At 41.2% G+C, this 144,179-nt stretch overlaps 2 protein-coding genes across 5 annotated transcripts in view; both read left to right on the forward strand.

Annotated features, from left to right (window-relative positions):
- Nucleotides 1-28,555: 28,555 nt before the first annotated feature.
- Nucleotides 28,556-95,453, forward strand: LOC127573524 (sodium- and chloride-dependent neutral and basic amino acid transporter B(0+)-like). Its single transcript, XM_052021832.1, has 14 exons — nt 28,556-28,692; nt 38,761-38,914; nt 44,565-44,696; nt 61,469-61,639; nt 64,770-64,905; nt 71,024-71,156; nt 72,396-72,536; nt 75,628-75,856; nt 78,019-78,144; nt 84,761-84,879; nt 85,178-85,277; nt 86,326-86,435; nt 89,325-89,495; nt 93,270-95,453. The coding sequence occupies exons 1-14, from the start codon at nt 28,573-28,575 to the stop codon at nt 93,405-93,407; spliced, it is 1,980 nt and encodes a 659-aa protein (XP_051877792.1). The 5' UTR covers nt 28,556-28,572; the 3' UTR covers nt 93,408-95,453.
- Nucleotides 95,454-102,671: 7,218 nt separating this feature from the next.
- Nucleotides 102,672-144,179, forward strand: part of LOC127573523 (sodium- and chloride-dependent neutral and basic amino acid transporter B(0+)-like) — a 75,570-nt gene continuing 34,062 nt past the window's right edge. The window contains exons 1-8 of one of the 4 annotated variants that reach the window (XM_052021831.1): nt 102,700-102,755; nt 102,956-103,109; nt 119,150-119,281; nt 132,695-132,862; nt 134,728-134,866; nt 136,598-136,730; nt 137,381-137,521; nt 140,486-140,714. In XM_052021831.1, the coding sequence (XP_051877791.1) occupies nt 119,176-119,281; nt 132,695-132,862; nt 134,728-134,866; nt 136,598-136,730; nt 137,381-137,521; nt 140,486-140,714 (916 nt within the window). In that variant the 5' untranslated portion in view covers nt 102,700-102,755; nt 102,956-103,109; nt 119,150-119,175. Of the gene's footprint in view, nt 102,756-102,955; nt 103,110-119,149; nt 119,282-132,694; nt 132,863-134,727; nt 134,867-136,597; nt 136,731-137,380; nt 137,522-140,485; nt 140,715-144,179 lie in introns of those variants that run through there. The other 3 variants (XM_052021828.1, XM_052021830.1, XM_052021829.1) reach the window with 3 other exon arrangements.

Consider the following 144,179-nt stretch of genomic DNA (forward strand, 5'->3'; position numbering starts at 1 on the left):
ATTTCCAGGTATGTGCTTTGCTTTCTTCATAAGTATGCTTGTGAAATATTTATCAAAAGGTTAGAGTCAAGTGAAGAACAATACAAATTCCATGAATTATTTCTTAAAATCCATAAACACTGATCCTAATGAAAAGTATGTGCTCATAATAAATAAAATATTAAAAGTTACAGTTGACTTTGACTATTATGAGGACACTCCAAATCAGAAAGTGATGCTTGCCATTTTTAATCATTGCTTGTTTCTTACAGGTTACCTTCCACAACTTGGCAAGTCAGAAACACATTCAGGTGCAGAGGTGACTGCTCAATTACTAAAATTATCAGATGCAAAACCTATGTCACAGTAAACACTTGCACTTAAGTTTACGGAGTCTACCTCAGTCAAAAGAATCTTAGAACAAGAAGTACTGCAGCCTAACCTTCAATTCTTTATGGAACCATAAATGCTCAATGAAATATTTACACAATCAAATCTAAAGTATGCAAGGTAAATGAGCATAGTTTGAACTCCTTGAAACATTCCAACAACAAGAGATGGATCTTATGGGCCGGATGAGCTTTAAAATAGCATGATGTAAACTAGGAAAAAAAGCTCTAAAGGTACAAAGGACCAAGGCTAGGTTATGTATATAGTATGAGGTTTTTCTTTGTGCGAGTGGGGAAGCAGTGGAGGCAGCTTCTGAACAATCTTAATTGTAACAACAAATTAGCTGTTCATAGTTGTTGTTGGAGATGAGCCAAATGGACATGTGGGTTGTGGACACAGCTGGTGGTGGGCAAAAGGAGACGAAGGTAAAATTTTCTCCCCTGGATAATTACAGTGTGTTATTCAATTCTGACAAAGAGTGAGACCTGAACATTTGACATCATTCAGCTAGGCCTGATGATTGCATAATAGATTTAGGCAAATTAGCAGCATTTGGGCTTGGAGAGCAAAGATGAGGGTGATGCCAAGTGAACAACAAGCAAAATTTGGGGCAATTCTGAGGGAACAATCAGCGTGAGAATGGGGTGACAGCTAAAACGTCAAACATCGACAGCTGCATAAACATTGGAGGGAGAAGGTTACACACTATCAGCCAGGGGGTTCAGCTGTAAATGAAATTGAATGAAAGAAATAGAAGGATAGAAAAGGAATTGAATTTGAACGGTCATTCTTGAGTGTTTCACTTGCTTTGCACATTATGTTTGAGGATGTGAAAGTTCATGGAAATTTAACCCCCTCTTAAGATGCCTGATTTGTTGTATGGGCTTTCTGACCCAAGTGGCAATGCCAGCTCTTTAATTAAGTGATCTAATCAATCTTAATCTCCTGCACTTTTCATAAACCCTGTCGATATTTCCTTTTCGTGTACTTAACTTATCTCCTTTGAACATTAGTGCTGAATCTGCTGCACCAGTCTTCCAGGGTGGTGCATTACAGGTCATAACAAATTGTCTCAGGTTCTTCTGTCAGTCACCTTAAATCCATGCTCTTTGGCTTTTAAACATTCTGCTGTTGGAAGCAGTTTTCAATCAAAATTATTCATGATTTACAATCAATCAAATCCCCTCTAAATTTTCTCTGCTCATTGGAGAGCAACAACATCATATCCAGGTTCTTTAATAACTAAAGTCCACCAATGATGTTACAACTCTAGTAAGTTTCCTCTGCACATTTTCCAAAAGACTCAGAATTGAACATGGTACTCCAGGTCAGGCCCAACCAGTGTCTTACATCGGGTTTGCAAAATTTCTTTGATTTTATAATGCTTTCTTCTGCTAAGAGAGCCAGGATCTGAGTGCTTTGTTTAATTGCCTTTTCAATTTGCCCTGCCTATAGAAAAAGGGCTACATGCTTACCATGCTGGAAGGCCACTGCCCTGTGTGTCCTCCCATGGCAGAGTATGGGGAAGCAAACTTGTAGATCTCACCTTCAGCTGATGAGCCATGAGGTAGATCAGGAGAAGAGAGGCTGGAGTTAGGATCAGGTGGAGAGAGGAGGGTTGTGGTTTTAGTCGGTGGGTGATCAGGAAACTGAGGTTTAGGTCAGGACATGGGTGTGGGTTGCAGTTAGCTGCATAGGTATGGAGCAAATCACAACTACATTGTTGGGATCACAAATGAGGCATTGTGTTGAGGGGCCTGTGAAAGAGCTGCTGAGAGCGATGTTTTTAACTATCTAAAGCAGATTCTCAGCACCACATTCCTTAGCTTCTTTATTGCCCAAGCAGGTAACCTTTACGTTGCATTGAATCTTGAGTATTTCTGCATAAATAATCCAAGGAATCTCCAAGCCATGCATACTGCAAAACTAAGAAGTGGTGTGCAAGCTTAGTGACATTCAACAGTGTTCAAATTATGTATGTTCAACAGCTGTTAGTGCATCAGATGCTTGGAAGAGTTGCAAGGAGACTCAGGAGCTCTGGGGTCCAGCTGATATGTCCTTGATTCTTTTTTATAATATTCTTTCATAGAAATTCAATTGGCTAATCCACAATAACTTTGTGCTACATGGTAGAAGGCGAAGGACTGACCCAATACAGGCCATCCCTAGGCTATGAACACCCAAGTTATGGACACCCCAGCATACGAATGCGATCCCATAATATTATTAAATACAAAAGTCTGACTTACATATACATGCCATTCCTATGAATGGCAGAGCTAGTTTCTTCTCTTTTTCCACTTATAGTAATTGTTCTTTCTTTTCAATCTTGGGTGTTTTTGATGCCATTCATTATTATACCGTGGATGTGTGGTTACCATATTAAGTGATTTTTGTGTATTTTCTGACATAGACAACATCAACTTAAGGATGTCTGTAAAAACAGGACCTGTTTGTTACCCAGCGATGGCCTATAGAGGTCTTTAAAACTGTGAAAGGGTTTGACAGAATAGATACAGCAAAAATGTTTCCAGTTGTGGGTAAGTTATTGATATAAATTTCTTTGATTTATAGGTAACAAGAAAAGGAATGACTCTGTTACCACCTCTGGGACACTGCAAGCTTTTCTTCAGTCAGACAAACATTCATTTGTCGTTTCTCTGTCTCTACTATTTAACAAATTATCCAATATTCTATGTTTTTATTTTCCAGTTACAGGTTGAAACTCTGGTCCGGCAACTCCTCTAGTCCAGCATGTTTTGAATCTGTTGTACAGATCTATACTAATTAATTCATTCTAAGATCTAAAATTAACTAAGATCTGTACTAATCTGTAGCTATTTAACCTACCAGTATAAATTTTGTGATCTCAGTCGACAGCGTATCTGACTGACAGAAATTTTGGGTTACAGACTGCTCTTGGAACCCTTACATGACCTGGAGAGTGTCTGTGCTTAAAAAGAACAGGTCTCAGAGGAAGATGATTGGGAGGAATTTCTGTGGTCCAGATTTGCTGTGTTGCAGCACCAGCCAGGTCCCAAGAGTGCCAGACTAGAGAGTTTCAACTTAAAATTATTAAGTGCATTTTAAAAGTCAACTTATGTAACATTGACTTCACTATCTTCATCAGTGAGCTCAAATTAATTAATTTACCTTTAACAACTAAATGCTGACTGTCCCTCATAAATAAATGTTCCTCCAGGTGAGAATTCATTTTGTTCTTGACTATCATTTCTGACAGTTACCCCATCATTGGTGTTACATTGATCAGCTTATAGTTGTAAGGATTTTCTTTCATGTCTTTTTGAACATTTCTAACACTCCAATCTGGTGGTACCACTCTATGTTCCAAGAGGATTGAAAGACCGTGGCGAGAACTACCACACCCTCCCCCAACCTCCACTCTAGATTCCTTCTGCAACTTAGTGCACGTATAATTTAGAATGGAAGAGAGGTTAATGTTGAATGATGCCAACCTACTTTACATTTTATTTTTTTCCGGTATCTTATCAATTAACCCTATTTTCACTCCTTTACTGTGAGTTTGGTTTATCTCTTCCTTTGCAAGTAGATACAAATTGCTTATTCATTACCACTTACATATCTTCAACCACCATATGGAGATTTTCCTTTCTGGCTGGACCACTCTTTATCTATACCTTTATTTTTGATATGCTGTTGCAAGAGTTTTTTAACCCTTGATATATTATGCCTTTATAGTCCTGGAACTGTATCTTTTGATACAAAACTGCCCCACCACCATCATCACACCTATCCCGAATTCCTTTAACTTTTCTATCCTTTCTGAGTATATTGTAACCAGAAATATTAGTTGTCTATTTCTGTTCTTCTTTGGGATAGGTCTTTGTTATTACAGTTGTACCAAAATATCAGTTCTTTGCTTACCAATGATATTAATCTAGCTCTGTGTATTTATACTGTATATATGCACACTAAACCTATGTTCAGCAGTCTCACGTTTCCCTCCTGTCTGATTCCTCATATTTCTTTACAATATTTTTATTAAATCCATGAAAAAAAATACAGAGTACATGCATCAAGAAAGAGAGTAAAAATACTACTAAATACACTGTGTTAAATCATACTTAAGATCACAATACTCTAAATTAATAATCACATGTAATAGTTAATAAAGGAAAAAAATTGAAACATTTTATTATAAAAAAAATCTACTCCTGCTACCAAAAACCAAAGCTGTTTGATGGAAAAAACAAGGAAAAACCCTTAAAAACGTAACAGCGTCAGCCAATATCTGCGTTTTAGTCACCAAATCAGAGATTTTGAAAATAATTCAAAAAAGGTCTCCACAAGGTTTGAAAGTCTAAGTTAGATTCAAAAACTGAACAACGAATCTTCTCTACATTCAGGTATGACTTAACATCCCGTAACCATTGAGCATGAGTAGGCAGAGTAACTTCCTTCAATTTAAACAATACAGCTGTCTTGGCTGTAAGAGAAATAAAAGCCAGAATGTGTAAATCAGAAGCCTTCAAAGATATTCTCATTTTAATATTCATCTCTTATTGAATATTATCTATTCTCCCTCTAAGGAAATATCGGAATGTGTGATATCTCTAAATGCTGAGAAGGCCTTTGATCAGATTGAATGGAATTACTTACTTAAAACTTTAGAGAAATTTAATTTTGGGCCTGATTTTATCCAATGGATTAAATTACTTTATTTATCCCCTTCTGCTTGAGTTCTTACTAATTTTCAAAATTCTAAATCTTTTAAACTTTAACGTGGAACCAGACAGGGATGTCCTTTGAGCCCTTTGCTCTTTGATTTGGCCTTTGGCTATTTCTCTATGAGAATCTAGAGATATCCTTGATATCTCCAGAAGAGATATTAACCACAAAGTTTCTTTATATGCTGATGACTTATTACTTTTTATATCTAATGTTAAAGCCTCCTTACCTCCTATGCTTTCTTTACTTTCTCGTTTCAATTATTTTTCAGGGTACAAATTGAACTTATACAAGAGTGAACTTTTTCCTCTGAATAACCTGGTACCATTTGATATTAATGTTCCTTGTAAAATTGTAAGAAATCATTTTATCTGTCAATTACTAAAAATTATAAACATTTATTTAAAGAAAATTTTTTCACCTTACTGCTTTATGTGAAATTTTATCAAGTTGGTCTCCCCTTTCTATATCATTGATTGGCCGAATTAATGCTATTAAAATGAATATTTTACCTAAATTTATATATCTAGTTCAGGCTTTACCTGTTTTTATTCCTAAGTCTTTCTTTGACTCTCTTGAGTCAATTAAATCTTCCTACATATGGAATAATAAACATCCTAGACTAAATAAAGTTCACCTTCAGAAGGTTAAAAAGAACGGAGGTCTAACCTTACCTAATTTTAGATTTTATTACTGGGCAGTCAATATACGAAATCTTACGTTTTGGTTACATTACATTAATCAAGAGGCTTGTCCAATAAGGTTTTCTTCGGAAGTTAACTCTGTTAAAAAATTTTCTATTATTTTTCTGCTTGATTCTTCACTTCCAATATCATTAAATAAACTAACAGATAATTTAGTAGTTAAACCTGCTTTGAGGATTTGGTTACAATGTAGAAAATATTTTGGTTTATTGAGTTTTTCTTTGTCCAGTCCCATCTTCTCTAATTATTTTTTTAAACCTTCTATGACTGATGTAGTTTTTAAAGAGTGGGACAATTTAGGTATTACTTGTTTTGAGGATCTGTTTGTTGGAGGAAACCTTTCTTCGTTTGAACAATTGTCTACCAAGTATAATTTACCAAAAACTCATTTTTTCCGATATTTACAAATTAGAGATTTTCTTCGATCTCAATTACATTCTTTTCCTTTGAGTCCTGATAAAAATTTATTAGATGTAATTTTTATTTTGGAACCCTTTCATGATGGCTCAATACCTCATATTTATGACAGATTACTAGGAATGAGTAAGGTGCCACTAGATAAAATTAAAAACGCGTGGGAACAAGATTTACAGATGTCAATTTCTAAGGAAACTTGGAATGAAATTTTCAAATTGGTTAATACTTTGTCATTATGTGCCCATCATTCTGTCCTTCAATTTAAAGTGGTCCATAGAGCTCACTTGTTTAAAGATAAACTATCCTGTTTTTATTCCGATATATCTCCTTACTGTGACAAATGTAATAACGGAGTGGCTTCTTTAATTCACATGTTCTGGGCATGTCAGAGTCTTAAAAAATATATTGGACAGAGGTCTTTCATACTTTTTCTGTACTTTTCAAAATAAATTTTAAACTTAATCCTTTGACTGCATTATTTGGGATCGTTGGAGAAAACGATTCCTCATATTTCTAAATTACTCTTTATTCTTACAGTTTTTGTCTCATCCAGCCCTCTGTGCATCTTGCACCTGCTCTCTGATGCTTTATTTTGGTAACCTTACCCCTTTCCATTTAGCTCTAATCCTTCCCTACAACATTAGTTAGCCTCTTCATGAGGGGACTGGCCCCAGTCCCATTAAAATACAGCTCATCCATTTTGTATAGCTCTCCTTTGGTCAGGACTGTTTCTGGATTGACTGCTTGTGTTCCTACTTTGCAACAGTGACTGCACTTCAAAGGCACGTCACTGAATGAATATCAGTTGGAACATTTTGAAGTTGTGTAAAGCACTATGTAATTTTATTTTTTTCTTTAAAAGGTGAATGAACAAAATTAACTTTTCCACACTCATACTATTTTCAAGCCAAGGGAATAAAAATCTTCAAAGGTATTCAATAGATATTAAATCTTTTGCAGTGGCATGCCACATCAAAATTATATCCATAACTTTTAAAAGCATCATTTCAAACACAAGTTAACAGTATACAATAATTAGTAAATAAACAAATCATAAAAGACATTCTTTTTAGGGGCCGTCACCCTGCTTGTCGATGTGTCGTACGTCTTCCTCCAAACCTGCTTTCATAGACTTGACCTCCACATCTCTTACAATTAACTTCTCTTTTACAATCAACTTAAATAATACTGCCAGTAATTATTTTGTTCAACTGTAGGATACGTTGAAGCAATTTAATCTCTTAATTGTACAGGGATTGTCATGAAATATTTTTTGTTTATTTGATTTTGTTTGGCAAAGGAAGTATTTATTTTCTATATCTTTCAAAGACAGTTATAAACTCGCACAAAAAAAGATAACGTGGAACCATTGACAGCAACAAATGCCTATGAGTTTTTTTTTAATGAGCAGTTACACAACCACAAGAAGCAGATAGCTCCAGCTTTATCAATAATTTGGGTATTTTATGAAGCTTTCATTTTTATTATAGCCTTGTAACAAATTGGAAGCAAGTCACCTTCAACCCTGAGGGACTGCCTAGGAAGAAGTCAACTCCCGGATTTCTGATTTTCCATGTGATCTACAGGCAAAGCATGCGAAATAAAAAACAAATATTCCACTGTGCATTTTATGAATTATAATATAAACAGAGGCATGAGACGATGCAATGTTTTTCATAATAGTGTATTTATGTCACAATCTTACAACATACCCTGTGAAATTATATCTCCCATTTAAAAGATATTCAGAACAATTTCCATTCAAAATGTATCTTTTCTACCACTTTTCTTTGCAGATCACAACCCAAGAATTTGTTTAATTCAGTGGTGCACTGAACAATTATTTTACACATAAAACAATGTGTTTATGTATGTTTGCCAGATCTAATTCTTATGTATCATTAAGCACTAACCTGTTTGATGTCTGGGAGTCACAAGCATATAGAGAGTACAGGCAACATTATCTACTGAGGTAAATTTGACAAACAACAGGACGGCATTAGCACAATATCATAGCCAGGGCACAATGTCAGGATATAGTAGATTAGAAATTGGATTGTATTTCAGGCACAGGTGATCCAGTCTTAATTTTATGCGGTGTGCTATGCGCTGGAAATCAATTTTAGATGAAATCGTGCCAGTCACAAAACCAGACTGCCTGACCTTTCCCTTGGATCAGACAACACACCAAATGATGTCACTAGCTGCCCCACCTTAAATTGTAACAAGAAGTTCGACACTATTATTGTTGCTAAATAGTTTTAATAGAATTTGGAGCAAATCAAGCCGGGTTGTTGTTTCTCTCTTTATTTAAAAGCACGCTCTTCTGATATCAGGAAACTTTACAGGGCAACTTCAGAAGTGACTGCACATGTACTTAAACACCATCCAAAAGATCTTGCATGCTAAAACTAACAAAGGGAGCCTTTCCAACAATTGGCAGCTGAGAAACATTCAAAGGCTGCTTCAGTAGTGTCACCGTCAGCAGCTCTCCATTACTGGAGGTGTCTTTGTTGCCATAACTAGCCATTCAGTGGACTGGGATTCTCAGCGTAGGAAGCAGAGGCATGCCCATTAGCGAGGAGCCTACTCCTCTGGAGTCTTCAGAAGCATTGCATCCTGCCCAGACCTTTCCGATGAACAGAGTATTCACAGGTTCAGGTTTTCCGAGACTGCCTATTGGATATGTGATATTCTGCAGGAAGACCTGTTGGCCACAGTCTTGTGCCTGGGCTAATGTCTCCAATGCAGTCAAGGTCACTTTGACTGTTAACCCACAAGGAAGGAACTTTCCACGTGACTGCTGCAGAACTTTGCTGTGTCTCCCGATATGCTGCTGACCACAGCATCGGAGAGATTATCCAGACACTGTATTTGCTGAGAAATTATTTCATTTACTTTGATTTCACTATGGAATCAGAAGCATCTTGGGCACTGGGATTTGTGACCATTGCTAGCTTCCTGAATGCATTCATGTGCCCAGAAAGGGCTCCCTTTAATAACCTGGTCTTTTTATAAACTCTTTCATAGTGCAATTTATTATGGATTATGAGGACTTCATCACGGTGAGTACCATATGGCTCCTTCTTGTGAGAGTCAACAATGGAGGTCATGGACAACCGACTGCTTCTTTGGCTCCACACAACAGTTTTGTTGCTTGTATCTGTCTAGAGGTACCTAGGATTAACTTTGGATTATTCAGATACCCCCAGACCCATGGAAATGGAATAGAAACAAGCTATCCTCAACCATGAAAGAATACGTGAGAAGAGACAACTATGCCAATCAAAGACAGCAGCTATTGAATCACAGAACAGTTACAGCATGGAAGGAGGCCATTTGACCTATGAGTTTGTATTGGCTCCATGTAGGAACAAATCAATTATTTTCACTGTTCTGCTTTCCCCCCAAAGGCCAAAAATTTTTACCAGATACTTATCGAGCTCTGTTTTGAATGCTACAATTGAACCTACGTCCACTTCAACCCCTGTCAGTGCATTCCAGACCTTAACCACCCACAGTGTAAAAATGTTTCCCTCATGTCACTATTGGTTCTTTTTACCAATCACCTTTATTCTATATCTCCTCATTTGTTTTACCTTCTCCCTATTTTGTTCTTACCCTTCATGATTTTAAATACATCTTTCACATCCTCTCACAATAGCAAGTGAAAATTAAAAAAAACTACAAAAGTAGGTCATCAGAAATTAATAACAGAAAATGCTGGAAACACTCAGTAGGTAAGACATCATCTGTGGAAAGAAAAACAGAATTAACATTTCAGGTGGAAGATGTCAGGACTAGGAAAGAGAAAATTTAGTTTTAAATTGAAGAGAAGGTAGGGGAGCGATGGATAGGACCTCACCCTATCTGTGACAGGGTGAGGTCAGCATTTCCATGAAGATGTTGTTGAGATCGTCTGGCTAATGAATTAATGGGAGCAGTTAGAAAATGAAAGTACTCACAACCTGCTCTGTTCCAAAGAAAACAGCCACATCTTCTCCAGTTCATCCACATAACCAAAGTCCCTAATCCCTGAAATCATTTTGGAAAATCTCTTTTGCATCCTCCCTAAAGCCTTTATACCTTCTGCTGGACTGGTGTCTTCTTTGCTCTGTCTATTCACAATGGGCCTGTAACTGAATTATAATGAGTAAGGATTTCACAAATAAAAAAAGACAAGAATTCCTAACTCTCTGGAGTTGTGTGATTACATCAACCCTAATGTAACAGCTGACATTACAATTACCTTCCCTCTTGCTCTACCCATCTATGAACTTTACATATACTCAGAGTCATCTCATGGGCCAATTCAATGATATGATGAGGCATGACTTCTGATGACTGACCAGGTTACCCTTTCCTAACTGCCGCTTCTGTCTCAGTAATTTACTAAACTGATATGTGCTGGTGACTGACCAGGTCACCCGCCCTTGATATAACCCCCTATAAGGTAAAACCTCTCTGGCCACTAACAGCTGAAATTGCAGATTTCTATTTGGTGTAAGCTTTTCATTCTCTTCTGCTCAGAACATAGAACGGTACAGCACAAGAACAGGCCCATGATGCTGTGCCTAACTAATTAAGCTAATGATATCTAATCCCTTCTGTCTGCAAATGATCCACATACCTCCATTCTCTGCATTTACATGTGCCTATCTAAGAACCTTTCAAATGTCTCTCTCGTATCTGCCTCCACCACCATCCCTGGCAAAGCATTCCGGGGACCCACTATCTGTGTAAAAAAAAACTTGCCCAGCACATCTCCTTTGAAGTTTCCCCCCTCACCTTAAATGCATGCCCTCTAGTATTAGTCATTTTGAACCAAGGAAAAAGATACTGGCTACCTACTTTATCTCTACCTCTCATAATTTTATTAACCTATCAGGTCTCCCCTCAGCTGCCGCCGCTCCAGAGCAAACAACCCTTGTTTGTCCAACCTCTCCTTATAGCACATGCCCTCTAATCCAGGCAGCATCCTGCCAAACCTGTTCTGCACCCTCTCCAAAGCCTCCACATCCTTCCTATAATGGTGTGACCAGAATTGAGTGCAATACTCCAGATCTGGCCTAACTAGAGTTTTATAAAGCTGCAACATAACTTCTTGACTCTTGAACTCAGTGCCTTGACTAATAAAGGCAAGCATGCAGTATGCCTTCTTTTCCACCTTATCAATCTGTGCAGCCACTTTCAGGGAGCTATAGACTTGAACTCCAAGATCTCTCTGTAATTAATACTGTTAAGGGTCTTGCCATTAACTGTGTACTTCTCCTTTACATTTGATCTTGCGAAGTGTAACGCCTCACATCTGGTCAGATTAAACTCCATTTGCCATTTCTCTGCCCATCTCTGCAATTGATCTATATCCCGCTGTATCCTTTGGCAACCTTCCACACTATCCACAACACCACCAATCTTTGTATCCTCTGTGAACTTACTAACCCATCTACATATTTATCCACATCATTTACATATAGCGTAAACAGCAGAGGTCCCAGTACAGATCTCTGCGGAACACCACTAGTCACGGATCTCCAGCCAGAGTAAGTCCCATCAAGCACTACCCTCCCTCTTCTATGGGCTAGCCAATTCTGAATCCAAATGGCCAATTCAGCGTGGATCCCATGCATCTTAATCTTCTGGATGAGCCTCCCATGAGGGACCTTGTCAAATGCCTTACTAAAATCCATGTAGATAACATCCACTGCTCTAACCTTATTGATCACCTTGGTCATCTCCTTGAAAAACTCAATCAAATTAGTAAGACATGACCTTGCCAAAGGGTAGTCTGAGTAAATTAAGCTTCAGTTTACCCCGTAGCAGTTAGCGTAACACTATTACAGCCCCAGCGACCTGGGTTCAATTCCGGCTGCTGTCTGTAAGGAGTTTGTACGTTTTCCCCGTGTCTGCGTGGGTTTCCTCCGGGTGCTCCGGTTTCCTCCCATATTCCAAAGACATACAGGTTAGGAAGTTATGGGTATGCTATGTTGGCGCCGGAAGTGTGGCGACACTTACGGGCTGCCCCCAGAACACTCTATGCAAAAGGTGCATTTCACTGTGTGTTTTGATGTACATGTGACTAATAAAGAAATTTTATCTTCTGCCTGGTGTGTCTGTCAGCTGTTCAATACAAATTTAAAATTTTACAAAGTCACAATTTTGAATTGCATTCCAGATGATCAAGGACAATTTCACTAGTTACAATTGCATTGCATTTATGATGGGGTTTCAGCTGGAATCTAGTTTTGACATAATTATACATTTTCAATGGGTTTACGGTTTAGGCAGGAAAACACAAACTTCAAAATTTCCCCTGAGATCTTCTGTAAAACAATCTTTTGATAGGATGTGGCATATATGAACAAGCAAGACCTTCAGGCACACAACAGGGTTCCAATATTATTGATCTTTGGTTGTTTAGCTAATTGAAATGTTCTTCTGATGTATCTTTAACTCAATAGCTGCTGACTACTAGAATTTTCAAAGGCACCAGTTGGTGCCTATTTATGACTGTATTGTAAATATAAAGACTCATGAACAGTTTAAAGCCTAAATGGATCAAAAAAGAAAAGACAAGGTTAAACTTAGCAAATCTCCCACTCCCTCTCCCTTTTCCTCATTCTCCTTCACTCTTGTACATTTACAGAGCTATTGGTTTTGGAAACAGGCCACAAACTCCCTTTACTGTGCAATGGCCTGGCCTTACCATTAGTTAGTCTTCCTGAGAAATCACTACATTTCCTGAAATGTGATGCACAGAACTAGATACAACACCCCAACTGTAGTAAAACCAATGTTTTCTAAAGGTTCATCATGATTTTTTTTGCTCTTTATAAAGCCCAAGGGTGCCACCTTTTTAACTACTTTCTCAACTTGTCTTGCCACTTTGAATGATGCGCTATGCACACATACCCCTTTTAGAATTGTCTTCTCCAGTTCATTTTGCTTCTTCTCATTCTTCCCACCAAAAGGAAGAGCAAGGAGAGGGTTCATGGAACTAGAGAACAACAGAGACAAGAGGAGCAGGAGGACAATGAAGATGGCCAATGGGATGACCACGTTCAGTTTCCATAGCCTCATCTCATAGCTAAGTGGAGACATTTACTGCACCAGGTATACAGGCTGCCTGAATAGAGGTGATTTAAATAAGGAACCTGCAATGTAAAATTCCCAATGCAAACCAATTCACTTTCAGCACACCAGAATTCTTAGCACCTATACTGTACACTAACAATGTCATTAGGGCCCAAGTAATGCAGAAAAGCCATCACATCCACCTGCAGTGAACATGGCATTTCAATGAAGGTTTGTCTGATACGTGGATCCTTTGGATTACTGCTCAATATTAATAGTAGCTGGAGAGCATTATAACCATGGCAGCAGAGAGTAATGCATTAGATCAACATTTGATCAGATTGGCATTCAATGATTAGGGAGATGCATTGAAGGGCTGATGTTTCCATGTTTGATGTTATTTAATTCAGCATGTGACCTCCCTCAAATTTCTGTACAGCTCATTGGAGACCCTCTGTCAGAGGTAACCACCATAATTCTTTTAACTCCAGAACAAGCAGTGGTAAAAATTGTAAGACTGTAATCAGCTTGCATTGTTTAAATACATCATAATCATCTTGTCTGCTGTTTGAGGCTGTATTTTGTAAGGAAAAGAACACAATCAAAGTTTTACTTGAACATTTGACATAACACATGAGGTTTGTAACTGTAGTCATGTCAGCAGTTGGCACACCAGTATGACATATCTGTATACAGTCAGGGATAGTATTTATCTTAATTGAGATAGCACTTCAACAGTGCTAGTGTCTTGAGAATATTTGTAAAAATAACAAATCAAAGATACGTTACTGGAGAATTGTGACATCTTTAACTACACACCCTAGTGATTTTCCCTTCTCACAGCCTTGTAGCAGATTTCAATGTTCTAATGCTCCATTAGAACTGTTTCAACCTCGGGATATCTCAGCTGATGAATCCGGAATCACAGGTGCTTAGCTTTCATTCTTCTCAGAGTTGGATCTCTGCATTATCTGAGCAAGACTAAGTGGCTTTCTCAGACTTTTACAAGAATTTCCAGCTCATATAGTATTAATGTTCAATCTACACACTTCTACATAGAGCGCTTTATTTCTTTTGGACATACAACTTGGAGATTCATGATCTAGAAATTAGGCACCTGGGGGATTTCCAAATGTCCTCATGAGACAGTTCAGTCTGCCATCTTCAATTAGCACATGGAAAGCCGCAGTGCCAGATGTAAGTGAGCAGATCCACCCAATGTTGGGACCTTCAACCCATGGCTTGAGGGATTTGAGTTCCATACATTTGTGAACTCTTGCTTTTGAATCAGAAGGTTCAAGCTCTATTCCAAAGTCTTAGCTAATATAAAAGTGCAGTAGTAATGGGATGTGACTCTGTTAGTTGAGTCCCTTCTCAAGTGGACAAAGGTGACCATACTGGATAATAAAATCTATCAACTGACATCTAAGGCAGGTGATCTGGTCACTTAACTTGAAAAGCAAAAAAATAGCAATTGCTGGAAATACTCAACCAGTCAGGCAGCATCTGTGGAGCGAGAAACAGAGTTAATGTTTCATCAACATTGAGTATATCCTGTATTTTTTTGAGTTTATTTTGGTTATTTGTCTCATTGGTGTTTACATGAAATGGTTTTGCTTCAACTGGCTGTTCCTTCTCCTGTGTTCTAATAGTAATAGCACTTTATAAGCACTCCATTAGGTGTAGAGCACTTTGGGATGCCCAGTTATAGGAAATTTGTGGATAAAAGTGTAATTAGAACCAATGATTGGGAAGCAATCAGGGAATAAAAGGAAGTATAGTTTCTTGGTACAAGTATAGCTTCTTGTCAGAAGATTGGTGCTATGCTACCTTAAGCTGGCAGAATGGATTAGAAGAGGAAAATGGTAACCTCTGAATAATTTTTTTAAAAGTTAATTTATTTCCTAGTTTGTTGATATCCTGCTTTACACTTTCCAGTTTATTTGCTGACTATTGCACCGGAGTTTCAGTACAAGCTGGTCTATGCTGCCTCCTTATGACTACAGCCTGCAACAGTATGTAGCCCAAAATGATTATTTACCAATATTTGGCTATTTTTCATTGCTTTTGAAACTTGATTCTTAATATTGAAAAGTTCTGCAGCTACTGCAGGTAAGTTTTTTTGTTTTTATGAAAATATATTATTGACAGAACTTGACACGAGAATTTGGAATAAAATTTGAAGTGCAATGTTGCAAACCAGATGTGATCTTAATCTATAGATAGTACATTTCCTATCATCCTGCAAGTGTAAATAAAGTATTTTTTTTCATACCAGCAGTGTTAAAAGATGTAGAAGTAACAGAACTTGACCTATAAGAGAGAACAGGAGACATAAATAAGGGCAGCAACAGATGATTAGAGAGAGAGGTGAGAGGTCAAGAGACAGATGAAGAGGCTGGAAAACCATGGAGGGAGGCAGGGAGAGGGAGTGAGTAGGGAGATTTGAAAAAAGATCAAGTATATGGAGAAGTGGAGGATGGCACATATCGGTAGGATGTTGGCTCAACTAAGATTAATAATGCTTGATGAGGGAACAGTTATACTCAATGAGCAAGCTAGGTTCCAGTCACAAAAAAAGCTTGAGGGTGAGTAGCCTTTGTGTTATTGCAGAGGAGAGGAAGAAGGAGGGGCAGACACTGTGTGGCGAGGGTGAGAAAGATTCACTTCGTTATGTTAAATGGACTCCAGTCACTGGAGAGGGGTTGAAATACTTAGCAAGATGGGTAGCACCCGGAGGGAGACACAGAGTCAACATTAATTCTGTTTGTCTTTCTACAGATGCTCCCTGACCTGCTGAGTGTTTCCAGAAATTTCTGTTTCAGATTTCCATCACTGTGCTTTATTTGATTTTGATTTACAGTGTCAACGGTCTGCTGGTTCAGGATCCATTACTCCAAAAATGTCCTCAGCTGAAAACTTGGTTTATGTAATCTGTAAGAAGTGGCACTGGTATTTACTTTTTTATTGCAATTTATTTTTTACCTCACATTGACCTCCGTATTCCCTCTTCACAACAGGTCTGTAATCTGTTAGGATAACCTCAACAGCAGTTCTTAAAGAAAGTCAAGAGCTGCATCAATAATTCATAGAAGAACTGACTAATAGTCACATAATAATAGAATCATTCTGATTCCATGGCATTCATTCATGGTGAAATAAACAACTTTTATATTTTTTGAATTAATTTGCAGTATTATTTCATGTGATAAATAATTGTATCGGCAAAGAAATCATGCATGAGTGTATGTGTGCATGAGAAGAGAGAGAGCAAGCCTGATAATCCTACTGATGAACATTTCTTTCTATAACTTTTATTTTGTTATCTATGAACTTTTAAAAGTGATTGGATAAATATGTGAATGAGTAATAGAGTCTGATTTATTTTGGAAGGACTAGTACAGAGTCTGTGGACCAAATGGTTTCATTTTGTGTTGCATGATGCATTTTGGAACATGTAAGCTCCCTAGAATCAAAGAAGAAATAGAAAATCAAATGTAAAGGACTGTGCTATCAAATTGGTTACCTTTACCTTTTTGAAGTTACAGTATATCAGATGATCAAGAGATCTTATTCACTCTCTTCTTTTTATAAACATTGCTTGGTATGCTAGGGTCAAGGATTTCTCGGAGGTGCTTCAGGACATTCTGAAAAGGCAGTGTGAACAACCAGAGGTAGTGGTACATATAGGTACCAATGACATTAATAGGAGATGCGATGAGGTCCTGCAACATGAGTTTAGGGAGCTGGGTGGTCATCTAAAGAGCAGGACATCAAAGATTGTAATCTCAAGATTGCTTTCATTGCCATGAGCTAGTGAGTGTAAGAATAGAAGGATAAGTTAAATGAATGCGTGGCTGAAAGGATGTTGCAGGATGATGGACTTTAGGCTCCTAGGTCACTGGGATTGTTTCAGGGGAAGGTGGGACTTGTATCAGCAGGACGCATTGCACCACAACCAGAGTGGGACCAATATCTTCACTGGGTGGTTTGCTAGTGCTGTTGGGGAAGGATTAAACTGAATTGGTAGGGGAAGGGGGCTCAGTGTAGTGATTTAGTTGAAGAGGTACAATCACCTAAAGGAGAAATAGTAAGTCCAGTAGGCTGACCAATCATGTAAGTGAAAATCAAAGGAATTCAAAGCTAAATTACATCTCTTTTAATGCAAAGAGTATAACTAGTAAAGCAGATGAACCTAAAGTTGTAATTAACTCAGGGGTCTATGATATTATTGTCATCAATGATAAATGGTTGAAGGATGAGTAGGACTGGCAACTCAATAACTCAGAGTATCAAATCTTCAGACAAGAGAGAAAAGGGGGGTAAAAGGGGAAGAGGTATTGCACTGTTAGTCAAAGATTGCATTATTTCTATATTAAGGGATGATATCCTAGAAGGCTCCTCAAACAAGGTCATATGGGTTGAGATTAGAAAAAAAAATGATGTCGTCACGTTGCCGGGGATGTATTACATACCTCCTAACAGTCAACAGGAGACAGGAAAAGATATGTAGGTAGATATCAGTGAGATTCAATAAAAATTGTGTTATCCTACTGGGTGATTTCAATTTCCCGAATATTAACCAAGATAGCTTTAGTGTTAAAAGCTTGGAGGGGGTGGAGTTTTTGCGGTGCATCCAGGAGAGTTTTTGATGCAGTATATAGATAGATCAATGAGGGAAGGAGCATTGGGGAATATACAGTAGCCAGCCAAGTGGAGGGAGTGTTAAGGGGGGATCATTTTGGAGATAGTCAAAATAATGCCACATACTTTAAAGTGCCAATGAGAAAAGATAGAGTGGACCAGTAATAAAAATCTTAAATTGGAGGAAGGCCAATTTCATTAACAATAAGAAGGACCTGGCAAAGGTAGGTTGGGACCATCTACTTACAATTAAGTCTACATCTGCGTAGTGGGAAGCGTACAAAGGAGAAAGAACAAGAGTTCAAGGTCAACATGCATTTAAGGGCATGTATTTAAGGTGAGAGGTGATAAGTTCAAAGGAGATATGCAAGGCAAGTTTTTTACACAGAGTGGTGGGTGCCTGGAATGTGCTGCCAGGGGTGGTAGTGGAGGCCAATATGATAGAGGTGTTTAAGAGGCTCTTAGATAGGCACATGAATATACAGAGAATGGAGGGATATGGACTCGTATGGGCAGAAGGGTCCAATGATTACAAGTTTAATTAAGTTTCCACAACATTGTGGGCCGAAGGACTTGTTCTTGTGCCGTACTGTTTTATGTTCCTGTAAGGCTAAAAGCCAGGGGTAACAAATATAAAGAACCCTGGATGTCATAGGGATAGTGAGGGTTGCATAAAGGAAAAAAAAAGAACTGTGTCATCCTCACAGGGAAATCTGCTAGTGCAACACGGGAGGGCTTCAACTAGATTGGCGGGGGGTGGACTCTGAGCAGGAGCAAGTCATGGGATAAAGCAGTAGCCAGCGAGAGCAAGCTTAATAATCAGGATAGCCAGGGACACAGTAAAGGCAGGGAAAGGAATACTCAGTTAAACTGAATTTAGTTTAATGCACGAGGCTTAACAGGTAAGGCAGACTAACTGAGAACGTGGATTGGCTCTGGGGACTGGGATGTTATAGCCATAACAGAAAAATGGCTGAGAGAAGGGCAGGACTGGCAGCTCAGTGTTCCAGGATACAGATGCTACAGGTGTGACAGAGGTACAGGTAGCGAGGAGGGGGTGTTGCCTTTTTGATAAGAGAGGATGTAGTAGCAGTGCTTAGAGATGACATTCATGGGCGATCGTCCAGTGAGGCCATATGGGTAGAACTTAGAAACAAGAAGGGGAACTTCACTCTAGTATGGCTGTATTATAGACCCCCCAGTAGTCAGTGGGAACTTGAAGAGCAGGTGTGCAGAGAAATTGACATAGTTCTGAGAATAATAGTTGTGTTCGAGGGAGATTTTAATTTCCTCGGTATTGACAGGGCCACAAAAGAGTGTTACAGGCTGGGCTGGAATTTATAAAGTATGTCCAGGAAATTTTCCTGAGTCAACATATAGAGGGGCCTACTCAGGAGGGTGCAATACTGGACCTTCTGTTAAGGAACAAGGCAGGGCAAGTAACTTCAGTCACTAGAGCCAAAGTGCTCCCTGACTCCCTGTTGGAACTTCTGTTAGGGAACAAGGCAGGGTAAGAAGCTGGTTACTTGCCCTGCCTTGTTCCCTAACAGAAGGTCCAATAGGGAGTCAAGGAGCACTTTAGCTCTAGTGACCATAATTGTATTAGTTTTAAGATAGTGATGGAAAAGGATAGGACAGGTCCACAGGTTGGTGTCCTAAACTGGAGCAGCGATAATTTCAAGGGAATTAGGCAGGATCTAGCAGAGGTCAATTGGGTGAGCCTGTTTGAAGGGAAAGGAACGAATGGTAAGTGGGAGGCTTTTGAGAGTGGGATATCAAGAGTCCAGAAGCAGCATGCTCCTGGTAGGGTGAAGGGTAAACCTGGCAAGTTTAGGGAACCTTGGCTGACAAGAGATACTGAGGCTTTGGTCAGGAAAAAGAAGGAAGCATACATTGGGTTTGGGAGATCAGGGACAAGTAATACCTTGATGACTATTAAAAGATTAAGAATACACTTAAGAGGGAAATCAGGAGGGCAAAGATAGGGTATGAGGTGGAATTGGCAGGTAAGGTTAAGGAAAATCGCAAGAGGTTCTACAGGTATAGTAAAAGGATGACTAGGGAGAGAGTAGGTCCTCTTAAAGAGGAGAAAATCGTGGTTGCTCAAGAGATAGGGGAAACTAGTGGAGATGTTTTGGAGGAAATTCATGTTACCATGGAGGATGTATTTGCAGCCTTACATCGCATTAAGGTGGATAAATTCACAGGCCTGACCATGTGCATCGTAGGACTTTGTGGGAGGCTAGATGAGAAATTGTGGAGGCCCTTTCAGAGATTTTTGCTTCATCGTTAGCTACCTTCTAGTCTTCAAGAACTTCACCAGTGGCTAATATTGTTCTGTTGTTTAAGAAGCGTGGCAAGGACAAGCCAGGGAACTACAGGCCAGTCAGCCTGACATCAGTGGTGGAAAAGTTACGAGAGGGAATTCTGAGGAACTGAACCTACCAACATTTAGATAAACAGAATCTGATTAGGAGGAGTCAGCATGGCTTTGTGCATGGAAAGTCGTACTTGACGAATCTTTTAGAGTTTTTTGAAGAGATACCTGAAAGGGTAGATGAGGGTAGGGCACTGGATGTCGTCTGTTTGGACTTTAGCAAGACCTTCAACAAGGTCCCGCATGGTTACGTTCCATGAAATCCAGTTAGGTGGATTCAAACTTGGGCTTGGAGGTAGGAAGCAGAGGGTGGTTGAAGGTTGTTTTTCAGAATGGAGGCCAGTGTTGAGACCCTTGTTATTTGTTATATTAATGATTGGAACGTGAATGTACAAGGCTCGATCAATAAGTTTGCAGATGACACAAAATTAGGAGGTGTTGTTGATGGTGAACAAGGTTTATCATAGATTACAGGGGGATCTTGATCAGTTAGGGAAGTGGGCTGAGGAGTGACAAATGGATTTCAAAATAGATAAGTGTGAAGTGATGCATTTTGGAAAGTCAAACCAGCGTTGGACTTATACTATGAATGGGAGGGCACTAGGGAGTGTGATGGAACAGAGGAACCTAGGAGTACAAGTTCATAGCTTGTTGAAAGTGGTGTCACATGTAGACATGGTGGTGAAAAAGGCAATTAGCATGCTGGCCTTCAGTCAGGGCACTCAGTACAGGAGTTGGCACATTATGTTGTAGTTGTATAGTCATTGGTGAGGCTGCACTTGTAGTACTGGGTACAGTTTTGGTCACCCTGTTATAGAAAAGATGTGGTTAAGCTGGAGAGAATGTGGAGAAAATTTATGAGGATATTACCAGAACTAGAAAGCCTAAGTTTTAGGGAGAGGTTGGCCAGACTGGGTCTTTATTCCTTGGAATGTAGGAAAATGAGGGGTGATTATGTAGAAATGTTTAAAATTATGAGAGGCGTAGATAAAGTGGATGGTAACAGTCTTTTTCCAGGGTAGGGGGGTCCAGAACTAGGGGTCACAGTTTAAAAGCGAGAAGGGAAAGATTTAAAAGGGACCTGAGGGGCAACTTTTTCGTGCATTGGGTAGTGAATACATGGAATGAGCTGCCAGAGGAAGTGGTTGAGGCAGGTACAATAGTATCATTTAAGAAGCGCTTGGATAGTTACATGGAGGGGTGGGGCTTGGAAGGATATGGGCTGAACGCAGGAAATTGGGACTAGCTGGGTTGCCACCATGGTCGGCATGGATTCATTGGGGCAAAGGGCCTGTATCAGTGCTGCATTGCTCTGTGATTTTATGACTCTATATGACAGGTAAGGCAAACTAATCAGGGAGAGACTTGTCATAAGTAGAAAAAGTGTAGGGAGACAAAAAGCATGTTTCCAGTATATCCCTTCCCTTCTCCAATGCTTATTTTGCATTGTGCACCATCTTCCTCTAAACACTCATGGAAAATAAATGCTTATGTTTTTTACCTGAGAAGAAGAGGGCAGGTAGAATCACTACTTGTCTTTTGGTGCCTGGGAATGAATCACGGTTTGAAGTTTCAAATTCTTGATCTATAAATATTGGTCTTTGTGACCACTTAGTGGGGCCTGACTGCAAAAAGAACTGAATTTAACTCTGATCAATTCTGAGTCAAGACCCCTTGTATAAACAAGCTTTTTGTATAAACAAAATGAAATAAATTCATTTCATCAAGCAACTCAAGGAATTATAATTTTGAAATGTCAAATAAATGTACAAGGCCGAGCAACACATGCTAAGTCATTCAGTTCTTTGCAATATTGCTCAGTGATCTGTAGCAATGTTCAGTTTGTATCCGTTAGTTCCTTTCATGCCAATGTGCTGAGCTTTTGAGGAGCCTTGCAATTCAAAGATTGATAGGTGTAAGTGACTGGGCAAAAGTCTGGCAGATCCATATTATCGCAAGTATGGTATTTTGGAAGAAAAATTATAGACTTGAGTATTACTTAAATTTCTCAATCAAAGATTAGCAATATAGGGGCACATAGCATAGATCATTAAAATGTAAAGGTCACATACAGAAAGTAATCAAATAAATTAAAAAATGTTAACCATTATAACTTAAAGAGTAGGGTATAAAGTGAAGGAAGCTTAACTGGAAGATCCTGATTAGTCTACATTTGGAGTGCTGTTCTGCTTAGCAAACCTCCAGGAAAATACTTTGACCTTAGAAGGAGGTCAGCTTAGACTCGCTAAACAATTACTGAGCATAACGTCATTGGATAGCAAAACAGATTAATGAGTTAAATTACTTACTCATTTTCACAACTTTTCACCAAGTATCTGATGTCTCCACAGGCTGTTCATTAGCTTAAGTTTCAAAAGTCACTAAAGTGTAACTAATAAACTCAAACCACTTTGTTAGCTTCAGTAAACATCCTGCACAAAGGCAATGAACCAGCAATGTTGCTGAAAATATGTATCATTAATCAGCTGATCATTGTGTTTCTTCAGGATGCACCCACAAGTACATTGTGGTCATGCAAATCAGTGTTTTCCCATAGCTATGGAGCTGTGAGCTCATTTGGAAATGGCTGAGAGAGCAGCTAAGATTATGTGCTGTATATTCTCATACAGACTCAAATGTTTTGCGATATCTGATTTCGTAGAGGTGTTGACATCAATTTGTCTCTGGTGGTTTTTTGGAGGAGTATCAATTACAAATTCCAGTGACACTGCCATACATGCCAATGTGGCAGAAGTTACCCTGATATTGCTAAAAGTGGGAGTTGTGGGTTTGAGTCACATCTGTTAACTACAGCAGTTTTTCAAAAGGTAACTTTGGAACCTCTGCAGCTTACATTAGAATTGAAAGGTATGCAGCACATAGTAGGCCAGGTCAGATGCTAAGTATACCTTGTATTTTTTTTGTTTATATTTAAGTTTCCCAGTATTTTTTTTCCTTTTGGAGTGTTTATGGTCTTAAGCACCAGTGCAAAATGGGAGTGAATCAGCTGCTTCTTCCATTTTAGAAAGGGGTATAAAATGGGCTGAGGATTCACTGTCGTTCATTTTATGCAACTGTTCAAGACAAATTTCATCCCTAAGTTTCCTTAATAGTTCCTCCTTTCAGACCAATCCATGACTCTGAAGCAGCGTTAGCCTTCTCCTCAGCCCCTGCCGGAAAGGTGGTGCTTTCCCAACTGCTAGCCCTTAGAAACCTTTCACTTTATAACTCATCTGGGACTGTGGCTACACTGCCACTTTCTAATTATCCTGAATGAGGATATCGAACCTGATATGTTGGAGTGATAAAATAGCTCACCAAAATGTTCAAGGAGTATGGAGCAGAAGAGCACAGTGTATATTTTAGTAGCTTTAGGTAAACTCTGATCCGTGGAACAGTATAATTAGAGCAAAAATAAAAATTTGAATGGAAAAGAAGTCTAAAGCTTTCCTTTTAAGATTCAGACATTAAAACTACTTGTGATTTTTAAGCAAACACATGGATAGCTTTACATGGCTCGAGTTCATGATTTATTTGTTCTGGAGATAGCAAGGCCTACATTTGATGCCTGTCCCTAATAGTCCTCAGGAAAATGATTGCAGTCTGCTTTCTTGATCTGCTGCAGACCTTGGTATTGACTCAGTGACAATGACGGAGCAATGCTACTTGTCCAAGCCAGGATGGTGTGTGACTTGCGGGGAATTTCCAGGTGTTGGACTTCTCATGTCCTGGAACAGACTACCCCAAGGAGTTGACTGTGTTAGAGTTATAATGAGCTGGGGAAGTAGACCTAGTTTTCTGTCTACTCACAATGTAAGGTAAAGTGGTGATAGACAGATCACCCTAACTTCAGTCTTCTCTGGCTTTCCCTTTGACTTCTCACAGTCAGATGAGAGAGCAAGTTGCCAGGCAGTCTCAGGCTAGCAGACGGTCTAACAGAGCCCACAGAAGTAACAGTAGGGACAGCTGGAGACCTAGGAGAAGATAAGAGATAGCCATTCTGATGGCAGAGATTTATAGACATTTTGGGAAGTAAGGGAGCATATCTAAAAGACAAGGAACGTGAACTGTTGGGATACCATGGAGAGGATGAGGCCATGGAGAAAATAGGAGAGATGGAACCAATAGGAAATTTTGCAGCGGCAGTCATGGAAGACAGTGGAGGAAGAATGGGAAACTTGGTGAATCCAGAATAGTTGCTAGTGCAGGAGCACAAGAAAACAAAGGCCTATTCTGGCAAATGGAGGAATTTGGTAAAGTTTGAAGCAATTGGAAATAAGCACTTCCACTGTTGAATGACATGATGAGTCTGATAAAGGTATGGGCACATTGTGTGCTGCACTACTTGGTGCAACACTTTGTTATAAAGGATCAAAATATGGGATTGTTATGAGAGTTGATCACTTGAGTGAGGCATGCAGATTTAGAGATCTGAAGAAAGAATACTTTAAAATCAAAGTATGTACATTTCAAGCAGTCAGGATTGCGGTCGGCAAAAGCTGTACTTTGGAACAATACAGTTTTTAATGAAGGCAGTGGCAGAAGGTTATTATTGGCTGTCACCAGGGCAGGAATGGATATTGAATATTCCTGGATTACAGTGTTTTAAAAGGGATAGGGAGTGGGGAAGAAGACGAGGAGGGGTAGCGTTACTGGTCAGGGATACTATTACAGGTGCAGAAAGGGTGGATAATGTGGAAGGATCCTCTCTAAGGTCAGCATGGGTAGAAGTTCGGAACAAGAAAGGAGCAGTTACTCTACTGGGAGTATTCTATAGGCCCCCCGGTAGCAGCAGGGATACTGAGGAACAGATTGGGAGGCAGATTTTGGAAAGGTGCAAGAATAACAGGGTTGTCATCATGGGAGACCTCAACTTCCCAAATATTGATTGGCACCTGTTTAGTACCAAAGGTTTAGAAGGGGCAGAGTTTGTTAAGTGTGTCCAGGATGGATTCCTGTCACAGTATGTTGACAGGCTGACTAGAGGGAATGCCATATTAGATCTAGTATTAGGTAATGAACCAGCTCAGGTGACAGATTTCTCAGTGGGTGAGCATTTGGGGGACAGTGACCACCGCTCTCTAACCTTTAGCATTGTCATGGACAAGGATAGGAGCAGAGAGGACGGGAAGATATTTAATTGGTGAAGGGCAAATTATGAGGTGATAAGGCTAGAACTTGAGAGTGTAAATTGGGATGACATTTTTGAAGGGAAATGTACTATGGAGATGTGGTCATTGTTCAGGGATCTCTTGCAGGATGTTAGGGATAAATTTGTCCCGGTGAGGCAGAGAAAGAATGGTAGCGTGAAGGAACCATGGGTGACAAGAGAGGTGGAACAACTAGTTTGGACGAAGAAGGCAGCATACATAAGGTGTAGGCAGCAAGGATCAGATAGGGCTCATGAGGAATATAGGGTAGCAAGGAAGGAACTTAAGAAGGGGCTGAGGAGGCAAGAAGGGGACATGAAAAGGCCTTGGTGAGTAGGGTTAAGGAAAATCCCAAGGCTTTTTTTACGTACGTGAAGAGCAGAAGGATGACGAGAGTAAAGGTAGGACTGATTAGAGACAAAGGTGGGAAGATGTGCCTGGAAGCTGTGGAAGTGGGTGAGGTTCTCAATGAATACTTCCCTTCAGTATTCACCAAAGAGAGGGGCCTTGATGACGCTGAGGAGAGTGTTGGTAAGGTTAATTTTCTAGAGCATGTAGATATCAAGGGAGAGGATGTGTGGAACTGTTAGAAAATATTAGGACAGATTAGTCCCTGGGGCCTGACAGAATATTCCCTAGGCTGCTCCGTGAGGTGAGGGAGGAGATTGCTGAACCATTGGCTAGGATCTTTGAGTCCTCGTTGTCCACGGGGATGGTACCGGAGGATTGGAGGGTGGCAAATGTTGTCCCTTTATTCAAAAAAGGTAGTAGGGATAGTTCAGGGAATTACAAACTAGTGAGCCTTACATCTGTGGTGGGCAAGCTGTTGGAAAGGATTCTTAGAGATAGAATCTATGAGCATTTAGAGAATCATGGACTGATTAGGGACAGTCAGCATGGCTTTGTGAAGGGAAGATCATGTCTCACAAGTCTGATAGGGTTCTTTGAGGAGGTTACCAGGAAGATTGATGAGGGTAGTGCAGTAGATGTGGTCTACATGGATTTTAGTAAGGCATTTGACAAGGTTCCACATGGTATGCTTCTTCAGAAGGTCAGAGGGCATGGGATCCAGGGAGGCTTGGCCGTGTGGATTCAGAATTGGCTTGCCTGTAGAAAGCAGAGGGTTGTGGTGGAGGGAGTGCATTCAGATTGGAGGGCTGTGACAAGTGGTGTCCCACAAGGATCGGTTCTGGGACCTCTACTTTTAGTGATTTTTATTAATGACTTGGATGAGGGGGTAGAAGGGTGGGTTAGCAAGTTTTCAGACGACACAAAGGTCAGTGGTGTTGTGGATAGTGTGGCGTACTGTCAAAGATTGCACAGGGATATTGATAGGATGCAGAGCTGGGCTGAACTGGCAGATGGAGTTCAATCCAGAGAAGTGTGAGGCGGCACACTTTGGAAGGACAAACTCCAAGGTGGAGTACAAGGTAAATGGCAGGATTCTGGATAGTGTGGAGGAGCAGAGGGATCTGGGGGTTAATATCCACAGATCACTGAAAGTTGCCTCACAGGTGGATAGGGTAGTTAAGAAAGCTTATAGGATGTTAGCTTTCATAAATCGTGGGATCGAGTTTAATAGCCGCGAGGTAATGATGCAGCTCTACAAAACTCTGGTTAGACCACACTTGGATTACTGTGTCCAGTTCTGGTCGCTTCATTATAGGAAGGATGTGGAAGCATTGGAAAGGGTGGAGAGAATCAATGCCAACGAGAGTTGGATGAGTTGCGGGAAAAGATTGTATGATATCATGGAAACAATAATTGAGTTTATAATCTAGAGTCAGATCCCTCAGAGGATAATGGAAAAGGCACAGTGTAAATGATATCTGCACAGAATAATGAGGCCAGAGCAGGGCACAGACTATGGGAGGCCACAGCAGTCATCCAAAGGGAGAAAGCAAAAGAGGAACAGAAGTATTCAAAGCATTCGATAAAGCCAAGGTGGAGCAGAAGAGATGCACAACATGTGGAAGTGCAACACAGAGATAGAGTGAGGAGGCACGGAATCCACAGACTCAGTAAGTGCAAGCTGCACATTGGACTCGCTTGGTTCCGAACAAATAATGATCTACGTATTCATGTGGGCTCATGAGTTTATGCCAGTTGGGTCATGTGTAATCTGCTATGTATATATTTGAATATTAACATTTTTAACTTCATTCTTGGAAATGGTTTAATACAATGTTTAATTTGAATATGTTATCACATATATTAAGTTTGTAAATGTAAATGTGTTAGCTGTGTACTCCACCTATAAGTGATTTTGCATCAAATGCAATCAAAGTTTACAAATTGACATTTTGAATGTAACCTAAACATGCAAAGTTAGAATTAATCAATGCTGAGTTATCAGTGCATATAAGCTACTAGTGTTTATCTGTTTGTACAGTTTTATTCATTTAATTCTTTTTAAAGGGAAGTATCGTAGTGTATCTGTTAGCTACTCAGGAAAGTGGTACCTTAATATCAGTGTGCTGCTATTGGTTATATATTGAAATACTGACACCATGCTTGCAATTCAGTTGGAGACAGACTGGCATAACAAAAGGCTGTGTTTACTTAAAACTCATTATCTATATGAGTAAATGAATTATGATAATAGCAGATATACAAATATGAATAGAAGATGATAGATAAACTGGAACTAGTTCAGAAAAATCAACAGTACACTACAGTCTCTATTACTGGCACTAGTATTTTTTTAATTCCAGGTTACTTACTCAACAGAATTTAACTTTCCCTGCTTCTTAGTGAGGTCTGAATTCATATCTCCAGGTTATTACCCCATTTTCTGGAATGTGTCCAATAATATAACCATTAGGCTGTGATTTTCCAATGTGAACAATAATGAATATATAAAAGTGCCATAAATTTGTGAATTCTGAAGTTGGTTTTGAAGGTGTATTCACACTATTCCAGGTGCATGGCCTTGCCTTCTTGAATATGCAATAGAAATGTTTGGCACTGTAAATCAACACAGGTGTGTTTTGATGTCAATGAACTGTATCACTAGAGCTGAACTCATTTTAAATTGCATGTGAAAGAGTTGTTGAACTATGCACTGGTCATGGACTTTGTTTGGAACTAACCTGAACCCTTTTGCAGGATATGCTCATTGAAACAGATGTTCAGACTCTCAGTAACTAAAGAAATCATTTGTCATTGTCTTGAAATGGACAAAAGAGTATTGGCTTTATTTGGGTTCTCAAAGAATTTCCATCAAACAGGCCCTCCAGAAGACACAGTAAGTATTTTATGAAGGTGTGACAGTAAATCCATATAAAAACCTGAGAGCTGCTGATGATTTGGGGGCTTTTGAAGTTGTCAGCTGGGGTTCAGAGTATTTCTAAGCCACCAGTGAATTATTGGAGAACTACATAGTTGCCTAGAAATTTGGGTTTAGATATTTTTAGTGTGCTAAGTGGGTGCTGTGCAAAGCACTGAAACTGAGAAGTTTTCCATGAAAAAATATTGTAAAATTGGCGAAAGACACAATTTATAGTGTTGAGATGTTTCTCTCCTGGAATTAACTAGTAATGTAGGACCTGTTCTGTTTTACAATGCTCACAAGCCAATTTTGTAGATCAGCACAAACTTTATTGTGCACCAATCTGTTGTGCTGAATTCACACTTACCATTGACAACTGGTAATAGGTATTCTCAGCTTTTTTCAAACTCTTAATTGAAAAGACACAGAATAAGCCCTCACAGCCTGCTCTATATAGTACCTGTCAATGCATAAGGTGATCAGGCTCTGATATGGTACCCAGCTTTCTCTGGGATTCCTACTTTCTGAATGTTGGTTCAAGCATTACGTACATTCTGGAGTTCAGTAAAGAGTTAAATCCTCCCTTCTTTCTGTGTTCTGGTGAGGTGGTACCACATCGACAGTGCAGTACAGGTCTGACCCATTTCGGCTAACTTTGTCCTGTTGCAGCTGGACTAGTGGTTGTTTCCATCTCCATTTTCCACTTTACCAACAATGTAACATCCTAGTTATTGGTACTGAGCCAATTAGATGCAGAGGAGCATGGAATTAATTGCTCCCAATGGTTCATGTAGGGATCTCATTCTCCAGGTGGGTCTGATGACCAAACAGTCTCACTTGGGTATTTCACTGGCTTATCCTAGGCTTCTAGTTATCTCTTATTACCACAGTAATGGGCAAGTCTTCTATCTGCTCTTGAAGCCTTAGGTGACATCAGAGATGCCCTAGAGTGAACCCATTGTTTCTTGTCACACTATAACCTGATAGCTAGTCTTGTTGCTTTTCAATTTATAAGGTATCTTAAATCCCGAGTCTTAGGAAAGCAAGGTAACTTCCCAACTTGTGGCTGCTGCTGAGTGAAGCTGAGGGAATGTTACATTGGTGTTTTGTCCCTTATCTCATGCCAGTTTGGTTCCAGTCTGTACTTGTGTTTATTTCACGGTGTCTAAACTGCCACCAATAGCTTCTCAAAACAATTGCTGATTCAGGATCCTGTGATCGATCTGGGGATTCTTTTCTCAATCAAATCATTGTCAATTTTCTTGCTTATATTTCCCTAATATTCTCAGAGAATTGCATTGACCATTAACCATTATTATACGTGGCAATCTACAAATGTCTGTTGAGGCTGTAGACACTGTCCATTCTTCCATTCTGTGATGCCTGCTTTAACCCTCTGACAAGAAAGAACAAACAGAGCAGGAACAGCCAGAGGAGACACTGATGGAGGTAAGAAGACCGAGGGGGAATGATAAAGCGAGGGTCTGCATGCTGCGTCATTTCATCTGACACTCCACTGCCCCGGCTCAGAGAGTGGTGTGGTAATCACATCACATCACGATTGAGCAGACACTTACGCAGGAAGCATGGGTAGCTGGGTGTGGGTGTCACCAGAGGAGGGCAGGGTCCAAGTAGTTGTACTGCCTTGAAGGAATGTAGAGAGTGGCATGATCAGGCTTCCTTCTCAACAGGGCTAGTGAGGGTACCTGTGGAATGCATGTCATGCCCACCCGGCATGATGCATGAGATGAGAAGGAACATGAGGGAGTCCACCTCTGCTTTCACAGTAATTGATGTGAGCCAGGGCATGACGAGTACCTTTTTGTAGGCTGTGTACACTTCCTCGTAATGACGAAGACAACCCCCTCCCACAGTGCCTAATGAAGCCAATTTCAGTTCCATTGTAGGCACAAATGGAAGCCATAGGTGCAAGCCACACAAAGCCCGAATCTACCATGTGGTCTCACCCTGATCCAGCTGTAAGTCTGATCTCTGCTGCACTGAAGCAGCTTTGCACTCCATTGGAATGCCAACATGCCACCAGGCAGCAGTTTCATGTCCTTGTGGAACTGAAATGCTACACATCAGCTGATCAAGGCTCTCACAGAACTTGTGCACTTGTGCACAAGTTCTGTGAGATGCACTTGTGAGCAGGTTGCTGTTTTCCCTGGACATCGGATATGAAAGGGTCTTATAAGACACTTTTGGATAGGTACATGGAGCTGAGAAAAATAGAGGGCTATGGGTAAGCCGAGTAATTTCTAAGGTAGGGACATGTTCAGCACAGCTTTGTGGGCCAAAGGGCCTGAAATGTGCTGTAGGTTTTCTATGTTTCTATAAGGATGCTCCCATGACCAGCTTAATGTCCTCCAGGAGCAAAGGGATACTGCACTCTCCTGCCATGTGGGAAGCCATGTGTGAGTAGATTGCTTCACAGCAAGGGAACAGATAAAAAAATATGAACATATAGAAGGAGGAGGAGGAAGGAGTCTGGAGTTCTGTCTATGAGGAGTAGTTATGAGAAAAATTTCTCTACAAGAAAGTCCTTTCCTAATCCCTCAGTGGTGGCCTCCCTTTCATCCTCTGCTGCTAGATGACTCCATAGGTCTTCATCTGGGGATTCTGTCTCCTGTGCCTCCACCTCTCAACTAACCTCCCCTCCCTGCAAGGCTTCAGTCACCAGGACCTCCTACCCTTCTTTCTCCACAAAACATGCTGCTGCCTGCATATCATTAGACTGTGCAGCATAGAGCACACAATGATGAAATCTGTGCACCTGCTTGGAAGGTGCTTCACTCAGGTGGAGATACCTGTATTACAACATGAGGGCACTTGCTGTGTACCCCACGGTGATTCTGGTGCTTGTGTGGCTTTCAACCTAGAGGTGCTCTGTGAGGGGATTTCACAGGAGTGAGAAGCCAGGAAAGGAGAGGAGGAGAGAAGGAGATCTTACTCTCAGGATCCAGTCCCTGTGGTAGTGGCAGCTACAAATGCTGGACAGCTCATGCTCCCTAAAGACAAATTATGTTGTGAATGCTGCCAGGATTCATTGCACTGGCCATGAAGAGCAACTCCTCCTAATCCACCTTGACCTGTATGTTCTGTTTTTTGTTGATAAAATGGTCAGGATGATTGAATGGAACTCTCGAGGCATATGAGTGCAGTCAATGGCTGCCTACATTTGTGGGAATCCAGCAAATTTTGCAAATTTTATGGCCTGAAAAGAAACAATGTTTTGTATAAGTGGAACATGATGCATTAACACAGTTGTACAAAAATTGGTTGGAGAGTACCTTGAGTATTGTGTACAGTTCTGGTTGCCACACTATGGAAAGCATGTGGTAGCAATAGAAAAAGAGCAGAAGAGATTGCCTGGAATGGAAGGCTGTAGTTATAAGGAGAGATTGGATAGGCTGGGTCTATTCTCATTGGAATGTAGGAGGCAGAGGAGTAACTGTATGTAGGTTTATAAAATTATGAGGGGCATAGATATGATAGAATCTTTTCCCAGGGCATGGGATTCTACAACTGGAGGGCACAGGTTTAAGGTGAGAGGGGAGAAATTTGAAGGAGATCTGAGGAGTAAGTTTTTCACACAGAGGGTGGTGGTTATCTGAAATGAGCTGCCAGATGATATTGTGGCAATTGCAATGCTTGATAAATCCCTAGCACCTGATGGGATCTGTCCTGGGATCTGAAGGAAAGCAAGGGAGGAGATTGCTCAGGTTCTGTTGGAGAGTTTTGCGTCTTTGTTTGCTACAGGTGAAGTACCGGAGGACTAGAGCATAGATAATGCTGTCCTCTTGTTCAGTAGGGGTAAGCCTGGAACATACAGGCCAGTGAGCCTTACATCAATGATAGAGAAGTTGTTGGAGAAGATTGTGAGGGACAGGATTTATGTTCACTTGGAAAGGCAGGGACTGATCAGGTCAAAATGGTGAGGTAACTGAGAAAATTGATGGAAGCAAAGTAATAGATGTGGACTTTAGTAAGGCTTTTGCCAAGGTCCAGCATGGTAGGCTGGTCCAGAAGGTTAAGGTACAAGGGACACAAGGCATGTTGGCAAACTGGATGCAAAATTTCCTGGGTGATAGGAGGCAGGGGGAGTGGTCGATGTTGTTTCTCTGACTGGAAATCTGTAACAAGTGGTGTACTGCAGGGATGAGTGCTGGGACCTTTGTTGTTTGCAAAATATATAAATGATGGATGAAAACATAGGGGCATGATTAGAAAGTTTACAGATGACATGAACATTGGTGGAGTTGTAGATAGTGAAGAAAGTCATTTAAAGGAACAGCAAGAGATAGATCAGTTGGAAATTTGGACAGAGCAATGGCAGGTTGAATTTAATCCAGACAAGTGCGAAGTAATGCATTTGGGAGGTCAAATTCTGGTAGGACGTGTACAGTAAATGGCAGGGACTTTACGAGTGGTGACTTGCAGAGAGACTTTGTGCTGTAAATCCATAGTTCCCTGAAAGTGGTAATGTAGTTGAATAGAGCAGTAAAAAAGCATTTGGTATTCTTGCCTTCAGGGCTGAGCTATTGAGTATGAGTTGGGATGCCATGTTGCAGCTGTACAAAACATTAGCTAGACTGCCTTTGGAGTATTGTGCGCAATTTTGATTACCACACTACAAGAAGTTTGTGGTAGCCATAGGGAGAGTGCAGAAGAAATTCATTGGGAAGTTGCCTGGAATGGAAGGTGTTGTGAGAAAAGGTTCTTTGGGGTCTCAAAGGTAGAGGACTCTGGACACAGTCTTTGGAGTTTTTGAAAAATGATTTAATCACAAAGACAAACGCGGGAACAGAATGAATGGGAATGGATGCACACTCGCACACATGCACACGTGTGATCGCGAAATGTGGGGGAAGTTGCAACGGGGTGAAGTGTGCGTGTGCGCGTGTGCGCACGCACGCACACGCACACACACACACACACACACACACACAGTGAACGGGTTACAAATGATCAGGGAAAACACAATACGATGCCTGAACACCCTGATCTGGACAAGCATCGGCTCTACGCTACCGGGAATCTACTTAGGATGCTCCTAAACCCCTGTGGAAGTGCACACTCTTACCAATGGTCCCTTTGGCGTGGTTTTGACTCCTGCAGCAATCAAAAGAGAGAGAACCACGCACATGTGACATTCTTTGTAGTGCTGAAGAGCTGGGTGGAGCCAGTTCAGGTCCAATAGGTCATGGCCAGGTACAAAAGGCGTGTACAGGAACCAATGGTCAAGAGTGTGCATTAATGAGTGGGTGGAGCCAGACCTTGATTGACAGTGGTGTCGCTTTCGACCAGCGCTCAATGGTGTCACGTGATAGCCATGACCTTTCACACTACAGAAGGTGGTAGTCATAAGGAGAGATTGGAGAGGCTAGATCTGTTCTCACTGCAACGTAGGAGGCTGAAGGTGCCCTTATAGAAGTTTATAAAATTATGAAGGGCATAAATAGGATAGATAATTAGAACCTTCATTCCAGAGAAAGGGAGTCTAGAACTAGTGAGCACAGGTTTAAGGTGAGAGGGAAAAAATAAAGGAGATCTGAGAGGTAAGTTTTTCACACAAAGGGTGGTAAATATCTGGAATGAGCTGCCAGAGGAGGGAGTGGAGGCAGTTACAATGTTTAAAAGGTATTTGGACAGGTTCTTCCATTGGAAAGGCATAGAGGGATATCAGTCTAATGCGGGAGAGGGATTAGTGTGTATAGATATCGTGGTCAGAATGGACAAGTTAGGCTGAATGGACTAATTTCTGTGCTGTTTGTTTCTATGATTCCATGATAGTTCTCTAATTGTTTACCATTATTTCCCTCACGCAGAAACTTTATCTGCGAAGCTTTGCTCAAATAATGTACTCTTTCATCACTGTCAGATATGGCTTGGGCTGTTCCAGTCTCCTCTTACAGTTACATTCTGGGAAAACCTCTGTATTTCCCCAAATATCCATATATACTCATCACTTGAGGTCATGAAAGTTTAAAAAGATTGTTGAAAAGAAAGGTATACATTTAATTAAAATAGAACTCCTCTTGCACTGTGGTTTGGACTGTCACCAAACCATCTAACAAGTTTCTACAGGTTTACTGTTGAAAGTATCTTGACTGGTTGCATCATTGTCTGGTACAGCAATTTGAATGTGCAGGAATGTAAGAAGCTGCAGAGAGTATGGGCTCAGCCCAATACATCATGGGCACATCCCTCCCCACCATCGGTAGTACCTACAGGAGGTGCTGCCTCATCATCAATGATCCCCACCATCCTGGCCATGCCATTTTCTCGCAGCTACCATCAGGCAGGAGATACAGAAGCCTGAAGTCCCACACCACCAGGTTCAAGAACTTTCCTTCAACCATTCAACCAGCACAACCCAAATCATTGAATGATAGAACCATAGAACAATACAGCACAATACAGGTCCTTCAGCCGACCATGTTGTGCCGCCCTTCAAATCACACCTAACACTATCTAACCCCTTCCTCCCACATATCCCTCTATCTTAAATTCCTCCATATGCTAATCTAACAATCTCTTGAACTTGACCAATGTATCAGCCTCCACCACCACCCCAGGCAGCGCATTCCATGCACCAACCGCTCTCTGGGTGAAAAACCTCCCTCTGACATCTCCCTTGAACTTCCCACCCATTACCTTAAAGCCATGTCCTCTTGTTTTGAGCATTGGTGCCCTGGGAAAGAGGCGCTGGCTGTCCACTCTATCTATTCCTCTTAATATCTTGTATACCTCTATCATGTCTCCCCTCATCCTCCTTTTCTCCAAAGAGTAAAGCCCTAGCTCCTTTAGTCTCTCCTCATAATCCATACTCTCCAATCCAGGCAGCATCCTGGTAAATCTCCTCTGCACCCTTTCCAATTGCTTCCACATCCTTCCCATAATGAGGCGACCAGAACTGGACACAATACTCCAAGTGTGGTCTAACCAGAGTTTTGTAGAACTGCATCATTACCTCATGGCTCTTAAACTCGATCCCACGACTTATGAAAGCTAACATCCCATAAGCTTTCTTAACTACCCTATCTACCTGTGAGGCGAATTTCAGTGATATGTGGATATGAACCCCCAGATCCCTCTGGTCCTCTACGCTGCCCAAAATCCTGCCATTTACCTTGTACTCTGCCTTGGAGTTTGTCCTTCCAAAGTGTACTACCTCACATTTCTCTGGATTGAACTCCATCTGCCACTTGTCAGCCCAGCTCTGCATCCTATCAATATCCCTCTGTAAGCTTCGACAGCCCTCCACACTATCCACAACATCACTGATCTTTGTGTCATCTGCAAACTTGCTAACCCACACTTCCACACCCTCATCTATGTCATTAATAAATATCACAAAAAGTAGAGGTCCCAGAACCAATCCCTGTGGGACACCACTAGTCACAGCCCTCCAATCTGAATGCACTCCCTCCACCACAACCCTCTGCTTTCTACAGGCAAGCTAATTCTGAATCCACATGGCCTAGCTACTCTATACTCCTCACGAGCCTTGTCTGATTCTTGCTGCTTACACCTTATGTATGCTGCCTTCTTCTTCCTAACTAGTTGTTCCACCTCTCTCATCACCCACAGTTCCTTCACTCTGCCATTCCTTCTCTGCCTCACCAGGACAAATTTATCCCTAACATCCTGCAACAGATCCCTGCACATCGACCACATCTCCATAGTACATTTCCCTTCAAAAATGTCATCTCAATTTACACTCCCAAGTTCCAGCCTTATAGCCTCATCATTCGCCATTTCCCAATTAAATATCTTCCCGTCCTCTTTACTCCTATCCCTGTCCATGACAATTCTAAAGGTTATGGAGCAATGGTCACTATCCCCCAAATGCTCACCCACCAATAGATCTACCACCTGTCCTGGTTCATTACCTAAAACTAGATCTAATATGGCATTCCCTCTAGTCGGCCTGTCAACATACTGTGTCAGGAATCCGTCCTGGACACACTTAACAAACTCCGCCCCATCTTAACCTTTGGCACTAAGTAGGTGCCAATCAATATTTGGAAAGTTGGAGTCTCCCATTATAATAACCCTGTTATTTTTGCATCTTTTCAAAAACTGCCTCTCAATCTGCTCCTCAGTATCCCTACAGCTACCAGGGGCCTATAGAATACTCACAGGAGGGTAACTGCTCCTTTCTTGTTCCTAACTTCCACCCATATTGACTCTAGAGAGGATCCTTCTACATTATCCACCCTTTCTGCAGCTGTAACAGTGCCCCTGACCAGTATTGTCACCCCTCCTCCTCTTCTCCCCCCCTCCCTGTCCCTTTTAAAACACTGAAAACCAGGAATATTCAATATCCATTCCTGCCCTGATGTCAGCCATGTCTCCGTAATAGCCACAATATCGTAGTCCTGTGTACTTATCCAAGCTCTCAGTTCATCTCCTTTATTCCTGATGCTTCTTGCATTTAAGTAAATGCTCTTTAGCCCATCCACCTTACTACTTTTATAGCCTGTACTCTACTTCTCCTTCCTCAAAGCCTCTCTACATGTTAGATCTGACCTTTTCCCATCCCCTTCTTCCTCTGACCTACTCCTCCAGTTCCCTTCCCCCTCGCAATCTAGTTTAAACCCTCCTGAACCACCCTAGCAAACCTGGCTGCAAGGATATTGGCCCCCCTCAGGTTCAGGTATAACCCGTCCTCTCTGTACAGATCCCACCTTCCCCAGAAGATATCCCAATGATCCAAAAATCTAAAACCCTCCCTCCTGCACCAACTTGTTAGCCATGCATTTATTTGCTATCTCCTCCTATTCCTACCTTCACTATCCCGTGGCACTGGCAGCAATCCTGAGATTGCTACCCTTGAGGTCCTGTTCTTCAGCCTTCTGCCTAGCTCCCTAAACTCACTTTTCAGGACCTCATCCCTCTTCCTACCTATGTCATTGGTACCAACATGAACCACGACTTCTGGCTGTTCTCCCTCCCGCTCTAGAATCCTGTGGACCCGATCAGTGACATCCCAGACCCTGGCACCTGGGAGGCAATGTACCATCCGGGATTCATGCTCACTGCCACAGAACCTCCCATCTGTTTCCCTGACTATCGAGTCCCCTATCAATACAGTTTAGCAACACTATAACCACTTTGATCACTTAGCATTAAATGGACTTTTTTTTGTTCTAATTGTGTTCTTTCTTGTAAAAAGTATGTATAATTTATGGTTAATTTATATTTTTTCTTGTGAATGCTGCTTATATGATGCTATGTGCCTGTGATGCTGCTGCCAGTAAGTTTTTCATTGTACCTGTGCATACGTGTACTTGTGCATATGACAATAAACTCAACTTTGACTTTGACCCTATCTATGACCATTATAAATATCTTTGAAAACCTAAGCCAGTGAAGACTAGTTGAGACATCTGAAGACTCTGTGGGAATAGCATTTTCTTTAATGGGCATGCATGTGTCTCCCTGAATAAGGTGGTCTCTGGATAACCCACCATCCGTAGTCAGTCATCACCATTTGATTGCTCATATAATAGGTGGCATCTACCGCTGAGGCTGACCAATGCATGAGTATTTCAGCTGTTGAATGCAACAAAAGTAACTCATTGTAGCCTTTAGATGGTGCTTCCATAGCCTGACCTGATTTCTGAAGGTGGCTCAGATGTCAGTGGTGTGTCTTTAAATGGCAGAAAAAACACGATGCCTTCACAGCTGAACTGTACGAATCACAAAAAGCCCATGAAATCTGTGCACATGCTTGAAGAAGAGGTCATTAGTCAGCATATTATGACAGGAAAACATTTTCTGTGCAATGGAGAATAGCACATGGGAAAGCCTTGGTCAGTTTTGTAATGGGCACTAATTCTAATGATTTTTGTGCTACTCCTTGAATTCTTGCATTAGATGTCTCTTATGTGTTATTTGTGCATGAAAATTAAGCACTGCTGATTAAATTCAAAGCAAAAATGTTTAGTCAATGGGTGAAAATTGTACATTTTAACAAGTTCCAGTCTGATGATGTCTAATGTTGGGGTTAGCTATTTCCTCTTTCTCTCCCAGGCTGCCACCGATGGACATGTGGGTGAAAGCGACGAGAATCTGGAGCGAGGCAACTGGTCCTCGAAGACTGACTACCTGCTCTCAGTGATTGGCTCAGCTGTGGGTCTGGGTAATGTCTGGAGGTTCCCTTACCTGGCGTACAGAAATGGAGGAGGTACTGTGGAGAATCCAAAACATGACAGAGGAAAAGTCAAAAATAAAAGAAACAATTTTAATAATTTATAAAGAATGCGAAATTCAATTGGGCATGGAACCCATTATTGCAAAGTTCATCTTCTAAACAGTCCACGTTTATCCCAGACAAGGCCTTATACACGTATATGTTTCTTTTGTACACCACTAGCTTCATGAAAATCAAAAAAACTGCAATACCAGAAATCTAAAACAAAAACAGAAAATTCTGGAAATATTCAGCAGGTCAAACCACATCTGTATGAAGAGACATTGGGCCTTCAACCTGAAACGTTAACTCTGCTTCTCTTCCCACAAATGTGGTTTGACCTGCTGAGTATTCTCAGTATTTTCTGTAGATTGGTAGCAGCTGGATGTATCTGGATGGAGCAAAATGGATTTTTAAAAAAATAAATCTTCAGAAATTAAAAACAATCCAAGTTCTGAATGTCTGTTTCCTGCCACCATGTAGAAATTGTGGTCATCACAAGAAATAAACTTTCTTTTCTGTTTTCCCAATTGGAGACATGTCTATGTTCTCATTGTCATCCTTAGCTTTGCATAATAAAACATTGCAAATGTACTGAAATTTTAATTGTAAGTCCATTTTAACATGGACAGACTTTGCATTGTGCTTTTTTTAAAATAAGTCTTTGTTCCATTGGCCATTGCATATTGCAATTAAACCTCTTTTGCAAAATTGCACCCATCAGAAACAGCAGAAACAATAAAGACCACATTGCCAAAGTCACCTACATGTCAAGAGCATATTTTACAAATAGCTTCTAGTTTAAAGTGATGAGATTCATCTTGTATTTGTATGAGCATTCTTCAACCCTATGTTTCTTAGTTGTCTTATGATTTCCTGAATATTCCTTAGTGTAAGAATTGAACATTGTGCTTAGTAGGACAACAGGCTGCATCCTCAGTGCAAACAGTACAAGCTAACCACATTTTTCAGGCATCCCCAACAACTGTCTAAAACATGCATTAAGGCTTCAAAATCTAAGCACGAGTGCCTTTTGTCTGGGTGAAATCTGTATCTGTATCACATTTTCACACATAATCTTTTTGTGTACATTTATAAAGTGAGTTACAATGACTAACACATTGTCCAGGACATTAGCATATCTTCACTTGTTAGGCCCGCCCCTGGTTTGACAACTTGCTCTGTTCCGGTTCTGTGGATTCTGAGGTGGCTGATGAGGCAGACACTTTCCACAGATGGGGTAAAGATGACTGATGGGATGACAATGTGGATAGTTTGTGAGGTGGTGTGCTCGTTCCAACATTTATTTTGGGTTTCCATGGACGATGTTCTCAGTGTCATCCTGACTTCTTGTTTTCAACCTTGAGCATTTTCAGGGCTCAATGTAGATAGTTCACTTTTTCAAAGAGGCTCTGAATTGAATCTTTTCCTCTAGCCACCTTGAAATCTCTTCATGTGATGTGACTGGGAGTAGGATGCCTGTTTCAGAATCTGGTGTTGGTCAGGCGAATGATGTAGTCTGCTCAAAGTAGCTGACTGAGTTTAACTAGGACTTCAGTGCTCAGAATGCTGGCCCGGAAGAGGATGCTGATATGAGTTAATTTATCCTTTAATGGATTTGGAGGAGACAGCATTTGCAGCATCTCTCTAGGGCCTTGAGGTGCCTGTTGTCAGTAATCTAGGTCTCAGAAGCATACAGGAAGGCAGAGACTCTGCTGTCCAGTAGACCATAAATTTTGTGCCTGGTTTGAGGCCTTGGTCTTCAGGTTCTCAGATCTTTTTTCAGTCAGCCAAATGCTATGCTGACTAAGTGAAGAAGATGATGAATTTCATCATCAATGTCTGCCTTTGCTGAGAGGTGGCTCCTGAGAGATGGGGAGTGATCCATATTTACCAGGTTACACCATGTATGGAAAGCAGCGTTTCTCAGTGGGTGCATGTTGATAGAGGACCTTTGTTCATCTTCCCATACACTTCAGTGAACAAGTCAATGATGACAAGGAGCTCAGCCTCCAAACGTGTAGCTGCAAAGTACATCTAGATACTTGCCCATTAATTCTGTAGATTAGTTCCATTCCAGCAGGAAGCTTAGAGTGAGGTACAGCACCAAGGTAAGAAAGACAGGGAAAAGTGTGGAAAAAATGATACGGTATTGCTTGACAGAAGTCTGCACTGAGATTGGCTCTGTTTTGGGTCTGTTTTTCAGATTATGGCCTGCATGCCATCATGAAACATATGTAAAATGGAGACAAATTTTAGGAAGCAGCCAAATTTTAGATGGATGCTCAATGCAGTCAATGTCTTTTGAGGTTAAAAAAAGGCCACAAGTGGTGGTTGCTGCATTTCTCTTGCAGTTGCCATGCTGTGAATGTCAGCACCTGCAGTTTGGGTGGATTTCGTCCATCTAGAGCAGCTCTTTGGCTACTGGAGGGAGATAATTGAGGAGGACTATAGCAATACCTTTTCCTGTGGCAGGAAGAGGAGCTTTCCCTATTCCTTTCTTGCCAATCACATCTGCTTGAGGTTGGATCTTTTCCCAACTTGGCGTTGAAGTCGAAGAGAGAATCAGTTTATCTCCTTCTGGGACGTGGACCATGTTTTTTTCAAGGATGGAATAGAAGCCTTCCATTACCTCATCTGCAGCTTCCAGTGTTGGACCATGTGCTCTGAGGACCATGATAGCATGTTGGTTTCATGGTGGAGTGCAAAGAGAAGGTGCACTGCAGGTAGACAAATAAAGTGCAAGGGCCACATGTGGTAGATTAGGAGATCAAGAGTTCATCTTTTAAAGGATGAGAGGTCCGCCCTTGAGTCTGGTGGTTCGTTCTCTCAGGCTTTTGTATCTTCTGTCCATTGAGAGAGGGGAGAAGACAGAATAACCAGGGTGAGAGGGGTCCTTGATTATGTTAACTGCTTTCCCGAGGCAGCGGGAAGAGTAGACAGAGTCAATGGTGAGGATGTTGGTTTGTTAAGAATGAGTGTTGGTTGATAGAGATTGTTGATAGGTAAGTGATGCGGACCATTGAATAGCATGTGAGTCCAGGAGTGGAGTTAGCATTTGATCATGTATTTGGTCATTGATATTTCATACCCTGCCACAAATAGGACTTGAATTGTCATCTCCCAATGTCTTCATGTGTGTGCCAGGAGGATTTACTGTAGCCAAAAGGTAGATTACATCTTCCTCCCTTTCCATCTCTTCCCACAGTGTAGCCTTAGTAGGCATGGAGCTCGGTCCTCACAATGTTGTGCCATGCTGCTTGACCAAGTCACATTTGCTGCTGCTGTCACTCCCTTTAGTTGTGATTTCATAGCTGGCAGTGTGTGCAAACCATGAAATGTGAATGGATTCTATAATCATATTATTAAGACTTTGTTGGAGGGTCTGCAATGGGATTTATGTCAGGTACCAGGAGACTGATCAGCAAGGAACTGGATGCTAGGAGTATGCAACAAGAAAATGGGTGAGCAGTTTCAGAGATAGTGACCACAACTCCCTGACCTTTAGCATAGCCATGGACAAGGATAGGAGCAGACGATATGGGAAAGTTTTTAATTGGGGGACGGCTAATCATGGTAGTATTAGGCAGGAACTTGGGAGCGTAAATTTGCAACAGATGTTCAGAGGGAAATGTGGAGGTTGTGTAGGGAACACTTGCATAGGGTTCTGGATAGGTTTGTCCGTCTGAGACAGGGAAAAGATGGTAGGGTAAAGGAACTATGGTTGACAAGAGAGGTGAAACTTTTAGTCAAGAGGAAGAAGGAAGCATACTTAAGGTCTAGGAAGCAAAAATCAGGCAGGGCTCTTGAGAATTATAAGGTAGCCAGGAAAGAGCTTAAGAAGGGACTTAGGAGATCTAGAATAGGACATAAGAAGGCCTTAGCGAGTAGAATTAAGGAAAATACCAAGGTGTTCTACATGTACGTGAAGAACAGGAGGATGACTAGAGTGAGGGTAGGACCACTCAGGGATAAAGGGGAAAAATGTGCCTCAGGCAGAGGAGGTAGGGAAGATCCTTAACAAATACTTTGTTTCAGTGTTTACTAGGGAGAGTGACTTTGACGAATGTGAGGTCAGCGTCGAACAGGCTAATGTGCTGGAACATATTGAGTATAGAAAGAGGCAGTGTTGGAGTTTCTGAAAAACATTAGGATAGATAAGTCCCCAGGGCCAGACGGGATATATCCCAGGTTACTATAGGAAGTGAGGGAAGAGATTGCTGAGATATTGACGATGATATTTGCTTCCTCCCTGTCCACAGGAGTGGTACCAGAAGATTGGAGGATGGCAAATGTTGTTCCCTTGTTCAAGAAAGCTAATAGGGATAATCCTGGGAATTATAGACCAGTGAGTCTTATGTCACTGGGCAAGCTATTGGAGACGATTCTTAGGGACAGAATTTATAAGCATTTGGAGAAGCATAGTCTTATTAGGGATAGTCAGCATGGCTTTGTGAGGGACAAGTCATGCCTGACAAGCCTATTGAGTTTTTCAAGGATGTGACAAAACAAATTGATGAAGGTAGAGCGGTGGATGTGATGCATGTGGACTTTATTAAGGTATTTGACAAGGTTCCCCATGGTAGGGTCATCCAGAAAGTCATGAGGCATGGAATCCATGGAGACTTGGCTGCATGGATTCGGAATTGGCTTGCCCACAGAAGGCAGAGGGTGGTAGTAGATGGAGAATATTCTGTCTGGAGGTCGATGACTAGTGGTATTCCACAGGGACCCCTGCTCTTTGTGATTTTTATAAATGACTTGGATGAGGAATTGGAGAGGTGGGTTAGTAAGTTTACAGATGACATGAAGGTTGAAGGTGTTGTGGATAGTGTAGAAGGTTGTCATAGGTTACAACGGGATATAGACAGGATACTAACCTACCTCTCCACTTCCTCATCCAAGTCATTTATAAAAATCACAAAGAGCACAAAGTTGGGTGGAGAAGTGGCAGATGGAGTTCAATCGGGAAAAGTGCGAAGTGATACACTTTGGAAGAATAAACTTGAAGGTGGAGTACAAGGATTGGAGAACATGTCATATGAGGAAAGGTTGAATGAGCTAGGGCTTTTCTCTCTGGAGCGATGCAGGATGAGAGGCGACTTGATAGAGGTGTATAAGATTATTAGGGGCATAGATAGAGTGGACAGCCAGCACCTTTTCCCCAGGGCGGCAATGGCCAATACCAGAAGACATCAGTTTAAGGTCAGAGGAGGAAAGTTTAGGAGAGATGTCAGAGCTAGATTTTTTTATTACACAGAGGCTGATACAGGGGAATTTAAAAGATTCTTAGATAGGCATATGGATATAAGAAAATCAGAGGGTTATAGGCTGTGTAGGAGGGAAGGGTTAGATTGACTATGGATCAGGTATTTATATAGGTTAGCACAACATTGTGGGCTGAAAGGCCCATACTGTGCTGTACTGATCTATGTTCTAAAAGTGCATGAATGTTGATGTGGTTTTTCTGTTTTGTTTTCATGCTTTCTGACTTTGCAAACTGCAGTTTTTTTACTGGCGTAAGAAATATTTAGCTCCTGCGTTAATATAAAAAAGGCTGTTCATTTGTCTAATATCAATAAATGTTATTTATTTATTAAGAACCATGCAATCCGTTTCACCTTTCTTTTATTATATTTTCCAGGTGCATTTCTTATTCCCTACACACTCATGCTGGCATTCGCTGGGATGCCGATGTTTTTCTTGGAGTCATCCTTTGGGCAGTTTGCCAGCCTTGGACCTGTTGCGGTGTGGAAAGCCGTGCCAATGCTACAAGGTTAATGTTTATCCAGTAACACAGTTTAAATAACATTATACGCGATTGACAGAGGGTGGTTTGTGTGAATGTATTTGTACATTATCTTAATCAGATGATGATTAAGTCACACCTGCTAACTACTGTCTGCATTCTGATTTGTCCTACATTTTTCAGATACAACCAGTGAAATGTTTATTTTCCTTGTTCCACATTTAGTCAGATACTAATCCCTCTTCAAATAATTGAGGTTCTCTTCCAAAGCATCACTCTGGGATCTTGCAAGGCCTCTGGAGAGGTCAGCATGAGGCAACAGGTACGTTTTAATAGTTATTGACTGTGTCAAATCATATCTTGAACTGATTCCACTCTGGAATACAACTTCTAAAGTCTTAACAGGCTAAATTGTCAAGATATTCACAAAGCTGTAAGCATATAACAAGAGAACTAAAATTGGAGTAGGCGCTCATGCTTGCTCTGTTAATCTTCTATCTCATTCACTTTAACTCCCAATCTCCATAACTACTATTTCCATTAAGGTCCAAACCCTGCAAGCTTCACCTTGAATGTACTAAATGGCTGAGCAACTACACTTCTCTGGGGTAAAGAATTCCAAAGAGTTTCAATGCTCTATATAAAGAAATGTCTCCTCATCTCAGTCCTGAGTGGCTGAGTCTTTATCCTGACCCTATATTCCCCAATTGTAAACTATTCAACATGAAGAAACACACTCATCATTTGCTCTTTTAAAGAGAGAGGACATATTATGGACTCTGGCATCTTTAAAAGTGGATAAAACACCAGAATCAGATAAAGTGTATCCCAGGCTCTTGGAGGAAAAAGCACAATGTCTGACTATTTTTCTCCAATATTGTCTGGCAAGGGGTATGGTGCTGGAAGATTGCTGATGTGATACTGCTGTTTGCAAAGGGATAATGGGATCGGCTGAATAATAGTAGGCCAATTAGTTGGGCATTGGTAATAGGTCTAGAAGGAAGGAATCTCATGCATAACTCTGAAGAATCACAGTGCATACAATCCTCCAGTACCCTTTGCTTTCTCACACTTCATGGAGTTATGGAGTTATACAGCACAGAACCAGGCCATTCGGCCTTACTCGTCTATGGCAGCCAAGGTGCCTTCTTGAACGAGGCCCATTTACCTGCATTTGGCTCACATCTCTAAGCCTTTCCTATCCAAGAACCTGTCTAAATGTCCTTTAAACATTGTAATTGTTTCTTCTGGCAGCTTGTTCCATATACCCACCACCCCGTGTGAAAAACTTGCCCCTCAGGTAGTCTTTAAATCTTTTCCCTTTCACCTTACACCTATACCTTCTAGTTTTAAATTCCCTTACCTTGGGAAAAGGACTGTGACTGTTCACCTTATCTATGCCCTTCATGATTTTATAAACCTCTATAAGATCACCCCTTATCCTCCTTCACTCCAGGGAAAACTGTCCCAGCCTATCCAGCCTCCCCTTATAACTCAAACTGTCAAGTCCAGGCAACGTCCTTGTGAATCTGTTCTGAACCCTCTCTAAGTTAATCACATCCTTTCTTTAGTATGGCAACCAGAACTGCACACAATATTCTAGGTGTCATCTTACCAACGTCTTGTACAACTGTACATGACACCCCAACTCTTGTATTCAATGCTCTGTCCGATGAAGGCAAGAGTGCCAGATGCCTTCTTCACCACCTTGTCAACCATGCTGCCACTTTTGTGGAATGATATACTTATACTCCTAGATCCCTCTGTTCTACAACACTTCCCAGGGCCATGTCATTCACTATGTATGACCTGTCCTGGCTTAACTTCCCAAGAAGCATCACTTTGCACTTGTCTGAGTTAAATTCCATCTACCATTCCTTTGCCCACTCTCCTAGTTGATCTAGATCCTTTTGTTACCATAGACAGCCCTTTTCATTGCCCACCACACCACCATTTTTGTGTCATCTGCAGACTTTCTAATCATGCCACTTACATATTCATCCAGATTGTTATTATAGATGACAAACAACAGTGAACCCAGCACAGGTTGCTGCAGCACACAACTGGTCACAGGCCTCCAATCTGAAAAACAATCCCCCACTACCACCCTCTAACTCCTACCACCAAGCTAATTTTGTATCCAATTGGCTAGCTCCACCCTGGATCCCATGTAATCTCGTTTTATGGACCAGCCTACTATGTGGGACCTTGTCAAAAGCCTAACTGAAGTCCATGTAGACAACATCCACCACCCTGCTCAATCCCCTTGGTCACCTTTTCAAAAAACTGAATCAAATCCCTGAGACACAAAGCCATGCTGACAATCCCTAATCAGTCTTTGCCTTTACAAATTCAGGCAGATCTTCAAAATTCCCTCCAATAACTTACCCACCACTGATGTTAGGCTCACTGGTGTGTAGTTCCCTGGCTTGTCCTTGCAGCCCTTCTTAAATAAAGGGACAACATTAGCCACCCTCCAGACTTTTGGTACCTCACATGTGGCTAAGGAAGATACAAAAATCTCTGCCAGGGCCCCAGCAATTTCTTCCCTGGCTTCCCAAAACATCCCAGGATACACTTGGTCAGACCCCAGGAATTTATCCATCCTTATGCACCTCAAGACCACTAACACCTCCTCTTTTATAATAATGATTTGTTTCAGGATTATCTAGGTATTCTTCTTTACCTTATCTGCCAAGGATAAGTTATGTCCCTTTTTTAGCCTCCTGATTTTCTTCTTAAGTGTACTCCTACATTCCTTATCCCTTATCCTCAAGGAACTCACTTGATCCCAGATATCTATATCTGACATATGCCTCCTTTTTCCTGACCAGACCCTGACTATCTATCCCTCATCAACTAAGGTTCCCAAATCCTGCCAGCCTTGCTCTTCACTCTAACAGGAACATGTTGGCCCCGAACTCTCCTATCTCACTTTTAAAAGCCTCCCACTTGCCAGACATCCCTTTACCTGCTAACAATCTCTCCCAATGTATCTTTGCAAGTTCCTGTCTAAATGCCTTCAAAATTAACTTTGCTCCAATTTAGGACTTTAATTTGTGAACCAGTCCCGTCTTTTCCCATAACTATCTTAAAACTAGTCCCAAAGTGCTCCCCCAGTGACTTTGGCACACTTTGGGACCAGTCACGGTCCCAAAGTGCTCCCCCAGTGACACCTGAACCAGCCTCATTTCCCAAGTAGGGCCATCTCCATATCGCTTGAGAAAACTTTCTTTGGCGCACTTAAATTCCATCCTGTCCAATACCTTAGCACTATTACAGTCCCAGTCAATATTAGGGAGGTTAAAATCACCTACTATTACAACCTTATTATTCCAACAACTATCTGTGATCTCCCTACATATTTGCTCCTCTGATTCCAGCTGACCACTGGGGGTCCTATAGTACAATCCCGTTAAAGTGATCACTCCCTTCTTATTTATAAACTTTACCCATATAACTTCTCTGGACATTCCCCCAGGAATATCCTCTAAGTACTGCTGCGATGTTCATTAATACCTAAAGTCTTACTTTCCCTCGGATCCAATGAACTTCCACTGTTCCGATTAATCAGTCAAGTGAAACTCGTCAAGTGCATCCTAAAATCCATTTGTGCTACATGCAGCACCCCCAGTTTGTTATCTCCTCATAAATTGGCATTAGAGAGGCACAGCTTAATCAAGGTCAGTCAGAATGTATTTGATTAGGGAAGATTGTGTCTGATCAACTTAACTGAATTTTTAGCTTGGGACATAGTCCCACCTGGCAGATTGATCAGGAGAGTAAAAGTCCTTGGGACCCAGGTGAAAGTGGCAATTTGCATTAGAAGATTATACAGTGGGAGAATACAAAGGTCAATAGTTGGCTAGAATGCAAGTGACTGAAGGACTGTGTACAGTGGGTTGTGCAGAGTGCTAGATGAGGCTCCTTGCTTTTCATAGATAAATTATTTTGAATTAAATATTAAGGTTCCAGTATGATTAAAAGTAAGGAAGACATTTCCAGGCTGCAAAAACAATCAGGGAAGTGATGAGTTGGCCATAAAATTGGCAAATGAAATTAAATCCTGAGAAGTATGAAATAATGCATTTGGAGAGGGCAAACAAGGCATGGATATACAGTACAGTACATTGCAAACAGTAGGATAATTTATTTAGAGGATCAGAGGGATTATGGAATGGATGGTATTCATTGATTTGAAGTGATATCAAGTGATGCCTACTCCCAATCACCTGGCCATTAACCCTCAGTCTGGGTTTTCCCCAGATCACCCAGCTCCAAACTTCAACTTAGCTTTTGTCCAAGCACGTCACTTCAGATGTGAAGTGAGGTAAGAATGAGTGGCCCCTGGCCTCAAGGCAGCGTTTGACTGAGTGTGGCATCAAGGAGGAAAGGAACATAAATATTCAAAAAGACAAAGAATAAGTCTCACTATTTTGGTCGCTGTAGATCTTGAACTTCTCAAAAATGCAGTTGCACCAAATAAATTGGTGGTTTTGTCTTAAACAGAACTTATTGAAACACTGTCAAAGTATTTTAAGCCCAAGCCAATTCTGTAGAATGTTTCAGATTTCAGAGTTGGCACTTAGAGGAAGTAGAACCTTTTGCTGATGACAACATTGCATTGAAACATCTGCCAGGTTCTTGTGATGTTGGTGCATTCTTTAGATAAAGCCCTTTGAGATTAGTTTGTCTGTGGTTTCCAAGCAGAAGCTTATCACAAGTGCCTGATGTCACAAAAGGATTTGACTTTTAAGTCCACCTGTGATATTGCACTAGCCTTGGAACTTGTCTGCAAGGATACCGAGGAGTTAACATGCCATTCTGATCCAACCAGTGGAGCCGTTGAAAGATTCTATACAGCAACAGGAGGCAACCCAAGTGCCAAAACACAAAATGGGTTTCTTCTACTTCATCAGCAAACACGGGGTTCTCAGAAGCAAGTTTCTCAAACAATTGTCATGTGACACAAACAGGCAGGGGAAGTACCAAAGTATTTCCTGTAGATTTCATCAAGAAAGGTAGAAAAATAGATCACTTACAGAGAGTATGCAAAACACATTAAACCAGGGGAAGAGCAATTTGGATTGACCCATCTACACAACTCAAGAGAGCGGAGATAGGATTTAGCTCCAGATAGACATGGCAGGAAAATCAGTGAACATGGGGTATTTGTGTCACTAGTTTCACAACACACATATGAGGAGATACTAATAACGTGTCCCTTGCAGCTATCACAATTCACCTCCTGTCATTTGCAGGAGATGGATTCCTGCTACAGGAAAGATTCAAGTTTCAGTGAAGTACAGAAATGATAATTGGATCCTGCCTTGTTGAAGTCAAATAGCCTGCATTACTGAGGCAGAACTGGCTGCAAAAGATCAAATGGAACTGGGAAAGAAAGTTAGCTAACAAAGCAAAGAAAGTGTTCCACCACGTGCAGAGCAGGAAGTGTTGGATTGATAGGCTTCTATCTTTACTGAAAACTATGCAAAATCAGGCATGAAAGAGGCCAGATGCTTACAAGGTTAACAACTCAGCAGATATCCTATCGGTCACTGTGTGAGGTGTGATCTTGTATATAAATAAGAACTGAGTCAATTTAGGGATGAAGGAGGATGATCAGGTGTGTTTGAATGTACTATCCTGGGGACAGGATGATGGTCCAGGATTTCAGACATCTAAAGAGATTGCTTAAAAATCCACACTTAACATTCAATAACATTACCATTGCCAAACCCCTTTCAATATCCTGGGGTCACCAGAAGACTAGAAACTCAATTGGACCAGCCAGATAAATTTTATAGTGCAAGATCTGTGGTTGGGTATCCTTGACCTTTCCAGCGACAAGACACAAGTTGGAAGTGTGATAACATGTTCTTGTGATAGAATGAGTGCTACTCCAGCAACATTTTAGACATTCGACACTACCCAGGATACAATTCCACTTGATTCGCACCCCATCCAACACCATCACTTCTGCAAATAACAGTTGGTTGCAGTATGTATCGTCCACAAAATGCATTGCAGTTATTCATCTTGGGTACTCCAATATTACCTCCCAAACCTGCAATTTCTACCACTGAGGAGGATAAGGTAGCCAACACATGGGAACATCATCATATGCAGTTTCCTCTCCAAGTCACATATCATCCTGATTGAAACTATATCAATGATCAATGAGTCCATATCATGAAAATCCCTACCCAACAGCATTGTTGGAGGACTTTCACCAGAAGAAAAGCTGCAGTTCAAGCAGCAGGTGACCCTCCAACACTTTCTTATGAGCATTTAGGGATAAGCAGGGAATGCTGGGCTTCACAGCAATAACCAGCGTGTGACCAACAATAGACCAGCATTGCAGATGAGAATGTTTTTGTAATATCACCCTTCCATTAGTTGTTTGTCCATGATTAGTTCTGGGTAAATCTTTAACAGGAGCATAGCTGTGGATGGGCTTGGTGGGACATGGCCCACTCACTTGGAACTTGGGCCAGCCCAATCAAATGGTGATTGGCCTTTAAAAACAGTTGATTTAATGGTTGCCACAGAAAGGACAAGTACGTATAGCACAATGATCACCACACCCTGGAGCAAGGGAGGGAGGGAGGAAGAAAGCATGAGTGAGAGAAGAATTCCATGTTTGCAATGTAGTGGGTTTGGGCAATGACAACAGGAGATCCCAAAGTGTATACACAGTCATTTATTGATAGAAATACTGACTTTCAGTGAGCATCCATGTACAAGTTCTGTGGATGATGAGCCACATTGTGTTGTCAGGGACCAAGTAATTTGGATACATCATAAGATGCAGAATTTCAGGTAAGCAAAGTAGAAATTATAAAAAACCTGGGCCCAAGCAGGAAGTAGGAAGCAAGTCAGGGATTTTTTGGAGATCAGTTATTCCCAAGTTTATTGCAGACTGCTGCCTGAAGCACCTCTGACCATCTTAACTGAAGCTAAGAAACAAGATGATCATGGTGGACCACTGAGGCACAGGCTACCTTCAGAGCTCCAAGTATTATTTAATAATATAATAATACAATAATCTAGTGCCCTTGGACGTTCAAAAAAACATGTTGCAAGCCAATGTCTCAGAGGTGCGTGTTGAAGTTGTGTCTGGTAATTGATAATTGGTTTATTACTGTAACATGTACCAAGATACAGTGAAAAGTTGTTTGAATGCCATCCAGATAAACCATTCCATACACAAGTATATCAAGGTAGTAGAAAAGGAAAAACAATAACAGAATGTAGAACAGGGAGAGGTCCTAAATGAGTACTTCACATCAGTACTTACCAAGAAGGAGATGGAGGATACAGAGATCAGTGTGGAGCTGCTAATATACTAGGGAATTTTGAGATAAAAAAGGAGGTAGTGTTGGGTCTCCTAAAGAGCATTAAGGTGGGTAAGTACCTTGGGCTGGATGAGATATACTAAGGGTTTTGAGAGAGACAAGATTTCTTGGGCCCTGACCAAGATCTTCAGGTCCTCTCTAGCCACAGGCAAGATCCCGCAGGACTGGAGAGTAGCTAATGTTGTTCCATTATTCAAGAAGAGAATTAGGGATAATCCTGGAAATTATAGACTAGTGAGTCTCATGTCAGTGGTAGGGAAGTTACTGGAAGGGATTCTTAGGGATAGTATTTGTGAGTATTTGGAAAACCATGGCCTAATTAGGGACAGTCAGCATGGCTTTGTGTGGGGCAAGTCACGTCTTACTAACTTGATTGTGTTTTTGAGGAGGTGACAAAGGTGATTGATGAAGGTACAGTTGTGGATGTAGTCCACATGGATTTTAGTAAGGTGTTTGACAAGGTGTTTCCCTCATGGGAGGCTCACCCAGAAGATTAAGATGCATGGGATCCACAGTGAATTGACCATTTGGATTCAGAATTGGCTTGCCCGTAGAAGACAGAGGGTAGTGGTTGATAGGACTTATTCTGGCTGGAGGTCCATGACTAGTGAACCTATCGAATATTGAAAGGCCTGGATTGAGTGGATGTTGAGAGGATGTTTCCAGTAGTGGGACAGTCTAAGACCTGAGAGCACAGCCTCAGAATAAAAGGACATCCCTTTGGAACAGAGATGAGGAGGAATTTCTTTCACCAGAAGGTGGTGAATCTGTGGACTTCATTGCCACAGACGGCTGTGGAGACCAATACATTGGGTATATTTAAAGCAAAAGTTGATAGGTTCTTGATTAGTAAGGGTGTTGAAAGTTATGGGGAGAAGGGGAATGGGATTGAAAGGGAATAACAAATCAGCCATGATTGAATGGCAGAACAGACTCAATGGGCCAAATGGCCTAATTCTGCTCCTATGTCTTATGGTCTTATAGTGGTGTCCTGCAGAGATTCGTACTGAGACTTCTGCTGTTCGTGATATATATAAATGATCTGGAAGAAAATGTAGATGGGTGGGTTAGCAACTTTGCAGACGATACAAAGATTGGTGGTGTTGTGGATAGTGTAGAAGATTGCCAAAGGATACAGCAGGATATAGATCAGTTGTAGATATGGGTGGAGGAATGGCAGACAGTTTAATCTGGCCAAATGTGAGGTGTTGCACTTTGGGAAAATCAAGTGTAAAATGACAGTATACTGTTAATCAGAATCGGATTTACTATCACTGACACGTTGTGAAATTTGTTGTTTTGCAGCAGCAGTACAGTGCAAGATGTTAAAATTACTGCAAGTTAAATAAATAGTGCCAAAAAGGAATAATAAGGTAGTGTTCATGGACCATAAGACATAGGAGCAGAATTAGGCCATTTGGCCCTTTGAGTCTGCTCCACCATTTAATCATGGTGATTTATTTTTCCCTCTCAACCCCATTCCCCTGCCTTCTCCCCATAATCTTTAATGCCCACACTAATCAAGGACCTATCAACCTCTGCTTTAAATATACCCAATGACTTGGCCTCCACAGCCCTCTGTGGCAATGAATTCCACAGATTCACCACCTTCTGGTGAAAGAAATTCCTCATCTCTATTCTAAAGGGACATCCTTCTATTCTGAGGCTGTGCCCTCTGGTCCTAGACTCTCCCACTGTTGGAAACATTCTCTCTACATCCACTCTATCCAAGCCTTTCAATATGCGGTAAGTTTCAATGAGATCTCCCCTCATCCTTCTAAACTCCAGCGAGTACAGGCCCAGAGCCATCAAATGCTCCTCATATGTTAACCTTTTCTTTCCCAGGGCCATTCTTGTAAACCTCCTCTGGACCCTCTCCAATGGCAGCACATCCTTCCTCAGATATGGGGCCCAAAACTGCGCACAATACTCCAAATGTGGTCTGACCAATGCCTTACAAAGCCTCAGCATTACATCTTTGCTTTTATATTCTAGTCTTCTCGAAATGAATGCCAACATTGCATTTGCCTTCCTTACTACCAACTCAACCTGCAATTTAAACTTTAGGGAATCCTGCACTTGGACTTCCAAGTCCCTTTGCACCTCCAATTTCTGAATTCACTCCCCATTTAGAAAATATTCTACACCTTTATTCCTTCTACCAAAGTGCAAACCATACACTTTCCTACGCTGTATACCATCTGCCACTTCTTTGCCCATTCTCCCAACCTGTCCAAGTCCTTCTGCAGCCTCCCTGCTTCCTCAACACTACCTGCCCTTCCACCTATCTTTATCATCCACAAACTTGGCTAAAGTCCTGAAGAAGAGTCCTGACCCAAAACGTTGAATGCCTGCTTTTCTCCACAGATCCTGCCTGGCCTGCTGAGTTCCTCCAGCATCATTGTGTTTTTCTTGTTCCAGCATCTGCAGTCCTTTGTTTCTCTTGGCCACAAAGCCATCAATTCCATCATCCAGATCATTAACATATAACATGACCCAACACCGACCCCTGGGGAACACTATTAGTCATTGTCAGCCAACCAGAAAAGGCTCCCTTTATTCCCTCTTTGCCTTCTGCCAGTCAGCCAATTTTCTATCCATGCTGGCACATTTCCTGTAATACCATGGGCTCCTATCTTGTTTAGCAGCCTCCTTTACAGCACTTTAAGGGCTTTCTGAAAATCCAAGTAAACAACATCCACTGACTCTCCTTTGTCTATCCTGCCTGTTACTTACCCAAAGAATTCCAACAGATTTGTCAGGCAAGATTTCCCCTCATGGAAACCATGCTGACTTTGGCCTATTTTATCATGAGCTTCCAAATACTCCGAAACCTCATCCTTAATAATGGACTCTAACATCTTACCAACCACTGAAGTCAGGCTAACTGGCCTATAATTTCTTGTATTTTGCCTCCCTCCCTTCTTAAAGAGTGGAACGACATTTGAGATTTTCCAGTCCTCCGGAACAATTTCTGACTCCAGTGATTCTTGAAAGATCACCACAATCTCTTCAGCTACATCTTTCAGAACTTTGGGGTGTAGTCCATCCAGTCCAGGTGACTTCAGACCTTTCAGCTTCCCAAGCACCTTCTCCTCAGTAATAGCAACTACACTCACTTCTGTCCCTGACTCTCAAATTTCTCACATGTTGCTTGTGCCTTCCACAGTGAAGACTGACAAAATACTTATTCAGTTCATCTGCCATTACTTTGTTCCCCACTACTACCTCTCCAGTATCATTTTCCAGCAGTCCGATGTCCACACTTCCCTCTCTTTTTATATATATATATGAAAAAACTTTTGGTATCCTCTTGTATTATTGGCTAACTTACCTTCATATTTCAACTTTTCTCCCCTTATTGCTTTTTTAGTTGCCTTCTGTTGGTTTTTAAAAGATTCCCACTAATTTTTGCAACATTTTATGCCCTCTTTTGCTTTTATGCTGTCTTTGACTTCCCTTGTCATTCAGTCACCTCATCCTTCCTTTAGAATGCTTCTTCTTCAGGATAAAATGATCTTGCATCTTCTGAAACTCCTGCCATTGGTGCTCTACCATCATCCCTGCTGGGGTCTCCTTCCAATCAACTTTGGCCAGCTCTATCCTCATGCCTCTGTAGTTACCTTTACTCAACTGTAATAATGATACACCTGATTTTAGCCTCTCTCTCTCTCATCTAATGGGTGTGACTGCCTCCTGAAACAGTGTCCAGGTAACTCTCCCCCTCCCTGATGTGTCACAGTATTTGAAGCTCATATTCCAGGTCATCAACTTTGAGCCTGAGTTTCTCAAGCAACCAGCACTTGCTGCACATGTGGTCACCAGGAACCACAATAAGGTCCATCAGCTCCCACATCATGCAGCTGTAACACATCACCTGATCCTGCATCCCTACTTTATTTAATTAGTTGCAATTTGATGTCTTTTCAGTTAACTACTATAAAAAACCTTACCTGTTCTTACCTGCTACTCACCTGTGCTTCCTCACCAAAGCCTCAGATTCTCACTCCTACACTGGTCCACTCTCACAATGGCTGCTTCAAAATGGCCCCTATGCTTTACCCTAACTTCCTTTTATTGGCTGAGTTGTCACACACTTAGCCAATCACACAACTTAAAAAAACTGCCAGCTCCTCCCCTCTGCTGCTGGATCATTCAGAAATCTGATAGCGAAGAGGAAGAAGTTGTCCCTAAAACAATAAGTGTGTGTCTTCAGGCTCCTGTACCTCCTCCCTGATGGTAGTAATGAGAAAAGGGAATGTCTTGGATGGTGAGGGTCAATGATCGATGCTGCCTTCTTGAGCCACCGCCTCTTGATGATGTCCTTGATGGTGGGGAGCATTGTGCCTGTGATGGAGCTGGCTGTCTACAACCCTCTGCAGCCTCTTTTGATCCTGCACATTGGAGCCTCCATACCAGGTGGTGATGCAACCAGTCAGAATGCTAATAACAAGACTCTTAACTGTGTTGATGTACAGAGGGATCTTGGGGTCCAAGTCCATAGCTCCCTGTAAGTGGCTGTATAGGTTGATAGGGTGGTAACGAAGGTGTATGGCATGCTTGCCTTTATCAGTTGAGGCACTGAGTTCAAGAATCGAGAAGTTATGTTGCAGCTTTATAAAACTCTAGTTAGGCTGCATTTGGAGTATTACATTCAATTCTGGTCACGCCATTTTAAGAAAGGATGTGGAAGCTTTGGAGAGGGTACAGAAGAGGTTTACCAGGTTGCTGCCAGGATTAGAGGGCAGGTGCTATAAGGAGAGCTTGAACGAACTTGGGTTGTTTTCTCTGGAGGGATAGAGGTAGGGGAGATCTGATTGAGGTTTATAAGATTATGAGAGGCATAGATAGAGTAGACAGCTGGTATCTTTTTCCCAGGATTGAAATGTCTAATACTAGAAGGCATCCATTTAAGGTGAGAGGGGATGAGTTCAAAGGAGATGTGTGGGGCAAATTTTTTACACAGAGAGTGATGGATGCCTGGAATGTGGTAGTGTTGGAGACAAATATGATAGAGGTATTCAAGAGTCTCTTAGACAGGCACATGAATGTGCAGAGAATGGAGGGATGTGGACATTGTGTAGGTAGAAGGGATTAGTTTAGTTAGGCATTTAATTACTAGTTTAATTAGTTTGGCAAAAAATTGTGGGCCGAAGAGCCTTTTCCTGTGCTGTACTGTTTTAATATTGTGTTACAGTTACAGAGAAAGTGCAAAGCAGGTAGATAAATAAGGTTCAAGGGCCATGGCAAGGTAGATTGAGGGATCAGGAGGTCTTCATCGTACAAGAGCTCCATTCGGGAAAGAAGCTTTGCTTAAGACTGGTGGTACGTGTTCTCAAGCTTTTATATCACCTGCCCAATGGAAGGAGTGTGAAGAGAGAATGTCTGGCATGGGAGGTGCCTTTGATTATGTTAGCTACTTTCTTGAAGCAGTGGGAAATGTCGATTGAGTCAATGGAGGGGAGGCTGGTTTTCATGATAGACTTGGCTTCATTCATAACTTTCTGCAATTTCTTGCAGTCTTTTGCAAGGCAGTTACCATACCAAGCTGTGATGCATCTGGATAGGATGCTTTCCATGGTGCACATGTAAAAATTGGTAAGGGTTATTGTGGACAATGTGAATTTCATTAGTCTTCTGAGGAAGTAAGGGCACTGGTTTGCAGCCTTGTCCATAGCGTCTACATGGCTGAGCCAGGACAAGCTATTAGTGATAGTTACACCTAGGAACTAGAAGCTCTCAACCATCTCCACCTCAGCACCATTGATACAGACAGGGGCATGTATGTACTCCACCCTGCTTCCTAAAGCCAATGACCAACTCTTTTGTTTTGCTGACATTGAGGGTAAGGTTGTTGTCTTGACACCATTCCACTAGGCTCTTTATCTCTTTCCTATACTCTGTCTCATCGTTGTTTGAGATCCGGCCCACCACGGTGGTGTCATCTGCAAACTTATAGATGGAGCTTGAGAAGAACCTGGCCACACATTCGTGAGTGTATAGGGAGTAAAGTAGGGGGCTATGGACACAGCCTTGCAGGGCACGAGTGTTGAAGACAATCATGGCAGAGGCGTTTCTGCCTATCCTTACTGATTGAGGTCTGTTGGTCAGGAAGTTAGGATCCATTTGCAAAAGGAGGTGTTTAGTCCTAGGTCTAGGAGTTTGGAGATGAGTTTGTTTGGAATTATGGTACTGAAGGTGGTGCTGTAGTCTATGAATAGGAGTCTGATGGAGGTGGCTTTGTTATCCAGATGTTCCAGAGATGAGTGTAGGGCTAGAGAGATGGGATTTGCCATGGATCTCTTTTAGTGGTAGAAAACTTGCAGTGGGTCAAGGTTGTCCGGGAGGCTGAAGTTGATGTGTGTCATGACCAGCCTCTCAAAGCATTTCATGACGGTGGATGTCAGAGCCACCAGGTGGTAGCCATGAAGGCATGTTCCTCATTTTTCTTTGGCACTGGGGTGATAGTGGTCTTCTTAAAGCAGGTGGAAACCTCAGAATGGTGTTGGGAGAGGTTAAAGATGTCTGAGAATACTCTTGCCAGCTGATCCACACAGGATCTGAGGACATGGCCTAGGACTCCATCTGGGCCATTTGCTTTCTGTGGTTTCACTCTCAGGACAGCTGATTTCACATCTGCAATGGTGACTGGGTACAGGTGTGTTGAAGGCTATTGGGGCAGATGGTACAATTTCATTGACCTTCTGTTCAAAGTATGCATGGAGTTCATTGAGCTCATCAGGATGTGCTGTTGCCATTATAGCATGCAATCCTTGCCACAACTGGCGGCTGGTCTGGAACTCTAGTCTGGTTTGATACTGTTTCTTGCCATACCTGATGGCTTTAAGAAGATTGTACTTTGATTTGCTGTACAGGTCAGGGTCACCCAATTTGAGCACCTTAGACTTGGACTTCAGGAGGGAGTGGATCTCTCAGTTCATACATGGTTGGGAACACCCAGACTGACTTCTTGATATGGAGTACTCTACACACTTGCTGATGAAGTCTGTGACGGCAGTAGCATACTCATTTAGATTGGCCACTGAGTCCTTGAATATGGACCCGTCCACCAACTTGAAGCAGTCACGTAGAAGCTCATCTGTTTCCTTAGACCAGCGTTGTATGACTTTCTATACCAGATCCTCATATTTCAGTTTCTGTTTGTAAGCAGGGAAAAGAAGCCAGCCTGATGGTCTGATTTTCCAAAGTGCGGGCAGGGGATAGATCAGTATGTGTCATTAATGGTTGTGTAACAGTGGTTGAGGGTGTTTGGGATAAGAAAATGAAATGTCCTCAGCTCTACCTGAGCAGGAAACAATTGCCTAGAGAGCAAATATATTCAATAGCATGAGTGGCTATAGATCAAGTGGGCGATGGTCAGCATTTACTCCTTCTGGGTGGACATGAGCCTTTCAAATAGATCCAACAAAGAGAAAAATGGTTCAGGTACCAGATGTTCTTTGTTACTGTGTGCCTATTCTATTGAGCTAGAGTGCTCTGTAAGAGGCTCACAAGAACATTGATGCACTCCTGTGTACATGTGCTGGATATGGGTATTATGTTGCATTTACCGCAGAATTTATCTAAGAGAGAAGATTTGGGTTCTTCTACCAGATCCCTTTGATGATAATTGTATATGGAGTGGGAGGAGTCCTTCTTCAACAATTGAAACCAAAGGTGCAGATTCAAAAGAAAGATGGAGGGGGCTGAACTGGTGAATGGTGTATTGAATGGTGTCACTTTGTGCATAACCTGCAATAAAAGTTGAATAGAATTTGAAATATTTTGATTCATTCATTTGTATAGTTTGGATGTTCAATTCTAGTTGTCCACTTGTTAGTGGCTGTCACGAACCAGCAACAAAAGAAATACACTGAGCGTGATTTAGTGTTAAAAACTATTTTATTAATCACTATTTATGATAATACGTAAAATAAAAGTAAAAATGTTAGTATGTTAGAATTCAAAAATGTTAAACCTCGAACGTTAACCCCAAAACTAAACTCCTCGTGTGTGTGTGTGGCAAAGTCCAAAACTCCCAGTTCCGAACTGGTTCTTAAAGCTCAGTTCCACAAGCCATAAGGTGAAACATGAGCAAGGGCTTCTTCAACAATCACCGTTGTCTGAAGATAAGACGTAGACATAGAGAAACATAGAGAGAGTAAATACGAAATCCAAATGTTCCACGATGGAACCCAAACGACACTTCAGTGTTTACTCGGTAGTGACTTCCTCACCCCGAAAAGCATCCGAATCGTGGTCGTCCACACACAAATACGTGTTTCCTTCTACAGGTCAGCAACAAAGTGAACTCCACCGGATTACTTCCAACTTCCATACATGGATTTCAGTGGCAAACACAGTCATTGTTTCTCATCCATCGATAGAGAAAAACAAGCAGGCTGGTGTCTCTCTCCCTTCTCTCTCTCTCTCTCCTTCTTCTTCAACAACGTCATTACGTCCTTAATCTTCTATTGACGTAAGCACGCCCCACACACACATACACACACACTCTCTACCTTAAAGGGACTTTCACTGAGTCCGTAACAGTGGCTTTCCTGGTCATATCACAGGGCTGGGTCTGGAGTCACATATTTGCCAGACTGAGTAGGGATGGCAGATTACCTTCTCTAAACAGTGTTTGTGAACCTTTGGATCATTACGGTGTTACATAGAACATAGAACAGTACAGCATAGGAACAGGCCTTTTGGCCCAAAATATCTGTGCCGACCATAAAACTAAACTAATTGCATCAGCCTACACATGATCCATATCCATCCATTCCATGCTCATATGCAGCCTAAATGCCTCTTTAACGCCACTATTGTGTCTGCTTTCACAATCACTCCTGGTGATGTATCCAGGCACCAACAATTCTCTGTGTAAAAAAATTTGCCCCACACATCTCACTTAAACTTCCTCCCTCTCACCTTAAAGCTACGCCCTCTAGTATTTGAAATTTCTACCCTGGTAAAGAGACACTGACTCTCTACTTCATCTCTACCTCTCATAATTTTATGAACTTCCATCAGGTCTCCCCTCAGCCTCTGACGCTTAAGAGAAAACTCTCCAAGTCTGTCCAACCTCCTCTTATAGCAAATACTCTCCAATCCAGGCAGCATCCTCATCTGCACCCTCTCCAAAGCCTCCACATTCTTCCTGTAATGGGGCAACTAGAACTGAAGACAATACTCCAAATGTGTTCTACTAGTTCTGTGGGAACCATTAATGAGACTAGTTTTTTCACGTCAGATGAATTTTGCTGCTGTGGTGGGATTTGAACCTGTGTCTCCAGATCAATAATTCAGATGTCTGGCTGCTTGATCCATAACTTGGCCAGTTTGTTCTTCCAACTAATGTTCAAAAATCAATTGAACCCACTTGAAAGAACTTGTGTATAGTTTCTCATTTTATCTTTTTTTCCTCTGTTATATTTTAAGGTGTGGGTATTACAATGTTCCTACTTGAAGTAATTACCAATATTTCCTACTGCTGCATCATCGCCTACAGCCTGTTCTACCTGTTTGCTTCCTTCCAGTCCACCCTGCCATGGGCGGACTGCTTCAGCTGGTGGGGTGCAGATGAAACCTGCAGTAGGATGCCCAGAGGTACTGTGTCAATTTCTGTTTGGTTAAAGATAGACAGTAACATGGTAGTGTAGCGGTTAGCGACCCAGGTTCAATTCCTGCCACTTTCTGTAAGGAGTTTGTATGTTCTCCCTGTGACTGCGTGGGTTTCCTCCTGGTGTTCCGGTTTCCTCCCACATTCCAAAGACGTACGGGTTAGGAAGTTGTGGGCACGCTATGTTGGCACCAGAAGTGTAGCAACACTTGCGGGCCGCCCCCAGACCACTCTACGCAAAAGATACATTCCATTGCATTTCAATGTCCATGTGACTAATGAAGATATCTTATTGAAGATATCTTAGACCACACTTGGAGTACTGTGTCCAGTTCTGGTCGCCTCATTATAGGAAGGATGTGGAAGCGTTGGGAAGGGTGCAGAGGAGATTTACCAGGATGCTGCCTGGTTTAGAGAGTATGCATTATGAGGAAAGACTAAGGGAGCTGGGGCTTTACTCTTTGGAGAGGAGGAGGATGAGAGGAGACTTGATAGAGGTATACAACATATTAAGAGGAATAGATGGAGTAGGCAGCCAGCACCTCTTTCCCAGGGCACCAATGCTCAATACAAGAGGGCATGGCTTTGAAGTAATGGGTGGGAAGTTCAAGGGAGATATAAGAGGGAGGTTTTTTACCCAGAGAGTGGTTGGGGTATGGAATGCGCTGATTGGGGCAGTGGTGGAAGGAGGTACATTGGTCAAATTCAAGAAATTGCTAGATAAGCATATGGAGGAATTTAAAATAGAGGGATATGCGGGGGAAAGCAGTTAGATAGTCTTAGGCGAGGTTTAAAGGTTGGCACAACATTGTGGGCCGAAGGGCCTGTATTGTGCTGTACTGTTCTATGATTCTATGATTCTATGATCTTGTCTTTCATTTTGGTGGCCTGATTATCCTAGAAAAGTTGACAGTAGTTTCAGTGGTCATCTTCCTTTGGACAAAAGACTGGCAAATGGAGTTTAATATGGGGAAGTGTGAGGTCATGCATTTCAGTAAGAGAAATCATAAGGCGGATTATTATCTAAATGGAGAGAGACTGCAAGTGAGTGAAGTACAGAGGGATCTAGGTGTCCTAATGCGTGAATCACAAAAAGCTAGCAAGCAGGTCCAACAAGTAGTTAAGAAGACAATTGAATTTCTGGCCCTCATTGCAAAGGGTTTGGAATTTAAAAATAGGAAGGTTTTGTTGCATGTGTACACAGTGTTGGTAAAGCCTCACCTGAATACTGTGTACAGATCTGGTCTCATTACCTAAAAAAAGATATAGTAACATTGAGGCAGTCCAATGGAGATTCGCCAGGCTAATTCCTAAGATAAGAGGGTTGTCCTGCCAAGAGAAACTAAATAGTTTGGGCTGGTACTCCTTGGAGTTTAGAGGAATGAGGGGTGACCTTATTCAAACATATAAGATCCTAAGGGGCTTGATAGGGTAGATGTTAGGATATTTTCACTAGTGAGGAGTCTCAAACAAGGGGATATAACTGCAAGATAAAGGGAGAGTCATTTAAATCTGAAGTATGTAGAAATTTCTTCCAACAGATTGTGGTTAATCTCTGGAATTCTCTGCCCTGGTGGGTGGTGAAAGCTGCATCACGAGAAGTACTTGAAGTGAAGGTGGATATGTATTTGAAAGATCAAGGAATAGAGGGGTATGGAGAAAGGGCGCAGAGGAGTTGAGCCCAGCATAGATCAACCATGATCATATTAAACAACAGGGCAGGCTTGAACAACCTGATGGCCTACTCCTGCTCCTATCTTCTTGTGTTCTTGTGTGCTCCTTCAATTGTACACCAGAAATGCTCGGATAGAAATTGTATGCAGGAATCATGTCAATGAGTCAGTGTACTTCGAGGTTCAGTATATATTTTGACTTTATGAAATGTTCAAAGAAAATAGTTGGCTCCCCATGATGCTTTCCTATGATTCTCCATAACATCAATTAATTTACTTTTACTTTTGTGACAGAAAGGAGGTGATTGAAACAAATTTTACATACACACAGAATTTTAATCCATGAAAGAATCAAATCCTGCCGCTACACTGAAAGACAAACTTGCTAGTGTCTTGGTCAATGAAGTATGCATGGTGAAAATGTTTTCTTTAAATTCTATCTCAGGTAGATTCTATCTGCTCCCTTTGACCTTATCTTGTCGCCTCAAACCTATTCCCATCACATTGCTAACTATCCACCTTCCCATTACTGGCCTTGTATTAGTTGATATTCATTATTGTTTTCCTTCTTCAGCTGCACTTCTCAAAAAACAGCACCTTGATCCCTAAGTTTTGCAAATTATTGCCCTTCTCAATCTCTTCAACCTCCAAATCCTTGAACTCCTAAAATTCTGCTTCTTGGAACACCCTAATTGGATTTCTATAACACCATGGAAACAGCTCCAATCAAAGTCATAATATGACATTTATCAATCTACTTGACTTATTGCCTTTGACACAGATAATCGCCTGACTCCTGCAATGGTCAGCCTCTGTCCAGTTGACTGGAACTATGCTTGTCTGGTTCCTCTCATTCTATGAAATCACCTGCAATGATTTCTCTTTTCACTTTTGAAATATTGGTTGTGTAACTACATGTTGAGAAGATCAAATTTGTTGTCTTTGGTGCTGCCAGAGATTCAGTTTTCTGATGACTATTTTTATCCTCCTATGGGTAAGTGCCTTCAGCTGAACCAGAATTTTTATACCCTTGATGCTATTTTTACTTTTGAGATTAGCCGTTGACTGCATCATCTTGGCTGACGTCTATCCCTGCAATGTATCTTAGCTCTGCCACTGCCACCTCAATGATTGCAGATCTGACATTTTTCATCTTCTATCCGGCTTAAATTTGTTTTCGTCATTCAGTGTAACATACCAGTGAGTTGCTATCTAAATTTGTTTTGCTTGGACAGTGGCAGATGTGATTGAAAATAATTTTGCTTTCTGGAGTAAGAGTGGAGAATGGAATGTGAAAGTTGCTTTGATCTTGGGTTTGATCCTGACAATGGATGTTGTCTGTGTTGCATTTGCAAGTCCTCACCATGATGTGCATATCCAAAGAAGCTTTTCTTTTAAATTTCACAATAAGATGCACCTCTAAACCATATTCCACATTTTCTGGATCCGCTCTGCAATTTCACTTTGGATGGTGGCTATTTTGAAGTCGTGAATGCAACCTGGCTGAACACAAACAATGAAACTTGCTCAAACGGATCAGAAATCCACGTTCCTCACCAGGGACCAAGTGAGCAATACTGGGAGTAAGTAATTACTGAAGAGAGCTATACCATTATATTGTACATTCTCTTTGTAAAGTCTATTTGATGAATGTTTTCATTATCGAATTTGATTTACTCAGCACATTATAGATTTGTTGTAAAATAATGTCACAGTCAGGGGTCTTGTCATTTTACTATCACATTGGTTTATGGTTTACTTTAACAATATTTATAGGGTGAAATTAAAACAGCAACATGCTGGAAACACTCAGCAGATTAGACAGCATTCGTGGAATTAGTTTTCTCTCACAGTTCCGTCTCTGTTTTTCTTTCTACAGATACTCACTGAGCTGTTGAGTGTTTCTGCCATTTTCTGTTTTTCTGTTTTCTTCTTGAAGGTAGAAATTCACTACTGAAGCACAATCATTAATGTGCAAAGAATTTGTGACTGATATTGTCGTTTGATATCAATTTGTACTCTGGTTGAGGGTAACTTTCTTGGAATTGGTGCAGTCTTGAATAACACGAAGAACTGAATAACAAATTATGATTGCCAGCAGCTGGAGATTCTGTTGGATTCCATTTGCTGTTCAGTATGTCTAGGGCTTCACTCACGCATATTGAAGCAGAGAAGAACAAGGTGAGTTGGAGGTTAGATGCTGCCTCATCTGGCTGTTCGTTATGTTGCCAGACTAGCCACTGAGCCCAGCAGTGGAGCAGCAATGTGCTGAAGGGATGGGCTAGACCCACTTTTCATCCAGCCCATCAGCTTTACACCAAGGAGCAGCACCATGCAAATGATGAACCTATTTTTGGTTGAGAAATGGTAAGTGCAGGTAGATGTTTGAGTTGTTTTATTTTGTTTTACCATAGAACCATAGAACCATAGAATAATACAGCACAATACAGGGCCTTCGGCCCACCATATTGTGCCGACCTTTAAACCACGCCTAAGACTAACTAACCCCTTCCTCTCACATACCCCTCTATCTTAAATTCCTCCATATGCTAATCTAACAATCTCTTGAATTTGACCAGTGTACCTGCCTCCGCCACCACCCCAGGCAGCGCATTCCATGCACCTACCACTTTCTGGGTAAAAAACCTCCCTCTTATATCTCCCTTGAACTTCCCACCCATTACTTTAAAGCCATGCCCTCTTGTATTGAGAATTGGTGCCCTGGGAAAGAGGCGCTGGCTGTCTACTCTATATATTCCTCTTAATATTTTGTATACCTCTATCATGTCTCCCCTCATCCTCCTTCTCTCCAGAGAGTAAAGCCCTAGCTCCCTTAGCATCTCCTCATAACCCATACTCTCCAAACCAGGCAGCATCCTGGTAAATCTCCTCTGCACCCTTTCCAATGCTTCCACATCCTTCCTATAATGAGGCGACCAGAACTGGACACAGTACTCTAAGTGTGGTCTAACCAGAGTTTTGTAGAACTGCATCATTACCTCATGGCTCTTAAACTCGATCCCATGACTTATGAAAAGCTAACATCCCATAAACTTTCTTAACTAACCTATAAACCTGTGAGGCACTTTCAGTGATCTGTGGATATGAACCCCCAGATCCCTCTGCTCCTCCACACTATCCAGAATCCTGCCATTAACCTTGTACTCCGCCTTGGAGTTTGTCCTTCCAAAGTGTACCACCTCACACTTCTCTGGATTGAACTCCATCTGCCACTTGTCAGCCCAGCTCTACATCCTATCAATATCCCTCTGCAGCCTTCGACAGTCCTCCACACTATCCACAACACCACTGACCTTTGTGTCATCTGCAAACTTGCTAGCCCACCCTTCTACCCCCTCATCCAAATCATTAATAAATATTACAAAAAGTAGAGGTCCCAGAAACGATCCTTGTGGGACGCCGCTAGTCACAGCCCTCCAATCTGAATGCACTCCCTCCACCACAACCCTCTGCTTTCTACAGGTAAGCCAATTCTGAATCCACATGGCCAAGCATCCCTGGATCCCATGCCCCTCTGACCTTCTGAAGAAGCATACCATGTGAAACCTTGTCAAATGCCTTACTAAAATCCATGTAGACCACATCCACTGCACTACCCTTATCAATTTGCCTGGTCATCTCCTCAAAGAATCCTATCAGGCTTGTGAGACATGATCTTTCTTTCACGAAGCCATGCTGGCTGTCCCTAATCAGTCCATGATTCTCCAAATGCTCATTGATCCTATCTCAAAGAATCCTTTCCGACAGCTTGCCCACCACAGATGTAAGGCTCACTGGTTTATAATTCCCTGGACTATCCCTACTACCTTTTTCGAATAAGGGGACAACATTTGCCACCCTCCAATCCTCCCGTATCATTCCCGTGGACAACGAGGACTCAAAGATCCTAGCTAACGGTTCAGCAATCTCCTCCCTCACCTTGCGGAGCAGCCTGGGGAATATTCTGTCAGGCCCTGGGCACTTATCTGTCCTAATATTTTCTAACAGCTCCAACACATCATCTCTTGATATCTACATGCTCTAGACCATTAACCTTACCAACACTGTTCTCAGCTTCATCTAGGCCCCTTTCATTAGTGAATACTGAAGCGAAGTATTCATTGAGAACCTCACCCACTTCCACAGCTTCCAGGCACATCTTCCCACCTTTGTCTCTAATCGGTCCTACCTTTACTCTCGTCATCCTTCTGCTCTTCACATAAGTGAGAAAAGCTTTGGGATTTTTCTTAACCCTACTCACCAAGGCCTTTTCATGTCCCCTTCTTGCCTCCTCAGCCCCTTCTTAAGTTCCTTCCTTGCTACCCTATATTCCTCATGAGCCCTATCTGATCCTTGCTGCCTACATCTTATGTATGTTGCCACCTTCTTCCTAACTAGTTGTTCCACCTCTCTTGTCACCCATGGTTCCTTCACCCTGCCATTCTTTCTCTGCCTCACCGGGACAAATTTATCCCTAACATCCTGCAAGAGATCCCTGAACAACGACCACGTTCCCATAGTACATTTCCCTTCAAAAACGTCGTCCTAATTTACTCTCGCGAGTTCTAGCCTTATAGCTTCATAATTTGCCCTTCCCCAATTAAATATCTTCCCGTCCTCTCTGCTCCTATCCTTGTCCATGACAATGCTAAAGGTTAGGGAGCAGTGGTCACTGTCCCCCAAGTGCTCACCCACTGAGAGATCTGTCACCTGAGCTGGTTCATTACCTAATACTAGATCTAATATGGCATTCCCTCTAATCGACCTGTCAACATACTGTGACAGGAATCCATCCTGGACACACTTAATAAACTCTGCCCCGTCTAAACCTTTGGTACTAAGCAGGTGCCAATCAATATTTGGGAAGTTGAAGTCTCCCATGATGACAACCCTGTTATCCTTGCACCTTTCCAAAATCTGCCTCCTAATCTGTTCCTCAGTATCCCTGCTGCTACCTGGGGGCCTATAGAATACTCCCAGTGGTGTAACTGCTCCTTTCTTCTTCTGAACTTCCACCCATACTGACTCTAGAGAGGATCCTTCTACCTTACTCACCCTTTCTGCAGCTGTAATAGTATCCCTGACCAGTAACACTACCCCTCCTCCTCTTCTCCCCCACCTCCCTTATATCTTTTAAAACACTGAAATCCAGGAATATTCAATATCCATTCCTGCCCTGGTGACAGCCAAGTCTCTGCAAGAGCCACAATATCATAGTCCCATGTGCTTATCCAAGCTCTCAGCTCATCACCCTTATTCCTGATACTTCTTACATTTAAGTAAATGCACTTTAGCCCATCCACCTTTCTACTTTTATACCCTGTACTCTGCTTCTCCTTCCTCAAACCTCTCTACATGTTAGATCTGAGTTTTCCTCATCCCCTTCTTCCTCTGACCTATGCCTCTGTTTCCCATCCCCCTCGCAAACTAGTTTAAACTCTCCTGAACCACACTAGCAAACCTACCTGCAAGGATATTGGTCCCCCTCAGATTCAGGTGTAACCCGTCCTCTCTGTATAGGTCCCACCTTCCCCAGAAGAGATCCCATTGATCCAAAAACCTAAAACCTTCCATCCTGCACCAACTCCTCAGCCACACATTTGTCTGCCATCTCCACCTATTCTTACCTTCACTATCACGTGGCACTGGCAGAAATCCTGAAATTGCTACCCTTGAGGTCCTGTTCTTCAGCCTTCTGCCTAGCTCCCTAAACTCACTTTTCAGGACCTCATCCCTCTTCCTACCTATGTCATTGGTACCAACATGTACCACGACTTCTGGCTGTTTTCCCTCCCGCTTAAGAATGCTGTGGACCCGATCAGAGACGTCCCGGACCTTGGCACCTGGGAGGCAACATACCATCCAGGATTCATGCCTACTTCCACAGAACCTCCTATCTGTTTCCCAGACTATTGAGTCCCCTATCACTATTACCCTCCTCTTCTCCTCCCTTCCCTTCTGAGCAGCAGGACCAATCCCAGTGCCAGACACCTGGCTACTGCTGCTTGATCCCTGTAGGTCATCCCCCTTAACAGCATCCAAAGCGGAAAATCTGTTACTGAGGGAAACAGCCTCCAGGGTCCTCTGCACTATCTGCCTGTTCCCTTCTTCTTTTTCTCTCCCCTGGCAGTCACCCTTTTATCTGCTTCCTGGACCCCAGAAGTACCTGCTCTAAGGGGGGTGACTGTCTCTTGATGCACAGCATCTACATAACTCTCTCCCTCCCTGACGCTTCACAGTGTCTGAAGCTGCAACTCCAGCTCATCAATTCTGAGCATAAGTTCCTCCAGCCCTTACTGTAGAAGTGGTCACTATGCACCCCAGCAGGGTCCACTAGCTCCCACATCAAGCAGCTGCTGCACATCACCATGCCCTCCATCTAAACTATTCTTTCCCTACCTAGCTTTAATCTACTTAAAATTTATGACAATAACAGTTAAACCTGACCTTTACTTACCAACTACTCACCTGCCTCGCCCCTTTACACCTAAGCCAAAGCCCAATCACTCTGCTTCCTCTCACTCCGTTGCTCGGTCCGATGCTGCCCGCTGGTTATGGCAGTCTTCTTTTTAAACTGCTCGCACGCTACCCGCTTACGTCACACGCCTGCGTAGTCCTGCTCCACTATTCCTGATCAGAGGAAAAAAACTTAGCTGCTCCGAAGTCCAAAGTTCACCGAAGCAACCCAAAAACGAAACTGCCGAAGTTGTTTTTTTTCGCTTTTTTAGTTATACGTTAGTGTTTTTAATTTCAATTATTTTTAATTTTAGTTCTACTTTGTTTTTTTTAGCTAAATATGTTTGAATAGCTTTTAAATCTCTCTGGCTATCAGGGACATATAAAAACTGTTCCAAATCACATTTTAGCTGAGTGTGCTGTCAAAGCATTCTGAGGGGTGGGGCCGCAGTGGTAGGCCAACTGAGGCCTATTCCACCTGAGCTCTCATTATGTCTCACTACCTCCCTCTGAGATTGGGAGGCCAAGGTTGACTGGACTTACATATTTGTACCAAATTAGTACAAGTGCAGGGGAGCACTGGGGGTGAGGTTGAAAGGCTTACATGGAGTTTCAATAGAGAGATGTGAGGGAGAAATGTATGGAAGTTCACAGAATCAGCTCTCTATCACCCTCCAGTGTGTGCTGATACACTGAATTGTATCAGCATGCAATGTTTGCTCAAAGCTTTGTATTTAAAAAAAACAAGAGAAGTGGAGAGCTAAAACATCATTTTATCAAAACTGACCTTGATTTTTATTGAGAAAATGCAGGAAAAATCTGCCAGTACATTGCCCAAAATCTTTGTTCCAGAAAACAGAACTGATATACCGCTTTAAATTATGAAGCTGTTAATAAAAATGAATGTGGAACGATTGTTTCCACTTATAGATGAGTCAGAACAAAGGCTCAGTAACAAGGTAATAGTTTACAGATCAAGTAAGTAACTTCACATAGAGCATTGGAACTCACTGCTATATGGAATGGATGAAGCAAATGATATTGGTAGGGCATGGAGGGAGGAGGTCATTTGATTGAGTTCATGTAAAGTACGTATTCTATACTAAACCAGCTGGGCTGAATGTAATTTGCATTCTCTTTAATGAATTACTGTTAAGATCCATGTATTTTGAATTAACTCATATATTTTATCTAACAATGAGAAGTATCCCCATAAAAGATGTTTTCTGTTGCTATTTTGTTTAGTAAAGGAGTTTTACAGCGGTCAAGTTCCATGGATGAAACAGGGGAGATAGTCTGGCATTTAGCTCTCTGTCTGCTTCTGGCCTGGCTGATTGTTGGGGCCGCCCTGTCGAAAGGAATCAAATCTTCAGGAAAGGTAAAACAATTGGTGATGAATAGATCTGAATCTTTGTCGACAAACCACTGACTTTTATCACAATTAAACAAGAATATATAAGGTAATTTTGAGTGCCATTGTATCTTAACTGCAATTCCTTGAAGAGGGTGACTTCCACAGTTTTTAACTATTATCAGTCTGAGTGAGGTCCAAAGATCTTTCTCCTGAATGAAATACAGCAATAAAACCCCAAATCCTGAAATGGACAACTCACTCCCAGGTTTTCAGTCTCTGAAATGGGCATTTGCAATTGCTTGACAGGGCAGGATTCACAGGTGATTGAGCAGGTTTGAGTCAAGCTTTCATCTGAGGGAAATGAGATTTGTATGGGCAATATGAAAGGCAAAGGAACTAAAGGAATAATTTCAGAAATTAAATATATTCACCACATTGCTTTATTTTCTCTTTAAATGTGATTGAAATATTTAAAATTCTGAGGGATCTTGACAGGGTCAACATGGAAGGGATGTTTCTTTTAGTGGGAGAATCTAGAACCAGGGGTCCATTGTTTAAAAATAAGGCACTAGCCTTTAACTCAGAGGAGAGGTGATTTTTTTCTCTCCGACAGGGTTGTGATCCTAGGGAACTCTCTTCCTGAAGTGGTGGTGGAAGCAGAATCTCTGAACATTTTTAAGACGAGAAATAGATTCTTGAAAAGCAAGGGGATGAAAGGTTACTGCAAGTAGGCAAGCATGTAGAATTGAAGTTGCAGTCTTATTAACAGGCAGAGCAGGATCAAGGGGCTGAGTAGCCTACTCCTGCTGCCAATTTATATGTTCACACGTTTCTTCCCTGAATGAGATGTAAATATTTATATAATATTGTGCTATTTAAATTCAATTCCATTTTGTAGGTCAACATTAATTATTGAAAAGCAACATGTTGCAGAAGCTGAAAATCTGAAATGGAAGTTGCTGGAAGTACTCAACAGGTTGCTCAGCATCTCTATATATAGAGAAACAGAATTAATGTTTCATGTGAATGACTTTTCCTAGTTTTGTTGATAGGTCATTTAACATGAAACCTAACTCAGATGCTGCTGAGTATTCCCAGGATTTTAGTGTTATTTATGTTATTTGAATAGTTAGTACACCAATTATTTTGTGTTTAATTCTTTGCTCTAATTGCAATTTTATTATTTTCAATTTAAGTGAATTCAGTACAGTAAGTGTTGCACCAACAGTACAGAACATCTAACAGGCTACTCTTCATGGTCAGGTGGTTTATTTCACTGCAACATTCCCATATGTGTTTCTGATCATACTTTTGATTCGAGGAGTTACCCTTGAGGGAGCCCAAAAAGGGATTGAATTCTACATTGGAAGCCAATCAGATTTCTCCAAGCTGGCTGTAGCTGAGGTAAATACACAAGGATAATTCATAAAATTCATGGAAATTCAGTTGCAGTTTTTGGTCAATCTGATTCACATTTTATTCCATTTTCCCATAACTTTTAAGATTCTCATTCTAATACCTGTGTATTGTTTTTGAGTTCTTGTTCAATAGTACAAAGTCAGTGCGAGAACAAAGGTTTTCACTGAAGTAACATGATTAGTGATTCAAGTGGACAGTATTTGGGCTGCTAGTCGGATGCCATCTTTTTGTGAACCTCATCATATCCTGAATGTGGCAAAACTTGCAACTGCTTGGCATATGGCAACTTATGCTGAGCTTTGTCAAAACTGCAACAAATATATTCCACCTCCACTATGTCATCCCAATGAAGAATTTAATATCTGTGTGCATAGTCAGAGATTAAAGCCTGACTCTATCCTAACACCACTGGGACTGGCATTGAATGAAAGAGCAAAACAAAACCTACAGACCCTGGAAATCCAAAACTTAAAAAAAAACAGAAAGTACTGAAAATACTGGAAATACTCAGCAGGTCAGAGAATCTGCTGACAGAGAAACAGAATTACTGTTTTATCAGAACTTAAAACAATTAGACCACAAATGTTTCAAGCTGGAGAGAAAAGGGAGAGATGGAGAGTACAAAGGGGATATCTATTTTTTTGCAGGTTTTGTTCTTCTGTTCTCCTATTTACATCTCATCCAGTTAGATAATCAACAACAAGTCTCTCTCAGCTGGCAACACCACCACTTATTCAGTCTGTGTAGGTCTCCATACAGCAGAGGTATTCCTTTTGCTTTCACCAATTGTCTTTCTTCGCCACAATGTAAAATATAAAAGTTTTTTTCCTAGTTCTAATAAAAGGTTAACACTGCTTTTCTCTCTCCATAGTTACTGCCTGACTTGCTGAGTGTTAGCATTCCCTGCTTTTATTTGGAATTGGCATGAGGCATAATGTTAACCATTTTGGAAAACATCAGAAACACAGCAGTAAAGCTCAGATCTGATATCAACCTGCAAACATCATGATCAGATACTATATCAACCCGAATCAACATGAGAAGTTAAAGGAAAAACATTTCAGATTTCATCCTTTGCCTTGTCATATTCAACAGTGAAATACACAACTCATTGGTACCCAGGAACTCTCAATTTAACCTCCTTCCCGACCTTCCTTGTCCTCACTGTCATCACTCCCCCACAGACTTGATAGCATTTACTGACATGCAGCTGAGAGTCACCATACTGCACCTGATCCATATGAATATGACGAGCTGTTGAATCCTTCTGCTGTCTGCCTCCCATTGAGTAGAACGTTGTGGAGTATCTGTGATATTTCTTTCTTGGTTTCAACTGATTTTCAGTGCCTTATAGCAAAAGTATTAATTAGAATTGAGGTTTACTTTAAAGCTTTGTAGAATTTGTCATCTACTTGAGTTGCAGTTTTATTCTGTGGTGGAAAGGCTTCCTTTGTTGATGCCTTCAGTAAGAGAATGGAAATTACTGGGTTATGACATAAAAATAGACATCCATTTAATAATGTGATTGAAAGGAAAACACACTGAAAAGAAAAAGTGGACTGTGTTACAGAATAAAAGCTTTAAGGAAGGCAGATTGGTGGGAACCTCACTCAATCAAATTTGGTAAATTGGTTTATTATTGTCACATGTACATAGGTACAGTGAAAATCTTTGTTTTCCATGCCATCCATACAGATCATTTCATCACATCAGTGCATTAAGGTAATACAAGGAAAAAGAATAACAGAATGCAGAATAAAGTATTACAATTATAGAGAAGGTACAGTGCAGGCAGGCAATAAGATGCAAGGCCATAATGTGGTAGATTGTGAGGTCAAGAGTTCATCCTTATAGTACTAAGGGACCGATCAATAGTCTGATAACAGCTGGATAGAAGCTGTCCTTAACCCTGGTGGTATGTACTTGCAGGCTTTTGTACCTTCTGCCTGATGGGAGGGGAAAGAAAAGAGAATGCCAGGATGGATGGGGTCTTTGATTATACTGGCTGCTTTACTGAGGCAGCGAGAAGTATAGAGTCCATGGAGGGGAGACCATTTTCCATGATGTGCTGAGCTGTATCCAAACTCTCTGCAGTTTCTTGTGGTCTCGGGAAGAGCAGTTACCATACCAAGTTGTGATGCTTCTGGATAGGATGCTTTCAGTGGTGCATCTATCGGGACATACCAAATTTCTTTAGCCTCCAGAGGAGGTAGAGGCATTGGTGCACTTTCTTGGCCATGATTTCTACATGGTTGGACTAGGACAGGCTATTGATGAGGTTCACTCCTAGGAACTTGAAGCTCTCAACCCTCTCAACTTCAGTGCTATTGATGTAAACAGGAGCGTGTGGACTGCCCCGTTTCCTGTAGTCAATGACCAGCTCTTTTGTTTTGTTGACATTGAGGGAAAGGTTGTTGTCATGACACCTTGCCACTAGGCTCTCTATCTCCTTCCTGTACTCTGACTCATCGCTGTTTGAGATACGGCCTACAACAGTGGTATCATCTGCAAACTTGTAGATGGAGTTAGAGCAGACTATGGCCACACAGTCATGAATGTTTAGTGGAGGGCTGAGGACGCAGTCTTCTGGGGCACCAGTGTTGAGGATAATTGTGACGGAGGTGTTGCTGCCTTCCCTTACTGACTGTTGTCTGTTGGTCTGGAAGTCAAGGATCCAGTTGCAAAGAGAGGTGTTGAGTCCCAGGTCTAGGATTTTGGAGATGAGTTTGCTTGGAATTATAGTAATGAAAACAGAGTTGTAGTGAATAAACAATAATCTAACATAGGGATCTTTACTGTCCAGATGCTCCATAGATTAGTGTAGGGCCAGGGAGATGTCATCCCCCATGGACCTGTTTTGGCAGTGGGTGAATTACAGTGGGTTGAGCTTGGAAGGCTGATGTGTGCCATGATCAGCCTCTCAAAACGCTTCGTGATGGTGGATGTCAGGGTCAGGTTACCATTTGCCTGTAGATCCAACCCAGATCTGGTACGTTCTGTTCAATACCATTTTAGCTGTTCCATAAGTTCAATTAAAATCTTATAGTGTTGACTAATTCTACTTTCTATTCACTAGGTCTGGAAAGCTGCTGCAATACAGATTTTCTTCTCCTCATCAGTAGGTTCTGGCACTCTAATAACACTGTCATCCTACAACAAATTCCATAATAACTGTTACAGAGACACCATCATCGTCTGTGTCGTGAATTGTGCCACCAGTGTGTTAGCTGGATTTGTCACATTCTCTGTCCTTGGACACATGGCTCACATACAAGACAAGCCCATTTCAGAGGTCGCACAGTCAGGTATCAAACTTATTGCCTTCTGTAGGGAATGACATCTAAGGCTGATGATCTCCTGAAAAATCTGGATCCAGGAGAGGAGCTGGATTCTGAAATGGATGAGGGTGATATGAGTGGTATTGCAATGGATAAAAGATAACTTTATTAAGCTAGGTGAAGCTTCAGGTCTGACAGGATTCAACCTGGGTTCCTGGGGTCATAGAATCATGGCACAGCACAGAAACAGGCCCACCGAGAATGTGCTGACCATCAATTACATAATTGCATGAATCCTACATTAATCCTATTGTTTATTCTCCCCACATTCTACTACATGCCTGCATACTTGGAGCAATTTACAGTGGCCAGTTAACCTGCTAACCCACAAGTCTTTGGGATGTGGGAGGAAACTGGAGCACCTGGTGGAAACCCACATAGTCACAGGGTGAACATGCAAACTCTACATAGGCAGTACCTGAGGTCAGGATCGAACCCAGGTCTCTAGTGTCGTGAGACAGTGGTTCCACTAGCCCACATAGAGCTTAGTGTTCCAGCACTCACTTCTGCCTAATTCAGAGCATCCCATTAGAGGAGAATGAAGACAGCAACTGTCCTATGATCTGAGGTAGTGAAACAGAGCAAATCTTAAAAATGCAACACTTTCTAATCCACTTGCTCTCCTTTTTGGTTGACTTTTGGGTTAAATTCCCAGCAGACAGTAATGTTTCATACTTCACTTCCCGTTTAGGAAAAAAACATTCACTCTATTTTGACTTCAGTGCATTCAGTTGTAGTTACCCTGTGCCTTCTGTTATCATCTTGCAGTCATAACCTGGTTTGCTGCAAGTCATCTGTTCATTACATGGAGAGTTTTATTCTGGAAAAAATCAGCCTGGAAGCCAATTTTTCTTAACGGCTGAGAAACAGATGTTGACATTTCTGGGAAATATTAGTTAAAAATAATAAAAGGTATCTTGCAAACACTGGAAATCTGAGATAAAAACAGAAATTTCTGGAAATGCTCAGCAGGTCGGGCAACATCTGTGGAAAGAGTAAAAGAGTGTTAACATTGTAGGAGAAATCTTGCAATTGGCAATTCGTGGGTATGCTTCCATGTCTTTTACTTAAATTTACTAAATGCCCAGGTTCATGTTCTGAGAGCAGATGCTCTTGTCCCTCTTCTTTCTGAAATAAATTTCCAATCTGTTGCTCACTCTCCTGCATTCTTAGCCACTTCTCAAATTATCACAGTCCTGAAAATCTTTTCAAAACAACTCCCAATATTTTTTTGCATTCCCAACTTCGAGGTGCAACGTGCCTTTGAGAAGCTCAAATCATTCACAAGATTTGGACTCCTGCTGTTGTATGCAATGAATAAATTACATAGAAAGATTTAGCATCATGGAGCAAACATATAAAAGAATTCACAGCACCAATTTAGTGTTTTGCTTGGTATCCAATGACCGGGTGCTGATTAATCACGTACCTTTGACAACATTGCTCAGAGAGGCCCCAGGTTGGCTAGAATAGGCCACTGGAGTATATCACATCATAGAGTAATGGAGTCATAGACTTGTACAGCATAGAAGTAGGCCATTCGGCCCAGCATGTCTATGCCAATCATCATGCCTACCTATTTTAATTCCACTTGCCTGCATTAATTTCTTATCCCTCTATGCCTTGCTCATTCAATTACCTGCCCAGATATTTCTTAAATGTTACCGCCTCTGGCAGCTCATTCCAGTTACAAACTACTCTTTATGTGAAAAATTTCCACTCAGATCCTCTTTAAACCCTCCCTCTCACCTTTAACCTATGGCCCCTCATTTTAGTTACCTCTTCCATCGGAAACAGACACTGGCTATCTACCCTAGCTATCCCTGTCATAATTCTATATATCTCTATCATGTCATGCCTCAGCCTTCTTCACTCTAGTCAATACAGACCCAGTGTATCCAATCTCTCCTTATAACTCAAGCCCTCCAATCCAGGCAACATCCTCGTGATTCTTTCTGCACCCTTTCTAGCTTAAACACATCCTTCACATAGTGTAGCATTGGTCACGTCCTTTCTATAATGTGCCCTTTTCTGAAAGTGAGGAACAACATTAGGGTGGTATAATGGGATTCTTACTCTCTCTTTTCAACACCATTAATTGCACTCTGTTAATTGTATCCACTGTTTAGGTTTTGGATTGGCTTTCATCGCCTACCCAGAGGCTCTTGCACAGTTGCCGTGGGCACCCCTATGGTCCACTTTGTTTTTCTTCATGTTGATCACCCTGGGACTCGACTCTCAGTTTGCAGCTGTAGGTGAGAATGACTTTGTTTGATTTAACCCATCTTGTTCCATGACTTAAAAGAACATTTTATAAAATATTAGGTTGATAAGATATTACAGTTGATGAAGTACACTGAAAAATGCTCAGTATATTTCTGTTTTAATCCCTGTTTGCAGCCCAGGTGGAACCTGAATCTTTTTTCTTATAATGGGTTAAGCATCTGCATTTGAAGGAATTTAGACCAACAATGCTCTGATTGCATTTATTGACCCCTTATGTCTTTTCAAATTCTATTTTAGATTTAATTTAATTCCCTAGTAAGTGATGTAAACTACTTCATTAGTTCCTTGTCATAAGGCAATTCACAAGCAAATGTACAGCTTGTGTAGGAAATGGTTTTGTTGTTAGACCAAAGTTTTGGGCTATGAAATATAAGTTAGTCCCTATGGTGAACTCAGCAGAGACTCATTTATCCAGGAATGGCAAGAAAATGAATTTTGCTACCACTAAATGAAGCAACATTTTCTTCTTGCAGAAAATTGTGAGTCTTTGGAAAACTGTTCCTCCAATGAGCAGTAGAAGAAGCATCTTTGAATATAGCACAATATAATACAAAATAAAAAGGAAGAGGGAGATAGATACTTGAGAAGCAGGGGCTGAAAGATTACCAAGAATGGACAGATAGATGGATTTGTGTTATTTAGCAGATCTGCCGTAATCTTATTGAATGTCAGATCACAATGGACAGGCTGAGTGGCCTAGTCCTTCTCCTTATTTGTGTGTATGAATGTATGTAACTGGATCACAGCCAAGCCAGCGCCAAAGTCCAATTTGTTTGCCAGCTACTTGGATGCGAAGATTGCACTCAGTTCTGCATTGGAACTCTCAGATGAGCAGATGATGGGGCTGCTTACAGATGAAGACTGATGACTATATTCATGGAAGTGCCTAGGGTAGTTTCAGGCCTGCCTGAAAGCCTGAGTGGGATGTCTGGGAGCACAGGAGTTCAGCCAAGACCTTGAATATGGCTTTGCAGAGCTTGGAGACCATCCTTTCCAGGCAAAGTGATAGCCAGCTTGATGTCCACACTAACAGGCCAAATCATGGCATAGTAAATGATGGCAAAAGGCACCATATGTGTGAATATTGCAGTAGAGGCTTTGACTTGCTGACATCCAGGATCAGCACGCTGCTGTTATGGCTCTGGATTATACTGCTGGCAGATTTTTTTTGAGTGTATCCCAGCAGCCTGTTCTCCAAAAGAAGTTAAGTAATGCTGCACCAAGGGAGAGTGGCTCCATGCAGTACAAATGTGCTGTTTTCTCTCAGGATGACTGTGTTCATACTCCCAACAATGCCACTCTGGCTGTGTCCTTGTCAGCCAGCCAGCTCAAACTGCAGAAATGATGCAGCTTAAAGCCATGATACTAAGGGTTAGGGATGCTGAAGATCATCATTCATGATCATTTCCAACCTGCAACTAAGATCCAACAGACTGAAGGTGTAGAGAAGGCAGAGCCACATAAAGAGAATTTGCAAAGTTGATTAGTCAACAGTTGTAGGGTTTTGCTACTGATTAGATGTATACAAATACTAGACCTGTTGATTTGCTTGGTTATTTTTTCACGATTTGTGCAGAAAAGGACAATGAGATGATTAACAATGGCAAAATGGCAATATGGGATCATGAGTGGTGGGTATCACTGGCATGCTCTTCATTGCTCATCCTTAATTGCCAATAACCTTTCCCTCAATGTCAGCAAAACAGAAGAGTTGGTCATTGACTTCAGGAAGGGGGATAGTGAACACATTCCTGTTTACATCAATGGAGCTGAGGTCGAGAGGGTTGAGAGGTTCAAGTTCCTAAGACTGAACATTACCAACAGCCTGTCCTGGTCAAACTACATAGACGCCATGGCTAAGAAAGGTCACCAGTGCCTCTACTTCCTCAGGAGGCTAAAGATATTTGGTATGTCCCCATTGACCCTCACCAATTTTTATTGATGCACCATAGAAAGCATCCTATCTGGATGCATCTCAGCTTGGTAGGGCAACTGCTCTGCCTGAGACTGCAAGAAACTGTAGAAGGTTGTGGGTACAGCTCAGTACATCACATAAACCAACCTACCCTCCATGGACTCTGTCTGCACTGCTCACTGCCTTGGTAAAGCAGTCAACATAATCAAAGACCCCACCAACCCCAGACATTCTCTCTTCTCGCCCTCCCATCAGGCAGAAGAAACAAAAGCCTGAAAGCACGTACCACCGGGTTCAAGAACAGCTTCTATCCCACTGTTAGAAGACTATTGAATGGTCCCCTTGTGTGATAAGATGGACTTTTGACCTCACAGTCTACCTTGTCATGGCCTTGCACCTTATTGTCTACCTGCACTGCACTTTCTCTGTAACTGTAACACTATATCCTGCATTCTGTTATTGCTTTTCCCTTGTACTGCCTCAATGTACTGATGTGATGAAATGATTTGTATGGCTGGCATGCAAAACAAAGTTTTTCACTGTACCTCGGTACATTTGACAATAACAAACCAATTTACCAATTTAATTACCATTAACATTGGTGAGGAGTTGTCTTCCTGACTTGTTGCAGTGAATGATTGAGCAGACAGGAAAGGGAAGGTGAGTTGGAGTCCACCTTGCATTCGTTACAGTACAAGGCAACAGCCACCTTATCTTTCCAAATATTATAGGTCCAAGTCTGTCCTAGCCATCAGAGGGATCTTTGTTTATTTGCCGCCATCCATTTGCTACATGGCCATACGACAGGTATTATATCAGTGATGGACTGAGTGTTCCATGGGAGTGCCAAAGCAGCAAGTGCTTAGTGCTGAATGAAGTAGACCATCCTTTCATATTTTTGGAGCTCTACCTCCTTGGAAAACCCGATGTGCCTTGTGGATTGCAAAATAAACATCCCCCTTGAGCAGAAACAGCCTCTGACATGCTCTTGCAGTTATTGTAATTAAGCTTTCTGAGCCCTAGGATATTGTTGGTTAAGCAATGGGAAATAGTATTGCCCCCTATTGAAGGATAAGGAGAAATTGTGAGACTTTCAGTTGATGGAATTGGCCTTTGCCAAGCTCTAATATGACATGATATTTACTTTCCATTTACCATTGTCCAAATGGCACCAAGGATTTCCTGTATTCAAACACAGATTCAGTACATGCACTGAGCTGATGGAATGTGGTCTTATTCTTAAATCTCAAGTCTGGGATGTGCTCCAGCTGCGTTCAGAGAGGGCCTTCCTTTAGCATGACCCACTGCTTTAATTTTCTGTCTTTTTCCTACTGCTCTGTGGCTGTCAAGATCTGTGATCTACATGATAGCCAGTTTGTGTAACATGCAGCACATAATGCTGGTGGCCGCACACTGTCTTGATATTCAGTGAGGGATAGCTTTCCTGTTTCTCATTTTTTTCCTGGATTTCTCTACCAGAGGAAATGTTTTCTTTCTCTCACGTTCTTTCATTGCCCTAAGCAGGTCAATTTTATGGCCCTTTAAAGATCTCAAGGGTATACAAACATAATCTGTGTAACCATTACTCACAATTAGGTCTTGAATTTTTCAGTTTTAGTCAAGAGAAACTACCCATAAAACAGCCCTGGTAACACATTTGATCAAACTAGTTTCCTTTTTTCCTTACTGATTAAAAACTTAGTGCCGGAAATAAATATTAACCGTGCAGATTTTTTTTGTTTGCATTCGGAATGATGCACATGGCTTTCAAAATGTGGTTAGATTGCTGAGCTGTCCCATTAACCTTGGTCTGTGGACTGATAGCAGTGTAAGGAGCCAGTAGCACAGAAGAATGTGGGAAATCTGGAACTACCACAGAGTAGTCATTTCTGTGGTCAGTGGCAAAACCAACTTTGGAATTCACAGTACTTTATTGAAGACTTCCTGAAAATATAAATACATCATTTCCATTAGTTTCCCATTATCTATTCTGCCAGTTACAACCTCAACTCTAAAAGATTCATCAAACATGATTTCCCTTTTATCATGTTGATTAATCATGTTGATCTGCCATTCCTGTTATTATTTTCTAAGTGCCCTGTGTTACGTCCTGTAGTAGGGGGAATGCTGTAAAACATTACTTTGTATCCTTTACAGGTTGTCCCTACTACAGACCATCCCCAGGTATCAAATTGGTTCTGTTTTTACGGACATTCTTAAGTCGATTTTGTCCATCAGTTGGAAATTACACAAAAATCAATCAATATGGTCACCATACCTCCAGAATATTGTAATGAATGGCATCAAAAACACCTAAGACTGATCAGAAAGAACAATTAAGAAAAGTGGAGAGAGAGAGAGAGAGAGAGTAAACTAGTTCTTCCATTCGAGGGAATGAACGTATGTGTGGACTTTCGAATTTAATAATGTTGTGGGACCTTGACCCTGTGTAGGGGTGTCCATAAGTTGGGTGTTTGTAACCAGGGGATGGCCTGTAATGATTTCAGGCTAACTGGTCTGTGATACTTGTTTTCACTACCTTTCCTTTCTTGGATAGTGGGGTTACATTTATTACTTACCAATTTGTGGGAACCAGAATAAAATCTATGAAGTTTTAGACTGAGACATCAAATATATCCACTATTTTCATAGCTGCTTTTTCAAACTTTGAGATGCAGATTATCAGGCCCTGGGGATTTATTTGCTTTTAGTTAATTAATTTCAGTCTTTTTTTAACGAATGCTTTTTTTTTCAGCTCCTTATTCATGGTAGAACAGTTATTCACTATTTCTGGGTCTTTTTTGTGTCTTTCATGCAGATGAACTCAAGATATTTGATTAATTTCTTTGCCATTCCCTTATTCACAAATATGCAATTATAGTTTCTGCTACCCCATTAGCCGTAGGCCACAAATTTTGCTTGTCAAATTTCCAGACCATCTAGCCCAGACTAACCAGGAATTTAGCTTGAACTGCTGTTATCCTTCTTATCATGTGTCAGCTTTCGAGCAATACCCATATATTATATCTGCATTTAAATTATGTTTTACATTATGAATATAATGGGTGATTCGGCACATAAGCACCCTTATTGTGTCTGTTGTGTTAAGTTCATGAGGTGATTGATTTAGGGATGCATGTTGTCATTAAGGAATTGTCATTCTGTTTAAATGTTTTAATGGGGAAACAAGTCTGTGTTTAGAAATCCAGGCTTGGGGCAACTATGGTTGATATATATGCACTGATTGTAAATGTTATCCACAGCACAGGGGTTCAGAAAAACAAATCAATAGTTAAACTTTAACACCCTCAACATTTCCTTCAACTCGTTTCTTTAGATTTTCTTTACCAGATCCTTTGGTTTTTCTCAGCATCTTGGGATTATATGTTTGGTCAATTTTGTATTTTAGAGGCCATTAAACTTATTTTACTTTATAGATGACTGATATCTTTAACATAGGTTGTTAAATTTGTTCTTGCTGCAAATTTAGCTACATGTCTATGGAACTCTTGGGTGGCCATCAGTGAGGTCTGGTCTATTGTCTCTGTATAGCTCTTTTCTATCAATTAAACAGCAACTTAAAATTATATTAGCCAACTTAGGTACAGGCAGTCCCCAGGTTGCAACAGGGTTCTGTTACTGAGAACTGTTCATAACCCAAATTATTTGTAATTCAGAAACAAACAAAAACACTGTGTGGGGAGGGCGTCACAGAAAGAGCTGTGAAGGGAGAGCGAGCAGGTGCAGGAAGAGTGGCCGCCAGCCGGCCTATCTGACTCAGTGAGTGAGCGAGTGAGTCTGCTCAGTGCTCTCAATTTTGCTTGGCTCCACCCAGCCCCTGATTGTTGCAGTTTGGGGAAGTGGGAGGTGGGGAGAGAAGGTACATGGAAATGCCCCGTTCCCACCCAGCAGAAGATGCCTGCAGCCCCACAGCTGCTGGCAAATCTACCCCCATCCTCCCAAATGCTTGTTCATATATAAGGGATGTCAATAAGCTGGATGTTTGTAATCTGAGGAGGACCTGTATATGGCATTATATTCCTTCATTTACTTACTGAAAAAAATAAACAGCTAATGTTCCAGTATAGATCCCTGGAAGAAGTGACTGGTCACGTCTGCTAATTGAGTCTTTAACCATTGTCCCTACTCTCTTTCTCCTACCTCTTATGCATGTAAAAGGTGCCCTGATTTCCGCATGCTTCCATTTTCTAATCATCTTTTGCATGCAACCTTAGCGAGAGTCTTAGCTTCTTAAAATACACATATTATCTCCATAAATACTCCCTTATTCGCCATGTTAGTAACATCAAACAGTTCTACTAGATTAGTTAATCATGACTGCTCATTAAAAACTAATAATAGACTGTTTCTAATCAATCGATAATTATCCAGGTGCCCAGTCAATCTCCCCTAATTTCAGGTTTCAAATTATCAGATTCTTCCGCTCCTGGTGTTAACACTACTTCATTGCAAACTGAAATCCCACTTGGATGCTGTAAAAAAGTTAAGCGTCTGATCTCTCCAACCAGTCTTTTCAGAGAGTTTTTACATGCATGGAGGAAACTGTCTGCATCGACTTCTCTGGCCCAGAAGTATTTGGTCTCTCAAATGGTGATTTGCTATGCAACTTTGTGAACTATTAATGAATGCTTTTATTTTCATTTCTTCAGAAAAAATTATAACAACTCTGCAGGACCAGTTCCCTAAGTTTCTGGTTTCAAAGCGCCTGCAGGTGACAACTGTCATCTGCTTGTTATTTTGTTTCCTTGGCCTCGTATGTGTAACCCAGGTATGGTGTCCTTTCACAATTTTCCACGTTATAACTCTGTGAAATTAGAAATTTCAAATGATTAAGTAATAAGGAAGGAAGTTGTGTGTTGGTTGTGCTGTTCTTCTAACTAGTTTACATTGTGCAATGATAGTGTGGGACTGGTTGACACTATTAATACTAAATCTGTTTTAAATATAGAGCCTAACAACACTGTAAAGTTAAAAATGCAACTATATTCATATTCCAACAATCTCTAATATTAGTGTGTTAACATTTCCTCCAACACTGGACTTCTTACTTATCCATTTACTTTCAGGCTGGGATTTATTCGATAAACTTGATCGATCACTTCTGTACAGGATGGGTCCTCATTATTGCAGCTGTGCTGGAACTCATCGGTCTCAGCTGGATTTATGGTCAGTATAGAAGAGAAAGCACAGAAAGAAAATAAAATAATTCCATAGTACTTCCCAAGATCACCTCCTCAATCGACCAGATAAATAATGGCAACAAGTGTAAGGAACACTGCCAGTTATTAGTGCCACTCCAAGCCACATGCGACCCTGACTTGGAAACTTTTGGCCAATCCTTCAGTAACACTAAATCCTGGCCTTCCTTGTTTTACAAGAGTGTGGGAGTACTTTCCCCTTTGAGACCTCAACCACCACCTACTTGAGCACAATAAGTGATGGGCAATAACTGCTGGTTTTGGCAGAAGTCCCATGTTACATGTGAAATTTAAAAAAAGTATAAATTTATAACACTTGTTTGGGTCTTCCTGCTGCTTCAGAACGAAGAAGGTAAATGAATAAGGAAGTTCATCACTCATATATTCAGATGGAAGATAAGGAGAGTGTTTCTCTTCATGTCAATTTCCCCCCCAAATGCCCAATGTTATACACCCAGTAGCTTCTGCATCCTTCATCCATCAGACCCTTTGGTTGCTATTGGACTTACAGTTGTCTATTGTTGGCTTAAGCCACAAGCATTTTCCTGTTAAAGACAAACAGAATATTTTTCACTCTCATTTGAACAGCTGTTTGCTACTTTCAATTGTCCAGACAGATGGAACAACAGAATAGTTTCTCCCACTAGCTCCCCAGGCAGATAGAATAACAAGGCTGCTTCTGGTTCAGGGTGTTTGTGGGATCCATTTGCTGTTCTTCAGCTCAGGAAAGAACATTCTCATTGCTAATCCATCTGCCCCATTCTACACAGAGCTAATACAGGACCTTTTCCTGGACCACATTCCTGTTCTTCAGGACTTTATACAAATATTTCTCCTTCATGGGAATGAGGTTGGTGACAGGAATCAATTTACTCAGACTGTTTGAAATTCTGAGTAGCCTTTAGGTTTCATCTGTCCATTGGTGAAACCCTGTAGAAGGTTGATGCCTGCATAAAACAACAAATTTCCTTAAAGATGGGACAAACAAAGTGATTGAGTATTCCTGCTTTCCACAGGGGTAAACAGATTCATCAAGGACATTGAGATGATGATTGGGGAAAAGAACTGGCTCTTCTGGCTTTGGTGGAGAGTGTGCTGGCTTTTAGTCACTCCGTTCTTGCTGTTGGTAAACAAAATGTTTCATTAGTGCTCAATAAGTTGCAATTAATGAATACATTTAAAAGAAAATAGTAATGTCAGCACAAAAATAGCACTGTGCTGTGATTCTAATAATTGGTAATAGGTTTATTATTGTCACATATACCAAAATACAGTGAAAGACTGTTTTGCATGCTATTCAGAAAACTCATTCCAATACAGTGAGGCGGTACAAAAGGAAAAACAATATCAGAATGCAGGATATGGTGTTACTGTTACAGAGAAAGTGCAGTGCAGGTAGATAATTAAGGTGCAAAGGCCATAACCCTATTATATATTTGTCAACAGTGAGGCTGGCCCACATGTCAGCATATGCTTTTATGTGGATGCACTCCATCTCGATATTGTTGAGTGTGGGAGAGTTTGAGATTGTTTTCTCCAGGGTGTCATAATAACTGATGACTGCAGGATTGGGAGTTTCGAGACTGGAGGCATTTACAGGTCTTGCATATATTGCTCTGGTGGTTGCTTATAGATGTCTGATATCTGGTTCTATAAATGACGAGTAATCAAATATTGAAGGATAAAGCTGCCTAGAAATTGAATTGCATAGTGACTTGTCTTTGAACACAAGGTGTCAGCCATGACTTCACTACTGGGTCCCTTACATGGCTGATGTGTTGAGACATGGAGGAAGCCGGCATGCAATAGGTACAATGTAGTTGCTGTCCATGTGGGGAGTATGGTCAGAATGATATCATGGCAGCGTAGAGTAGGAGGCAGTCTAGACAGGAGATCAAAGGGTTTAGTTATAGACAGAGTAATAATTAGGGATAGGTAGGTATTTTCTGGAGTCACCAATAGTATGTGATGCAAGGATGAAGTGTCTCATGTTTCAAAGTCAAGGTTGACTTTATTGTCATATGCACAAGTACATGTATGCACAGGTGCAATGAAAGACTTACTTGCAGCAACATCACAGGCACATAGCATCATATAAGCAGCATTCACATAAACTAAACATAAATCTTACAACAATTTTTACAAGAAAGAACACAATTAGAACAAAAAAAAATCAATTTTAGTACAAAGTGGTCAAAGTGTTGCTATTCTCTGGTGATTAGGGGTTTGCCATCTAGACTAATGTACACTAATTTGGAAACAAAGGGAGGAGGTAGTTGTCATGGTGTTTGTAGGAACAAATGACACAAGGAAGAAAAGCGAGAAAGCCCTGTGAAGGGAATATTGGAAGTTAAGAAGTACATTGAAAGAAAACTGTGCATTGCAGTTTTGTGATTATCAGCCAAGATGTGCTAATTGGCAAAGAGATGTGCGGAGCAGAAAGATAAGTGAGTGACTAAAAGAGTGGGAACAAGGGGTCTGATTTGAAGACACAGAGACACCAATACTGGGACAGAAAAGAGCAGCCATTAGCTGGGCCCCACTGATATTAAAACAAGAGTCTTAGTAACAAGGATAAATAAACCCACAGATAATGCTTTAAACCAGTAAGATGGGGAAAGTATCTGGAGAAAATACCATAAGCTTGAAGCCTAAAGAAATAACAGGTAAGAGTAGAATAGAGATCAGAGTGAACATAAAGGTCAACACTAAATGTTATGGAAAAGATCCACAGGATGACCCTTAATGATAAAGTGAATAATGTACCTTTTAAATAAAATATGCTTGTACAGTAAGGTGCAGAGCTTGTGACACAAAATGGGGGAAGAGTGGGGAGAATAGTTGGTTGTGCTGAGCAATGGATACCAAGTAGAACAAAATAAAATTAGATCAGGCAGCAGTGGAGAAGGAATGGAGTTAGCTTGTGGTAGGTGTGGAAGGGTGGTGTGGGTGACCAGGAGAATGCAGGTATATTCCATACTAATTGAAGAGAACACAATGGCAGTACACAAAGAGACACAGCTAATTTTAGAAATAGAACCTATATCAATGAATCTAAAAGATATGAGACTGATTGTGCTAATAGGAGTTCTCTTCAAATCAGTGAAAAATGAGTGGAGAAAGGAACATATCATCCAATCTGCAAAAAGAGTAAAATGACTACCCCTATCTACTGCCCAATATTTAACACCCATCCATTAATACCCCTCTGACACTCCTAACACATGGTTACACCAGGTGGAATTTAAAATAGCTAATTAATCTACATGCAGAACATCTGTGGAATGTGGAGCGAAATCAGAGCACCAGGGAGAATGTGCAAACTCCACACAGACAGCACTGGAGGCCAGAATCAAATCTGGGTCACTGAAGTTCTGAGGTAGATGCACTATCTGCAAGGCCACTGTGCCACCTAATTTGAAGAAACCTCTAAGAATCTGAAGGATCTTAATATAAATTCCTCGCAGATGTTGCCCTGGTATCAAAATCAATGACTGGGGGCAAAGGATCAGGATAAAGGGACACCAGTTTAAAAATAATTTCTTCTCATAAGGGGTTGTAATTCTCTTTGGAATTCTCCATCTCAAAGGCTGATCAGTGATTAAGCTGAGAGTTTTCCCTGTCCTTAAAATCAACAATAAAAGCAAGCAGTAAATTTAGGAGAAGAAGGTAGACAGGATTTTTCAAAGTGGATCCTAGGAGAACCTTGACTTAATACCTTGACCAACTCAAGAAGATGACCAAGTAAAAGAAGACCACTGCAGAAAGCTGCCAAGACTGAGCTGCTTTACTGTGGTAGCCAACTCATTCCATCTGCTACAGGTCATATATCTATTCTGTGACATTTCACTCTCATATTTATGCCCATTGCCTCTTTGTGGATAAAGTTGCTCCATGAGGAGTACACAAGGGATGTGCAGTTCAGTGCTGTGTGGAGATTAGGATCTGTCCCTAATCTTGGAGACACAAGAGACTGCAGATGCTGGTGCTAATCTTGTTCTGTCATTTCATATAGGCAATTTTATCCTGGTCTTTAGCAACTTTTGCCCCACCAGCGTACGGATCTCTTCAGTATTCTGTCCAGGCAATCGCACTTGGCTGGTGTATGATAGTCTTCTGTATTATGTGGATCCCCATTGTTGCTATTGTGAGAATTACCCGAGCTGAGGGCTCCACCATATCCAAGGTAAGAAAACACCCTGATCTCTTGCAAAAAGGACAGAATTTCTGAAGGTTGTCCATTACTAACATTAGAAGGTCAACAAAAAATTTACAAAATCTCACTTTGCACATTATTTTTGGGGATTTTGCTAATTTTTTGCGTGTGTTAATTGAAGCCTCAATTTAAATAAAACTAAATAGGAAATTTAAGTTCAGAATTTTTTTCACCTAAGAATGCTTTTATAGTTAATACAGAGGAATTTTAATCCTAATTTAATCCTAATTATGTTTCCGTGCCCACATGCACATAGTTATTTGATTGGAGCCTCTGTGCATATACATTGAAGCCAATGGGCATCCATCATCGTGTCAATGGAAATACAACAATTAACTTAGTCACTTGCACAAATTCAATCATGCATATAAGATATGTGTAAAAATTACCTCAAGCACTAAATGTGGGTCTTGAATGGTGGACTGAGGGTGGAGTTTGGATAAGTTAAAGGGCTTGATCCTATTTGCTAGATCAGGATGCTGTTTTTTCCTCAAGGTGGGGTCTAAAATCTCTCCTTGTGTCATAACCCCCTTACTCTTTCTCTCCCTAATCAACTTTATACCATTTTTGATCATCTCTGGTTACCCTGCCCCATCCTGATCAAGTCCACAGGTGTCCTGAGGTCAATTCCTCAAGCTTGATCATCTTTGCATTTCCGCAGATATGCTTGGCCTCCGTGATTATTTCTTGAAATTTCCCTCCTATTATCTCCCTAGACATTCCTTACCCCACCCAGGTTTTACACCTCAGGTCTCTACCTTCCTTTATATGCATTTATACGTACAAGGTTAATCCAAGCATGTATTGCACCTGAGGAAAAGCTGGCATGTGATCTTCCCCCACAACATGGTGCTTTTTATATTTTTATGTGTTGAAGAATTTCAAGCTCTTAATCTCCATCAAGTTCTTCCATGTCAGATAGATCTGAGCCACAAGAACATACTTCCTCCCACTATCCCCTTTGTCCCACTTCTCCTCATTGACTGCCCCATGTTAACAATAAAAATGAACTTAGAAGACCTCCTAATACAGTGTACCCCCACATTACAGAGGGGTTGCATTCCTAAAAAACTGTCCATGTTGTGGTTTTTCATAACGTGAATTTTTTTTTCCCTTCAATCCTGTATTATAAGTGGAGACGCATCACTGTGGGAAGTTTTTATCTCAATAATAATGACCTGCGGGTACATGGTCTATAGGCAAGGGAATTCTGATTGTATTGTAGGCAGAAGAGAAAAGGTTGTTGTCTTAATTAACTAGAAATGGATGTATCAATAGAAAAGATTGCCTTGTCAGTTTCCAAAGCAAATCTCTTAAGAGGCCTCTCACAGTGAATCAGCGGCCTGCAAACATTGTCCTTAGTAAACTAGTTCAGTTTTGTGTATATTTTGTGTTTATTTATTTATTTTCCCCCACGTATATTCTGTAAGAGTGAATTTTTATTCTGTAAGAGCGAATTTTTATTCAGTGTCTCAGATCCTTTGGTAGTGATTTGTGAATTCCATCAGGATGAATTTCTGTTACTCGAACTGCAGTAAGGTGGGGGTATATTGTGATTTCCTGCTGATTTATAATCACACACCACCTTCAGAGAAGCAGACATCGACACAGAGCCTTACTCCTTGCAGCCAATAGAGGGAATAGTAGATTGTATGATTCATCTGAGAAATGAAAAGAACTGGGTGACTCATTTCTAAGGAGACTCTTTAATGAAGGAAATAAAAAATAATGTTGTGGAGTTAAAATGGATGAGGATGCTGCTGACTAATTTAAACCAAGACCCTTTGTGCAGAGAAATTAAATAAATCCTCTGTTAAACCCATCCAAATCCATTCCTGGTTTGCTGACCTTGCTGTCTTCAGGTTCTCACAATTTAGAAAGCCATTACATTCACACAATCACCATAATACCTTGACTTCTCCACTCCCTTCACCCACTTCAACCTTACCCCCTTCAGACATGCAGCGCTCCGCTCACTTCAGACTAATCCTGACCTCGTCATCAAACCTGCAGACAAGGGGGTGCCATTGTAGGCTGGTGCAATGATGTCTACCTTGTAGAGTTCAGGCGCTAGCTTTCTGACACCTCCTCATACCTTCCTCTGGATCATGATCCCACTAATGAACACCAGGCCATCATCTCCTGGACCATTACGGATCTCATCATATCAGGATATCTCCCCTCCATAGCCTTCAACCTCCTAGTTCCCTAACCTTGCACTGCCTACTTCTATTTCATCTAGAGTCCACAAACAGTACTGCCCTGCTAGGCCCACTGATTCTGTTGCTCTTGCCCCACTGAACTCATTTCTTCATACCTGGACTCCATCCTGTCTCCCTGTATCCCTTCCCACTTACATCAGGGACACCTTTCATGCCATCCAACATTTCAATAACTTGCAATTCCTTGGTCCCAACCAGCTCATCTTTACCATGGACATCCAGTTTCTATACACCTCCATCCCCCACCAGGAAGGTCTTAGGTCTGCTGTTTCATTATTGAACCAAGACCCAACCAGTTCCCCTCCACTAACATTCTCATCTGCTTGATAGAACTTGTCCTTGCTGTTAACAACATCTCTTGATTCCTCCCACTTTCTGCAGATCATAGGGGTAGCCATGGGCATTCACATGGGTACTAGCTGTGCTATCTTTTCATTGGCTGTGTGGAACAGTCCTTGTTCCGAGCCTATTCAGACACACCACCCCAACACTTTCTCTGCTACATCAGTGAATGCACTGGTGCTGCTTCCTGCACCTCTGCAGAACTCATTAATTTCATCACCTTTGCTACTAACTCCCACCTTGCCCTCAAATTCATGTGGACAATCTCTTACACTTTTCTTCCATTTCTGGATCTCATTGTCTCCATCTCAGGAGGCAGATTTGCCACTGACATCTTCCATAGACCCACTGACTCTCATAGCTACCTCAACTATACATCCTCCCACCCTGCTAGCTATAAGGATGCCATCCCTTCATCTGTTCTCAAGATGAGGCCTTCTGCTCTAGGATTTCTGAAATGTCCACCTTCTTCCAGAAATGTGTCTCCCCCTCTGCCATAGTTGATGGAGGCCTCACACATATTTCCTCCATTTCCACACATCTGCTCTCACCATATCTTGGTTGTTGTTGACAAGGGCATTCCTACTGTCCTTGAGAAGGTGGTGGTGTCCCACCTTCTTGAACTGCTGCAGTCCTTCTGGTGAAGGTACTCATCCAATGTAATTAGGGAGTGAGTTCCAGAATTTAGACCCAGTGATGATGAAGGAACAGAAAAACATTTCCAAGTCAGGATAGTGTGCAACTTTGAGGACAATCTGGAAGTGTTGGTGTTCCCATGTACCTTGTCCTTCTTATGGTGGAGTACTACAGGGAATCTACATTCTGTGCACATCAGTGGTCTATTCTGGGAGAACTGAGTCTCAACAAAAATAATTACTTACATTTGAATATTTCCTAAAGTAAGTCCTGGAATTTCCGTTAATTTTCAAACACTCCACATAATCTTAGCTCTTTTTTGTACCATCTCCTAAGAGTTTATTTTCTTCTCTTATCAAATTAATAGAGTATAATTAGGTGAATGAGATTTTATAAGATTCTTAAATATAAGATTCACTGAACCTCCCACAACAGCTTCAGTTCTTTTTTTTGGAACAAACAGCAGAACAATTTGACAGATCTTGGATGATAATGGTGAGTAAAATCAATGAGAAATTATTCAACATTTCACTTCTTTTCATAGAAAATTTCTGCTGCTTCCACATCAACTTCTGATTGGGGTCCATACTTGGAACAACACAGAGGAGGAAGATACAGAAACAAGCTTGATCCTACAGAAGCCTCTAATCATGTCCAACTTGTTTCTACATCTGAGATATGACATTTCAAGGGAAAATTTCCTTTCAGATCCTGAAAATTCACAGCCCTTTCTGATTGTAACTTCAGCAGAAGTTCTCTCTACTACCAGTAAATCCATCCTGACATTGACACACTGCTCAATATATTTTGTTAATTCTCTTTACATTAGTTCATGTCTTGTTCTTCAAATCTAGGAATCTATCTGATTCTTTTATTTTCTTATAAGTTTTCTAATGCTACACCATTTCATTTTATTAAGTCCACATTGTTGTGTTTGTTGCAGAGTTATTCCGATAGGCAGAACCTCCAATTTATATTCTGTTCAACCCTTGTCTGGCTTAACTATTGATTGAACTTTAATCCTTGACCATTTAGCTATTGCTAGATATTTCTGGCCTAACAAATAACTGAATGGGCTCTGCAAAAAGAAAATGTGCACTGATACTGTGACAAGTAATTCACATGGAAGTTTGAAACCTGATTCAGGACATGTCTGAAATTCTGGTGCATGCCTCATTATAATAATTGCAGCATCCGCATTGCATCAACAATACGTTAAGCATAGTTTCTGCTGGTGCAGTTTTTGGAGTCACTTGTTGCAGCTGTAGCCAGCAGTGAATACATTAACAAGTGCTTCTGTTCCATGCCACTTCTAGCAATGAGGAGTCATGTACTTGCATACCATTACACATTTACCATTACACTCCAAGGCTCTTACCCTTATCTCACACAATGCTAGCTTTTCAATCATAGCAGGCACATCACATCACAAAGACATGTTGACATGACACTAATGAGAGCTGCATATTATTTAACATGCACTTATTACTTGTTTCCTTTCATTAATATGATCGTACTCTTGTGCCTTCAGCTTCTACCCCACTGTGATAAGACTATTGAACAATGAGATGGACTATGACCTCACGTCACTTGTTGTGACCTTGCACCTTATTGCACTGCACTTTCTCTGTAGCTGTGATACTTTACTCTGTACTGTTACTTTTTTTTACCTGTACTACAACAATGCACTTTGTACTAACTCAATGTAACTGCACTGTGTAATGAATTGACTTGTAAGATCGGTTTGTAAGACAAGCTTTTCACTGTACCTCGGTACAAGTGACAATAATAAACCAATACCAATACCAATTAGATCACCAAGAATTTCCACCTGCACATGCTCTGGCTACTGAGCTATAAGAGAATGAAGTGTAACCCAATCTGTTAGTTCCTCTTAGAAGCTCAGATACTGGCATACTGCTGACTGTAGATAATAATGTAGATGGGATCTGGGTAATGGGATCTGCACATTGGGAGTCACAGGTCATCAATAGGCTGCTGTCAGTGCAGTTCCTTGAAAGTGAGTCAATGAACAAAAGGGTGATGCTATGAATGAGCTTTGCTCCAAAGAACTCAGATAAGGACTTTGATGGGCAGTCTATAGACAAAGCCAGTGGCTAGGTACAGTAAAATGCTTGGGAGATCATGAATGCCCCAGTCATGGCTTCAACACCACTTTCCTATTCTTTCCCCATACATCTTGACTCCCCAGTAATTCAAATGTCTGACAATCTTTGTCATCGAACATTCTATGACTCTGCCTCCACAGGTCTCTAGGACAGAGAATTCCAAAGATTCATAATCCTCTGAGGGAAGAAATCCCTCTTCATCATTATCTTAAATGAGTAACCTCAAATTCTGAAACTATGCCACCTAGAAACTATGAACTATGTGCAGTCGGTAGGGAGTGGGCATCATTAGCTTAAATAGTTCAGCATAACATCATGGGCCTGTTCCTGTGCTGTACTGTTCTATGTTTCCAGTTCTGGGTAACCCTACTAGGAGAAACATCCTCTCAGCAACCAACTTATCAATTTCCAGAATTTTTATATTCTAATAAGATCATCTCTTATTCTTTTGAACTCCCATGATTGTAAGCTCAACCTGCTCAACCTATTGAACCTTTTATGAACTCATCAATGGATAAATATCATTCTTTAAATATGGAGACCCAAGACTGTATGCAGTAGTGCAAGTGTGGTCTCAACAGTGTCCTATAACTTTACATTGAAACCTTCCTACTTTCATACTCCATACCTTTTACAATAAAGGCCAACATTCCATTAGCCTCCTTAATTACTTGTTATGTCTGAATGCTAATTTTTTGTGTTTCATGTACTGGGGCAACTGCGTATTCCCCACCCCAGCCAATCCCCTTATACCACAACCGGTTTTGCACTATTTAAATTCTAAATTACTTTTTCATTCTTCCTTCCAAAGTGGTAAACTCACATTTTCCCACATTTAAATTGATCTGACAGTTCTATAACTTATCTATATCTCTTTGCAAGTTAATTTTGTACTCCTCACAACCTGCTAACCCACCTATCTTTGTATTATCGGCAAATTTAGCTATAGTCCACTTGATCCCTTCATCCAAGTCATTAATATAGATTGTAAGTAGTTGAGGCCCTAGCACTGATCCCTGTGACAACCCATTTGTTAAATATTGTCAGTCTGAAAAGGACCTACTTTCCCCCCCTCTTTCCTCATGCAGTTAACCAATCCCCTAACCATGCCAATATATTATCCCAAAACCATGCACTTTCATCTTATGCAATAACTTTGGATGGGGCACCTTTTTGAATACCCTTTGAAAATCCAAATACATTACATTTTCTGGTTCTCCTTCATCCACCCTGCTGGTCACAATTTCAAAGAACTCTAACAAGTGTGTCAAAGGTTATTCCCTTCTGTAAAACCACATTGACTCTGCTTGAACCATGTTGGCATCATATCCCGAATGCAGCAATGGAACACAAACTTCCCCACAGCCTGGAGGCTATCCTACCAGCATGGAAGAGGTGGTCAGTTCTAGTTTAGCAATTGTGGGCATCATGTGTTTTCGATAGCTGGAGACCTGGGTCCCATTTCAGCACAGGCAGAAGTCAACCAGCCTGTGTACTACAGTGGACTCTGCCAGGTATGCTCAGCTTGTTTCCATCCAAGTTCAAACTGTGGCTCTGGATACCATTGTTCATACAGATGTTTTACGATTATCTTGACACTCCAGTGATCCATCCTCCAACAGATTAGTAGGTTGCTCAGGTGCCACTGTTGTCACTGTATTAGTCATCTTCTCTCTCTGGCTGAAAGCCTTGTGATCTCACAGCAATGGGATATTGTTGCCTGTCAGTAAGCAAGCCCAAACTGCTGTCACTAACAGTCAGATGGTGTATTCCATCAGAGGTCCTCATGTTCACTCTTTAGTGGTGAGAGATGAAGCAGATTTTGTATTTATGTGAATGCTGCCCTTGTCCTTTCAGCTGGCAGAGGTTGTGGGTTCATATTGTCTACAGTACTTAATATGGTCCCAGTGTATCAATGGTGAACCCGGGTAAATGTTCAGCAAGGTTAACTGAGTTGTCCATCAAATAAATTTCATAATACTGCAGTTTTTTGTGCCTTTGCCCATCTGTAATGCAAGAATATTGATTGGTTTTAAGAGTCAAAAATCAGGGATACCCATTGTTCGCCAGAGTCAACTTTGGTTCAGTTTGGTGGCTAAGTGTACCAGGCACAGTAGACTGCCTGATGGTGGATGAAAGCCCTTGTAGTTTTTGAGCTGTTTAGGGATCCTGTCTGGAACTCTTTATGGCAAGTGCATCTAATCTATGACCTCCTGAGCAGCTGGGAAGCCCCTATCTCAGCAAAACTATGTCCCATGCCTTATTCTGCTCTCCACCCAAAGAGAAGAAGAATTCCCCTTTCCCTGAGCACAGAGCTTCCATCACATATGGTGGACTGCAAACTGCAAAATGTGTGATGAGATTTGTGGCTCCCTTGTAAAAGCTAGACACTGATTTTTTTGATTCTGTTTGACTCTGGCTTGCTAGGTATTTCAAGCACTTCCTAGTTATAATTCAGATTTTCAGACTCCACAGTGTTTTGCTTTTGCAGTGAGGTTGAGATCAACTTTGACTTTCACTTTTATCAGCAGAGCGGGCTAGGCATGAATCTCTGCCTCCAATAGGTGGCAGTTCTCAATGACCACCTCCTTGCAGAGTCTTAGCCTCTGGATACATTGCTCTTCCATCATGTAGATGCATCACTGTGACCACATTCTTTCTCCATTCCTCATTTGGACTCTTCTGACCAGGTGGGCTTGTCTTCAATCCTTTTCCTCTTCGTCCCGGATATGCTACATGCCCAGTGGGACTGCAATCAAAGATCCCCTCTTATAGCCAGATAAACCATCCTTGGACCACAAATTTTCTATTTTCCTTGATAAATTTAATAGCACGGATCCAATAAACATCCTGGCCTTCTACTCGACACTGAACAACCAGCAAGTAAATCAAGCATCCCATTAAATTTGTAGCCGAGTGTTCCTCACTGGCAAGACCAAGTTTCTCTGTGAAATTAAAACAGATCATTTTCCAAATAAATCTAGTCCTCTTTGGCTGAACAGACATCAAATCAGAGTTATACTAGATTGTTGCATCCACATGCTCAAAGGTCTGCAGAACTCAAGAGTTGAAAATCCTGTTTGATTGGCCATCTTGAGCTCCTGGTTGCAAGCCATTTCAACTCCCCTCTATTTCCCACACAAACCTGTCTGTCCTTGGCCTCTTCCACTGCCAGGGTGAGGCCAAACACAATTATCCAATTTCAGGTAACCCACATCTCCTCTGTTCCTTTCTCTCTCCTTCTGATCCATCCAGTTCCTCTTGCACACCTGCTTCTTTCTAACCCCCATCACCATCTAGTCTGTTGTTTTCCAGTTTCTTTTCCCTGTCCAACCTGGTTCCATCTGCCTATCACCCATGCACTCGGTACCCCTCCCACACTGTTCCCCTTTTTCTCAGCATCTCTCCCTTATCATACTTGATAACCTGTTGTTGTCTCCAATATCATCTCCCAGCCTCTTGTCACTATTTCCACCCTTCCCTCCCCCACCTGGCTCTATCTGTCTACATTCCGTCCTCACCTGGATCCACCTATCACCTGTCAGTTTTTGCCTTACTCCTCCCTTCAACTCTTTGTACTGGATTTCTCTTATTTACACTTCCAGTCCTAAAGCAGGATCTTGACCCAAAATGTCAACCATCCCTTTGCCTCCACAGATGCTGCCTGATCTGCTGAGTTCTTCCAGCAGCTTATTTTTTGGCTATCTTGTTTCAGTGATAATCTTTGGGAAACCTAAAGAAACCCATCTCTGCTAACTCCTGAAAATACCTCTTACTTAGTGATAAACAGATTGTAATTAGCAACTTTCCTCTCATGGGATCTGCAACCTGACATAATCAAGCTAAATGTAGAAATCAGCAGGGTGGCATCAAATTTACAGCACATTGTCATTTTAGTCACATATAACTCGTTTTCAATTCCATACCCAGCTAGTTTGTTCAAAGGATCACAGAATGGAAAACAATCAATCTACTTCCACCTTGTCATGGAATGATTGATGCGCTGGCCTAAAATGAGCATGTGAGGAGAACTTGCAGCTCTGTGAGAACTAATGCGTGATTACAAAATATATTAGGGTGTTCTTGAAGTGAGGTTCAACTATCCAAATGATATCACAAGGCTCTTTGACAAGGAATCTTGCAAATGTGTCAGTATTGGGCATTGCAAGGTTACATCTGAATATGTTATGTCAAGATAGTTTCATATTTTAATATAAGACATGACTTTTTCAATACTTCAAAACAAAATAACTTCTAGGCTAATTTTGAAAATTATTCAGTGTCAAGCCACAAATTAAACTGTTTGAAAGATTAATCCCAAACTAATCTTACTCAACCAATTTTGGGAAAGTCAAATCCTGGCTGTGAAACTACAGAAAAGTGAATGAAGACTTGGTTTTGGTAGGCTGACTATTGTATTCTAAGAAAGCAAGTGAATCTTCCACCACGGTTTATTAAGAGCGTTGTGGGATTTTGCAGCTCAGGTTAGTTAGGACAGAATGATGCCTAAATTGGCTCATTGAACAGGCTTTTACCAACAGGTTCAGATTGAATTTGAGTTCACCTTTCCAATCTTTAATTAGGATACCCAGAAATGAATTAATTCCTTCTCACTAATTCATTAAAGAAAAAGTAAAATAAACACAGTATTAACTCACTAAATCAGAGTCTAAAATTAAATATTGAATATGTGAACCTTTGATAGGTGCATGTAGATATGGAAAAGGTCAACAATATGTTTGAATGGCAATCATTAATGAGCACCATGAGTAACAGAGATTACAAAGGAATTTTGCAGTATCATTGTAATTCAGTTTTAACAGAGTCAGTGCCTGTTAAATTATGGATGGGTTAAGTGTCTGGGACTATTATAAACTCATTAGCCAGTCCAACACTGTCAGCAAATGCACAACACCACCAACAATTCTCCAGCTACTGGACAGTGCTGTTTACATCAATGTGGCTATTCATTGATTCCTGAGGACAGAGAATATGCTCCCAGGTTACAGACAGCAACCTTGAGAGCATGGTAAGGTGACATCACCTAAAGAGTGATGTCCTCTAATCAAGAGAGCCATGGAGATTCTCCAGTGCCACACTCTGTGCTTCTGGCAATAAGTTGCTGGCAAAGTGTCTGTAACAACCGACATACAGACTATAAGTACCTGCCTTTTGCCTGGAATACATGCAAATGCCCATGCCCACTCTGTCTGCACCTGTGGCCTGATAAAAAAATAGATGAAGTCTCTTCTGGAGGAAGCATCAGTATCCTCCCTTGTACAGTAGTCATCAGCAGATTGTGACATATATTAGCGGATGTGGGTTGGGAAGATCCTCAGGGTAGGCAACTTAGAGTAAGGGTAATTTTGCTTTCCACTTTGAGAACAGTGGTAATGGTATTGGTATTGGTTTATTATTGTCACTTGTACTGAGGTACAGTGAAAAGCTTGTCTTACAAACTGATCGTACAGGTCAATTCATTACACAGTGCAGTTACATTGAGTCAGTACAGAGTGCATTGATGTAGTGCAGGTAAAAACAATAACAGTACAGAGAAAAGTGTCGCAGCTACAGAGAAAGTGCAGTGCAATAAGATGCGAGGTCACAACAAGGTAGATCATGAGGTCATAGTCCATCTCATTGTATAAAGAAAGTGTTCAATAGTCTTATCACAGTGGGGTAGAAGCTGTCCTTAAGTCTGGTGGTACGTGCCTTCAGGCACCTGTATCTTCTACCCGATGGAAGAGGAAAGAAGAGAGAATGTCCCGGGTGGGTGGGGTCTTTGATTATGCTGGCTGCTTCACCAAGACAGAGAGAGCGGTAAAGACAGAGTCCAAGGAGGGGAGGCTGGTGTCCGTAATGTGCTGGGCTGTGTCCACAGCTCTCTGCAGTTTCTTGCGGTCCTGGGCAGAGCAGTTGCCATACCAAGCCATGATACCTCCAGATAGGTTGCTTTCTATGGGGTGCATCTGTAAAAGTTGGTGAAAGTCAAAGGGGATAAACCAAATTTCTTCAGCCTTCTGAGGAAGCAGAGGCGCTGGTGAGCATTCTTGGCCGTGGCTTCTATGTGATTTGACCAGGACAGACTGTTGGTGATGTTCACTCCCAGGAACTTGAAGCTCTCAACCCTCTTGACATCAGCACCATTGATGTAGACAGGTGCATGTACATTGCCCCCTTTCCTGAAGTCAATGACCAGCTCTTTCATTTTGTTGACATTGAGGGCACCATTCCACTAAGCTCCCTATCTCCTTCCTGTACTCCGCCTCATCGCTGTTTGAGATACAACCTACAAGGGTGGTATCATCTGCAAACTTGTAGATGGAATTGGAGCAGAATCTGGCCACACAGTCATGGGTGTATAGGGAGTAGAGTAGAGGGCTGAGGACGCAGCCTTGTGGGGCATCAGTGTTGAGAATAATTGTGCTGGAGGTGTTGCTGCCTATCCTCACTGATTGTGGTCTGTGTGTTAGAAAGTCAAGGATCCAGTTAGAGAGGGAGGTGTGCAGGTAGATTCCACTAAATCTACCCACAGATATGGGCTGACCTGCTGAGCATTTCCAGAATTTTCTGTTTTGTTCTAGATTTCCAGCACCTGCAGTTTTTTTGATTTTCACTTCCACTATCCCTACAGATAATTCCTTAAGACACGAGGATGTCGCTCAAAAGTCAATTAGTTTGCCCAGTATGTTTTTCTACTCATTGTTTTAAGTTCCTCCAACCATTTACTTTAGCTGCTCTCTTCCTTTTTATATATGTGTACAGATTTCTTACTGATTGTTTTTATATTATTTGCTTGTTAATTCTCATATTCTCTGATATGTCTCCTTCTTTATGACATTTTTTGTCACCCTTTGCTGGTTTCTAAAACAATTCCCAATCTATTGCCTATCAGTAGGCTTCACAACATTGCATGTCTTTTCTTTCAGTTTGGTACCACCCTTGACTATATTGGTTAGTTACAAATGGTGCATCCATCTCATGAAATCTTTCTTCTTCATTGGAGTATATCTTTGCTGAGTTAATGAAATATCTCTTTAAATATCTTCCATCACTGTTTTACTGTCTTACTCTTTAGTTTATTTTCTAGTCCACTCTTGACAACTCTATCCTCTTATCACTATGATTGCCTTTCTGTAAATTTAGTACAATAGCTTCAGACCATATATCTCACCCTCAAACTGAATTTAAATGTCTACCATGCTATGATCACTCTTTCCTGGAAGGTACTCGATTAAGTCATTAATTAATCCGGTTTCATTACAAAACATCTTTTCTGAAATAGCCTTCCCTCTGCTTTGTTCCTCAACATACGGCCATCCTGAATACCCTTTATGAATTTATTCTCAAAGTTAGCCTTGCCAGTTTGATTTCTCCAGTCTATATGGTGGTTATCATCACCTTGATTATTGCAGTATCTTCAAATATGCCTGAATATTCAGATTCAGTCATGGATACACTTTGAAACATGTCTCTGTAATCGCTACCAGATCATGCACCTTTAATTTTGTTTGTGCTGGCAAGTCATCTATCTTGTTGCGAAGGCTGCATGCATTTTCAGAAAAAGATTTCAACCTTAACATATTCCCCTACTCTGCTCCTATTTGCTTGTGAACTCTTGCTTGGTTGTATGCATGCCTTTCTAAACAGTGCTACCCTCATTTAAATCACATGTGTAAACGTCATTGTACCTTTGTATTCTGTTTCTTTGTACCAGAATGTACTAAGTTTATTAACTTGTTATTTAACCAGTCAGGCAGTAGCTCTGATTGGTTAACTGGAATGTCATAACTTCACAAACAGAAGCATCACTGCTCATTATTCCAAACATGTCCAAGATAGAACTGTCTTCCGTTAGATCCTCAGAGAATGATCACTCAACACAATCTCCTCTCATCCCAGTGAGTATGTTATAAAAATATGAAAGCTGCTGTTGATTTGATTTGGTTGTTATGAACTGGAAAGTCTGTGGTGTCAAGTTATTTCGAAATTACTCACTTATTGCTACTAAATAGAGAAGACAGTGTAAACCATACATTTATTTGAGTTCTAGTTCTGATAAAATCTAAATTTGCAGTCATGTTGTCTCTCTTTCCCCTAGACTGTCATCAGTGAATGTGTGGGTGAAAGTGATGAGAATCTGGAGCGAGGCAACTGGTCCTCAAAGACTGACTACCTGCTCTCAGTGATTGGCTGCGCTGTGGGTCTGGGCAATGATTGGAGATTCCCTTACCTAGCGTACAGGAATGGAGGAGGTACTGTAGACAATCAACAGTACATGGGAGGGAAAGGCAGAAACAGTTTGTTGAATGATAAAGTAAAATATATTTGAGACAATTGAGTGTTTAAATAATACTATTCAATTTAGTGTTTAAATAATACTAACATGAACTTGTTGGTTTATGGAATGATGAATCTTAAAATATTAAACTTTTGGCAATTCAGAATGTTTTCCTCAAAACATGTGGGCTAAATTGGCAGAGAAGAACTTACTATTCACGCCTGTTAACACATGCTGCAGGCCAGGTGTCTTGGAAAGGCCAGACTGAGTAGAAGGGGTAGCTTCATTTCTCTCATTAGTGGAGCTGATGAGTTTTTGCAACAATCCAGCGATCAGTGTAACTGTTCTGATGCAAAAAAAAACAAAGCTACTAGAGGAACTCAGCAGCTTGAGCAGCATCTATGGGAGGGAAGAAATTGTTGATGTTTCATGTCGAGGCTCTGCATCAGGACAGATTTTTAACATAGATATGTAAACAAATCAGAACAACATAACTATTCTGATGCCAACTCACAAAGTGCTATGTTAAATTAAACCTCACCATTTCTCTTCAGAAGATTAGGTCCCCAGGAGTTGAGTATAGTGCAGGATTAATTCCATTCAGTTCACATCAGCTAAAAACATGGTTAGCTGGATTTATAAATGAGCTTTTGATCCCAAGTCACTCAAAAGCACAATGCAGACAATTTATAAAGTATGTACACTTAGGCAGCATCTTTCATGTTTTGAGCTTTGTTACTGTTGTAAAAGACGTTGCAGTTAATTTTTGGAACTGCATTCCAAATGAATAGTAAGATAATTACCGGATGATCTGTTTTGGTGATGTTGGTTGAAGGATAAGTCATTTGCTCTTCTTCAGAACAGTGCCATGCCGTGTATTACACGTATCTGAAAAGTCACTCAGGCCTTGGTTTAACATCTCATTCAATGATAAAAAACCAAATGGAATTGTGAGAAGGGAGGAAAATGTAAAGAGACACCACAAGTGGTAGAGATAAACTGAGTAAGTGGCAAGAACATGACAGATTCAATATAATCTGGAAAGATGTGACAGTTTGCTGTTCAGAACAGAAAAAAGACTTTTATTTTAAATGGTGAGGATTAGATAATATTAATATTCAAAGGGAAGTGGAGTCCTTTCACACAATTCACTGAAAGCCAACATGCAGATGCAGCAAGCAATTAGAAAGGCAAATGATATGTTGACCGTTATGACGTAAAAGTCGACCTGCGCCCTATAATAAATCAGACAACAGCAGAACCAAAGAACTTACAATCAATGCTTTATTAGTTTAACGCTAGTGGGAGTGGGGTACATGGAGGAGCAAACAGTCAGTGCTGCTCTTCCCTGCACGTGACCTGACTCAAGGAATACAGGGTGCTAACAAACTTAAATACATTGTTCTCCGGTGGGTGTCCACCTACTGCACAGGCATACCCATATTTGGGTATGCTTGACCAGCTCACGCTACCATTGTTCAAGCTGAGGCTGCTCTGTGCAGACAGACAGGTTGACACATCTTTCACAGTTAATCTAAAACAATCCTGTTCTTGTGTCCTTGAAGCTCAGCAACTTCTTATCAGCCAAGCTCAGCAACTCCTTACATGAGCAGGTAGCTTAAGCTGTTTACCAGTAGAGAGAGAGAGTAACCCTTTATTCACTAGAGCTCCCTTCCCATTGTCTTCCACAAAGAGAGAATTTGAGTCCAGATATCTTATAGTAGTTATACAGGGCTGTGGTGACACTGCACTTGGAGTATTGTGTGCACTTCAGGTCTCCTTAGCTAAAAAGGATATACTGGCCATAGAAGGAGTACAGTAAAGCCTCAATAATGATGGCAGGTTTGCCATATGAGAAGAGATTGAGTCGACTAGGTCCATATTCTCTTGAATTTAGAAAAATGAGAAAACATCTCATTGAAACTTCTCATTGAGTCCTGAAGAATGGTCTTGACCTGAAACATTAACTGCCTGCTTTTCTCCATGGATGCTGCCTGGCCTGCTGAGTTCCTCCAGCAACATAGTGTTTTTCATTGAAACTTACAGAATTTAAGAGGATGAATGCAGGAAGGATATTTTCTCTGACTGAAGAGTCCAGAAACAGGGTCACAAAACCAGAGTAATGGTTAGGCCATTTAAGACTGAGAAGAGGAAAAAATTATTTATGTAGAAGTAGTAAATCTTTGGAATTACTGGTCCAGAGGGCTGAGGAGACTCAGTCATTGTGTTTATTCAAAACAAAGAACAATGGATTTCTGGATATCAAGGGAACCAAAGGATATGGGGATAATGTAGAAAAATTATGTTTAGGTAGAAAATCATCCATGATCTTAATGAATAGTGGTGTGGGCTTAAAGGGTCAAATAGACTGGTCACACCTACCAAATACTGAAAGGCCTAGATAGAGTGAATGTGGAAAGGATGTTTCCATTATTAGGAGAGTCTAAGATCCGAGGGTACAGCCTCAGAATAAAGGGAGGTCCCTTTAAAACTGATATGAGGATGAACTTCTTTAGCCACAGGGTGGTGAATTTGTGGAATTTATTACCACAGAGGGTGGTGGAGGACAAATCATTGGGCGTATTTAAGGCAGAGATTGATAAGTTCTTGATTGGTAAGGGGGTTAAGGGTTATGGGGAGAAGGCGGGAGAGTGGGGTTGAAATAAAAATCAGCCATGATTGAATGGCAGAGGAGACTCCATGGGCTGAATGGTCTAATTCTGCTCCTATATTTTGTGGTCTTGTGCCCCTCTTATCTGAAAGATTGATTAGCTAAAAACATTTTTTTTGTGAGCACCGGCCTTCCCTGCGGCTCTTGACCAGGAGGATGAAGAAGTTGTGGAGATCAAGCCCAGAAACATAGATGACAGATGCTTTCTAGATATGCTGAAATTAGCTTTCTCGTTCATCTAAGGAACATGACAAGTACCAGGCCTCGATTATCTCCAGAGGCATTTGAGCTGAGGCTTGAGTTGTGTTTGCCGGTATTTATTACAAAATCGTGGTGAGAATGCATTAGATGGATCAGACAGTGAGGGTGTCAAGAGATGAGATTTGTTAGTGTTAGTGGCACCACAGATGTGGTTAAGGTCACTGTATTCATTTCTTTAGGGTTCCCATCCATCCTTCTCCAACTGCTTTTTTTTTCATTTGGGACTGGATGGGTTCTTTTGGCTGGGAGCTGTGGACCTCTCTCCTTTTCTCCAACTTGTACCCCAAAGGCTCCAAAAAATACATCCAACTGTTGTGCCACCTGCTCTTTGCCCTGCTCTGACCTGGCTTTCAGCTTTAAAATCCTATTAATGGTAAGCTAGCTATAAAATTAGATGGGAGTCCACATTTTATGTGTGGTCTTCTCCTGTTCAAACTGCTACTGATTATAAATGCATCACAACTGCAGCACAATTTTCAGCCCCATCTAATTCCTGCCCTGTGAAATTTCTGCAGTTTCTACAGAGAGTATACATCACTTGCTGAATAGCGTCCAGGATCTTACCCATGTGATGTAGTTCCCCATTTGCATTCAGAAAAGAGCCACAGGCATAAATGTTAATGATTATTGAATTCTGATGACACTTGGCACATGCTTCCAGATCCTTGATCTGTAGTTCTAAGTCCAAAAGATTTTTTAGGTTATCTGGAGCTTCGGTTGTCACTTAATATCTCCACAGGCAAATTTCTTAACCATGTCCTCAAATAAACTCTAGGACCAGGGTGAAAGATCTTCTATTATGTATTATCTTATGGTGATGTATTATCACCAGATGGCCACAGTCCCTGTTTTACCTCCTCACTCCTTGATTGGCGTGTGTGGTAATGATAGTGAATTCCGACTCATGGTTTCATCATGAAAGAGAAATCAAATTTATTGTTGGTCTTTGTGGATGTAACTAGCAGAATGGATGAAGGGAGCTGATGCATGGAGTAAATATGGATTTCCAAAAGACTCTTGATAAGGTGTCACACAATAGGTGACTGCACATAGGGTTGATGGAAACATATTACAGTAAAACTCTTATACTTTGCTGTCCAATTAGTCAGAAAATCCAATGGTTTGGCATTGGATTTTTGATTAGAGTCATACCTAGCACAAAAGAAGATGGTTGTGGTGTTGAAGGTCAATCATCTCCGCCACAGGACATCTCTGCAGGACTTCCTGAGGGTAGTGTCCTAGGCCCAACCATGTTTAGTTGCTTCATCAGTGATCTTCCTTCAATCATAAGGTAAGAAATAGGGATGTCGTACAATGTTCAGTGGCATTCGCTTCTCCTCAGATAATGAACCTGTTCATATCCAAATGCAGCAAGACCTGGACAATATCCAGTCTTGGGCTGATATGTGGCAAGTAACATTCACATCACTCAAGTGCCATGCACTGACAAAATTGATCTATCACCCCCTAACATTCAATGGCATTACCATCACTCAATCCCCTGCAATCAATATCCTGGGGATCACCATTGATCAGAAAGTGACCTGGAGATATCAGGTACACAATGTGGCTACAAGAGCAGGTCAGTGGCTAGGAACCCTGCAACAAGTAACTCACCTCCTAAGTCCCCAAAGTCTGCTCACTATCTTCAAGGCTCAAGTCAGTGGTGTGATGGAATATTCTCCAGTTGCCTGGATGAGTGCAGCTTTATCAATACTTAAGAAACTCAACACCATTCAGGACATAGCAATGCACTTAATAGACTCACCACCCACAACCATTCACTCACTCCACCGCTGACGCGCAGTAGCAGCAGTCTGTACCAGCTACAGGATGCACTGCAGCAACTCACCAAGACTCCTTGGACAACACCTACCAAACCCACGACCGCTACCAGCTAGAAGGACAAGGACAGGGGAATGCCTCCAGCTAGAAGTTGCCTTCCAAGCCACACAGTCTCCCTAACAACATTGTGGGTATACCCACATCTCAAGGACTGCAGCTAGTCCCCAGTTGCTGCAATCCCCAGAAATTCACCAGGGCCTGGTCCCCTGCCCCTCAGAGACTCCTTGGAGTCTAATCCCAGCACTCCTCCAAGACTCACCAAGGTCCTGCTCCTTTCATTCTCCAGAGAGCATGGAGTTCTGGCAATGGTGGTTGAAGTACATTGAGGGGAGATGTGACATTACATTTTCCCTACAAAAGTAGGTAAAATATTAAGTGTGAAACATATGAATGTTGGTGTTGAGAGAGATTTGGGTATCTATGTATATGATGCATAAAAAGTTGGCATGCAGGTATAGCAAGTAATGAGGAAGGCTGATGGAATATCAGCCATTATTGCAAGAGGTATGTAGTATAAAAATTTTACTGGAAGTGTACAGGTGCTGGTGAGATGACACCTGGAGCACGTGTGTAGTTGTGGTCTCATTTAAAAAAAATTATACTTATATTGGAGGCAGTGCAGCAAAGGTCCACAAGGCCAATTCTGGAATGAAGAGTTTGTCTTAAAACAAACTATGAGCTGTTTGAACCTAGATTTTCTGAAGTTGAGAAGTATGCAAAGTGATCTCACTGAGATGTAAGAATCTGAGGGGGCTTGACATCGCAAATGCTGGGAGGATGTTTCCCCTGGAGGGCAGAGTCTAGAATTAGGGGCCATGGAGACAGAATAAGGGGTCAGCTATTCAAGATGGATTTTCTTCTCTCAGAGGGTTGTGAATTTGTGGAATTCTCTACCCAGAATGTTGTGGATGCAGAGTAATTGAATACAATTATGGCTGAGATCCAAGATAAGAACAGCCATTGTCTTAGTGCATGGTGGAGAAAGCTCAAGGAGCTCTATGGCATCCTTCTGTCCCTATTTCTACATCATGACTTCATTGTTTCATTGCCTTCTAGTTTAATTACATGATAAAAGTTTGTGATAGGGTAGTGACCAAGAATGTGCAATGAGCCATTTGTTTAAAAGGCAAATAAAAACTATTAGCCAGAAGAAAAAGGAATAAAAGAACATTCTGGAACAGTGAGAGGCAGAACACAACCATTGTTGGAAATTTGAAATGAAAGAGAATCCTAGAAAAGTGCAGCAGATTGGTCAACATCGGCGAAGAGAGAAAAACCGTGTTAACGTTACATGACAGGCTGGAATCTATGATTGTTGAATGTAATATGACTTACATTACATAAGAACAAAAGAAATAGGAACAGAAGTTGTCCATCTGGCCCATGGACCTGTTCCGCCATTCATAAGATCATGGCTGATCTGGTTGTGAACTCAGCTCAATCTATCTGCCTTTTCCCCATAACTCTTAATTCCCCTACTATGCGAAAATCTATCTAACTATGTCTTAAATATATTTAATGAGGTAGCCTCTACTGCTTCTCTGGGCAGAGAATTCCACAGATTCACTATGCTCTGGGAAAAGCAATTCCTCCTTATCTCTATCCTAAATCTACTCCCCTGAATCTTGAGGCTATGTCCCCTAGTTCTAGTCTCACCTACCAGTGGAAACAATTTTCCTGCCTCTATCTTATCTATCCCTTTCATAATGTTATATGTTTCGATAAGATCCCCTCTCATTCTTCTGAATTCCAGTGAGTATAGTCCCAGGTGACTCAATGTCTCATCATAGGCTAACCCCCTCATATCCGGAATCAACCTGGTGAACCTCCTCTGCACTGTCTCCAAAGCCAGTATATTTTTCTGCAAGTAAGGAGACCAGAACTGCATGCAGTACTCCAGGTACGGCCTCACCAGTACCCTGTACCATTGCAGCATAACCTCCCTGCTCTTAAATTCAATCCCTCTGGCAATGAAGGCCAACATTTTCATTTGCCTTCTTGATGACCTGTTTCACCTGCAAACCAACCTTTTGTGATTCATGCACCAGCACTCCCAAGTCCCTCTGCACAACAGCATGCTGCAATCTTTCACCATTTAAATAATAATCTGATCTTCGATTTTTCCTTCCAAAGTGGATGACCTCGCATTTACCAACATTGTACTCCCTTGCCCACTCACTTAACCTACCTATATCTCTCTGAGGACTCTCCGCATCCTCTGCACTATTTGCTTTTCCACTCAATTTAGTGTCATCTGCAAACTTAGATATGCTACACTCGGTCCCCTCTTCCAAATCGTTAATGTATATCGTGAACAGATGCAGGCCCAGCACCGACCCCTGCGGCACCCAATCACCACTGATTGCCAATGCAAGAGACACCCATTTATCCCAACTCTCTGCCTTCTATTGGTTAACCAATTTTCTACCCATGCTAATACATTAACCCCAACTCCATGCATCCTTATCTTATGGATAAGACTTCCCTGCAGCATCTTATCGAATGCCTTCTGGAAATCCAAGTGTACAATATCCACCTGTTCCCCTCCATCCACTGTGCTCATTATATCCTCAAAAAACTCCAGTAAGTTTGTCAGACAGGACCTGCCCTTCCTGAGTCCATGTTGTATCTGTCTGATGCAACCACTTCTATCCAGATGTCTCACTATTTCTTCCTTAATGATAGCTTCAAGCATTTTCCTGACTACAGATGTTAAGCTAACTGGCCTATAGATACCTACACTTTGCCTGCATCCTTTTTTAAACAGTAGTGTGACATTTGCTGTCTTCCAATCCATTGGGACCTGCCCAGAATCCAGAGAATTTTGGTAAATTATCACAAATGCCTCTACTATAACTTCTACCAAAATTCAGTACCCTAGATGAATTCCATTAGGACCAGGGGACTTGTCTACCTTTATGCCCACTAGTTTGCTCAGCACTACCTCTTCAGTGACAGCGATTGTATCGAGGTCCTCACCTGCCACCGCAACCATAACATCTCTCTTTGGCATATTAGACATGTCCTCCACCGAGAAGACTGACACAAAATAGTTGTTCAAAGCCTCAGCCATTTCCGCATTACCCAATATTAATTCCCCCTTCTCGCCTACTTTCACTTTAGCCACCCTTTTCTGCTTTATATAATTATAAAAACTTTTACCGTCTGTTTTTATATTTTGTTCTAGTTTACTTTCATAATCTATCTTCCCTTTCCTTATTGCTTGCTTGGTGGTTCTTTGTTGCTTTTTGAAGTTTTCCTAATCTTCCAGTTTTCCACTACTCTTGGTGGCTTTATATGCACGAGCTTTTAGTTTGGTGCCTTCCTTTATATTCCATTTAAATGCAAGGACAGTAGGGGTGGCGAGAGCCTGACTTGGATAAGGAAATACTTTTGTTGAGCACTGTGAAAAATCTTTTTGAAAGTCTTGCACTGTTCCTCAACTGTCCCACCAATATAGAGCTTGTGTTTCCAGTCTATACTAGCCAACTCCTCCATCAGCCTGTTGTAGTCTCCCTTGTTCAGACATAATAGACTTGTTTTAGATTGAACTATTGCACCTTCCATCTGTATGAGAAATTCAGTCATATTGTGATCACTTTTTCCAAAAGGATCCCTAATTACAAGATTGTTAATTTTACTTGTCTCATTGCACAGTGCCAGATCTAAGATAGCATGTTCTCTTGTAGGTAGTAATAACATGCTGTTCAAGAAAGCTATCACAGATGCATTCTAGAAGGTTCTTCTCAAGACTGTCTTGACCAACTTGATTTGCCCAATCTATGTGCAAGTTAAAGTCGCCCATGACAACTGCCATTCTATTCTTACATGCACCAAACACTTCTTGGTTTATTGCTTTTGCCACTGTAATGTTATTGTTTGGTGGCCTATAGACAACTCCCACAGGTGATTTTTTTTCCCTTTACTATTCCTAATCTCTTCCCAGATGGATTCAACATTTTGCTCCTTAGATCTTATACCGTCTCTCACCATCGCCCTGATTTCATCCTTAATTAAGAGCGCTACCCCACCTCCCTTACCTTCCTGCCTATCTTTCCGTATTACCTGATACCCTTGGATATTTAATTCCCAATCATCAACACCCTGCAACTACATTTCTATAATGGCCACAAAATCATACCCCTTTGTACTGATTTGTGCCACAAGGTCACTAACCTTGTTTTGAATACTACAAGCATTCAGATAAAATGTCCTCACACTCATTGTCCTTTTAGAATCTGGTAATCTTTGTGTCTTTTGCATTTGGCTTTTCTGTGCTCCACTATTACGCTTCTCTTTTCTAACATTTGCTTTAGTCTCTGCTTTGCTTCCCTCTGTCTTTCTGCATGGGTTCCCACCCTCCTGCCATATTAGTTTAAATCCTCACCAGCAGCACTAACAAACAATGCCCCCCTAGGACATTGATCCCTCTCCTGCGGGATCAATGTCCTGGGGAAGATAGATTATGAAAGTAAACTAGAACAAAATATAAAAACTGATGGTTAAAGTTTGTACTGGTTCCTCCTCCCCCAGAACCGGTTCCAATGCCCCAGGAATCTGAAACCCTCCCTCCTGCAGGAGTGCTCAAGCCACATATTCATCCTTACTATGCTGTTATTCCTACACTGACTAGCACATGGCACAGGTACCAATCCTGAGGTCACTACCTTTGAGGTCTTACTTTTTAATTTATCTCCTAGCTCCCTAACTTCAGCTTGTAATACGTCATCCCACTTTTTTAGTATGTCGTTGGTACCTACATGCACTACAACAACTGGCTATTCACCCTCCCCTTCCAGAATGCCCTGCAGCCACTCCGAGACATCCCTAATCCTTGCACCCGGGAGGCAACACACTAGCCTGGAGTCCCGTTTGCAGCCACAGCTCCTGTCTATTCCCTTTACCATGGAATGCCCTACCACTACAGCTGTGTCACTCTTTTTCCTGCCCTCCTGTGCAGCAGAGACAGTGCCCTAATCTTGGATACTGCTGCCTTCCCTTGATTAGTCATTTCCCTCAACAGTATCAAAAGCAGTCTATCTGTTTTGGAGGGATCTGACCGCAGGGGACTCCTGCACTACCTTCCTGCTACTGCTCTGCCTGTTGGTCACCCATTCCCTGTCTTTCCTTAGGCCCTTAAACTGCAGTGTGACCAATTCACTAAGTGTGTTATCCACAACATTTTCAGCATCACGGATGCTCCAAAGTGAATTCATGCGCTGTTCCAGTGCTGTCATGCTCTGTCAGATGCTGCAGCTGGACACACTTTCCGCTCATGTGGTCATCAGGGACTCTGGAGCCTCCCTGAGTTCCCACATTGTGCAGGAGGAGCATGACGTAGGTCTGAGTTCACCTGCCATGACTAAAGGCTTTGAGGGAAAAGTTTGACTAGCTTAGGAAGTGGTAGAAAACTATGTTACGTTGTCAGTAACCTCATTTAGGTCTCAACTACAAACTACTAAGTAATTATTCTGCCTGAGTAGTTTAAATAGGAAAGGAACATACACAAAATGCTGGAGGAAATCAGCAGGTCAGGCAGCATCTATGGAGGGAAATAAACAGTTGACGTTTTGGGTCAAGACCCTTCATCAGGACTCAGTCAATGTTTCGGGTCGAGACCCTTCATTCTTACCTGGTCTTATCTGGGTCTCTCCGAAGCCTTCTCTCTCTGAAGCCTCAAAGTCCTACTCTTACACTGGGCCACTCCTACGATGGCTGCTCCACAGTGGCTGCTTCACTTGAGCTTACTTTCCTTGTATTGCCAGCTGCTTCCCAATTAGCCAATAAGCCAAGCAATGAGACTTGCTGTTTGAAATCCTTCCTGCTCTCATTCTTGCTCCTGTAAAGTGAAACTCACCAGCAACATTCATTGGAACAGTGTCGGTGGCCAAAGGTGGAGAAATCAGAAAAGGCGTGGTCACCTTAATTCTCCATTCCATCCCATCCCATCCCATCACCACTCTGGTTTATCTATCTTTGGCCTCGTACGCTGTTCCAGTGAAGGCAACGTACGCTCAAAGAAAATGGGACACTATGTGGAATTCAGCAATTTCAGATAACCAGCCTTTCTTCTTTGTGTCAGATTGTCCAGTTCTGATTTCAGGACATCCACCTGAAAGACTAACTCATTATTTCTTTCTCCACAGACGCTGCCTGATCTGCCAATTATTTCCAGCATTCTCTTTTGTTTCAGATTCCTAGCAACTGCTGTGTTCTGCCTCTCATAATTCCAGTATGTTATTTTGCTTTTTTCCTTCTTCAAACTGCTCTCATTCACCTGTTAACTAGATGTTTTAAAAGGCACTGCTTCACCTGGACAATCTTGGCCTCCATCCTACCACAGACTTTCCTGTTGTTCTCTCCACCGTGTCCCCTTGCTGTAACTTAAACACTATTTTCTCATTTTTCCAGTTCTGAAGAAGGGTCATTGGCTTGAAATGTTAACTCTATTTTTCTCTCCCCGGATACTGCCTGACCAGCTGACTTTTCTTGCATTTTCAGTGTTTATTTCAGATTTCCAGTGCTTGCCGTTTTTAAACATTTTTCATGGGAATGAGAATGGAGTCCATCTCAAAACTAACTCCAGGGCAGGTCCAAAGCAAACATGATGGTCTTAAAAAAATGAGGATAGTTGGCACTAAATGTTGAATAATTTTTATTTATCATTAAATGTTTGGTATATTCTTCAAAATCAATAAGTATTTTGAAGCATCGAGTTGAGCATTCAAACATTGATTGATACAATACTTGCAATAATGTTAAAAATACATTTAACATGCTATCATTATCCAACCACTTGATGTCCTGGCATTCAACTGCATTAAAACTCTGAGTGTATTATTTTCTATCATTCTCATATGAATAAAAAATGTCCATGACAAAATACTACTTAAGTATCCCTACCCATTACATGGGAGTCTGAGGTTCGATTCCCCGCCTGGGAGGATATCCTTGTGGGCAGGCACAGTAGTGTGTAGCGGTTAGCATAACACTATTACAGCGCCAGCAACCTGGGTTCAATTCCGGCCTCTGTCTGTAAGGAGTGTGACTGTGTGGGTTTCTCCCTGTGACTGTGTGGGTTTCCTCTGGGTGCTCTGGTTTCCTCCCACATTCCAAAGACATAAGGGTTAGGAAGTTGTGGACATGCTATGTTGGTGACACTTGTGGGCTGCCTCCAGAATACTCTACGTAAAAGGTGCATTTCACTCAGTGTTTCCAGATTCATGTGACTAATAAAGAAATTTTATCTTATCATGCTTCTGGTGCATTATTCTTTTCTGCCCAAATGGCAATCTGCATAGTTCTTGACTACACTATTGTCTGAAAAGTTAAAATGTAATTCCACACTAATTGGGCATGTATCATTTCAATAATGCTACTTAATAAATTGGTCTCAATTGGCCTTTCTTTTCCCAGACAAATGTGATCAGTATAACTAACTTAGTATAGTATCGCAATACACAATTGTTTTTCTTTCAAGTGAAATATTTGATTATAAATCTTACTTGATTCTGCAACAGTACCACCATCTAATTATCGTGTTACGGACTAAGTTACTATTGGTGAATGTCCCTTTAAGACAGAGCATAGTGGTGTGTGTGTGTGTGTGTGTGTGTGTGTGTGTGTGTGTGTGTGTGTGTGTGTGTGTGTGTGTGTGTGTGTGTGTGTGTGTGTGCGCGCGCGCGTGTGTGTTGGCGTGGTTACAACAACAGAAGATAAAGGACGTAATGACGTTTTTGAAGCAGTCAGTCAGATCAGTCAGAGGGTAGAGAGAGAGAGAGAAGAGCGAGAGAGACACCAGCCTGCTAGTCTCTATCGATGGATGAAAAACAGTAACTGTGTCTGTCACTACAATCCATGTATGGATTTTTGGAATAATCCAGTGGAGTCCACTTTGTTGTTAACCTGTAGAAGGAAACAGGTATTTGTGTGGATGGCCACAATTCGAGTGCCTTTCGGGGTGAGGCAGATGCGGTGGAGTGGTCACTGCTGACTAGACACTGAGGTGACATTTGGGTTCCAAAGTGGAACATTTGGATTTCATAATTACTCCCTATTTTCTCCCTACATCTACGTTTTGTCTTCAGTCAACAGTGGTTGTTGAAGAAGCCTTTGCTCACGTTTCACCTTACAGCTTGCTGAACTGAACTTTGAAAACTATTCCTGGACTTGGAGTTTGGGAATTTGCCACACACACACTTCAAGTTTAGTTTTTGGGGTTAATGTTTAAGATTTAACATTTTTACTTCTAACATTCTAACACTTTTTACTTTTATTTTACTTATTATCATAAGTACTTATTAATAAAGTAGTTTTAAACACTTATACATGACTCGGAGTGTTCTTTTCGTTGCTGGTTCATAACAATGTCAGACTCAGTCGAAAAGTTTGATAAGCACTCATTTAATGTAACACACTTCCCTACTTAACAATGAAGGGGATAAATCTAACATTTGTAAAATATAAACAAAAGGTAATACTAGTATGATTCCTGTACAATGAATGTTTTCCATAAATTATGTTGCTATTCAGCCCTATAATCTTTTTGTCAATTCTCTGCGACATCTGTCACTGAGAATGAAAAAAATGAACATAAAATAAGTCAGGGCACAGACTGTATTTTCGACTTCACGATGAAGTCCCTGTAAAATACTTGACTGTAGTTTAGCGCAGGTGCTGTTTGAAACACTCAAGGAAATAATGCAACAATCCATTGAGGCTGCTTTATTTTGTATTCAGATGCTGAACAAACTTGCAATTTGCAGTCACACTGTTCTGTCAATGGCAATGTTTATTTTCCATTTTAATACAATATAGTCTTTTTAGTGGTTGAACTTACATTCCAAAACTGCCTGAATAGAGGGAATGCCATATTAGATCTAGTATTAGGTCATGAACCAGATCAGGTGACAGATCTCTCAGTGGGTGAGCATATGGGGGACAGTGATCACCACTCCATAACCTTTAGCATTGTCATGGACAAGGATAGGAGCAGAGAGGACAGGAAGGTATTTAATTGGGGAAAGGCAAATTACGAGGCTATAAGGCTAGAACTTGAGAGTGCAAATTGGGATGACATTCTTTGAAGGGAAATGTACTATGGAGATGTGGTTGATGTTCAGGGATCTCTTGCAGGATGTTAGGGATAAATTTGTCCCTGTGAGGCAGAGAAAGAATGGCAGGGTGAAGGAACCATGGGTGACAAGAGAGGTGGAACATCTAGTTAGGAAAAAGAAGGCAGCACACATAAGGTGTAAGCAGCAAGGATCAGACAGGGCTTGTGAGGAATATAGAGTAGCAAGGAAGGAACTAAAGAAGGGGCTGAGGAGAGCAAGAAGGGGACATGAAAAGGCTTTGGCAAGTAGGGTTAAGAAGAATCCCAAGGCTTTTTTATCGTACATGAAGAGCAGGATGACGAGAGTAAAGGTAGGTCCGAATAGAGACAAAGGTGGGAAGATGTGCCTGGAAGCTGTGGAAGTGGGTGAGGTTCTCAATGAATACTTCTCTTCAATATTCACCAAGGAGAGGGGTCTTGATGACGCTGAGGACAGTGTTGGTAAGGGTACTGTTCTAGAGCATGTAGATATCAAGATAGAGGATGTGTTGGAGCTGTTAGAAAATATTAGGACAGGTAAATCCCCAAGGCCTGACAGAATATTCCCCAGGCTGCTTCGCGAGGCGAGGGAGGAGATTGCTGAACCGTCGGCTAGGATTTTTGAGTCCTTGTTGTCCACGGGAATGGTACCGGAGGATTGGAGGGTGGCAAATGTTGTCCCCTTATTCAAAAAAGGTAGTAGGGATAGTCCAGGGAATTACAGACTAGTGAGCCTTGCATTTGTGGTGGGCAAGCTGTTAGAAAGGATTCTAAGAGATAGGATCTATGAGCACTTAGAGAATCATGGACTGATTAGGGACAGACGACAAGGGAAGATCTTGTCTCACAAGCCTGATAGGGTTCTTTGAGGAGGTGACCAGGAAGATTGATGAGGGTAGTGAAGTAGATGTGGCCTGCATGGATTTTAGTAAGGTGTTTGACAAGGTTCCACATGGTAGGCTTCTTCAGAAGTTCAGAGGGCAAGGGATCCAGGGATGCTTGGCCGTGTGGATTCAGAATTGGCTTGCCTGTAGAAAGCAGAGGGTTGTGGTGGAGGGAGTGCATTCAGATTGGAGGGCTGTGACTAGTGGTGTCCCACAAGGATCAGTTCTGGGACCTCTACTTTTCGTGATATTTATCAATGACTTGGATGAGGGGTAGAAGGGTGGGTTAGCAAGTTTGCAGACAACACAAAGGTCAGTGGTGTTGTGGATAGTGTGGAGGACTGTCGAAGTTTACAGAGGGATATCGATAGGATGCAGAGCTGGGCTGAGAAGTAGCAGATGGAGTTCAATCCAGAGAAGTGTGAGGTGGTACACTTTGGAAGGACAAACTCCAAGGTGGAGTACAAGGTTAATGGCAGGATTCTGGGGAGTGTGGAGGAGCAGAGGGATCTGGGGGTTCATATCCACAGATCCCTGGAAGTTGCCTTACAGGTCGATAGGGTAGTTAAGAAAGTTTATGGGATGTTAGCTTTCATAAATTGTAGGATTGAGTTTAAGAGCCACGAGGTAATGAGGCAGCTCTACAAAACTCTGGTTAGACCACACTGTTTCTAATTCTGGTCGCCTCATTATAGGAAGGATGTGGAAGTGTTGGCAAAGGTGCAGAAGAGATTTACCAGGATGCTGCCTGGTTTGGAGAGTATGGGTTATGAGGAGAGACTAAGGGAGCTAGGGCTTTACTCCTTGGAGAGAAGGAGGATGAGGGGAGACATGATAGAGGTATACTAAATATTAAGAAGAATAGATAGAGTGGACAGTCAGCGCTTCTTTCCCAGGGCACCAATGTTTAATACAAGAGGGCATGGTTTTAAGGTAATGGGTGGGAAGTTCAAGAGTGATATCAGAGGAAGGTTTTTCACCCAGAGAGTGGTTGGTGTATGGAATGCACTGCCTGGGGTGGTGGTGGATGCTGATACGTTTGTCAAGTTCAAGAGATTGCTAGATAAGCATATGGAGGAATTTCAAATATGGGGATATGTGGGAGGAAGAGTTAGTTAGTCTTAGGCGTGGTTTAAAGGTAGGTACAACGTGGTGGGCTGAAGGGCCTGTATTGTGCTGTATTGTTCTATGGTTCAAAATCAGAATACCCTAAGTATCCAGACAATTTATTTTAGCTTTTCCTCTACTATTTTTTCCAGGTGTGTTTCTTATTCCTTACACACTCATGCTGGCACTCACTGGGATACCGATGTTTTTCTTGGAATCATCCTTTGGGCAATTTGCCAGCCTTGGACCTGTTGCAGTGTGGAAAGCTGTGCCAATGCTACAAGGTTAATGTTTATTCAATAACATCAGCTCAAAAGTCATTCAAATAAGTAATAAAAGATGGTTCATATTACACACTGGTTACAGTTTCTTATATAAGCTAGATGTTCATCTTTGGAATGACGGCTGGTTCAATTTTACCTACAGTGTCCTTAACTCTTACTTATCTAATGCAGTTGGGGAGGGTTTAAACAAATTTGGCAGGGGGATGGCAACGTAAGTGATAGGTCAGAGGTTGGTGCATTTAGTGTACAAGTAGATGCAGCATGTAGAAAGACCGTGAGGAAGGATAGGCAGTTGAAAGGGTAAAATTGCAGTCAGTTGGATAGGCTGAAGTGTGAGAAATATCAGGAACAAGGGTGATAAACTTAGAACATGGCTAAGTACATGGAACTACGACATGGTGGCCATTACAGAGATTTGGCTCTCACAAGGGCAGGAACGGCTGCTGGATATTCCAGGGTTTGGATGTTCCAAAAGGGACAGGGATGGAGGTAAAAGAGTTGGGGGAGTGGCTTTGCTGGTCATGGACAGTATCACAGCTCTAGAGAGTGAGGACATCCCAGAGGGATCATCTACTGAGTCAATGTGGGTGGAGGTCAGAAACAAGAAGGGAATGATCACTCCATTAGGAGTATTCTACAGACCCTCCTAATAGCAGCAGAGACACTGAGGAGCAGATTGGGAGGCAGATTTTGCAAAGGTGGAAAAATAACAGGGTTGTTGTCATGGGTGATTTCAACTTTCCTAATGTTGATTGGCACATCCTTGGTGTAAAGTGGATAGATGGGGCAGAGTTTGTTAGGAGTGTCCAGGAAAGATTCCTGACACAGTATGTGGACAGACCAGCGAGAGGAGAGGCCATACTGCACCTGGTACAAGGCAATGAGCCTGATCAGGTTTCAGATCTCTTGGTGGGAGAGCATTTTGGATAAAGTGACCATAATTCCTTGACCTTTACCATAGCCTTGGAGAGGGATAGGAGCAGATGATATGGAATGTATTTAATTGGGGGAGGGGGACTTATGATGCTATTAGGCAGGTACTTGGGAGCATAAATTGGGAAGAGATGTTCTTGGGGAAGTGCACAATGGAAATGTGGAGGTTGTTTAAGGAATATGTGCATGGGCTTCTGGATAGGTTTGTCCCATTGAGGCAGGGTAAGGATGGTAGAGTGAAGGAACCGTGGTTGACATGAGATGTAGAATATGTTGTCAAGAGGAAGAAAGATACTTACTTAAGGTTTAGAAAGCATGGATCAGACAGGGCTCTGGAGACTTACAAGGTAGCCAGGAGGGAGCTTAAGAATAGACTTCGGAGAGGTAGAAGGGCACATGACAAGGCCTTGGTGAGTAGGATTAAGGAAAACCCCAAGGTGTTCTACACGTACGTGAAGAATAAGAGAGTGACTAGAGTGAGGGTAGGACCGATCAGGGATAAAAGAAGAAACATGTGCCTAGAATCGGAAGAGGTTGGGGAGGTCCTTAATAAATACTTTGCTTCAGTATTCACCAGTGAGAGAGTCCTTGACATTTGTGAGGATGGTGTACAACAGGCTGATATGCTGGGGCATTTTGACGTGAGGAAAGAGGATGTGCTGTAACTTTTGAAAAACTTTAGGAAAGATAAACCACCAGGGCCAGATGGGATATATCCAAGGTTTTTAGGGGAAGTGAGAGAAGAGATTGCTGTGCCTTTGGCGATGATCTTTTCATCCTCACTTGCCAGAGAAGTAGTGCCAGATGATTGGAGAGTGGCAAATGTTGTTCAAAAAGGGAGTAGGGATAACCCTGGGAATTACAGACAGTGAGTCTTACTTCAGTGGTGGGCAAATTACTGGAGAAGATTTTTAGAGACAGGATTTATGGGCATTTGGAGAAGCATAGGCTGATTAGGGACAGTCAGCACGACTTTGTGAGGGGCAGGTCATGCCTCACAAGCCTGAATGAATTCTTTGAGGATGTGACAAAGCACATTGACGAACGTAGAGCAGTGGATATGGTGTACATGGATTTTAGTAAGGGGTTTGATAAGGTTCCTCATGGAAGGTTCATTCAGAAAGTCAGGAGGCATAGGATCCAGGGAAACTTAGCTTTGTGGATTCAGAATTGGCTCGCCCATTGAAGACAGAGGGTGGTGGTAGATGCAGCATATTCTGCCTGGAGGTCAGTGACAAGTGGTGTTCAGCAGGGATCTGTTCTGGGACCCCTGTTCTTTGTGATTTTATAAATGACTTGGATGAGGATGTGGAAGGGTGGTTTAGTAAGTTTGCTGATGACATGAAGGTTGGTGGTGTTGTGGATAGTGTAGAAGGTTGCTGTAGATTACAACAGGACATTGGTAGAATGCAGAGCTGGCTGAGAAGTGGCAGATGGAGTTCAACTCGGAAAAGTGTGAAGTGATACACTTTGGAAGATTGAATTTGAAGGCAGAATACAAGGTTAATGATAGGACTCTTAGCAGTGTGGATGAACAGAGGGATCTTGGGGTGCACGTCCATCGATCCCTCAAGGTAGTGTGCAGTTTGATAGGGTTGTTGAGAAGGTACATGGTGTCTTGGCCTTCATTAGTCAGGGTATTGAGTTTAAGAGTAGCGAGTTAATGTTGTAGCTTTATAGAACTCTGGTTAGACCACACTTGGAGTATTATGTTCAGATCAGTTCACCTCATTATAGGAAGGATGTGGAAGCTTTAGAGAAGGTATAGAGGAGATTTAACAGGATGCTTCCTGGATAGGTTGTGTGAGTTTGGGCTTTTCTCTTTGGAGTGGAGGAGGATGAGAGGTGACTTCATAGAGGTGTACAAGATGATAAGAGTAGACAGTCAGAGACTTTTTCCCAGGGCGAAAATTTTAAGGTGATAGGAATAAGGTATAGGTGGGATGTCAGGGGTAAGTTTTTTACACAGAGAGTGAAGGGTGTGTGGAACACACTGCCAGCAGAGGTTGTGGGAGCAGATACATTGGGGACATTTAAGAGACATTTAGATAGTCACATGAACGATAGAAAAATAGAGGACTATGTAGGAGGGAAGGGTTAGATAAATTTTAGAGCAGGATAAGATGTCGGTACAACGTCGCTGGACAAAGGGCCTGTACTATGCTGTAATGTTCAATGTTCTATGTTCTTATAAATCCACAAGTGCTGGTTCCTGTCTGGTTTACTGTTCACATCATTGACCCTGGCAACAGAGAGTGTCACTGAGAGACCTGTTGCCAAACCCAGTCTGCTTCACTGGCTATCCCTCCAACAATTGGAGCAATGCTGTCTGGAATTGTGCTGTGCCCCTGTGATGATTGATTGAATGGCAGTGACTCCTGTGGAATTAATCTTTAATGCTGCAACTTACTTTTGAGTCAACAGAACAGCACATGACGGTGCAGCAGTCAATGCTGCTGCCTCACAGCTCCAGAGACCCAGGTTCAAATGTGTCCCAGGTGCTGTCTGTGTGGAGTTTGCACATTTTTTCTGTGGCCGTGTATGTACATAGAGTTGTACAGCACAAAAATGGACCTTGCCAACTGCTGAGTGATCTGGTTTCTTCCCTCTTTTGCAAAATCTGCTGGTATGTTAATTGGCTACTGTAAATTATCCCCAATGTGAGAGAGCATAAATTGGAAGTCTACAGGGAAGTACCGAGAAGGGAATGGGGTTGCCCTGCTGGGGGATGGTATAGACCCAATGGGCCAAGTAGTCTCCTTCAGATTAGTAATAAGTAAGAATTTTCAGCAGAAATTCTCAGGGGATTCATCTTTCAATGCCTCTGGTTGTTTGACTTGTTCTGCTTTGTGTGGAAGTCTTGGCATCAGCAAGAGCAATATCAATACGGCACTAGAAATAATTATTTTGATTTAACTCTTAGTAATTACATTTATCAAATCTTTGTTTCTGAATTCCAGCATCAGCAGTTTTGTTTTGACTTTTCATCTACTGTTGAGTTCTCTTCTGGAAATAACCACCTTGAAGAAGTTCCTCTCTCTGACAGGATTTCTGTGTTTTTTGCCTTGTTCACCCTCAGTGGTTTCTGTTTCCCTTCCTGTCTTCACAAACGCTGCCTGACCTGCTGAATGTTTCTAGCATTTTCTATTTTTGTGTCAAATCTTTGTCTTTGCAGTCAGGAGCACAAGGAAGTACTCTCCACTTGTCTGGATGAGTGCAATTCCAATAGCTCTCAAGTAGCTTGCCACCATTCAGAACAAAGTAGCCCAGTTGATTAGTATTCTGTCCACCAGCCTTATCATTCATTCCCTCCACCACAGGCTGAAGTGTGTATCATCCATAAAAATAACACCATTCCTCATATTGGCTATTTTGACAGCACCTCCCAGACCTGCGGCCTCTGCCACTGAAAATGAATGGCAATACATTAATAGGAACACTACCACTAGCATGCTCCCTTCCATGCGTGGCCATCTTGACTTGGAAAGATATCACCTTTCCTTCATTGACATTAGGTCTAAATCCTGGAATTCCCTTTCCAACAGCACTATAAGAACACTTTGATGAGAAGAACTACAGCAGTTCAGGAAGACACCTCCTCTAGGGTAATCAGGGATGGGCAACAAATGTTGCAGGCGCCAGCAATGCCCATGTTCCAAAAAATGAATACATTTGACAAAAAAAGTAATCGCTCTGGTCTTGCTAACCTTTTCTATCTCTGAGCATGAGTACTTCATTGATCCCACAGGACTAAACTTCATCAGACATTTGATTTTTACTCTAGTTTAAGAGTCACAGAGTCATGCAGCTTGTAAACAGGTCATTTAGTCCACCGTGTCCATGCCAACCAGTGGGCACCCATTCGTATTACTTCTGCCTTCCAACGCATGGCTTGTCATCTTGGATGACGAATTGTTTCAAGAGCCTATCTAGACACCTCTTAAATGCTGTCAGCGACTCTGCTTTCACCACTCTTTCAGACAGTGCGTTCCAAGTACTCTCCACATTCTGGGTGAAAAAGGTTCCTCGCAGATCCCCTCTAAATCTCTTATCCCTTACTCTAAATCTATTAGTTTTATTCACATCTGATAAGGGGAAAGATTCTTGCATTCTACCCTATCTACACCTCTCATAATTTAATATACCTCAGTCATGTCCCTTCTTAACATCCCCTGCTCCAGGGAGAACAGACCCAGCATTTCCATTCTCTCCTCATAATTAAAATGCTCCAGCCCAGGCAACATCCCGGTGAATCTCCTCTGCACCCTCTTCATCCCGATCACATCTTTCCTGCAGTGTGGTGACCAGAAATGTACGCAGTACTCCAGCTGAGGTCTGACCAATGTTTTACGTAACCTCCCTGCACTTGTATTCAACACCTCTACTAATGAAAGCCAGCATCCCATATGCCTTCGTAACCATGTTATCAACCTACACAGCCATTGTTGAAAATTTTTGAATGAACACACCAAGGTCCCCCTGTTCCTTAATAGTCCCTAAAACATTACCATTCATTGTATATGTCCTAGCCTGATTAATATTCCCGAAATGCATCACCTCACATTTATCAGGAACTCTGTCTGCCATTTCTCAGTCATTTCACCCTCACAATGATATTACCCTGGAGTGTAAGACTACCTTCCACTCTGTCAACAACTCCACCAATTTGTAGTGCCATCTGCAAGCTTACTGATCATGCCACCTGAATCTACATCAAATTGTTCATATAAATTACAAACAGCAAGGGTCCCAGCACCACTAGTCACAGGCATCCAGTCACAAAGTCAACCCTCTGCCATCATCCTCTGCCTCCTATTGATAAGCAGGTTTTGAATTCAATTTGTCAACTTGCCCTGGATCCCATGGGCCCTAACCTTTTGAAAAAGTCTCCCATGTGGGACTTTGTCAAAGGCTTTACTGAAGTCCATGTAAACCATATCTATTGCACTGTCCTCATCAATACCTTCTCAAAAAATTCAGTCAGATCTGCTCTTGACAAAGCAATGTTGGCTATCTCTGATTAATCCAAGTAATCATTAATCCAAGTAGACCAAGGGCTTAGCTATGGGCACTTGCATGGGCCCCAGCTATGCCTGCCTCTTCGTTGGCTACATTGAACAGTCTCTGTTCCAAGCCTACTCTGGCCCCATTCCTCAACTCTTTCTCCGCTATATCGATGACTGCATTGGTGCCACCTCTTGTACTCATGTGGAACTTGACAGTTTCATAAATTTTGCCACAAATTTTCACCCTGCTCTCCAATTCACTTGGACTATCGCTGACACCTCTCTCTCCTTCCTCGATCTTTCCATCTCCATCTCAGGAGATTCTTTATCCACCGACATCTTCTATAAACCCACATCCACAGCTACCTCGATTACAGCTCCTCCCACCCTGTCTCTTGCAAGGATGTGATTCCTTTTTCTCAATTTCTCCACCTCTGCTGTATCTGCTCCCATAATGAGGCTTTTCACACCAGGATATCTGAGATGTCCAACTTCTTTTCTAACTGGGATTTCCCCCGACTATGATTGAGAGAGCTCGCACCCGTATATCTGCCATTTCCCGCATCCCCATCCCTCCCAGACCCCCCTTGTCCTCACATTTCATCCTACCAGCTTATGTATCTAACCCATTATTCTCCACCACTTCCGCCATCTCCAATGGGGCCCCACTACCAGGCATATCTTCCCCTTCCCAAACCTTTCTTCTCTTAGCAGGGACCGCTCTCTTCGTGACTCCCTAGTTCACTCCTCCCCCCCACCCACCTATCCTGCTTCCACCCCAGGAACTTTGCAATGTCCCTGCCACAGGTGCAACACCTGCCCCTACACCACCTCCATCACCTCTCCAGGGCCCCAAACAGTCCCTTCAGGTGAGATTCACTTGCACCTCCCTTAATATTATCGACTGCATTCAGATCTCCAAGTGTGGCCTCCTCTGCATTGTCGAGACCAAATGCAGACTAGGTGACTGTTTCACAGAACACCTGCGCTCTGTCCGTAACCATGATCTGTATCTCCCCGTTGCCAGTCACTTCAACTCCCCCTCCCACACTATCACAGATATGTCAGTCCTCGGTTTCCTCCACTGCCAGAAGAGTTCCAAGTGCAAACTGGAGAAACAGCACCTCATTTACTGTCCTGGAACCCTGCAGCCTAATGACATGAACATTGAATTCTCCCACTTTAAGTAATGGCCACCCTCCTTCCCCACAACACCCCTACACCACCATGCTTCTTCCCTTCTTCCCTTTCCTAGCCTATCTCTCTTTTTTCTTCCTCTTTTTTTTTCACCTTACCTTTGACCCACCCCTAGTGGATCTGCTCTCCCCTCCTCCCCTGCACCAGCCTATCACTATCTTTTACCTGCACCTACCTATCACCACCTTGTGCCCACCCCACCTCCCCTCTTTTGTCCACCTATCACTGCTATGATTTTCCCTTTTCCTATCTTTGGTCCTGAAGAAGGATCCTGACCTGAAACATTGACTGCCTGCTTTTCTCCACGGATGCTGCCTGGCCTGCTGAGTTCCTCCAGCATCATAGTGAAGATAAAACTTTACTTGATCACAACTTGCCCTCCTCACCAGAGCCTAATACTCACCGAAACCCTCACTCTGACCTGAACAGCAGTCTTCCATCTGACAGCCGCTCTCAGTGTGGCCACACCTAAGATGGCCGCTCCCACTCTAACTGTCTCTCCTTTTATAATACACTGCTGCCTATCCCACCGGCGCTGCTGGTCTTACTAATTCCTCTGCACCTTAGCTGATTCACTCTCGGTGATCCTGTGAGAGGTGTCACTCTTGCAGCACTTACAGGTCTTCCTGCGTGTTGGCTCCTCCCTATCCCCATGTATTTCAGAACATATCAATCTCGATCATGCATGGAACTACACCTGTGGAGCTGAGTTTGCACTTGTCCATTCATAGGGATGATATGATTGCCATTCCAGACCTGATCCCATCACATCTATCCGCTTTTGATTTCCTTTATGTTTTTCTTCTCTTTCTCCAATTTGTTTTCCAATTCCTCTGCAGTCCTATTCCTTGTGAACTTCTCTATCCCTCTAATCCTCTGAGACATTCTCTGCTCCACCCAATTCATTTTCTTTTGTCTTCACTTATGGAACAATAATAACAGTCATATAGCTCTTGGCTTTCAGTTTTGGAATTGTCCAGTCTTTAGCCTTCGATTCATCATTACACTCCTTTGGCTACCAATCTGCTCAATCAATCCCCCACCTATAATCCTCCTGTCTCCATTAAAATTACTCTCTTGCTCAGCCTTGTCATTCTGCTGGTTTGGGGCTCACTCTCACTTCTTTAGAAAGAATACAAATTTTACTTAACCATCCATTGTCAGATGTAGTTGAGTCACATAAATCACCATTGGGTTTTGCTGTTCTTTGATAAAGCTGCTCAGTATTCACTAGAATTCAAGATAACCCCAGATTCTCTTCTTCACTTCAGAAGCTCTTTAAACCATCTTCCCATCCCACCTTCCTTGTCAGCTTCAGTTACAGAAATAAGGAGGCCATCAGCTTGTCGCCACAAAGATAAATATGGATACTTTTAAAGCATATATCCGTGGTAAAATTATTTCATATTCTGCTGGATTGAAAAAATGAACTAATAACGAAATACGTATATTAGCTGACAAGATTAAAGAAATCGAAAAAAAAATTCTGTTACTCCTAATCTGGAGCTTTATAAAAAGAGAACAGAACTCCAATTGCAACATAGTTTATTATTAACATCTTCTTTTGAAAATCTACTACTTAAAAACAAAAGTCAATTTTATATACATGGTGACAAATCTGGTAAATTATTGGCCAACCAATTGAAAGCTAGTTTATCTAAATGTCAGATTAACAAAATTTGTAAACCAGATGGTACCTACATGATAGATCATTTTCAAATTAACAAATCCTTTCAAGAATTTTATTCTTCTTTATAACAATCAGAATCCCCTGCGGATTCTACATTAATGCATGAATTTTTAAGAGATCTGAAGATTCCCCAATTTTCTTTAAATGAACGTTCTACATTAGATGCTCCCATTTTGGAGGAAGAAATAAAGAAAATAATATTTTCAATGAACTCGGGTAAAGCACCCGGCCCTGACGGATATACAGCCGAATTTTTAAAATCTTTTTCTGATATTCTTGTTCCCTAGTTAGCAAAAATGTTTAAAGATGCCCTATCAGTAGGTAAACTACCACAATCTTTCTATGAAGCAACTATTTTTTTAATTCTTAAAAAGGACAAATATCCTACTGATTGTGGATCTTATAGACCTATTTCTTTAATAAATGTAGATTCAAAAATATTTTCCAAAATATTGGCCTTTCGATTGGAAAAGGTTCTTCCACAAATTATCTCTGAAGACCAGACAGGATTGATTCAGAATCATTATTTACATTTTAATATTAGGACATTAATGAATATTATGCATACTCCTTCATCCCAAATTCCAGCATGTGTTGTTCCACTAGATGCTGAAAAGGCGTTTGACAGAGTTGAATGGAAATCTCTATTCAGTACACTTCAAAAATTTAATTTTAGCCCTAAATTTATATCTGTGATTAAACTGATTTATTATACACCTATGGCTTCAATACTTACTAATAATCAAAGATCTCCTTTGTTTAGGCTTTTTTGAGGTACTAGACAAGGCTGCCCATTAAGCCCTTTATTATTTGATATTGCTTTGGAACCCTTGGCTATTGTACTTCGGGATTCTTCAAATATATGTGGCATTACTCGCAGACAGAAGATTCGTAAGATATCTCTCTACGCAGATGACCTGTTACTTTATATTTCTAATCCGGAGGAATCTATCCCCGCAGTACTATCACTACTAGATCAGTTTAGTGTTTTTTCTGGCTATAGATTAAATCTTAATAAGAGCAAACTTTTTTCCATTAAATATGCAAACCCCAATTTACAGGCAATTACCTTTCAGATGGGTAACTGACTATTTTATGTATTTAGGTGTTAAAATTACCAAGGAACATAAGGACTTATTTAAAGCTAATCTATTGCCTTTAATTGACCACGTTAAACAATTATTTACTAAATGGTCCCCACTGTCTTTATCATTGGTAGGCCGAATTAATGTGGTTAAGATGAATATTTTACCAACATTTTTACATTTATTTCAAGCGATTCCAACTTTCATCCCGAAATCTTTTTTTGACACTATTGATTCTAAAATTCTTTCATATATTTGGCAGAATAAAAACCCAAGGTTAAGTAAGAAATATTTACAAAATCTAAAAAAGGATAGTGGTATGGCCCTACCTAACTTTAGATTATATTATCGGGCAATTAATATCAGATATTTAATTTTTTGGATACAAGATTCAGATGTAATTCAATGCCCCAAATGGGTACACCTTGAGCACCAATCAGTACTATACATTTCATTAGTTTCTATTTTAGGAGCTTCACTCCCTTTTGCACTTACCAAATTAAGTAAACATATGATTAACCCGATTGTTAAACATAAAATACGAATATGGTTTCAGTTTCGAAAATTTTTTGGATTGTATAAATTTTGGATTGTCAAGTCCCATTCAATTTAATTTTTTCTTTCATCCATCCAGAGTTGACTCAGCTTTTTCCATATGGAAAAGGAAGGGAATAGTATGTTTTCGTGATTTATTCATTGATAACTGTTTTTCATCTTTTGAACAACTGTCTAACAAATACTATTTGCCTAGATCACACTGTTTTCGATATTTGCAGATTAGAAATTTTTTAATATTTACCATACCTTCTTTTCTGACCTCAAATAAAATTGAAATTATGGAAAAAATTTTAGGTCTTAATCGTTATCAGAAGGGCTTGATAGCAATAATCTATGATTTAATTATGAAAATACATCCAGAATCACTGGACAAAATTAAGAATGAATGGGAAAGCGAACTCCAGACATCTTTACCTACAGAGACAGGGAAGAAAATTCTTCATTTAGTTAATACATCTTCAATGTGTGCCAGACACTCTTTGATACTGTTTAAGGTAGTTTACAGGACCCATATGTCAAAAGATAAGCTAGCCCATTTTTATCACCATATTAATCCTATATGTGACAAATGTAAATCGAATGTGGCTTCTTTGACACATATGTTTTGGTCCTGTCATCTTTTGGAAAAATATTGGAAAGACAGTTTTAACATTATCTCAACTGTATTGAATATTGATTTACAACCTCATCCTATCACTGCAATTTTTGGATTACCAAGGATAGACTCTGGCCATTTATCTGCTTCCACTTACCATATGATTGCTTTTGTTACATTAATAGCCAAACGAACCATTTTGCTTAAATGGAAGGATCCAATATCCCTTACTACTTCTCAATGGTTGTCTCAAACTATATCATGTTTAAACTTGGAAAAAATTAAGAGTGGTACTGTTGATCCTTCACTTAAATTTGAAGATATTTGGAGTCCATTTATTCAATATTTTCACATGATATAGATCCCCTTTCAATAATTCTCCAATTTAGAGGAACGGAGTTGACAACATAATATTGCTCTGTTTCTATTGAGAAATTTCGGTCCAGTCTTTTTTTTTCTTTTTTTGTTCTTTTTGAAATTTTTCTGTTTAGTTTGGTTTGATCTATTGTTTATAATTTTTCTTATTGATTTGGGGATTTTTTTTCTCTTTATTTTCTTTTATATATATGTAAGAAATCTTTTTCTTTCCTTTCTTTTATATTATATTCATTTACTGAGAGATCGAGGGATCTTCAGATTTTTTAAAATATATTTTATTGCTCTTTATGATTATCTAGGCCATGATTGTTCTCCTGATCTCTTTGTATTACATGTACAAACATTGATGTTATATACTAATCTGTATTAATTTGAAAACTAATAAAAAGTTTGAAAAAGAAAAGAAAGATAAGTTCAATTTGCCTAATTGTTCTGATGAAGAGTCTCTGCCCTGAAACATTGAGTCTGTTTCTCTTCCCACGGATGTGGCCTGGCCTGCTGAATATTCCCAGCACTTTTTGTTTTTGTTTCAGATTTCCAGTATTAGCAATTGTTTTGAATTCCATTTCCCATAATGTTCTATCTAGGCTCAACCCCTCCATCAATACATATTCTTCTTTCCTGCTCTCTCTCAAATTCCCTTCCTGGATCCTACATCAGTTGATGTGGTTCGTGGATTCCCCTTCATAAGTACTTAAGTACTGTGGTCACCACTGCTTACATGTTATCCATCAGGATCCACATCCAATCTGATTGGATCCATCGTTGACTCATTTCATTCACTGTTCCTGGAAACTGAGTCCTGTTCATCTCATGTTTAAATAGTTACTACAACTTGGAGCAGATGCAGAGAGACAGTCAACCTAAAGTGGACCAGGATCTGTCTACTCAGGCTCCTTACTTTCCTCTCCTTGGAGTATCTTATCCAAGAAAATCTATTTTCAGTGTCTAAACTTGGCAGTGAATATAAGTGATCTGCTTGAAGATGGGCATGTTGGTCACTGATGACAGGACAAAGGAGTTTGGGAATGTGCAATCTGCTGGAGTTGAAGGAAGATAACAAGATGAACATTGTAGAATAGGAGGAGGTTACAGAGTTAAGGATTGGAATATGATAGGAACTTAAAATTATATCATTAGAAGTTAAGGGATAGCATTTTCTAATGGACCATTCAAGAAAAATAGCATTCTGTTATTGCTTAGCAGTCTGATAAAACTGTGATTAACTCACAATTATTTATATGTCATTTAATGGTCTCAATTTTAGCACCATTTATGGAATCAAGAGCAGAGCTATTGGAAAAAGATATAGTGGCAGAATGGTCCATGTAGTGTGATTATTTCACAGCAGCACCAACCAGTATTTGCAGAATACTTACAATGTTGTAGTCACCTCAAAATATTTCAGTGCATAATTTTTAAATAAAATTCAACACTGAACCAACCAAGGAGATAGGGTAAATTAAGGTTTCAGGAACTTCTTACAGAAGGAGAGAGAAGCAGGGAGCTAGTGAGTTTTTGGGGAGTGAATTCCAGAACTTAGGGCCTTGACAGATAAAAGCCCAATTGCCGTTGTTGACTGATTAAGTTCAAGGAACTCAAGAGGCCTGAACTGGAGGGGTGCAGATATCCCTGAGGAATAGAAGACTGGAGGAGATTATATAGAGATTTGAGGATAGGAGGAAAGTAAAAGGATGAGAACAGAGTAGAGGCACAGTTGAAATGGGGGCAAACACAGGTTTGGGAACACTGTAGCTGACGGATTAACAGGTACTGTGAGTTAGGGCAAAACTGTCAGTGTTTTGAATTATCATAATTCTAGAAATCGTAAGGTAGAAGTTATTTTCCATCAATTACAACTAAACAACATAGTTTTGCCTGACCATCAGAATCCAAATGAATTAATTTGCCTCTAAGTAATACAAAGTAATAGGTTCTAAACTAAAGTCTCCCTCTTTAATCTACTTTAAGGTCTGGGGATAAGTATGGTCTTTTCATCAATATTTGGCACCATTTCCTACAACTGCATCATTGGCTACAGCCTGTTCTACCTGTTTGCCTCCTTCCAGTCCCCTCTGCCGTGGGCAGACTGCTTCAGTTGGTGGGGTGCAGATGAAACCTGCAGCAGAATACCCAAAGGTATGCTTAATTTCTGAATAAAATATAGATGTCAAATATTAATTATTCATATGTTTTAAAGAATGAGTGATAAGGTGTTGATAAATGTTTCAATAATACATTTATTCCTACTCAGTTTCCTATCTCTCAATCAATTTTCAATCCATGCCAATACCTTGCCCCCTTACCCCATGCTCAATGTTTTAAATTTACATGCTAACTTTTTATTGACAATAGTTTCAGTAACTATCTTTATTTTGGAAGTACAGAAGAATAGTTGAATAGAAGCACAGTGCAAGAATCTTGTGTGTGTCACGAGCCTTTTAGACAGAATCGGTGGATTTTTAGTGAGCAGAGCTATGTGTAAAGTAAATTTATCCCCCATGGTGTTGCACTTGGATAAGATAGTATTTTAAAAAGCACATCTTTCTTTTCTCTGCTTTACCTGTTTTATAAATTGCTTTTGTCTTTCTTTCTCAATCTTTCTGTTTTTCTTTCACCTTGGTGGCTCTTGCCTTCTATCTCTGTGGCTCTGAGATTGTGATCCCGAGATATTTTTCTTGTCTACATCTCCCTGTGCATATCAGATTGTCTCCTTATTCTTCCATTTCCTGGCACCTGAATTCTCTTTATTAATAAGTAATGTGGGAGTAGAAATAAACCAGTGTTAATCAAGGTAAGAGTTTAGTTGATTGGGATCTTGGAAACTAATAAAAGAAACAACATGAAAGAGGCTGAAACAATTGACATATTAAAATATGCAAACTGGAAGTTAATAATACATGTGAACATCTATACAATTTATGTTTATAAATAGAGTTATTTTTAAAACCAATTGTTTCTTCTTTTTACTTATATTCTTCAAGTGCATCTAATAATTCTGGAATATTCTGATACATTCTCATGGATTTTGGCACTGCTGGAGTTGTTTCAGAATGAAGTGAAAATGCAGTATTAACATTATGTTCAGGATGATTTCCTGGTATCAGTACTTTGAAACTAATCAGTGTACTGAACTGAAAGTCTTATTTATGTTTCCAGGGCAATGAGATGAAACACACCATGCTAAATTAACTGCTTCGCTGCTTTTTAATCCAATAACAGAGAAAGTTTGCCCATGTTTATGCCTCTGATTCCCGAATGCCAAATCCCCATGAGACAGAGTAACATAAAGATTGAAATATTGAGAAACTGCAATGTAGAGGCACCAAGGGGAGATGGGCACCTAAACAAACATGGGAATATTCAAATTAAACAATTGTTTTAGGCCAGTTCTGCTACTCCCACTACCTGATTTGGTATATTTTTGCAAAGTTGTCTGGACATTCAATTAGAAGGTAAATGCTGCATAGTGCTGGACAAGCTTTGTAAATAATTTACAGTGTAGGGTATGCAACAAAAACATTGTGAAAAGAAATTAATAAAGCTATCAATGTAATTGAAAGCCTCAGATAAGATAGAAAGGATTGATTATAGAGAGAGGGTAATATCTCAGCCATCGTTTGCTGGACGAGAGCTGAAGATCCTCATCATTTCTGGAGACTCACTCAACAAGGTGCCTCCCGTTATTTAGCATTCCAGGTGCACTGACAAATCTCAGCAGTGGAAGAGGAGGTTCCCCATTAACACAAAGTCTGGGGGGGATCCCTGCTCCCAATAGCACAGTTTGGCACTGGTTTTGCCAGTGAGTGGGCAGTCGGAAGTCACTGATTGGGTCACCAATGAGTGACTCTGTCCTTCTGGGCACCCATGACTCATTAGAAAGTAAGTATTGGCTATTCTACTGTCACTGCCAGTTAGTGTGTTGGATATTCTGGACTAACATTTGAATTGAAAACGTTGCTCCTAATAAGATGTACTTGAATAGAATGTTTTACATTTTCCAGAGCCGCTTTGCAATTTCACTCTGGATGGAAAATACTTTGAAATTGTTAATACAACATGGCTACATTCAAACAATGAAACTTGTTCAAATGGATCAGAAATCCATGTTCCTTACCAGAGCCCATCTGAGCAGTACTGGGAGTAAGTAAACTTTGGTAAAGAGTGACATCATTCACCTAAAATACTATAATTGTCCTAATTAATGAGTGAAAGGTTGGTTTAAATGTGATTACAGAATAAGTATTTTTCAAAATAACATAACAACCAAGGTCTTTTCATTAGTTAACAGCTACTTGGTTGTTAATATTCCAGGATTTATTAATAATATTTACTGAGCATCTTAATATCCTTGTTCTTTAAGCAAGAGGTACATCACTGTATGTTAAACGTTTTGACTTGTCTCTAACTGATAATACTTCCCCAATGTTTTGTAATTGACACAATATTATGCTCAGTCCAGGCAGGCAGGTGCCACGTTTAACAATATGGAGCAACTGAATTCACGTCAAGTCAATATGCAGAAGCACGATGAGGTACAGGTACAATGAAAAGGTTGCTTGCAGCAGCATCACAGACATGTAGATTCAGACAACACACAGAACGTAAATTGGTAACCAATGTAAGGTGCATTGTAAGCCAATGAATCAGAATCAGGAAATTTAACAAATCTGTTCTCCAGGGCATCTAATCACAAATCAACATTTTAACAAAGTTTCCTTTTCAATTAGTCAATAGATGCAGGGGAAATTCAAAGAATGTGACATTTAATCTCAATTCCTGAGGAATATTTACTTTGAAACAGTAATCACAAAGCAAAAACTCCGGATACCAGAACTCTGAAATAAAAACTGAAATTGCTAAGGTACACAGCAGGTCAGTCAGCATCTGTGGGAAGAGAAACAGAGGTAATGTTTCAAGTTAGTGACCCTTCATCAGAACTTATTTACATGAAATGTTAACTCTGTTTCTTTCTCCACAGATAATGCTGGAGATACTGAATATTTCCAGCAGTTTTTATTTGTAGTACTCGGCTGTTGTTCCAGTCCATTTTTAAGTGTTCTGTTATAGTGTTTGTTAGATTTTGTCAGTAACTTTCACTGTTCTGAAAATGATTGCCAGCATTTACCGGCTTAAAAGTGGGCAAGTCTGTGTCATCATGTTTAGTAAAATGTGGAAGTCCCAAACTTACTCAGAAATAGTTCCTGTGTATTCTTTGATGGACCAGAGCAGCTGCAATTTTCATGAGATTTTCCAGCATTTATGTTGGAGAATTAGTTTTGAATCCCATGCCAGGGTAAACAGGAACCCAATGATTTCAATCAGTATTATAGGACTGTGAGAAAGAAAGGTACTTAAAGGTACATTTCTTTTCTAAGACCCGTTTGTGTTTTGTTTCATATTGTTAATTACTTAAAACCATGTTTAGAAATTTTATTTGATTTCATTTTTTAATTGTTTTAATTATTTTAATTGTTTTTCATTCTCTCTTCTCTTATAATAGCTTTTAAAGTACTTCTGGATGCTGGGCATTTGCAGAAATATTTAAAAACTTAGACAAACTAGTCAACCAGCAAAGCCATTTTGAAACTTTGCTGGCTGTCAAAAGTTTTAAGGGGATTTTCCAGGCCAGGGTTTCTCCAGGGCAGTGATGAAGGTCCTGCTGTCATTCAAGGATTACTGATGGATATTGGGGTGCTTCAAGGCAGTTAAATAGGTCCTGTGTAACCGGTTTAGGTAAATTTGAGCATGTGGGGGCTGGGTGTTAGTAGCTGGCAGGTCCATGCTTGTAATTCTGACCACTATTTATTAGTGACTGTGTAACTAAATTCATACTGATATAAAATATTTTTGGCTGTCATTTCTTTTTTTCAGTAAAGTGGTTTTACAACGTTCAAGTTCAATGGATGAGATGGGGGAGGTGGTCTGTCATTTAGTTCTCTACCTGCTTCTGGCTTGGGTGATTGTTGGGGCCGCCCTATCGAAAGGAATCAAATCTTCAGGAAAGGTAAAATTATTGGTGCTGAATGGGGTCAAACTCTGGTGATAAAATTCAGACCTGTAAAAGTTCCACTTGAATTTATAAATCACTTATGATGTAAGCTGCTTTCTCTCACATAACAAAGTGAACTGTCTCCTTGGGATGCAAAATCCATCATTCATATGCACTACCAGCCCAGGTGAGATCTGATGATCTTTCCCTGAGTTTAAAAAAAACAGCAGGAACTCCCCAAATCTCTGCAATGTACCTCTCACTCAAATATTCACTGATACAGGTCTTTGGATGAATTTCCAATTGCTAGCCCAGTGATTGGGCAGATTAAGGGCCTGGTTTGATTTTGGGGAAGTGAGATTTGTCTGGGCAGTGAGAATGATGGAGAAATGTGTGAATTAAATGAGATGAGTTAAAGATATACATACTTTTGTTCTATACTCATTCAAATGGGTAATGCAGGTCAGATAGCAGAATAAGATAGAGGTTAGTATAAAATTGCTGTTTGAATTCAGTTCTCCTGTTGTTCAGAGTTAGGCCTATTCCACGACTATCTTTTTCACCATTCACTGCTTTAATTAGAGTCCTGGAAGTTTTGCTTTAGATTGGATTAAAACAGTAAACGTTGCACTGGCGATTCGAGAAAATCCACTCTCCATATTCAGGTGGTTTATTTCACTGCGACATTCCCGTATGTGGTTCTGACCGTACTTCTGATCCGAGGACTGACCCTGGAGGGAGCCGATAAAGGGATTGAATTCTACATTGGAAGCCAATCAGACTTCTCAAAGCTGGCTGATGCTGAGGTAAACACAATAATTAATTGGATTTAATGTGTTTTTTTTTCGGGTAAAAAAGTTGTTGGATATTTCAGTTATTTAATTTGCTCTATGTTTGCTGTTTCCATGTTAAAAGCAGAATGGTGTTTAATTTTTTTCATTAAATACAATTGTTTCAATCATTGCAAGTTATTTATAGATGAGCATGTAATATGACCTTTGCCACCTTGCTTTAGTAAATGGAAAGAAATGGTATAGGAAAGGATGGCCAGGATGTAATATAACAGATAGGAAATAGAAAGAAAGAAAGTAGGAACAGGTGCAGGTCATTCACCCCTGCAAGCCTTTGTTACCACTCAATCTGATCATGCTGTCAAGTATTCACTCTTGTGATCTTAATGCAAAATCCAGCTAGATCATGCTCGATCTGTCTTGCTGCCCATATTGACCCCACACTTTTCCTGTCACTAGTATTACGTTTGCAACCTTGCAGGTCCAAATGCCCATAATGCCTGGTTGTCATGTCTGTCTGATGAAGTAGAGTTGTCTGCATGTGGCGACCAGCTTCAGATGGCCAGTCCTGTGGCTCTGCCCCGGACCAGCTAGCTTGATTCTCTCAGAGGCTTTTGAACAGTGTAGATGTCCCTGAAGGAGTCATTTAAAGAATAAAAATAATAAATTTGGTCTAAGACACTGTCAAGTGCTAGACAGTGATTAAAAATATTAAGATTAGGTAAAAATAAAAGAAAGTAAATGATGTACCTGCAATTACCTTGTCATTCAGTGTGAGTGACTGTATTCAAATATATGATACACTACTACGCATGCCAGCTGTCCCTTGCATAATGATAAGGGGAAGAATGTAAAGTACAATCAGCCTTTCATCCTGTCAGTTCAAGGGGTTTGAGCTCCTTCCCTGGACTTGACGGTAAGTGCATCAATAGAGCAAATGGTCAAATGTGCTGGCATTCAACCTCTTGGCACTTTCTGCTTGCTGTGTTGCAATGTGTAGGCAAGGAACTCAGGAAGGAACCAGTCTCACAATGCAGGTAGCCAGGAGAGCTCAGCGGAGCCACACTGCTGTAGATGAGCATGAGCTAGTCTGGTATTTGCGGGCAATTGCAATTATAGAAAGGTGTTGACACAAACAGAATAGAAATCCACAGTAATTATTGGAGTCACTCACTTAACAAGATGATGGAGCAAAGCAAAAAATCTCTTAAGACTGATGCAAACAGGTCACAATTGCAAAATCCAGCACCCTTGGGACCAAGGTCATGTAAGATTTTGGATTTTCTGGGATTTTGGATAATGTACACACTAAGTGTTGGAAGAAAAGTTGTATTTATGTTGTAGTGAATTTATGTTGTAAAAGTTGTAACAATGCTTCCTCATGGGGGTGTCAGCAGGCCTTTGACATGATTGCAATGGCATAAAAAATGAAATCACCGTGGTCAGGAGGTTAGGGCTGGGTTGAGTAAGGTCAAGGGTCACTCAAGTTCACTTAATGTAGGGACTAGATTGGCATAAAGAAACCAGTGAACCAGTCCAGAGTGCCACTACCAAATGGCACTCAACCAAATTGTCCCAGTATTTGGGCAATAAGTTCAAATTTCATTTAACTCAGTATCAAATGGAGTATAGGAACAAAAGGAGATAATATGAGATAGAAGCAGGAACAGGCTGTTTGGCACCTTGTGCCTACTCTACTATACAAAAGATTGTGATTGATCTTCTACTTCAAAGCCACTTCCCTGCACTAATCTCATAGTCCTCGATTCCCTTAATGTCCAAAAAATGAATCTTTCTGTCTTGCGGATACTCCTCCTGCTCCCAGCCAGAACAAGGATAGATTCCCTCTGTTCTCTCCTTCTGCTGATAAGCCTCCACACCTTCAATGGTTCATCATCTGTAATTTCTGCTACCTTTAACAAGATTCCACACCAACCACCTCTTTCCTGCCTTCCCCTTTTAGCATTCTGAAGAAACAGTTTCCTTCTTTACTTGCTAGTTCGCTCTTCTATCTCTACCAACCACTCTTCTTTTCACAGCATCTTCCTAAGCAACAACAGGAGATGCAACTCCTCTCCTTTTACCTCTTCCCTTCCCACCATCCAGGCACTTAAACAATCCTTTCAGGTGAAGCAACAATTCACTTTCACTTCTTCCAATCTAGTCTACTGCATTCAATACTCATGACGTCGTCTTCTCTACATTAGAGAAACCAAATGCAAATTGGGTGACTGTTTTGCAGAACATTAGTGTTCAGTCCACAATGTTTAAAGAGCCTGCAGTTGCCTGTTACTTTAATTCTCCATCCTAGTCTTGCTCTGATTCTCTGTCTTTGACCTCCTACACTGTTCCAAAGCAGCCCAATATAACCTTGAGGAGTGGCACCTCATCTTCCGTCTAGGCACATTACTGAATTCAATAATTTTGTATATTCAACAAATTCAGCTTTCTTGTTTGTATCTGAACTGGCCATTTCTGATGTAGAGTCATCCAGCTGTAACATTAACTTAGTCTTTCTCCTTTGGTGGAAGAATGTCACCCATTTAAGACTGAATTGAGGGAATATGTTATTTTTGAGTGTGTTGTATTTTTAGAACTCTCTTCCTGAAAGAGTGATGTTAGCAGTTTCTTTGTATATTTATAGTACAGAGGTAGATAGATACTTGATAAGCAAGGCACTGAAAGCTTACAGTGAGTATGCAGGAATGTGGAGTTGAGGTGATAATTAGATCAACCATGATTTTATTGAAAGCAGGAGCAGACTGTTCCTAGTTCATATGTTTGCATGTTCATAACAAAAGCTGCACACATCCCTTTATATAGATACTGTTGATCCGTTAGACCTTCACTCAGCCAAGGCACCACTGAGCTGGAAGTCTAAACCACTCATTTTTCTGCAGAGTTAAATTTAGCTTTGTGTACTGCAGTGACTGAGCTTGAGTCTCTGGTTGTTGACTGATTGTACCTTATACTTACCAGGTTTGGAAGGATGCTGCCACACAAATTTTTTTTTCTACTGCAGTGGCGGTCGGAGGTTTAACAGCACTTTCTTCCTACAACAAATTCCACAACGACTGTTACACTGATACCATCATTGTTTGTGTTGTGAATTGTGCTACGAGTGTGTTTGCTGGATTTTCCATCTTCTCTGTCCTTGGTCACATGGCTCATGTACAAGACAAGCCTGTTTCAGAGGTTGCTCAGTCAGGTAATTCAGAACTGGTGTGTAAAAATAAAACCATTCACAGTTACTTAACTTTAACCATTATTCAAAAATCAATCATTTTCAATTATATTATACACTAAAATTATACACTGTTGTTTCAATATGCAGAGACTAACAAGAATCACTACTTGGATTCACTATTCAGGAACTAAAGGATCACCCAATTAAATGGGTAGATTATACCAGGAGAGGATTGGAGCTGAAAAATGAGCTGGAATATTTGAAGGTTTTCAAATTTGTTCATTTGGCATATTCCTTTAAAGTGCAAAAACATGAAATTATCAAAGCATAAATATGCAAAGCAATTGGCTCTCATCATAAATAACCATGACCCCAGATTTGCAGCTGTAGTGAGGGTAGTCAGTATTCAGCCATACAGTTAAGTCCTTACTCCTCCATTGGGGTGCCATTTTCTCACTCTCTCCAGGATAATAGAACATAGTACACAGCGCAGTACAGCACAGTATGGGCCCTTTGGCCCACGATTTTGTGCCGACCTGTATAATCACCTACTCCCTGATCAATCTAACCCTTCCCTCCTACACAGTCCAAAGTCCTCCATTTAGAAATCTTCAGAAATCAGTGATCTGATGAGAACTGTAGATATTTAGGAACTGTTAAAAGCCTGAAAAAAATCTGTCTTTATTCCGTAATGTCTAAATGAGATTTCAATGGTTTAATAAGCCATATTTACTATTTGGCAACCTCTTTGGCCTCCCCAAAAAGCCAATGGATATGAGAGCAACTGAACAGCTTTCTGCAGAGACAGAAGATGAATGGCCAACATGAAACTCCATAACTTGCCTCGACACTCAATGCAGCAGAGATGAGCTAATAGTGAATTAGGGATTTGCCACCAGACCCTGATACCTGCAATTACCAATGCCTACTTCAGAGAGTTGAAACTTATCACTGGAAAGAAAAGTGATTTTGGTGGATGGACACAAAAGAAGAGAAAAACATCAATAAAATCGCCAGTGCCCCATACACAAACACACACTGCAGTCTTACATCCTTTATTTCTTTATAAGTCTACCCAACTTGATCGCCTGCTTCACTCTTACAGTCTCACCAACGCCTCCTCTAGCAGTGCATTCCAGATATCAACCACCCTCTGTTAAAAAACCTTCCCCTCAGATCCTCTTTAAAACTCCTTCCTCTCATTTTAAATCCATGCCCTTTTATGTTTGATATCCCAACCACGGGAAAAAGATTCTGATTATCTATCCTATCTATGCCTCTCACAATTTTTTATTCCTCTATCAGGTCACCCCTCAGCCTCCTTCACTCCAGGGAAACAACCTCAGCCTATCCAGTCTCTCCCCACAATTGAAGTTCTCCAAGCCAGGAAATATGCCGGTGAAACTTCTCTTCATTGTCTCCTGTACAATCACATTCTTCCTATAGTGTGGCCCCCATATCTGCACACAATAGTATGGTCTGAGCTGTGTTTTGTAAAGTTAAGACATAACTTTCCAACTTTTATATTCTATGCCCTGACCAATGAAGGCAAGCACGAAGCATGACATGTGCCTTCATCACCACCCTGACTCCCTGTGTTGCCACCTTCAGGGAACTATGGACTTGAGCCCCCGAGGTTGCTCTGTACATCAATATTCCTTAGTGCTCAGCCATTTACTGTATATGTCCTTTCAAACTTCCCAAAATGCATCACCTCACATGAGTCAGGATTAAGTTCCATCAGCCAACGCTCTGCCTAACTTTCCATTAGATCTATATCCTGTTTTAGCCTCAGACAACCTTTCTCAATATCCGCAACCCCACCATTTTTCGTGTCATCCACAGACTTATTAATCACATCCAACCTCCTATATTCACATCCAAGTCATTATAATATATCACAAACAACAAAGGTCCCAGCACCAGTCCCTGTGGTACACAACTGGTCACAGACCTCCAGTCAGGAAAGCATCTTTCCACCACTACCTTCTGCCTCTTATCACCAAGCCAATTCTGAGTTCAATTTGCCAGCCTGCCCTGGATCCCACCTGCTTTAACCTTATAGACGTGCTTATCATGCGGGACCTTGCCAAATGCCTCACAATAGTCCATATAGATAACATCTTCCACCCTGCCTTCATCAATCATCTGAGTTGCCTCCTTAAAAAACTCAACCAAATTAGTGAGATAGAATTTCTCCTGCACAAAGCCATGCTGACTATCTTTGATCTGCCCCAGCCTTTCCAAATGTACATTAAGCTACCAGTCCTGCCTTTCCCTCAGCCAAATTTCTGTGACTGCAATATCATAATTCCATGTGCTGATCCCTGCTTTAAGCCCATCTGACTAATCTCTAAGGATCCTTGCATTAAAATAAATGCAGTTTTCCTGCAAGCCCTCTCATGCTCCCATAACTGCCTCTGTCTGTTCTGCCCACTGGACCTGCTTGATTTATCCTCAACATCTGAGTCAATCTCCCTAAGTGCCAAATTAAACTCTTCTGAGTTGTGTGAATGAACTCATGATATGATATTGCTCCCTCTCTGGTTTAAGTATAACCTGTCCTTCTTATACAGCTCCCACCTACCCCAGAAGTGATCCCAATGATCCAAGTACCTAAAGCCCTTTCCCCTACACCAGCTCTTCAGCTGCACAATCATCTATCTTATTCTCTTGTTTTTACCATCATTTGTACATGGAACAGGGAATAAGACCCTGAGATTAAGATCCCAAGACTAAGACCCCGAAGATCCTGCAATTTAACCTTCTTCCTAACTTCCTAAGTTCACTTTGCAGGACCTCACTTCTCCTTCTACCTTTGTTTTTACCAGCAATATGTACAACATCCTCTGATTGTTCTCCCTCCCCCTTTATTATGTTCTCTACTTGATCTGAGACATCACTGACCCTTGCACCAGGCCACAGGTCATTCTGGAGTCTCACGCTTGGCCAGGGAAATGCCCCTCACTAATGAATCCCCCACCACTTCTGGCCGCCCAGACTTTTCCCTTCCCTGCTGTGTCGCAGAGCCAACCATGGTGCCACAAACTTGACTGTTGCTGTCACCTTCCTCTGAGATGTCATCCCCACAACACTATCCAGAACAGCATCCAGAATGGGCCAGCGACCCAGGTTCAATTCCATCTGCTGTCTGTAAGGAGTTTCTACATTCTCCCCGTGACTGTGTGGGTTTCCTCTGGGTGCTCCGGTTTCCTTCCACATTCCAAAAAAAGATGTATGGGTTAGGAGTTGTGGGCATGCTACGTTGGCACCGGAAGCATGGCGACACTTGCGGGCTGCCCCCAGAACATTCCATGTAAAGATGCATTTCACTGTGTGTTTCGATGTACATGTAACTAATAAAGAAATCTTATCTTACTTATCTTATAGCTGTTTGAGAGGAGAATGACCACAGGGGACTCCTATGTTATGTGCCTGCCCTAACTGCCCTTCCTGCTGGTCAACCATCTCCTTTCTTTCTGTACC

Source organism: Pristis pectinata, chromosome 8, assembly GCF_009764475.1.
Source record: "Pristis pectinata isolate sPriPec2 chromosome 8, sPriPec2.1.pri, whole genome shotgun sequence".
NCBI classification, from domain to species: Eukaryota; Metazoa; Chordata; class Chondrichthyes; order Rhinopristiformes; family Pristidae; genus Pristis; species Pristis pectinata.

What these genes read in the sequence shown, in the direction of transcription:
- LOC127573524 (XM_052021832.1), top strand. Translation starts at nt 28,573, where the DNA reads ATGTTCAGACTCTCAGTAACTAAAGAAATCATTTGTCATTGTCTTGAA. An exon ending in CCAAGTGAGCAATACTGGGA is followed by an intron (nt 64,906 to 71,023) that starts GTAAGTAATTAC and finishes TATTTTGTTTAG; the next exon opens with TAAAGGAGTTTTACAGCGGT. An exon ending in CGGTCTCAGCTGGATTTATG is followed by an intron (nt 85,278 to 86,325) that starts GTCAGTATAGAA and finishes TGCTTTCCACAG; the next exon opens with GGGTAAACAGATTCATCAAG.